This window comes from Pyrus communis, chromosome 12, assembly GCF_963583255.1.
Source record: "Pyrus communis chromosome 12, drPyrComm1.1, whole genome shotgun sequence".
NCBI lineage: Eukaryota > Viridiplantae > Streptophyta > Magnoliopsida > Rosales > Rosaceae > Pyrus > Pyrus communis.
Window position 1 is genome coordinate 19,317,234 of NC_084814.1, and position 143,658 is coordinate 19,460,891.

The 143,658-nt window shown below is 36.8% G+C and overlaps 11 protein-coding genes, 1 long non-coding RNA gene, 2 other non-coding genes and 2 pseudogenes across 17 annotated transcripts in view; 8 read left to right on the forward strand and 8 right to left on the reverse strand.

Annotated features, from left to right (window-relative positions):
• Window positions 1-40,632: 40,632 nt before the first annotated feature.
• On the forward strand, window positions 40,633-43,758 carry LOC137711043 ((+)-neomenthol dehydrogenase-like). 2 transcript variants are annotated; one of them, XM_068450239.1, is made up of 4 exons: window positions 40,639-40,916; window positions 41,700-41,958; window positions 42,082-42,276; window positions 42,964-43,758. In XM_068450239.1, the coding sequence occupies exons 1-4, from the start codon at window positions 40,816-40,818 to the stop codon at window positions 43,357-43,359; spliced, it is 951 nt and encodes a 316-aa protein (XP_068306340.1). In that variant the 5' UTR covers window positions 40,639-40,815; the 3' UTR covers window positions 43,360-43,758. The 2 variants fall into 2 exon arrangements, with proteins under 2 accessions (XP_068306339.1, XP_068306340.1); XM_068450238.1 differs by having other exon boundaries at window positions 40,633-40,916; window positions 41,700-42,276.
• A 5,545-nt stretch (window positions 43,759-49,303) lies between these two features.
• LOC137711533 (succinate dehydrogenase assembly factor 2, mitochondrial-like) lies at window positions 49,304-51,757 on the forward strand. Of its 2 annotated transcripts, none has more exons than XM_068450778.1 (5): window positions 49,304-49,464; window positions 49,582-49,689; window positions 50,125-50,251; window positions 51,171-51,239; window positions 51,326-51,757. In XM_068450778.1, exons 1-5 carry the CDS (start codon window positions 49,379-49,381, stop codon window positions 51,470-51,472), a joined length of 537 nt encoding a protein of 178 aa, XP_068306879.1. In that variant the 5' UTR covers window positions 49,304-49,378; the 3' UTR covers window positions 51,473-51,757. The 2 variants fall into 2 exon arrangements, with proteins under 2 accessions (XP_068306879.1, XP_068306878.1); XM_068450777.1 differs by having other exon boundaries at window positions 49,309-49,463; window positions 49,560-49,689.
• Window positions 51,758-52,634: 877 nt separating this feature from the next.
• LOC137710122 (uncharacterized) lies at window positions 52,635-54,587 on the reverse strand (annotated as a pseudogene).
• Window positions 54,588-54,914: 327 nt separating this feature from the next.
• LOC137711548 (uncharacterized protein At4g14100-like) lies at window positions 54,915-56,391 on the forward strand. Its single transcript, XM_068450797.1, has 2 exons — window positions 54,915-55,508; window positions 56,102-56,391. Exons 1-2 carry the CDS (start codon window positions 54,998-55,000, stop codon window positions 56,311-56,313), a joined length of 723 nt encoding a protein of 240 aa, XP_068306898.1. The 5' UTR covers window positions 54,915-54,997; the 3' UTR covers window positions 56,314-56,391.
• Window positions 56,392-59,123: 2,732 nt separating this feature from the next.
• LOC137711781 (small nucleolar RNA R24) lies at window positions 59,124-59,218 on the reverse strand. The gene has a single exon (XR_011065127.1). It is a non-coding gene; the product is annotated as a small nucleolar RNA R24 (small nucleolar RNA).
• Window positions 59,219-63,277: 4,059 nt separating this feature from the next.
• Window positions 63,278-65,839, forward strand: LOC137710428 (chromophore lyase CRL, chloroplastic-like). Its single transcript, XM_068449444.1, has 8 exons — window positions 63,278-63,867; window positions 63,992-64,052; window positions 64,149-64,184; window positions 64,277-64,327; window positions 64,585-64,677; window positions 65,092-65,196; window positions 65,344-65,436; window positions 65,541-65,839. The coding sequence occupies exons 1-8, from the start codon at window positions 63,632-63,634 to the stop codon at window positions 65,679-65,681; spliced, it is 816 nt and encodes a 271-aa protein (XP_068305545.1). The 5' UTR covers window positions 63,278-63,631; the 3' UTR covers window positions 65,682-65,839.
• Window positions 65,840-66,103: 264 nt separating this feature from the next.
• On the reverse strand, window positions 66,104-66,986 carry LOC137710429 (uncharacterized). The gene is made up of 3 exons (XM_068449445.1): window positions 66,691-66,986; window positions 66,501-66,559; window positions 66,104-66,375 (listed from the first exon to the last, which is right to left on the reverse strand). Exons 1-3 carry the CDS (start codon window positions 66,936-66,938, stop codon window positions 66,173-66,175), a joined length of 510 nt encoding a protein of 169 aa, XP_068305546.1. The 5' UTR covers window positions 66,939-66,986; the 3' UTR covers window positions 66,104-66,172.
• A 1,109-nt stretch (window positions 66,987-68,095) lies between these two features.
• On the reverse strand, window positions 68,096-70,839 carry LOC137710764 (probable beta-1,4-xylosyltransferase IRX10L). Its single transcript, XM_068449886.1, has 4 exons — window positions 70,317-70,839; window positions 69,373-69,761; window positions 68,963-69,204; window positions 68,096-68,751 (listed from the first exon to the last, which is right to left on the reverse strand). Exons 1-4 carry the CDS (start codon window positions 70,411-70,413, stop codon window positions 68,238-68,240), a joined length of 1,242 nt encoding a protein of 413 aa, XP_068305987.1. The 5' UTR covers window positions 70,414-70,839; the 3' UTR covers window positions 68,096-68,237.
• Window positions 70,840-81,320: 10,481 nt separating this feature from the next.
• Window positions 81,321-88,444, forward strand: LOC137711715 (sec14 cytosolic factor-like). Its single transcript, XM_068450975.1, has 7 exons — window positions 81,321-81,903; window positions 86,997-87,249; window positions 87,369-87,405; window positions 87,573-87,675; window positions 87,859-87,969; window positions 88,063-88,385; window positions 88,424-88,444. Exons 1-6 carry the CDS (start codon window positions 81,700-81,702, stop codon window positions 88,168-88,170), a joined length of 816 nt encoding a protein of 271 aa, XP_068307076.1. The 5' UTR covers window positions 81,321-81,699; the 3' UTR covers window positions 88,171-88,385; window positions 88,424-88,444.
• LOC137711703 (uncharacterized) lies at window positions 82,309-84,497 on the reverse strand. Of its 2 annotated transcripts, XR_011065088.1 has the most exons (4): window positions 84,338-84,497; window positions 84,027-84,142; window positions 83,485-83,616; window positions 82,309-83,287 (listed from the first exon to the last, which is right to left on the reverse strand). It is a non-coding gene; the product is annotated as an uncharacterized lncRNA (long non-coding RNA). The 2 variants fall into 2 exon arrangements; XR_011065087.1 differs by having other exon boundaries at window positions 82,309-83,616.
• A 6,979-nt stretch (window positions 88,445-95,423) lies between the features above and the next one.
• On the forward strand, window positions 95,424-97,985 carry LOC137711707 (floricaula/leafy homolog). The gene is made up of 3 exons (XM_068450968.1): window positions 95,424-95,899; window positions 96,327-96,724; window positions 97,505-97,985. The coding sequence occupies exons 1-3, from the start codon at window positions 95,443-95,445 to the stop codon at window positions 97,868-97,870; spliced, it is 1,221 nt and encodes a 406-aa protein (XP_068307069.1). The 5' UTR covers window positions 95,424-95,442; the 3' UTR covers window positions 97,871-97,985.
• A 257-nt stretch (window positions 97,986-98,242) lies between these two features.
• TRNAS-AGA (transfer RNA serine (anticodon AGA)) lies at window positions 98,243-98,324 on the reverse strand. Its single transcript has one exon. It is a non-coding gene; the product is annotated as a tRNA-Ser (tRNA).
• An 11,716-nt stretch (window positions 98,325-110,040) lies between these two features.
• On the forward strand, window positions 110,041-114,875 carry LOC137711492 (E3 ubiquitin-protein ligase ORTHRUS 2-like; annotated as a pseudogene).
• Window positions 114,876-115,564: 689 nt separating this feature from the next.
• Window positions 115,565-117,512, forward strand: LOC137711514 (mitochondrial import inner membrane translocase subunit PAM16 like 2-like). Its single transcript, XM_068450752.1, has 5 exons — window positions 115,565-115,662; window positions 116,085-116,157; window positions 116,644-116,731; window positions 116,906-117,036; window positions 117,144-117,512. Exons 2-5 carry the CDS (start codon window positions 116,155-116,157, stop codon window positions 117,270-117,272), a joined length of 351 nt encoding a protein of 116 aa, XP_068306853.1. The 5' UTR covers window positions 115,565-115,662; window positions 116,085-116,154; the 3' UTR covers window positions 117,273-117,512.
• Window positions 117,513-124,585: 7,073 nt separating this feature from the next.
• Window positions 124,586-127,018, reverse strand: LOC137709870 (ethylene-responsive transcription factor ERF114-like). Its single transcript, XM_068448847.1, has 2 exons — window positions 126,760-127,018; window positions 124,586-125,082 (listed from the first exon to the last, which is right to left on the reverse strand). Exons 1-2 carry the CDS (start codon window positions 127,016-127,018, stop codon window positions 124,586-124,588), a joined length of 756 nt encoding a protein of 251 aa, XP_068304948.1.
• A 15,448-nt stretch (window positions 127,019-142,466) lies between these two features.
• LOC137711732 (ethylene-responsive transcription factor ERF114-like) overlaps window positions 142,467-143,658 on the reverse strand; it is a 1,865-nt gene continuing 673 nt past the window's right edge. The window contains exon 2 of the mRNA XM_068450988.1: window positions 142,467-143,184. Coding sequence (XP_068307089.1) covers window positions 142,694-143,184 — 491 coding nt within the window. The 3' untranslated portion in view covers window positions 142,467-142,693. The remainder of the gene's footprint in view (window positions 143,185-143,658) is intronic.

Here is a 143,658-nt window from a genome sequence, read left to right on the forward strand (position 1 = left end):
AGGACATAACATAACTTCATAATTTTTATCAATGCGCTAAATCTTATAAATGTCACGCTGATCTAGGCGTATTGTAGAAAACTCTTTATGAAATGTATAAATGGAAACTAACAATTATATATATACTACATAAAAGAAAAAATCCACTCACAGATACTTGCAAGATCACAACTGCTCGAATTAGGAAAGTTGGAGTCTTTGACAACAATCGCACCTAAACATAATATTGGGTACCATCAGTAAAACTCAACTAAAATGATTAAATTTGAAAAAACGGAGTGCGGATTTGGAATCAACGCGTCGAAATATGCTAAGAAGGGTCCTAGGCAATTTTCGTAAAAAGTCAACGGTCAACCCTAAAAAGTCAACCGAGACGCCCCGGTGGTCAACTATGTTACAACTTTGGAATTTCACTAAACGGATGTCAAAAAGGGACCCAGGATGTCGAAATTAGCCTAAAAGGGTTTTCGAGAAAATTTCCGAAAAGTCAACACAAGAAATGACACACCCTGACCCAGAATGCCCACTTTGACTCCGAATCGAGCTTTGTTGGCTGGCACTTGGAAGGTGACGAAACCATAAAGTGTAATGTAGTGGAAAATGTGAATCAATTTAAACATAAAAATGCCTAAATATAAGGGTGTGCTGGTGAGCGGGAATGAACCTATTTCGTATGTGATGTTAGAGCATAAGTACAGTACAGTAAAGTAGGATGAGAATTATACCATTGAAGGTGATCTCCAATACCAATATTTGCCATGAATCCTCGTTGATACGAAAGCTCAGCTACTAAAACCTGAAGGGGCAAAAAATAAGGGTGAGTGGGCCTGAAAATAAAGTTTTAATAAAACCTTTTTGAAAACATTATAACCCCTCGCTGTAAAACAAGTATAGTTTCCAAAATATACATACTACGTATACTAAGAAAATACCTACCGTAGCCTGCAAAATCTCAAGAATTCAATACGGCCCAATAATTCGTAATTAATTGTATGACGTTCGTAATCGTGTAATCTCGCATAAGAAACCATAACATATCGAGTGTTAATCGACACATGCTGACACAAAAGTTCATGCAGAGATATTATGACATGAACAGGACTGGGTGTAATAATAATATACGCTTTAGTACTACAATCACGTGAAGACTGGCGCTATGCGCAACACATACGAGTCCTAATTGCCTATAACAATCTAGGACAGAATTGGCACCTACAATGGATCCAAAGTGAGCGGACGGTGCGATGTGCACATACACGTGAAAGCGTGGCCCTAGCCCGGGCGAGTACTAACATCGATGCAGCAAACGATGAGCAGATAACATAAATATAATCATGCCATAGTGATTCAATAATTCTAATCAGCATTAATACTTGCGACCGTAAATATAATTAAGGCTTCCCACGCATACCTGTGCATCTCGCAAGATTCAGAATAATTTCGTAATTTATGTCATTTCACTAATTCTTGTAAACATTAGTCTAATCTAGGCATACGTAGTAAATTCTTTTTCAAATGTATAAATGGAAACTAACACATATGTATATACTATATAACAGAAAAGATCCACTCATAGTTACTTGCGAGGTCATAACCGTTTAAACTAGGCTAGCCGAAGTCTCCAATAGTAATCGCACATAAGCATAATATTGGAACCCATTAGTAAAACTCTTTCAAAACATTTGAATTTGGAGAAACGGGCGGCAGATTCGAAATCAGCATGTTGAAATACGCTAAGAAGGGTCCCAAGCAATTTTTTGTAAAAGTCAACGAAATGTTAACGGTCAACCCTAAAAAAAGTCAACTGAGATGCGTCGATGGTCAACCACGTTAAAACTTTGGAATTTCACTAAATAGGCGTCAAAAACGGACTCGAGACGTCAAAATTAGCCTAGGAGGGTTTCTGAGAATTTTCCGAAAAGTCAACATAAAGAATATTCCAAGAATATTCTTGGCCCATTTTAGAATTGAGGTGGGCCGGATCAGTGGCCCAAAGGTTTGGGCTTAAGAGTTGGGCCGGATTTTGGGCCAAGTTTGGGCTTCGACCCTTTTTTTTTTCCTTTTCTTCTTCTTTTCCGGCCGGTTGCCACTACAACCGCCAGATTCTACCCCAGTTCCGACCATCCTAAAACTCCACCAAACCTAGCCTTCCAATATATCAAATTGAAGCCCAAGAAACAAGGAATTGAAATATACCATTGGGTTCCTTGAGTGTGGTTGGAGTTGGCAGGAAAAAGGCTCCGGATCTTTGTCGGAAAACTAGGAAGTATTTCCCCGAGGTGTTTTCTGAGTCCAAAACATCATGTATACAACTCAAAAATCAAATCAAAACATCAAAGAGGAAGAGATCAAAGGTATTTCGAGTCTTACCTTGCCAGAAAAATTTGAGAACTTGCCGGAGTTCTCCATCCTTTGTTTCTTCGATGCAAGGTCTGAAAGTTGTTGGAGTTCAAGTTCTAGGCTTGGGAATAGAGAGATGGGAAAAGTTGAGGGTGATGGCGATGTAGCTCGTAGGCAAGGTGTTGTGGTGGAATATCTTTGCACTTGCAGAGAGGGAGCACGGGCGAGAGAATTGAGGGATAGATGAAAAAGGTGAGGGATAAAGGAATTGTCACAAGAAATATTCCAAGAATATTTCAAGAATATTCCAAGAATATTCCAAACCCATTTCATAAATGGACTGGGCCGAATCGTAGGTTCAGGTTCTGATCTAGGCTTTTTTTTCGAATCCAGCCACTGGTTCTTGTGAAAGAGAAAGTCGGAAGTTCACCGCCTCCGATCGATTCCACAACTCAACCAACATTAACAACCTAATATACCAAATTGAAGCTTGAAGGACGAGGGATCGAAGTATACCATTACAACTCCTGGCCGTGCCCAGAAAATACCTGTAAGTCTCTTGGGTTTGCCGGAAAAATCTGGGAAAGCTTCCCGATGTGGTTTCTGGGTTCAAAACACACCAAACCGCTTCAAAAACAACCTAATCGTACTTCTAAGCACCATCTACAAATATTTGTGGTGGTTATTGAACTTACCCATGTTGGAGACGGTGAAAATTCGTTGGAGAATCCTTTGAATAGTGGCGGTGCCACTGTGAAGAGAGAGAAATCGTCCTGAAAGCTTAGGGTTTGCGAGTCTAACTTCGGTGAGGAAAAGTTAGTGAAGGTGGTGGTGCGGTGGTTGCCGGGGTAAAGAGGCCAGTGATGCCTTGGTGGTTCTCAGTGAAGGATGCAGAGAAGAGAAAGGGAGAAATAGCGAGAGAGTTAGAGTGAGAAAGAGCTGAGAGGGTTAGAGGGAAAGAGGTGAGGTGGTAGCCAAAGAGTGGAGGAGTGATGTGAGGGAGATTTGAAAAAAATGAGAGATTGTCCATAGAGATAGGGAGACACGGGAGTGAGGGAAAGAGTGGGGTGAGGGCCCCACATGGCACACAGCTCAAAGTCACCAATAAAAAATATAGAAAAATATCTCTCGTAATGTGAATTTACCAAAATGCCCATTACGCTCCATAGTTTGTAAAATCTTCGTCGTAACTCCAAATTCTGTTTCGTTTACACCTATGCGTTCGTACCGTTGAGTACTACAAGGATATACTAAAAGAATATTTCATACGTCTCGTTATACGCTGGTCAATCAACAATCTCTCTTCTAAGGGAATTTTGGTCAACTCACACTTTTAAAATTACTAACATCGTAAAATTAGGGACATGTTGTCACATATATTTCGGTACATACATTTCAGTACTAAAATTCAAATACATTAGTTCAATATAATACCAGTGTTCTAAAAATTGGCCTAGGTGGCCTCCTAGGTGGTGGGCGGTGGCCAACTGTTCCAATTACAATCAAATGAATTGATAAGTCGGAAAATCCATTCAGCGGTGCCTAAGTGAGGGTTTAGGCAGGCTAGGCGGAGCAGGCGAGGTTGGGCGAATGAAAATGAATTGCATCCAGAATGAAAAACGGGAAGTCTGGTGACCAATGACAAGAAGATGCATTAGCAGGAGCAGCGGGTGAGAAGATGAAGATGATGTATAGTTTAAATGACCTATACTATACGTCGTCGTTTGCTATAGCCTATTCAAGTGGATCCGCAACTTTCCGTTTTCCAAAGCTAAATGGACTTTAAAATTTAATGGCCTTCTTGATCTAACCAAAAACGTCCAAAACAACAATATAACAAACGAAAGTGAATGGACTTTTTCATTTCTAGTTTTTTATTAGACTTAGTGGACCTACATTAAGTTTTTAATATTTGAAAATTTCAAGTATAAGAATGTAATTATTCATATGTTTTATAGTAACTTTAATAAGAATAAAGAAATATATATATATATATTTATATGTATATATGTATGTAATGTCATCCAATACTAGCATAGGTTTTTTTTTTTCTAAGTAAAAATGGACACTATTTATATGATGTATAATAATTTACTCAAATCCGTCTAGCCTGCCTAGGCCCCCCTCCATCTAGACGCCTAGGCGCTAGGCCCCAATTCGCTGTCCGACTATCGCCTAGCATCTTTTAGTTACTTGTATAATACATTTTGGTACACAAATTTTGTATAACAACCCGTCCCCAATTATTATGATTTTTATATTTTTAAAAAGTGAATTTACGAAAATGCCCCTTAAGGCTAAGTGTTGACTTTTGTTGACTGCCGTGTTGTGTCATGTAAGGTTCATTTTCTTGGCGTATCCTCATAATACTCGTCGTTACGAATGCATGAGCGCAAACGGATCATGATTTGGAGTTATAACGAAAGAGATATTAACGTTTAAAGTTGGGGCATTTTAGTAAATTAATTAAATTTAATAAAGCTCCAGAATTTTGGAGCAAAATCTGGAAGCCACGTGTGTAACTCAGATTAAAAGGAAGATAGGATGGTTGGTGGAGATGGAGTATAAAGGAGAGAAAGGAGGGAGGAACCAGACCAATGAGGAAAAAAGGGAAAATGGGAGTGACCAATAGGAGAGAGAAGAAAAGAAGGGAAAAGGGAGAGTGAGGAGATACCGGATCACCCTTGACCCTGTTACACCCACCATTTTCGACGGGTTTCCCTCGAATTTCTTGTTTTCTTTAACTTCCCATCATTACCAAACCTTACCAAAACATCCCCAACACCTAATTCTCATCAAAACCTGACAATTTCTAGCTAGATGTCGTGAGAAAACCCACCGACGGGTTCGGGTGGTTCTCGGCCTTGAACCACCATTTCTGAAATGATTCCTCTCAATTACCACTACCACTAGACTTCCCTTGAGGCTTGGAACAAAGCCCAATCAGTTTTAGGGGCGGCGGAACATCGATGAAGGAGAATTGAAGAACACCCATTTCAAGGGTTTCTGGCGGATCGAGGTGGATTTTAGGTGTTTTCCGGCCAAATTGGCCTTAGTCACAGGTATGAAAGTTGCTCTAGTCACTGAGATCTTCATTTATGAGAAGTTTGAGAATTTTTAGAAATAGTTGAATTTTCCGGCGAGTCGAGGCGGCCAACCGCCACCTGCGATGATGCTTGGGTCGAGACATCCCTTGACCTTTCTAGGCTAAATTTGAATACCCTGATTCCATTGGTAAAGTCCGATTGACAAATTTTCGTCGTTTGAACTTAGTTCCATAAGGTCCGCCATTTGATTATTATAGCAATCGATGATCCGACTGTTGGATTGTCACTAAACTTTGATACGTTATAATACGTAATATTTGAGGACATTAGAAACTTACGGATTGGGAATCTGATGTATGAATCTTCCCGAATAGGATATGTAAGTTATATGTTCTATTGATAAGAATTCTAAGTCATGATTTGATAATTGTTCTAGGCGCCGATTGTTCGTGACGCCTTGATGTTGTGCTAGGCAGTTGTAGCGCCTCTAGGTGAGTGGGCTTTTGGTTATCTATATATATGTATATATGTTTTTCATTTTCCTATAAATGGTTTTAAATGGAATTACATTTTTAAATACCATGTCAATTGCATTACATTTTAGTATATGCATTAGTATAGATATGCATATTATTGCATAATGTTGTGGATGCCCAGGTAAGTTTCAAGTGAGAACTGTATGAGGTTAATGGTTGCATTGGTTATGGTTATACGTAGAGGCATGTAGAGCTTATTATCCTGCACCTCGGTGTTAGTGCTCCTGCCCATGGCTAGGGCACAATCCTTCATGTGATGTTCACCTCCCATACCGCACGCTCACCTTGGATCCAAGTTTGGTGCACAACCCTATTGTACAGACCACAATAGATGGTTTCGACTCGTGGGTGACCCGCGATTATTCGCACAGCCTTCACGTGATTGTAGCACTTGATCATACTTATTTACAACCAACCCTGTCGTATAGACCACATTAGGTGGTTCTGACTCGTGTGCAGGAATTGGTTAATGAGCTATAGGTTCAGCTGTACAGGTCACGTTAGGTGATTTTGGCTAGCATATCAGTTTACATTGATTTATTTCACCTGGCTTACTTATTTTATTACTGAGATACTTGACATGGCATATACTCGGTTTTCACTACTCTCGAGCATGATTTCTATATACATATGTATTATTATTTTCTAGGAAATTATACGGGTTTTACGGCAAGGGGTTATAACGTTTTCAAAAGGTTTTTATTAAAAACTTTATTTTTAGGCCCACTCACCCTTGTTTTTTGCGCCCTTCCAGGTTTTAGCTGCTGAAAATCTGTATCGACGAGGATTTTTGGCAAATCTCAGTATAGGTGGCTACCTCCGAGGGTATGATCCTTACCCACACTACTATACTTTACTTATGCTCTGACGTTGCGTGTGAAATGGGTTCAACCCGGCTCACAGCGCACTCTTGTCTTTAGATACGTTTAGGTTTAAATTTATTCACATTTTCCACATCACTACACTTTATGGCTTCGTCACCCTCTGGGTGTCGGCTAGCACAGCTTGATTCGGAGTCCTAGTAGACATTCTGGGTCGAGGTTGTCATTTCGGTACTAACATTTAGGTACATTAATCGAGTCTTTCAAGTTTGAAAAATGTTAAATAAAATTAATAAATAAAAAAACTCTTTTTGGGTCAAAAAATAAATTAAAATTTGTATATTAATAAATTTAAATATTTAATGGGAGATATTAAATAAAATGCACATTAATTATTTTGAATTAAGGACACATCAAGGGATTATAATCAATGTGTAATCTAACACCAAATTTATTTTTAATTTCAATCTTCTTAAAGGATTAAAGTTAAAAAACCCCTTTAAATTTTAAAAAGGTCTCTTTCACTTGATAATCTTCAACTAGTATTTTTTAATTTTTTAATTTTTAATTTTTTAGCTTGTTTGATAATTATTCATTTTTAAATTTTTAACTAAACTTAAAAACTCATTTGGTAACTCCTCATTTGGTAACTGTTGGAGTAGTAATCTATATAAGGAACAATATTACCAGTGAAACAAAGGAATGCAAGTGCCTTACGACAACGTTGCTTTCTATAAGACGTTTCGCGGGTTTACCCAAGTTATGCATGCATATTCAATGCCTCGCCGTCCCCAAGATAAAACAGCCCAGAATTCCCTCTGTCTAGACCCTCCCTTGCAAAAAGGAAGATCCGAAAGCAATCACCCTCTTTGTTACTTAGAAAACTCAAGTAGTCGCAGCAAATGTTTCTTAGTTTTTTTCTATGTGAAACACTAACGTAAAACCCTAATATATATATATATATATATATATATATATATATATATATATATATATATAGCCAAAAACCTTGGAGTTTTAACGTTGGAAAGTTGAGTGATAAGTGGCCAAGAATCAGGCCACCAAATCAGGAACAAATCAAAATAGTTGAGAAAGAATATCTTAGCTGATGAAGCAAATATTTTCTCCTAAAAATTAGGAAGCCAACGTCCTCCTCAAAACTAAAACATTAAAGCTAAGTTTTTCTTTAAAAAAAAAAAAAAAAAAAAACTCAACACTCCCCACTTGGTTATTTGAAAACAAACTCGTTCTTTAAGTAACATATAATAGAGTTGTGCATCAGTAAGGGTGTTGATACAACTTGAACCATTACATAGTGACATTACTTCAGAACACCAAGAGTAACACTCGGTCTTGAACTCTACCTCTAATAGCAAAGCACACATATGATACCCCGTCCTAAATTTGTAATATTTTATTGTATCGAACATATGAAATTACCAACATGCCGTTGAGGCATGATTGTTGACTTTCGTTGAAACACGTATTACTAATTTTCTTAGTTTATTCTTAATGTACTCATCATCATAAACGCGTGGGCGCGAACGGATTCGAATTTGGAGTCATAACGAGGATTTTACGTTATGAAATGTCGAACGTTTTTCAGATATTTCGTGTTTCGTTTTTAGTGTTCTTAATTTGTGAGCCAACGGGACCCATATGGGATTTTATCCCCTTATCCCTCCCCTTTTTGTGAAATATCTCTCGGTTCTCTCTCATCTCCCCTTTCACTTTTCTCTCTTCCTCTCATTTTCCCCGACTCACTACAACCTCTCTCTTCCTTTGAGCTCATCTCTCTCTTCCTTGAAACCTTTGGGTGGTGTTTTAAGGTTAGATCAATGCATGTTTTAAGTTGTATACGCTTGTTGGATGCAGAAATAGCTCAAAGTAAGCTTTCCCCAGTTTCCGGCGAGAACTCCAGCCTTCCTCTAATCCTAAGCTTCATTTTTATAGTTGGAACGTTGAAAATGGTGAAGCAATGAGCTTAAACGGAGCTCTAGAACCCCTACCCATATTCCTCCCAACCTACGGCCTAAAACCGGGTCGACCCAACCCGCAACCTAAAATCGGGTTCAACCCAGCTAACCGGGCCCAACCCAACAAGTTAGGCCCAACCCAATAACCCAGTCCAACCTAACAACCCAAACCCAAATCAGACCTGGACCAATTCCCAGATTCTATGGTCCGCGCGTGGGTGCCTTCCATGGTCAGTGAGTGGAGCACACATACCTTCGCCAGATTCCGACGACTAATCTCGATGCATGGCCTCGCAGGCCGCCGCCACGAGGAACCCGAGGTCCATCTCTAGGTTTTTCGACGTCTTGAATTCGTTTATGATGCCTGTTTTCCCAAATTTGATCGTTTTAGTAGAGTTTTATTAATTGGTCCCTTTATGTGCTTAGATGCGTTTATTAATGGCATTTTCGTCCTCCCTAGTTCGAACTGTTTTTTGGCGACGAAGTATCTATGAGTGGACCCCTTCCAAAATGCATGTTTTAATTGCTAGAAATGCATATATGAAAAGTATGATTTTATGACTACGTTTTATGAAACGTTTATGAGTAAATAGGATTTACACTTTATAAATTATCATGCTTTATCGAATTTATATTCATTGAGATATTTATGAACATGGATTTATGATATGATGTTTGAGCTATTGAGCTCCGATGAGATATATTTTGGAAAGTTTATGTTCATGATTTTTTGTGCTTACTTAGTGGTTATTCATACTATGTGCAGGTGAATGATATTTATATATGGCTTCAATCGGGCGATGTAGTAGCTTCGGTTGGAAGATATTTATATATGGCTTCAATTAGGCGATGTAGGGTCTTCGGGTGATTGTGATACCACTACTAAGCACACTTTATATGATATATGTTTTATGAAAGGTTTTATGGCATGCTAGGGTTTTCGGAAAGCTTATTACTTATTATGCTACATAAGTTTTCTAAACTGGAGGTTAGTACGTTGAAGAATAACTGTTTTAGTATTACTTATATATAAACTTGGTCCACTCATGTTTTGGGTCTGTGCCCCTTCAAGACCTAGGAACGAGGCATTCCCATATCAATGAATTTGTGTCCTCTTCTTTGCGTAGGACATCTCTTGTAACAACACTTTCTATTATTCATTCCGCGTGTACTCCTAATTAGTTGTATGATCTAACCATGTCATGCATTATCACTTTTACATTGTTGTCAATTGAATATTATATTTTATTAAGGTTTGTATTTGATTACTGTATTGCGTTGTTACGTGTGAAATTTATATTCATGTTTTACATGTTTTTAGCATATGCATTCATAAAATAACTTGCGTTACCCTCGGGTGTTGGCCAACACATGGCCATCCCGTTGTCCTTTAGACATCGGGATCGGGGTATGTTAGATTAGTATTAGAGCATACTTAGGACTTCATTCTTTCCACTTAGTAGTCATAATCCTTCATGCAGCCACAATCTTTCATCTTTCTAAATCTTGTTTGCCTCTTATTAGAATCATGGATACTGGTGGTGGGAATGTGCCTTGTCGGCCTCATTCTGGTTTGATGGGTGAAATTCAGCAATTGACCTCTGCTGTGCGACATGCTTTGCCTAAGAATAGCGGGCAGAGTCGTACTTACATGGAGATTGTTCGGAGTCATTGTGTTACCGAGTTGCATGTGGTTAGTGCTTATAAGGAGGCCGAGGATTGGCTCAAGAAAATAGAGGACACTCTAGAGGGTATGTCCTGCCCAGCGGCTGAGTGGCCAAAGACCGCATGTTGCTTTCTTCAGGGTAATGCAAGATCTTGGTGGAAATCAGTGAATGACTCTCGGCCACGTAACTCGATGATGACTTGGGCTACTTTCACGAGACTTTTTAGTAAACACTTTTTGAAGGTATCAGTTGAGAAAAAGACAAGAATTCTTGAGTTTTTGCCAAGGTAACTTAACGATTACAGAGCTGGATAATACTTTTCGACGATTAGCGAGACACCACCTCCTGGTCTACGGAAACCCTCAGAAGATGATGGTACAACTTGAGATTGCTCTTAATGAAGTCATATACAAACTCTTGGAACCACAAACTTATGCATCCTATGAAGAGATGATTCAGGCGGCTTTGAGGGTTGAGTCGCGTTGGAATAGAGCTAACCAGAATCAGCATCAAAATCAGAATCAGCAGGGTCAAGGTTTCAGATCTCGGAGCATGAGGGAGCCTTCCACTCCTTATTTTTCTTTCAGCCCTAGATACTTATTTTATTTCAAACGCTGTGGTCGAAGTTCGAGATTTTCCAGTGCGAGATCTGGCAATGAGATGACGAGACAATCTTTCAGTCACTTTAATCCAGCGGTCATAATTTGTGAGCATTGTGGTAGGCATCATTGGGGAGAATGCATTGCAGATGTAGTCATGTGTTTCAGGTATGGTGGCACATGACACTATGTCCGTGATTGCCCTTTTGTGCGCTCAGCAAAGAATTATGCTACTAGTTCGGGTTATGGTGGGAGTAATAATCCAAGTACTCAAAGTTATGGTGGTGGTAGCAGTTTGGGTACTCAGAGTTCTGTTCAGAGACAACAACAGTATACTAGTACAGCTTCTAGTAGTCGTGCTCAGAGTAGCCGAGTAGACGGTAATAATCAGGGTGCTAGGACTCGTGGAGGTCGTAACAATGGTTCAGGACGATAGGCCCACGGATGTATCACTGCCATGATTCAGCGGGAGGCAAAGCAGGATCCCATAGTTATCACATGTACGTTCCTTGTTTTTGGTCATTGGGCTAGTGTTCTGATTGATCCGGGTGCTACTTATTCATTCATGTTTCCACAATTTGTGCGGGTGGTGAACCCTCAACCTACATCATTTGGGTTTGATATGTTTATACAATTGCCTCATGAGATTTATTTTGTGCACAGTGGGAGTTTAGGGATTGCCTAGTTATTGTCGAAGGAGAACTTTTGGAGGCCAATTTGATTCCTTTTAACTTGTGGAGTTCGATATCATTTTGGGAATGGATTGGTTATCCAAGAACAATGCGTATGTCGGTTGTAGAGAGAAATTGGTGATATTTGACAGGCCTGGATGTAATGACCCGTCCTGGATTTTTACAAAACAGAAGGATAATTTGGTAATTTCACTTTGGTTGAGAGATATTTTGTCATGGTTTCTTTTTGGTCTTATTTGGTGTGCCAATGGGGCCCACATTTTTGGTTTTGTCCCCCGACCCACTCTCTTTCCCTGTGTCTTTCCCCCAAAAACTTCATAGTTCTCTCTCTCTCAAACTTTCCCAGCTCACTCTTATTTATCTTTCTTCTTTCTTGGTAAGCACTGAAATGGTGCAATGGCAAACCCTACTTGAAACCACCACATCCATGGCGAAACACCCAACTTACCACTGCATGTGGACTTTCACTCGTCCCTCTTAACCCTGCAACATCATCACCGTGGCAGAACTTCCATCTCCAGCGAGTTTCTCGACTTCCTAACACGAGGGTAAGGTTTTAAACCATTTGAACCATCTTCTCATCGTCCCTTGTTGAAGACTAACTCATTCGTGCATGTCTTGGACATCAAAACAATGGAAAACCAGCTTGGGGATACTTCCCCAGATTCCGGTGAGAACCCAAAACTTGCAGACCGTTTTTCGGCTTTCTCGTGGAAACCGGCCAACCTAGCCTGAAACCGGGTCATCTCCACTCAATACCCATAAACTGAATCCAAACCCAACTTGCTACCCGGCCCAAACCCTTGGACTATACTACCCGGCTCAACCTAAAACTTTAGCCCAGTAAACCAATCCAAGAAATCGGCCTAACCTAGAAAACCCAAAACCCAGATTCAACCCGAATTTGACCCGACCCGACCGGTTCCCACTTTTCAGGTTAGTGCGTGGGTGCCTTCCATGGCCGGCGCATGGGTGCCTGCCATGGTCGACATGTAGAGCATACGTACTTCCACCGAAGGTATCGTGATAGCGGCGCCGTCTTTTCAGCCAACTTTTCGAAGTCTTAACTCGATGCGTGGGGGTACCCGAGGTTTCCTCTTGGGTTTTTCAATGTCCTGAGTTTGTTTATGATGTCCGTTTTCCCAAATTCAATCATTTTAGTAAAGTTTTATTAATTGGTCCTTATATATGTGCGTTTGTTAGTGGTGATTTCGTCTTCTCTAATTTGCTTGGTTTTTCGACAATGGAGTATCTATGAGTGGACCCTTTCCAAAATGCATTATTTTATTACTAGAAATGCATACATGAAAAACGTGATTTTATGACTAGTTTTATGAAACATTTATGAGTAAATTGGATTTACGCTTTATGAAATATCATGCTTTATCAGATTTACGTTCTTTGAAAGATTTATGATTATACACTATGAACATGGTTTATGATGATGACTTGAGCTAGAACGCTCCTATGATTTATGATATGATGTTTGAGCTATTGAGCTCTGATGAGATATATATTTTGGAAATATTATGATATGATTTTCTGTGCTTATATATGCCTACAGACGATTGATACTTATATATGGCTTTGGTCAGGTGATGAAGGGCCTATAGGAGAATGATACTTATATATGGCTTCGGTCGAGTGATGTAGGGCCTACAGGCGAATGATACTTATATATTGCTTCGGTCAGGTGATGGATGACCTTTGGGTAAATGAATATTTATATATGCCTACATGCGGGTGATGAAGGGCCTTCAGGTGAATGAAGATTTATATATGCCTTTATGATACCACTAATAAGCACATTATATATGATATGACACACCCCGACCTGGAATGTCCACTAGGACCCTGAATCGAGTCGTGCCGACCGACACCTGGAAGGTGATGAAGCCATAAAGTGTGATAATGTATAAAATGTGAATAAATTAAAATTGAAAGTGCCTAAGTACACGAGTGCACAGTGAGTGGATCTAGACCCATTTCGCGCGGGATACAAACCACTATAGGTAGTTCCGACTCGTAGGTGACCCGTGATTATTCGCACAGTCTTCACGTGATCATAGCACTTGAGTGTACTTATTTACACCCAGTCCTGTCGTACAGACCACTAGAGGTGGTTCCGACTCGTGTGCAGGGATGTTTGATAAGCTATGGATAAGTGGTACACTATAGGTGACTCCCGACTTATATGCTAGCATTGATTGATGAAATATGGATAAGTTATACAGGTCATTATAGGTGACTCCCGACTTATATGCTATCATTGATTGATGAGATATGGATTAGTTGTACAGCTCACTATAGGTGACTCTAGACTTATATGTTAACTTTGATTGATGAGATATAGATAAGTCGTACAGGTCACTATAGGTGACTCCCGACTTATATGCTAGCATTGATTGATGAGATATGGATAAGTCGTACAGGTCACTATAGGTGACTTCCGACTTATATGCTAGCTTTGATTGATGAGATATGGATAAGTCGTACAGGTCACTATAGGTGACTCCCGATTTATATGCTGGCATTGATTGATGAGCTATTGATTCAGCTGTACAAGTCACGTAAGTTGACTCTAGCTAGCATGTTGATGAGCTATTGGTTCAGCCGTACAGTTCATAATAGGTGGAACCGGCTGACATACCATTTCATATTGATTTATTTCACCTGGGTTACTTATTCTTGTTGAGATATTTGACACGGCATAACTGTGAGACGATTATTTTGGTTAAACTTTAGGGTTATAGTCACGCCTGTTATTTTCTGGGAAATTATACAGGTGTTACGGCGAGAGGTTACTGTCTTTGGTAATTGAAATTGGTTTGAAAAGTTTTGTTTCACTCACTCACATTTTTTATTTTTACACCCCTCTAGGTTCTAGCAGCAGAGTTCCGTATCGACGAGGATTCGTGGCACTTTTTAGTACAGATGTCTTCTTATGATGGTATAATCATTATTTTACCTTACTGTACTATACCTATTGTAAGATCCCATATCGTCTAGGGGAGTCGATCATGTAAGCCTTATATGTATATTCCCATCTCTACCTAGCATGAGGCCTTTTGGGAGCTCACTGGTTTCGGAGTTCATCGGAACTCCAAAATTAAGCAAGTTCGCGCAAGAGCAATCGCAGGATGGGTCCTGACCCACTGGGAAGTTCTCGTGTGAGTTCCTAGAAACAAAACCGTGAGGGCATGGTTGGGGCCCAAAGCGGACAATATCGTGCTACGGTGGAGTCGACCCTAGGATGTGACAATTTGGTATCAAAGCCAATCATTGGCCAGAAGTGTGCCGACAAGGACATCGGGCCCCTAAAGGTGGTGGATTGTAAGATCCCACATCACCCAGGGGAGTGGATCCTGTAAGTCTTATATGTATATTCCCATCTCTACCTAGCACGAGGCATTTTGGGAGGGGAGTTCATCGGAATTCCAAAGTTAAGTGAGTTTGTGCGAGAGTAGTCCCAGGATGGGTGACCTACTGGGAAGCTCTCGTGTGAGTTCCCAGAAACAAAACCATGAGGGTGTGGTCGGGACCCAAAACGGACAATATCGTGCTACGGTGGAGTCGAGCCCGGGATGTGGTGTGGGCTCGGGTCGGGATGTGACATGATATATGTTTTACGAAGGTTTTATGGCATGCTAAGATTTTCAAAAAACCTATTACTTATTATGCTATATAAGTTTTCTAAACTAGGGGTTAGTACGTTGAAGAATAACTATTTTAGTATTACTTATATATAAACTTGGTCCACTCATGTTTTGTTTTGCGCCCCCTTAAGACTTAGAATCGAGGTGTACAATTCCCGCGTCAAGGTACTCTCGCATTGGTATCTTTGAGTCATCTCGGTGTAGGATCCATTCCTTTGTTCGTACGTTTTTATAGTATTCATTTTACAGTATTCTGGATCAGTTGTATACTTTGAACACATTCTACAATTGCATATTCATTTTAGATAAATTTACGAGTTTTATTTATGTTCGTTTTTTCTTCATAGTTCTCATGCATACTAGTATGGCTTCGTCACCTTCGGGTGTTGGCCAGTACGTGTCTACTCTAGTGTTTGGAGGATATCGGGATCGGGCGTGTCACTAGATGACCAGCAATCACGTTTCAAGGTAAGTGAATGATCCTTCAAAATAGTATTATTTCTGCCATCAGGATGACGAAGTTGTTACAGAAGGGTTGTGTGGGATTCTTGGCTCACGTGGTCACGCATGGTGAACATTCTCTATGTGCCGGGGATGTACTAGTTGTGAATGAATTCACCTATGTCTTTCCTGAAGATTTGTTGAGGTTACAACCTGCAAGGGAAGTCGAATTCACCATCGACTTACTTTCAAGTACCAACCCTATTTTTTTAGCAGGATATCGAATGGCACCAACTGAATTGAGGGAGTTAAAGATTCAACTTTAAGAGCTTGTGGATAAAGGTTATATCCAACCTAGCATGTCTCCCTGGGGCGCTCTTGTACCATTTGTGAAAAAGAATGATGGGTCGATCAGACTCTGTATCAACTATAGGCAACTTAATCGAGTGACAGTGAAGAACCATTATCATCAACCTCGTATTGATAACTTGTTTGATCAACTGAAGGGTGCTCGGGTATTCTTTAAGATCGATTTTCGTTCGGCTTATCATCAGCTGTTGATTCGGGATGAAGATGTACCGAATATAACCCTTTTCACCCTTATGGACACTATGAGTTTCGTGTCATGCCTTTTGGAATAACAAATACACCTGCAGCTTTCATGAATCTGATGAATAGAGTTTTTAGACTGTATCTTGATCGATTTATGATTGTATTTATCGATGACATCTTGATTTACTCCAAGGATAATGCCGAGCATATGAAACATCTGAAGTTAGTGTTGGAGAAGTTGAGGAAGCATTAGCTGTATGTGAAGTTTAGTAAGTGTCAATTTTGGTTGGACCAGGTCAGTTTCCTCGGCATGTGGTTTCCGCTGAGGAAATTTGTGTGGACCTTCAAAAGATTTATGCAGTGTCTATATGGAAACAACCGAGGAATGCCACTGAATTGATGAGTTTTCTTGGGCTAGCTGGTTATTACCGAAGCTTTGTGTAAGATTTCTTAGCAATTGCCTTGCCTCTTACTAAATTAACCCAGAAGGGAGTCAAATTCGACTGGGATGCAAATTGCGAACGGAGTTTCCAAGAGCCATGCCCTCGTTCTTGCTCTTTCGGACGATGACGGTGAGTTTGAAATCTATAGTGATGCATCCTTGTCAGGCTTGGGTTGTGTTCTTATGCAGCATGGGAAAGTCATTGCCTTCACTTCCAGACAACTCAAACCTCACGAGAAAAATTACCCCACTCATGATCTGGAGCTTGGAGCAGTAGTATTTGTTTTGAAAATCTGGGTACATTACCTGTACGGTGAGAAGTACTGATCTTTATGGATCAAAAGAGCTTGAAATACATCTTCACCTAGAAGGAATTGAATTTGAGGCAGAGAAGGTGGATGAAACTCATTAGTGACTACGATTGCACTATTGAGTATCATCGTGGTCACGCAAATGTTGCAGCGGGTGCACTTAGCTGGAAATCCTATGGACAGCTTGCCTCACTTCGATCTATCCATGTTTCGCTATTGTTTTCTCTTAGAGAAATTGACGTTGTGGTGACGCCAAATTCACAGGGAGTATTGTTGGCGTATTTTCAAATTAGGCCTGTTTTGATGGATCTGGTTCGGGAAGCTTAGGAGCACGATCAGTAGTGTGCAGACCTAAAGGGCAGGTGTAGAGTGGTTTGAGTCGAGATTTAAGGATCTTGAGAGATTGAGCCTTGATGATGGGAAATAGATTATTCGTGCGTAAAAACAATGAAGTCGTGAAAAAGGAAATTCTTCATGAAGCTCACATTTCGACATATGCCATGCACCCAAGAAGTACTAAGTTGTGTCACACTATTCGTTAATTTTACTATTGGTATGGGATGAAACGGGTTGTTGCGGAGTATGTGAAGAGATGTATAATTTGTCAGCAAGTGAAAGCGGACAAATAGAGACCAAAAAGGCTAATGTAGAATCTCCCTATACCAACTTGGAAGTGGGAGGATATAACCGTGGATTTTGTGTTTGGATTACTGAGCACGCGGTCAAGATTTGATGGCATCTGGGTGATTGTGGATGGATTCACTAAGACTGCTCATTTCTTACCAGTTCAATAGACTTACACGTTGGAGAAGTTAGCATAGTTGTTCATTGATAATATCGTTAAACTTCACGGTGTACCCATCACCATTGTTTCAAATAAAGATCCAAGATTCACCTCCAGATTTTGGAGAGCTTTCCATTATGCCATAAATACTTAGCTTTTGTACAACATTACCTATCATCCGCAGATTGATGGTAAATCTGAGAGGACGATCCAAACTTTGGAGAACATGCTGAGGATGTGTGTTCTCTAGTGGCAAGGTAGTTGGGAAAGTTATTTTCCATTGATAGAGTTTGCCTACAATAACAGTTACCACTCCAGCATCAGCATGGCACCTTTTGAGGCATTGTATAGAAAGGTGTGCCAGACACCTTTGTGCTGAACTGAAGTTAGTAAGCAGGTGTTAGTGAGGCCATAAATTGTCGACACTACTAATACTAACATCCAGTTCATAAAAAGGAATTTGAAGATGGCATAAGATCAACACAAGAGCATCACTAACCGACATTCTAGGCATCGTGAGTATGAGATTGGTGATTTTTTCTTTTTGAAGTTGTCGCCCTGGAAGAGTGTGGTTCGTTTTGGTAAGCGATGGAATTTGAGTCATTGTTATGTTGGCCCCTACAGAATCATAGAGAAAATTGATGCGGTTGTTTATGGGTTGGAGTTACTACCAGAGTGTCACAAATACACGATGTATTTCATGTTTCCATGCCTCGGAAGTATATATCGGATCCAACTCATGTTTTGCAGCTGCAACCGTTAGAAGTGAGTCATGACATGTGTTACGTTGAGGAACCAGTGGTGATTATCGATCGACAAGATAAAACGCTGAGAAATAAGGGCATTCCGTTAGTGAAGGTACTGTGGAGGAACCACATAGTCGAGGAGGCAACATGGGAAAAAGAAGAACCAATAAGGAGTAAGTATCTGTACTTGTTTACTTGAGGTAGTAAATTTTGGGAATGAAATTCTCTAAAGAAGGGTAGATTGTGACACCTCGTCCTAAATTTGTAATATTTTATTGCATCGAACGTATGAAATTACCAAAATACCCTTGAGGCATGAATGTTGACTTTTGTTGATTGTCTTGTTGAAACACGTATTACTAATTTTCTTAGTTTATTCTTAATGTACTCATCACCACGAACGCGTCAGCGCGAATGAATTTGAATTTGGAGTTATAACGAAGGTTTTATGTTACGAAACGTCAAACGTTTTTAGGATATTTCGTGTTTCATTTTTAGTGTTCTTAATTTGCGAGCCAACAGGACCCACATGGGATTTTTGTCTCCTTATCCCTCTCTCTATCTGTGATTCCCCCTTCCATTTTTTTGAAATATCTCTTGGTTATTTCTCATCTCTCCCTCTTATTTTTTTCTCTTCCTCTCCTTTTTGTAACTCACTACAACCTTTCTCTTCCTCCGAGCCCAACTCACACACACATAGCAACATCAACAAGACCCCTACCTGACCACCACCACCATCTGAACATCGCGATCTCGAACCTTCGTGCCAAAGCCGTGGTACTTTAACAGCGACACAGCCACTGTTCATTCCCTCCCCCGACGAACTCTGACGGTTTTTGTGACTTTTCCGGCGTGAGTAAGTTCCTTGAAACCTTTGGGTGGTGTTTTAAGGTTAGATCAAGGCATGTTTTTAGTTGTATATGCTTGTTGAATGTAGAAATAGCTCGGAATAAGCTTTCCCCAGTTTTCAGAGATAACCCAAGCCTTCCAGGCCATTCCGGCCAACTTCAGCCATGACATGTCTCTAAATTGGTACGAACTTCTTCCTCTCATCCTAAGCTTCATTTCCATAGTTAGAACATTGAAAATGGTGAAGAAATGAGCTCGAACGGAGCTCTAGAACTCTTACCCAGTTTCCAGCTAACCTACAACCTGAAACCAAGTCGACTCGACCCACAACCTAAAACTTGGTTTAACCCAGCCAACCGGGCCCAACCGAACAAGCTGGGCCCAACCTAATAACCGAGTCCAACCCAGCAACCTAAAGCCCAGATCCGACTCGACTTGGACCAATTCCTAGATTCCATGGTCCGTGCGTGGACGCCTGCCATGGTCGACGCGTAAAGCACACATGCCTCCACCAGAGGTACTCTACTCCGCCGTTGTCCATAGTGATGCCGACGACTTTTCCAATAACCAATCTCGATGCATGGCGGTGCATAGGGGAATCTAGGTTTCCTCTTAGGTTTTTCGACGTTCTGAATCCGTTTATGACGTCCATTTTTCCAAATTCAATCTTTTTAGTAGAGTTTTATTAATTGGTCCCTTTATGTGCTTAAGTGCGTTTGTTAGCGGCATTTCCATCCTCCCTAGTTCGAACGGCTCTTCGACAACGGAGTATCTATGAGTGGACCTTTCCAAAATGCATGATTTAATTGCTAGAAATGTATACATGAAAAGCATGATTTTATGACAACGTTTCATGAAACTTTTATGAGTAAATCGGATTTACACTTTATGAATTATCATGCTTTATCGAATTTATATTTACTAAGATATTTATGAAATGGATTTATGATATGATGTTTGAGCTATTGAGTTCCAATGAGATATATTTTGGAAAGTTTATATTCATGATTTTTTGTGCTTACTTAGTGGTTATTCGTATTATGTGCCTACAGGCGAATGATATTTATTTATGGCTTCGGTTAGGTGATGTAGTGTCTTTGGTTGGAAGATATTTATATATGGCTTTGGTCGGGCGATGTAGTGGCTTCAGTCGGAAGATACTTATATATGGCTTCGGTCAGGCGATGTAGGGTCTTCGGGCGATCGTGATACCAATACTAAGCACACTTTATATGATATATGTTTTGTGAAAGGTTTTATGGCATGCTCGGGTTTTTGGAAAACCAATTACTTATTATGCTATATGAGTTTTCTAAATTAGGGGTTAGTACATTGAAATATAACTATTTTAGTATTACTTATATATCAACTTGGTCCACTCATGTTTTGTTTTATGCCCCTTCAGGACCTAAGAACGAGGCATATGACCCGAGCTACGAGGCATTCCTATATCAGTGAATTTGTGTCATCCTCTTTGTGTAGGACATCTATTGTAATAGCACTTTCTACTATTCCTTCCACTTGTACTCCTAATTAGTTGTATGCTCTAAACATGTCATGCATTATCACTTTTACATTATTGGCAGTTGAATATTATATTTTATTAAGGTTTGTATTTGATTACTATATTACATTGTTACGCGCGAAATTTATATGCATGTTTTAGCGTATGCATTCATAAAATAGCTTGCATCACCCTCGGGTGTCGGCTAGCACATGGCCATCCCGTTGTCCTTCAAACATCGGGATTGGGGCATGTCAACACACAACCCTTCTTGGATGATGTTCGAAGCCAGCACCATTCAGCCTTGTGCTTGTACTCTAGTTTAGTGACAGTACTAGAATTTTCCCTTAAAACTATATAGTAGGCAACCTCACCTTCACCATCACAAAGGTGAAGCTATCAAAGATATCCTTAGAGCTTGATATCCCATTCGAAAAGAGTATAGCTATCATTAAGAGTTTGAAAACTCATCCTATAAACATGCTACAGGTTGTCATGACTTCGCACGAAACTAAAACTTCCTCTGTAAGAAGTATTGCATGACTTCGTATCACTCCATCACTTGTTGTTACCTATTGCACTTATTTCTTGGGATCTCCAGTCTATAAGTTAGGATCCCATCATAAGTGACTCAACTCTCCAAGGGCTTTAACCCTATTCATTTGGAGGTTTTCCAAATTTTATCTCGAGTTAATCCTTTCAGCAAAGGATCAACAATGTTGTCTTTAGTTCCTACCTATAGATGATCCACTCTAACAACTCTAGTGGAGAGAAACCTTCTAGTTGTGTTATGTTTACGACGTATTTGTCGTCTTTTACCAGTGTAATACCAATCCTGAACTTTTGAAATGGATGCTATACAATCACAATGAATGAGAACAACAGGAATATGTTTCTCCCACAAAGAAATGTCAAAAAAAAAAAAAAAGAAAAAAAAAAAGATCTTTCAACTAACTTGCTTCTTCACTAGTTGTTGCTAGAGCAATCATTTCAGACTCCATTGTTAATTGAGCAAGTATAGTTTGTTTCTTAGACTTCCACGAGACTGCAGCTCCAGCTTTACTGAAGATATAGCCACTCGTGGCTTTTGAGTCTTCTGAAAGGTATTCCAATCAGCATCGTTGTATCCTTCAAGGACAACGGGAAACTTTTCATAAAATAGACCATGGTTAGTGGTCCTCTTTAGGTATCTTATTACCCTCTCGACAACAATCTAGTGTTCACACTGGGACTGCTTGTAAACCTACACAGTACTCCAACAACATAAGCTATGTCTGGCTTAGTGCAATCAATAACATAACGAAGGTTACCAATGATACTCGTATACTTAGTTTGTCTAACAGTCACCAGTGTTCTTGAACAACTTAACATTAGGATCATATGAGTACATGCTGGTTTGCATTCATAATAATTGAATTTCTTTATAATTTTCTCTCTATAATGTGACTAATCAAGAGAAAACCCTTTCTCGGTCTTGGTAATTTTTATACCGAGGATGAGACTTGCCTCACCCAAATCCTTCATGTCGAAATTGCCACATAGCAAGGTTTTAACATTATTTACTACACAGATATTGGAACCAAATATTAGCATGTCATCAACATATAAGCAAATAACAGTGCACAAGTTATTTTCAGTCCTAAAATACATGCATTTGTCATTTTCATTAATCTTGAAACAATTAGTGATTGGTAACCTATCAAATTTAGCATGCCTATGTTTAGGTGCTTGTTTTAGACCATAAAGTGACTTGTCTAATTTACATACTTTATTTTCTTGTCTAGGAACTACAAAACCATCGGGTTGATCCATGTAAATTTCTTCTTCTAAATCACCATTTAAAAATGTAGTTTTAACATCCATTTGATGCGCAATTAGATCATGTATGGTATCTAATGTAAACATAACTCGAATTGAAGTGATTCTAGTGACTCGTGAAAATTTGTCAAAGAAATTAAGATTTTCTCTGTCTAAAACCTTTAGCTACTAACCTAGCCTTGAATTTGTCAATTGCACCATATGATTTAAGCTTCTTCTTCAGCACCTATTTGCATGCAATTGTCTTGCATCCAGGTGGAAGATCAGCCAAGTGCCAAGTTCTGTTTGATTCAAGTGAATCCATCTCATCATTTATGGCTTCTTGCCAGCATCCAAGGAAGTCAAAGCTTCTTAGAGTGTTTTGGGATCTTCCTCCAGTGCATAGGCATGAAAATCAGTTCTAAAGTCCCTCACTACTTTGGTTCCTTTACTTTTACTTGGTTGGAAATTAGTTTCAACCGAATCAGTGAATGTTTGTTCACTTGTACCAGATAGGCTCCATTTAGTAGAGGTTAAACCCCCAATATTTCTTGATTTAAAAGGAAACTTATTCTCAAAGAAATCAGCATCATTAGATTCAATAATAACATGATTGTTTAAATCATAAAACCTATATGTTTTATTATTGTATGCATAACCAATGAAAACACATCCAAAAGCTCTACTAGCCAACTTTGATCTTTTAAAATCAGGTTTACGTACAAAAACTAAACAGCCCCAAGTTCTTAAGTACGACACATTTGGCTTTTTGTTCTTCCAAGTTTCATACGTGAGATTTTGGTTTTTGAAGATGGTACTTTATTAAGCACATAACAAATAGTTAACAAGATTTCACCCCACCAAAATGATGCACTGCATGAGTTTAGTAGCACAGCTACTGTGAGTTCACAAAGTGTCCTATTTTTTCTTTCAGGTTTACCATGCATTTCTGGGGAGTATGGTGCAATGGTCTCATGTAGGATGCCTAGATTTTTACAGTAATCATTGAAGGCTCCAAATTCATACTCTAGTCCCCTATCACTTCGAAACCTTTTAATCTTTCTGTTAAACTGGTTTTCTACTTCAGTTATGAAGAGTTTAAACATGTTAAGTGCTCCACTTTTATTTTTCATAACATAAATAAAGCAATAGTTTGAACAGTCATCAATGAAAGTGATGAAATATTGTTTCCCATTTCCAGTTAGCACGCCATCAAACTCACAAACATCAGAGTGAATTAATTCAAGTAATTCAGTTTCTCTAAGCACTGATTTGTAGAGGTTCTCATGATCTTTTCTTAACTACAAAACTCGCATTTCTCGAAGTCATTTAGTTAAAGTTCTAATAGAAACCCTAAGTTACTCATTTGTTTTACTAATTTCTTGTTTACATGACAAAGTCTTGCATGCCAAACATTAAATGAACACAACATGTAAGCAGAAACAATTTCATTCATAGCATCAACATTTAACTTGAACATTCCATCAGTAGCATACCCTTTTCCCACAAAAACACCATTCTTTGTGCGAGTATACATATCAGTCCTTATTGTCTGAGTGAACCCAGCTTTGTTGATGAGATAGCCAGAGACTAAGTTTTTCCTTATCTTTGGTACGTGCAGCACCTCTTTCAGAATTACTGTCTTTCCTGAAGTGAACTCCAACTCAACTTCACCAATCCCAGCGACATTTGTTGAGTGAGAGTCACCCAGCAAAACCCTCTTATCTTCAAACTCAGAATAGGTCTTAAACAAACCATGATCATGGTAGGCATGGCGTGAAGCTCCAGTGTCCACCCCCCCCCCCCCCCCCCCACCCATCAAATTCAACTATGTTAATCTCAGTAACCATAGCAACAAGCTGATCCTCGGTCAGGTTGGCCTAAGGAGCAACCCTTCGTTTGTTGTGACAGTTTCGAGTTAAGTGCCCACGTTTATGGCAGTTGTAACACGAGAATGGCTCAGCTGCTTCATCTCGTGAACGGGGGTCATTTCCTATTCTGAAATTGCTGAGGATTTTATACCTTCAGAGGTTTTTTGTTAACGATGAGGTTCTTCGCGGTACTCTTCGTATTCTTACCAGTGCGTTTGAGCACAACAACGACAGGACTCTTGGTGTATGCCTTCTTCTTGTTGTTGTTCGAAACAGCCAACACTTCTTCCCTCATGTCTTGTTAGCTGGCTTCTTCCTCAATACGTAGACGAGTGATCAGGCTTTCCAGTGAGAACTCTTTGGGCTTGTGTCGTAGGTCCTTCTTGAATTCCTTTCAGCTCGGTGATAGCTTGTCGATGATCACAGTAACCCGGAATTGTTCATCCATTCAGAAGATAATTTCATGATCAATCTTCTGCAGCTTGTGTGACTGTCATCAAAATTAATCATGTTATTATTGTACGAAAACATGGGTACATTCTTCAAAATCACAGAAAAAAAAAAAAAAAAAAGAAAAAAAAAAAAAGAAAGGATATTAGGCTTAATAAAATTAGTAAATTTCTTTGATTAAATTTGACATGGATACATTCTCAAATCAAAGAAAAAAGAGTACCCATATAAGATTAAAAATGGATTAGAAAAAAAATTGAATAGATTTTATAAAAAAATAAAAAAAGGGTACATTTTACATATAACAAATTGGTAAATTTAAGAATGAGTACATTTTAAGATTAAAATTTTGAAAAAATTACCTGAATGGGTACATATAAGATTAAAAATTTGAAAACATTTAAAAAAAAAAAGCTAATGGGTACAAACTTATTATAATTTATTTATTTATTTTGGAAATGTTTTGAATTGAAAATTAGTTAGGAGTTTAATAAGGGTGTGAGTGTCACGCCCCGACCCGCGAATAAAGACTATTCACGAGTTAGGGTGTGAGCCATATCTTAGCTATAAAAATAAATTCTACAACCAAGATACGGTGGAAAAATTAAAAATAAAATTATTTAAATTTATTAAATGCGCAATGGAAATAAAATATTAGTATACAAAATTAATTCATAACAAAAGTACCAACTAAAATAATAATTGAAATGGTAACAATTCTTTCGAATGCATGAAATATATACAAATGAGATGGATAAATGTACTCACTCCCTTCTAATCCCGCTAACACACACCTAAGGCATCCAAGCCTGCACGTCCCATACCATGCTTATACCACTTGGCTCTGAATACCTTAGAATATGAGTTAACTCCCGTTCATCCCTCAAACCCAATTTTTGTAATTAAACTCTCAGTTTCCACTTTATTATACATGCACTTTACCCGATGCCCAATTGTATATTCAAGCCCTTCCTCCGACGCTTGACATATACAAGATTTCATTATTTTATAATCAACCAATTTGTATACTCAAGCCCTGCACCCTACGCCATATATACAAGGCAAACTTCAGCCCTTGAATATCCTCATAACTCAACCACTTTACAAAACTCAACACAACTCTTTTTCTTGCTTTGCAATGCATATGTATATGTCATGTAACAAGGATATCAATAATCACATGCTCTATAACATCTGCAACACTAATCAGACTATTAGTAGCCAAAATTGTATTATATCTGCAACACTAATCAAATTGTTAGTGAAAATAGTAATATAAAACAAAGTAATAATCTTTAACATCAACATAAATGATAAACAATACGTTACCATTTCCTCATCTTTTTATTATTTCAATTTCATTTCCTCCCTCTTGTTCTCTTTCTTCCTTCGCCACTTCCCCTTCCTCTTCTTTAATATAACTGAAATTTTACATATGTAATAGGAGTCAGATTGCTGAAAAACTTCCATGAAAATGAGCGAAGGAAACTAGAGATGTTGGCCATGCTAAGAGGTTGGCAGAGAAGGCTAGCTCAATCGAACATCAGCTGCTTGAACTGGGGTACAAGTCAGCACATAGATTAGATTGTTGTGGGTTTTGGGTATGTTATAGAGGAGATAATAAGGAATAACTTTAGTGAAGGAAGTGTTTCGATTGGAGCTACTAAAAGTGGGGTTTTGGTACTCATAACATGACTGTCCAGTTTTCTGCGGGATTGGAGACTGAGTTGGTATTTCAAACATATTGGACGATCGCACCATTGGATTTTCCTGAAATTTGGATATATCATGGTAGAGAGACAGATGAACAACTCTCACGAAGAAAGTACTATGATATAATCTATGGATGATGGTGTTTTGGTCTGTTAAATAGGCTGGATGAATTTCTAGTTTTTGGATATCTTTCCTTTGATAGATGAAAATGACGGTGAGTTTGGTGGAGAGATTTGTTGGGTAAGGTCTCATGTATTTTCTGGGATTTGTCTCATACTATTTGTACATCATTCTCAAGGGAAATAGATAGAGATTTTTGATAGTTTGGTGGAAGTGCTTCTCATGGCAATGATATCCAAATGTAAATGCATAAACAACACAAGATTTAAGTGGTTCACCAAATCAACTACATCCATTGGGATTTGCTCTCATTGTATTTCACTATATATGATGGACTTACAAATACAATGAAAGATGGCTTAAAGCCCTTAGAACATGTAAAGGAAATATAAGGAGCTAATATGAAGGGGAGAATGGCTTTCTTTTTGGAGTGGTTCTTTCTTCCTTTTTTTTTTTTTTTCTCTTCTTCTTCTTCCTCTCTCTTTTTTTCATTCCTCCATTGGTTCTTTTATCCTTCCTTTATAAAGATTGTATGACATCTTCATTCCCATCTAGTTTAAGGAGAAAGCTTCCGTGTGCCAATAGAAAGAAACCACATATTGTGCTAATCATTACCATGAAATGTGTTCCAATAACAAGGCAACAAATGTTGTCCTAATCATTAAGAACGAAATGTAGTCCAATAGAAAAACAACAAATGTTAAGCTAATCACTAGCCCTATTATGTGTTCCAATAGAAGCACACCAAATGTTAGCCTAATCATGAACTAATGAATATCATCCAAGATGTTCCTTGCATCAAAGGCCACTTGAAATGTTCTAACCATAATAAGTTGTCATCTTCCTCTATTTAGAGTGGTGAATATCATCCTAATGATTTAGATTCCTATAGATTGATGAGTAAGAACTTCAAATTCCTTAAAATTGTTGCCACCTACATGCAAATAAACTAACATACACATGCTACAGACTACACCTCTTCACACTAATTATTAGATTCTATTAATTACCAACTTCCACCTCAACCTATCTAGAGTAGTGACTAATTCCTCATCTGTGATGACCCGTCCCTACTTTTTACTGTGATTTCTTTTTTTGTTGGTGTGAGTTACTGATTTTACCCTTTTTGGACAAAAGTGGAATATGACGTGGACGTGGTTTTTGGTTTTCAGTTCATTTTCCTGGTTTCGTACTAAATTAGTACTCGTCGTTATGAACATGTGAGCGTGAGTTAAACCCAAATCAGATCTGTAACGAAAGAGTTACACTCCATTAAAGTACGTTAACTACAAGAATTTTTGTACATGCACATACAAATTAACAGTGTTGGAAACACTGTAAGGAAGCAGATTTTGTATATTAAAAATTTTAAAAAATCGGAAATCAAATTCTTCCCTTCATTGGTGGATTCGTGTCCCCATTTCCCTCACACAAACAGCCAATCAAACTTTTGCTTTTTCCTTGAATCCCTCTTCACCACCCAATCAATTGTTTTCCTTCTCTCACTCAACCAATCAGAAATGCTCTCATTTCTGTTCCACCAATCACAACTCATACCTGACTCTCTCTCTTCACAAAGTTTTTTTCTCTCTGCAACTCCCTCAAATGACCCTCTCAACACTCAAATGTGACCTACAACCTACACCTTTGAACTCCTATCAACCCCACGAACATAATTGTGTAACTAGATCGCGATTTGGTTGAGGTTTGACTCATCAACTCGAAAGGTCTGACTCGGTGAGTTTTGGTTCAACGATTTTTAGGTCGAGTTAGGACATTTTAGGACTCGAGGAAGCTCCTACTCAACTCCCCAAGGTCTTCAGTGAAGGTTTGAAGGACAATCAACCTCGAAACACAAGGTTTCGAGAAGTCAGAGTTTTGACCGTACCTTTCAAGCCATTTTCAAGCCACCTTCGTCCAATTTTTGGACCTCTAAAAGGTACAATTGTGTTTTTCTCTTCATAAGCTTCATTTCCATATAAATTTATGAAAAATGGTTGAGAAATGAAGAAGATATGAAGGTTTGAAATTTTACCTAGAAACCGACGACAATTTCCAGATTCTGGCTAGTTTAGACGGCGGCAACTGGCAAGGACCACCGAAGAAGACGACGGAATATTCCATCAAAGTTGACGGAATATTCTAACAATGTCAGGTAACGCCGTTAACTTCTGTTAGTTATTTAACGGAATATTCCGTCAGACTGATGGAATATTCCTAACGGACGTCAAAGGTTTGGCCTGCGCGTGGAGTGGGTACCGCCATGCCCTAGCCAGAGCGTGGCAGCGCGTCCGGCCTCCGTTTTACTTTGTATCAATTTATGTAGGTCTGTGACATCGAGTAGATCGATTTCGTATATTAAAACCCCATGTTTGAGCAATCTACGGAGGTTTTATTTAAGTTTCCGTTTATGTGTTATTAAACTAAGTTAATTAGTAATTTCATATATAAGAGAAACATATCCCGAGGGCGTACGGGGTCAAGTAAGGTTTGGAGGCTTTGTTTCAACTGCATATCTGTGAGTGGGCAGTTTGTTTTTATACTTATACATAGTTATAGTTTCCATAAATGCGTATTTGCTTCATGTTTATGCTTATATTGCCAAGTATCGTTATTGTGATATTAATTGTGATAAATGCTGCTATATGGTTGGAATATTACTGTTATGACATTCATACATATTTGGACATGTTCATCTTACCGCACCCCGATGTTAGTACTCCGCCCAGAGCCAAGGCCAGTCTTTCACGTGTATATTCACATCCACACCATTCACTCGTCTTGGATCCAAGTTAGGTGCCAGTCCTATCGTACAGATTGCATTAGGCAATTTTGACTAGTATGTGACCATATCCAGTCCTATCGTACAGATTGCATTAGGCAATTTCGACTCGTATGTGACCATACTTCAGTGCCAGCCTTCATGTGATTGTAGTATTATAGGGTATTGATTACACCCAGTCATATCGTACAGGTTGCATTATGCAGCTCTGACTCGTGTGCTAGTATAGATAGATGAGCAATTGATTATCACATGATTATATTACTATGGCATTTGATATATCATGACTTGGCATATTTCTGGTTATATTTCAATTGTACTTTTGTTTACATACTTACATAGTATGTTTTACGAAAACTGTACTTATTTTACAGCGATGGGTTACTATGTTCGAAAATAAAGGTTTTCTTACAAACGATGTTTTGCTAACCCACTCAACTTTGTTTTTCGCCCCTCCAGGTTTAGGATCTGCACTTACATGTAAACGAGGATTCTAGCAAATCTCAAGATATGGTTATCTTCAGTGGTATAACCCTCATCCTATTTACTATATTGTCTTATACTCTGACATCATGTGTGAAATGGGTTCAATCCCACTTACCCACGCACTCTTTTGACTAGGAACTTTTAGGTTTAAATTTATTCACATCCTTTTTCCACTACACTACACTTTATGGCTTTGTCAACCTCCAGGTGTCGGCCAACACAACTCGATTCGGAGTCTAAGTGGACATTCTGGGTCTGGGTGTGTCAGTTTGGTATCGGAGCATAAGTTTGGGCAGTATTGCGTTCAGCACACGCGTGATGTAAGCATTCTTGGTTCTTGAACCTAATTCTCGAATCTTGCCACATCTTTGAGCATGAAAAACGTGTTAACTTTCCCTAAGTTTTGGGTACTTTAGACGACTTATTGTCATTTTAGAAAATCATTTTGGAAATCGCCCATAGACTTTAAAAGACGAATCTTCCTACCAAGGAATTTCCATTTTGGGGAACGAGTTGCTACCCTGCAGCCGGGCTAATGCATCAAGGGTTGAGTATCACCAAAGATTTACCAATAAATCCTATCATTTTTCTTCCACCGTTTTTACCAACCCTTCGAGTTAGGAAACCAAAAATGGTTTTGTTTCTTTGGTAGCACCTATTAGTTTACCCTATCTTAGAATCTCTACAAAGGTTACTTCGTCAAGATTCTAGAAATTTCTGAAGCGACAACCTGGTACTAAAGTGGTAGCACCAGACAGAAGATCATTTGAGGGACAATCACTTTTGGTCCCTGTTAGCACTAATATCTTCAAACATACTGGTGTTCATGCTGGATCTTCAGGAGAAAGATCGACTCTCGATAAAGTTCTTTTCAAGGTAGATTGTTAGCAAGTTCTTTTTCTAGCCTTAAGACTTTCCAACCAACGTAATTCCTAGATTTCCTTTTGATGTTGTACTCACCTTTTGAGTGAGTATAGGCTTACAGGTATGAGTTGTCATATTCTAAGAGTAACAAAACTCCCAAAAGCAGTAATCAAATCCTTTTAGAATCAACGAACTACTTCACTTGACCAGTTCATTTCCAATCACCCGAAGCTTTCTACCCAAACGGGCTCTAACCCGTAATCAACCAACAGTGACACTACTAATTGACAATGATGTCTGATATCTAGAGATCGTTGACCAGTATTTGGTGGTATTATTTCTGATACTGGACACAAGTGCTAGTATCTGGGAGTGATACCATTATGCCAAAAATGTCGGTTCACAATTTCAGGGTAACGAACAATATTAAAAATATCTTAAGTAAGTTAATTAGTAGCGCCATTGATAGACTGATTAATAGTGGCTACTTAAGCCGAATAAACTAGATCGTGGAAACTTAGGAACAAGGTTTACATTAGAACAGTAATCTCGTGGTCGTGTTAACCAGACTACCCATTTAGGTAACCGGACCCTTTTCGATTAGTCACTTTTCCGATCACTTTCGCAGGAAAACAGCAGAGTCCAAGCTTAAGCAATTTTCCCGCTATAGGAGCGGAATGAGTTTGAGAAGCTCACAAAGACCTTGTAGCACGAGGCATAAAGAAAAGCAGCAGTACCGTACAATCTGAGGACGTGTACCCTTGACGTCATTTCTCAAATTTCTTTCCAAGCCATCACTAGTTAGGGAGGTGAGGTACACCTCGATCCATTTTCTGTACTACACTAGTTCTTCCTTGCATCTTTTCAAACAACACATACGTCGTTAAGAGAAGATGATACGTAACTATTATGGAGGGCCCTTGTCGCTTATCCAACCAAATACCTTATCTAAGGAACCTCAAACTTATTCACAAGGCAAAAGGTCAAACCCTAGAGTCATACTTAGACTTCAACAACTCAATCAGTTGACAACTAAAACCGCTAGTCCTACTTCGAGTTGTTGTTTTCTCCTATTAACTTTTGGAAACCGAGAGTTCTTTCATAGCCTAACGAAGTTCGGAGTAATCTTACCAATGACTCTCTCCTCAATTTCAGCATAAAAATTTGAGTGTTTAGGAACACCGACACTCAACCTTATACCATCTCCTCGAGTAATCATTGTTAAGTTGGTACTTTCTAGGGAGGCGTGATCTTGGTAAACGACGTTCTTATCTTTTCTAAAGGGGTTTAGCGGAAGAAGGTTGAAATTCTCACAAAGCATGGCAAAACTGAGATATCTTTAATCTTGTCGATTTATCAAAAATTTGTTAGCGATCTCTTCGGCTACAGTGTCTTTCCTCACTTACGACCGAGGAAAGTTAGTTTAGTTTGGGGTTGCTAAAAATGAGTAAAGTTCCTGACAACTGAAGTGTTGTCTCACCTTACTCATGTTTTACACCTTTTGTTGACTCTAACCATTTTGAAATCCAGGATGACATGTTCTTCGGATGTTTCAACTGTGCAGAGGCAGCATGACGTGTTCAAAATCTTCACCAACCTCACAAATTTCTTGAGTACACTTTCGTTGGGAAAAAGCTAAATTTTTACCAGCGACGAATGAAAGAACTAAACCAACGTCTACAACTGCACTATCATGTATTATCTCGGTTGTGCAAACATATTTACTGTTATGGCAACAAAAGACGCATCTAATTTTGAACGTCTTTAGCTTTTTTTATCCCATCCTATTCGGAATTCACAAGCTACGATTTGACGATACTTACAAGTGATCAAGAATCATTCAAGTGGTTATAATCACTTTATGTATTTGTTGAGACAGGAAAATATCGCCATACGCTCCACGTATGAGTTTCATGTACAAGTGGAGATTTTGGTGATGTACAGTGATTATCGATTGACTTAACAAGTCAATTCGCTTTCCGATGGTCCAAATGGACAACATTTCACACCTTTTGGTAAAAGTGCCCAGTCTTAAATCTATCAGATTTTCTAGCATCATCTACTCTAACCACAATTCTATATTCATCTCTTAGTGTTGAAAGGTATTCCAGTCAACCTTGGGACGTGTCTACCCTACTACACTTCGTATTGTCTTGAAGCAGATGCACTGCCTAAGAGAACCGTTGATAGTGGAAGTGCAATCGTGACCATTAATTTCTCAATCACCAACAAATACTCGGTTGAACTAAATCTTTCTGTGGTGATTGAATATTTGGGAAGCTACTATTGTAGTTTGATGTTATGCTTTCGATTTAGTTATCTCGTACTCTAGATTTAATGGATTTCTTTGATCCTCAAATTCTCAAGTATTCTTTTAGCCTTCTCGACATACTTTTTCACTAAGTTCGAGAGAATTTCACTACGAAGTTGCTTACTAAAGAGTTGCGGACTACATGGTTTAATTACGTGACAGGTACGTCACTACAGTATCTCATTGGGATGCTTATTTTACTACTAAGCTTTAGGAAAGTCTTCTTAAAGGCCACGTGTAGTAAGTTTTGTCGCCTACTATAGTTCTTCCTCAAATTAGCGGCTAGTCTGAACGATTTACCTGGACCTTCATGGCATGTTACTTTTATCTGCTCTTTAGTGGTAGCATTATCGTATTAGACACTTATTTATGTTAGAACTGCTTGTAACTACGGTTACAATTTTTAGTCTTGGTTGTGGCACGTTTGGGACGTAGTTTGGAGATTCTTTGCTTAGCACTTGTTTGACAGAGGATTTTTACGAACAAGTGTTCAATTGTCAGAGTTCACAATATATAATTGTTTTATTGTTGTTGTTGCCCAAAGGGGATAGTGCATGAGCACAGTAGAAACTTGACCAGACGTTGCCTGTTTAATTCCCAATTGGGGCATGATGGTAATATTGCACCCTCGGGAATTTGTTACTTGCTTATCATGACAACAGTGAGTTGTCGATATCGCGGGCTGCATACCGTAATATCAAGGACTTATTCGTTGGATTCGTTAAGCAAATAAATAGGTAGGTCCTCTACATTAGTAAGTATTTTTGTATTTGTTGTATTTACCTATTAAATTACTTAGGCCCAACCCAAGGTTACTATAAACTTACTTTCGGAGTACGCAACGCTCGAGTGCGTAGTTGAAAAATCCTATGTTCAGTTTTAAAATCAGTACAATTCTTTTAACCTTATGTTGTTATATATATGTATTTTCGACAGGACGTTAGTACATATAAATATTTTAGACGTTTTGTTTTTGTGAAAACTATTATATTATAGTATTGTACTAAAGAAGAAGGAAAGTATGAGTTAGAGGCATGAAAAAGGAATTAATGCACTCCGATCGTGACGGAGCGGCATTTTCCCTTTTTGTACAACCATTCTGACTTGATTTCTTCATCACATACATATATTTTATTCTTCTTATCTTTGAGTTTTGTGTAACAAATGATTTTAAATTTTGGAGATGAAATTTTCTTTAGGGGGTAGATTGTGACGACCCGTCCCTACTTTTCACTATGATTTCTTTTTCTGTTGGTGTACGTTGACGATTTTACCCATTTTGGACAAAAGTGGAATTTGACGTGGACGTGGTTTTCGGCTTTCAGTTTCATTTTCCTGGTTTCGTACTAAATTAGTACTCTTCGTTACGAACACATGAGCGCGAGTTAGACCTGAATTGGATCTGTAACAAAAGAGTTATGCTCCGTTAAAGTACATTAATTTAACAGTGTTGGAAACACTATAAGGAAGCAAATTTTGTGCATTAAAAATTGTACAAAATCTGAAATCAAATTTTTCCCTTGATTGGTGGATCTGTGTCCCCTCTCCCTCACACAAACAACCAATCAAATTTTTGCTTTTTCCTTGAATCCCTCATCACTACCCAATCAATTGTTTTCCCTCTCTCACTCAACCAATCATAAATGCTCTCATTTATGTTCCACCAATCACAACTCAAACCTTACTCTCTCTCCCCGAACTCTTCTTCTCTCCGCAACTCCCTCAAATGACCCCCTCAACACTCAAACGTGACCTGCAACCTACACCTTTGAACTCCCTTCAACCCCATGAACACAACCGTGTAACCAGATCGTGATTTGGTTGAGGTTTGACTCACCAACTCGGAAGGTCTGACACACCCCGACCCGGGATGCTTACTAGAACTCCGAATCGAGCTGTGTTGGCCGACACCTGGAAGGTGACGAAGCCAAAAAGTATATTGATGTGGAAGATGTGAATAAATTTAAACCTAAAAGTGCCTAAGTACAAGAATGCATGGTGAGCAGGTATGAACTCATTTCACACGTGATGACAGAGTATAAATATAGTACAATAAATTAGGGTGAGAATTATACCATCGATGGTAATTGTTTACTCCAAGATTTTCCACTAATCTTCGTCGGTACGAAAACTTTGCTACTATAACCTGGAGGGCGAAAAACAAGGGTGAGTAGGCCTAAAAATAAAGTTTTAATAAAAACCTTTTGAAAACATTATAACCTCTCACAGTAAATCCCGTATAGTTTCCAGAAAATAATAATACTACGTAGGTATGAAAACCAATGCACAAGACCAGCAAAAACTGAGATATGCCATGTCATAATATTTCAGCACTAAAAGATGTAAACCTGATGTGTAACTAATATAAAATAGTATGCCAGTCGGAGTCACCTTGTGTGACCTGTACGACTGGATCTATAACTTATCAATCTAGGCTAGCACACAAGTCGGAGTCACCTAGTGTGACCTGTATGACAGGCTGGGTATAAATATGTACGCTTAAGTGCTAAGATCACGTGAAGGCTGTGCGATAAATCACAAGTCACCTATGAGTTAGAATCACTTATTGTGGTCTGTATGACAGGTTGGCACCAGACTTGGATCCAAGGTGAGCATGCAGTGCGGGAGGTGACCAATCACGTGAAGGTTAGCCCTGGCCCCGGGCGGGAACACTAATACCGAGGTGCAGCCATGATGAGCTCCAAATGAATATATGCATGCTCATAGAATTCAACCATTTCAATCACATAATAACTCACCTGAACTCACCTGCGCCCTCGTAGGATCATTTGGCATAATCTCAATTCTCATCATAATGCAATATTTAAATATAACACATTTAAATCATGACATGCTATACATAACTCAGTTCAAAGCATTTGTGGAAACTATAAAGTTTACACACACACACACACACACACTATATCGAGGCGTCACGAACGATCGGCGCCTAAAACAATTATCAAATCACATCTCAAAATTCCTATCAATAGAACACGTAACTTGCATATCCTATTCGGGAATATCCATATGTTGGATTCCCAATTCGTCAGTTTTTAATATCCTCAAATATTACGTACTACACGTATCAAAGTTTGGTGATGATCCAACGGTTGGATAGTCGATTGCTATAATAATCAAGTGCCAGACCTTAATGGAACTAGGTTCAAATGAAGGAAATTCATCAATCAGACTTCACGAACGGAATTGGAGAATCAAATTTAGCCTAGGAATCAAATTTTGCCACCCCGACTCGTCAGAAAAATCAACTATTTCTAAAATTTCTCAAACTTCACATAAATAAAGACCTCAGTGAGTAGAGCAAGTTTTATACCTATGGGCAAGTCCAATTTGGCTAGGAAAAGCCTCAAATCGCCATGAACTCGCCGAGACCCTAAATTTGGGTGTGCTTTGATTAGACCTCGATTCGAATTCCGATGCCCCCAAAATTTCTTGGGCTTTGTTCCTGGGTTCAAGGTGAGTGGTTTGATGGTGGTAATGGTTGACGATGCTTTCACGTTGGGCCGATCTCCACCGTGACACCTTTAGAACCCACGGGTCGGGGTCAATCTAGGTGGATTTTGGGTGAAAATGAACGAGGAGAGATCGGGTAGATGTTTAGTAGGGGTGGTAGGACGTGATTCACCAAAAAAATTGCCTGAATGGCATTGGAAAGCATGGATGCGGTCGAGTCGGGTACGAGTCAAGGGGAACCCGGCAGGTTCCTTTCCTTCTTCCCTTCTCTCATTTCTCTCTTCTCCCATTGGTCACTATTTCTCTCTTCTCTTCTGAATGGGCACCCCACCCCTCATTTCTCTCCTTTATCTCTTCTCCCAACCATCTGTTTCTTCTTTTATTCAATCTGGGCCACACACATGGCTTTCCAGATTTTTCTCCAAAAATCTAGAGCCTTCTAGAAATTAATCAATTTACTGTTTTGTCCCCGACTTCGATTGTTAATAACTCATTTGTTATAACTCCAAATTATGTTCTGTTTACGCTCACGCGTTCGTAGCAACGAATACTATCCAAATACACCAAGAAAATGATTCTTACATGACATGACAAGGTGGTCAACAAAAGTCAACGTCCTTGCCTCGATGGGCATTTTCGTGAATTCACATTTAAAAATTATAAAAACTATAATTTCTAGGGATGGGTTGTTACAAGGTCCAACTCGGTGAGTTTTGGTTCAACGATTTTCAGGCTGAGTTACAACGTTTTAGGACTCAGGGAAGCTCCTACTTAACCCCCCAAGGTCTTTGGTGAAGGTTTGAAGGAGAATCAACCTCGAAACACAAGGTTTCGAGAAGTCAGAGTTTCGAGCTATTTTCAGGCCACCTCCATCTAGTTTTTGGACCTCCAAAAGGTACAATCGTGTTCTTCTCTTCATAAGCTTCATTTACATATAAATTTTTTGAAAAATGGTTGAGAAATGAAAAGGATATGAAGTTTTGAAATTTTACCCAGAAACTGACGAAAATTTCTAGATTCTGATGTGTTCAAACGGCGGTGATCGGTGAAGACCACCGGAGAAGATGACAAAATATTCCTTCAAAGTTAACGGAATATTCCTTACAGACGCCAGGGTTTGGCCTGCACATGGCGCGCATATTGCCGTGCCCTAGCCGACGCGTCTGGCCTCCATTTTGCTTCCACTTTGCTTCCATAAAAGAAGAGAAAATAGATGCCAGGAAATCTCCCTCCTCAAAATCATTAATTGTTCCGGTCACCAGCGGCTGGATTACTCCCACTTTGCTTGTTTGATTTTGCTCAGATTTGCATTTCTGAGATGATCACTTTAGTTGTTGTAATCTTTATTAGTTTTGCAATTTCTTCATGTTTGTGAATTGAAAATAGAGTAGAACAAAAAACCCAATTGTGATTTGTGCATTGGTGTTATTGTCATTGCAAATTTTTCAATTTCTTCATCTTTGCAAGTCCGGCCTTCATTTTGCTTCATGTCAATTTGTGTAGGTCGGTGACATCGAGGAGATTGATTTTGTATATTCAAACCCTATGTTTGAGCAATCTACGGAGGTTTTATTTAAGTTTCCGTTTATGTGTCATTAACCTAAGTTAATTACTAATTTCACATATAGGGGAAACGTATCCCGAGGATGTACGGGGTCAAGTAAGGCTCAAAGGCTTCATTTCGACTGTGTATCTGTGAATGGGTAGTTTTTTTTTTTATACCTATACATAATTATAGTTTCCATAAATGCATATTTAGTTCATGTTTACGCTTATATTGTCAATTATCGTTATTGTGATATTAATTGTGATAAATGCTGCTATGGTTAGGATATTATTGTCATGACATTCATACATATTTGTACATGCTCATCTTACTACACCCTGGTGTTAGTACTCAGCCCAGGACCAAGGTCAATCCTTCATGTGTATGTTCACATCCGCACCATTCGCTCGCCTTGGATCCAAGTTAGGTGTCAGTCCTGTCGTATAGATTGCATTAGGAAATTCCGACTTGTATGTGACCATGCCTCAACGCCAGTCTTTACATGATCGTAGTACTAGAGCGTATTGATTACACCCAGTCTTGTCGTACATGTTGCATTATGCAACTCCGACTCGTATGCTAGCATAAATAGATAAGCAATTGATTATACTGGATTATCACATGATTATATTACTGTGGCATTTGATATATCATGACTTGGCATATTTCTGGTTATATTGCTGTTGTACTTTTGTTTACATACTCACATAGTATGTTTTACGGAAACTATACTTGTTTTACAGCGAGAGGTTCTATGTTCGAAAATAAAGGTTTTCTTACAAACGTTGTTTTGTTGACCCACTCAACTTTGTTTTTTGTCCCTCCAGGTTTAGTATCTGTGCTTACGTGTAAACGAGGATTTAGGCAAATCTCAGGAGCTGGTTATCTTCAGTGGTATAACCTTCATTCTATTTACTATATTGTCTTATGCTCTGACATCACGTGTGAAATGGATTCAATCCTACTCACCCACGCACTCTTTTGACTAGGCACTTTTAGGTTTAAATTTATTCACATCCTTTTTCCACTACACTACACTTTATGACTTCGTCACCCTCCAGGTGTCGGCCAGCACAACTCGATTCGGAGTCCAATTGGACATTCTGGGTCGGGGTGTGTCATCCTCTTTATTCTCTAATGGTTGCCAAACGCCACTTAGCCTTTGTGAGAAAAGTAAAGCCATCATAATCCCCTTCTCCAATTCAAACTAAAAATATCTCTGATTACATATGAACATGAAATACTATTAGCTAGTTTTTGAAATAATTTGTAGCAAAAAGAATTTTACATTGAAACTATTTTACATAACGAAAGTAGGTTCTTGCATAAAAGAAATATAATAAAATCATTACGTAAAAATAATTACCCAACATACACCCATATATATATATAACCTTTTTTTTTTTTTAAATACAAGGTATTACAGTGAGTATTAAAATTCTAAATCAATTATTTATTTTTATTTTAAAAAATTATGTAACTGATATGTAAATTCATTGTTACATTAATGCTAGGGACTTGGATCAAAATCTGAAAACTAATAAAGTTTTAGTCAATAAACATTAGTAACTTGGGACCGGATGCTAATTTTTCCTATAATCAAACCATGATAAAATTGAAAAGAAGCCCATCTCTTTGGAGTTTACGTTTGTTTAGCTTTCAATGATGAGGGCATCTGAGTCTATTTACGTGGTCCTTTCGCCATATTTGAAATTTTTAATAAAAACTGATATTTAAGAATTGGGATGCTAAATTGTGGCTCAAAATGATAAAAACTTCATTTTCTCCCCTCTTTTAATCTATTGCTGTATAAACGTCATTTTTGAAACCGTTCATTCTTCTTATCATTATACAAAGATTATTTAAAAAAAAAAAAAAAAAAAAAAAAAAAAAAACTAATTGGATTTGGAAATTGCTTAATCATACATACGAATAAAAAAAATGATCATTTATCACGAGAATGCTACTTATTATCATAATCTTTGATTATTCGGCACATATGAAGAAATTAACAGTCTCTGAATTAAATGAATTTATCTAAGCATAACTTTCGATTATTCATTTTATCCTGTACTGTAAAATAATGTTACGTTATTAAAAAGGAACGAAGGAAGTATTGTATTATCTTAAAATCAAGTCAGCCCAGCCCAAACCAGCCCAATCTGATTGCAAGCCTTTGGGTCGGGCCAACACATAGCAAGTTCAGGAAGTTCATTGCAGATTGCAGAGGAAGCAATGGTTAGGAGGAGAGAAAGGATCCGAAATTAGGGCGGAGTTTTGAGGAAGAAACATCGGGTCAGGCACTTGACCGAAACCAACAACGTGTCAAGTGACGGAGCCCTGTCGCTCCTAGGGCCACGGCGGCTGTGATAAAACCGTTCCAACTTCCAACGACGCTAAATTAACCAAAACTCTCTCTATCAAGACGCAGAGCAGACATGGGAAAATCTGAAAAAACTGAAAGAGCTAAAGAAAGAAGAGAAAAGAGACGCCAGGAAATCTCCCTCCTCAGAACCATTCCTTATTCTGATCACCAGCGGTTGGTTTGCTCCCACTTTGCTTGTTTGATTTTGCTCAGATTTGCATTTCTGTGATGATCACTCTAGTTGTTGTAATCTTTGTTAGTTTTGCAATTTCTTCGTGTTTGTGAATTGAAAACAGAACAGAACAAAAAACCCAGTTGTAATTTGTGCATTGGTGTTATGGTCTTTGCAAGTTTTGCAATTTCTTCATGTTTGTGAATTGAACACAAAAAAGTAAGAAAACCCAGTTGTGGTTTGTGCATTGGATGTTATGATCTTTGTAAGTTTTGCAATTTCTTCATGTTCTTGAATTGAACACAAAAAAGTAAGAAAACCCAGTTGTGGTTTGTGCATTGGATGTTATGATCTTTGCAAGTTTTGCAATTTCTTCATGTTCTTGAATTGAACACAAAAAAGTAAGAAAACCCAGTTGTCGTTTGTGCATTGGATGTTATGATCTTTGCAAGTTTTGCAATTTCTTCATGTTCTTGAATTGAACACAAAAAAGTAAGAAAACCCAGTTGTGATTTGTGCATTTGGGAGTACATGATGTTAACATAGACTCTAGCTGTTATAATCTTTATTAGTTATGCAGGTTTTTCATGCTCATGAAATATACGCAAGAAGACGGAAAACCCCTGTTGTAATTTGTGCATTTGGGAATGCATGATCTTATACTAGACTCTAGATTTTATGATCTTTTTTAGTTTTGCAACTTTTTCACTCTCATGAGTTAAACACAACAAAACAAAAACCCAATTGTGATTTTTGCATTTGGGAATGCATGTATGTTTGTATAGGTGGTGGTCTGCAGAGACTGTTGCGGTGGTGACTGGGGGTAACAGGGGGATTGGATTTGAGATTTCGAAGCAGCTTGCGGCACATGGAGTTACTGTTATACTCACATCCAGAGACCACAGTGTGGGGCTTGAAGCGGCTAAGGTCTTCCAAGAAGGTGGTCTCAATGTGTTTTGCCATCAGCTCGATGTGCTAGACACGGCATCCATCACTGAGTTTTGTGACTGGTTGAAAGAAAACTACGGTGGGTTGGATATTCTGGTGAGTGATCAGATTTTTGGGCTTTCGATATTATCTGTTTCATTCAATTCCCAGCTATACTTTGCCATTTGCCACATGGGTTCTAATTTTGTGCAATTATTTCACCCCCCTTCAATTTTGCAGATAAACAATGCAGCTGTTAATTTCAATCAGGGTTCTGATAATACTGTTGAGTATGCCTCTCAGGTTATTACAACAAATTATTATGGCACCAAAAACATGATTCAAGCAATAATCCCCTTGATGAAACCTTCAGCTGCTGGAGCTCGTATTGTTAATGTGAGCTCAAGATTGGGTAGAATAAATGGCAAGCGGAATGTAAGTGAATTTGTTTCTTTTCTTCTTTTCTTTTGTATTCGTAAATATTCATCCTTTTTTATGTATGTCCATGAATGTCTCGAGTGGGGGAATTGGAGAAAGTTGTGCTCAGGGATAACTAAATCATTTTTTGTTTAAGTTAGTGAGATCTTTGCTTGCATGCTTGAGAAGAAATAACCAACCAGTTGTGTTTTCTGAAAGGCCCAAAGTTGATGGATTTCAAAATAACCCATATAGGTTATAGAAGTTAAGAAGAGGGTTTGTGCTTGTCTGAGTGCTAGCAGAGTGTCAGGAGCCCTTTTGACCAAAAGTTTGGGGACCTGCCTTTATAATTTGTCCCAATGATCAAATTTCTAGGAGGGCTTATAGTTCACCCAGGTTATGCTACTGGGTTGGAGGAACACTGTTGAGAAACCATGGGTGCATGATATGAGGTGGGTTTGGTGACAGGACAGGTCAGTAAAGTAACTGTCTAGCTGCTAGATCATGAAGCATTTCTGAGAGCTTGCTAGCCATCCGGCTCTGATTTCTCCCAGAGGGAAAATCATTAATATGATATGAACCTCCATTGCATGATATCATTCGTTGCTGTCTTTTGAGAATGTATCAAAACTTGTTAAGCTTTCCCAACCATATGCACATGCACAGCTTTGCTTTATGTCGATCTAATCATTTTTTACCTGACAGAAAATTGATGATGTGATTTTGAGAGAGAAATTTAGCAATTTGGACACAGTCACTGAGGAACTGATTGATCAAACAGTTTCCAGTTTCCTACAACAAGTACAAGATGGCACTTGGGAATCAGGTGGGTGGCCTAAAACGTTCACTGACTACTCAGTATCAAAACTTGCAGTCAACACTTACACCAGGCTGGTGGCGAAGATGCTCTCTGACAGACCAGAAGGCCAGAAAATTTATATCAACTGTTACTGCCCAGGTTGGGTGAAGACTGCTATGACAGGTTATGCTGGGAATATATCAGCCGAAGAAGGAGCTGACACTGCAGTTTGGCTTGCCTTGCTTCCGGACCTGGCAATAACGGGGAAGTTTTTCGCTGAAAGACGGGAGATAAGCTTCTAAGGTAGTCTGTCTAAAGACTGACAGTTTGCGCAACAGTTAAATTGCTTCATTACAGACTTCATATCCACTAAAGCTATAATGACGGTGCAAATTCTATTGTAATCGACGTTTCTGAACTGCAACTGCAATATGCCGTGAGGGAATACTTGAAGAAGGGAGCCGGCAACATACGGTAGGGATGTAGGCGGATAGGATGGATTTTACAACGAATTTGATGTCAACAAGGGTACGCCACGTGCTTCTGTATAATCGCAAAGCCGGGATTTTTAAAGCACTTTTTGTTCCCAATCTTGTTTAGTTATTGGGATTAAGACTAGATTAAGTTGGGCAGTGACTGTTATGCTAAATGTTTCTTTTATTTACCTATCAATGCAAGTGATTTTCGTAGTGTCATTGAAGGATTTTTGGTATCAAGTTGGGAAATAACACATCTGTGCTCTACTATGTTTCTAAATCCTTGCTTCCAAGATCACTTTAATTTTGATGGTGCGAGTGAAGCATTTCTGTTTTATTTAAGTACCAGAAATAAAAAGATTGTATGCCTATCTAGCAAAGAAGCTTAGCACAATATAGGATTCGTTTAGATGTGCTTTTAAAATGACCGAAAACACTCTTAGAAAAGGTTATTTTTAGATTCCAAGGGCACATGAAGTGTTTTTTGCAAGAAGCACGAGTTATGTGTTTCTTCCAAGAAGCACTTTAAATGTTTTTTTAAGATTTACTTGCATTTTTACTAAAGATTGATCTAAAAATATTTTCATAAAAAACGTTTTCAATCATTTTAAAAACATACTCAAACAAGCTCATAATCTTTTTAACACAAGCGATTATGAAAAATATGAAAATCAAACAAATCACCTCGGGTTTTAGGGTATGCTTGTAATATTAGCTAAGTTACAAGCCTTTTGTCGGAGAGGTCTTATTTTTTATGTTTACTTCCTTGGAGTGCAATTTCATTCACCATTCTCATTATGCACTAGGATTTCACGAATCACGACATAAAAGAATGACATGCATGACGATACCTAGATTCTCATCCTACCTAAGTCTATATACTCCCAACACGACGGATCCTTTTAGTGAGAATCTTAAGAATTTGTGAATTATTTCCGTTTATCATATATTGTATAGTCATATTTTGTCAAGTATTGTTTTTATGAATCCGAAATCCTCACAAAAATGATTTGGCGAGAATCCGAATTCTATGTACTCCATACTAGATTGTGCATATTGGTCAAGCAGTGAGACTACCCGTTTGCATCAATTTTCGAACCTCCTCTTCTGTAGATTAAAGTAATTTTGAATGCTGTCATGTAAAAATAATATATATCCATACGGCATTGTACCTCGCACAAATAAAATACATCCATTCCGCATTGTACCTCACTTATGATCGTTCACCGTCCGTCATTCTTTCCCGGTTTAATTCACCATGTATGATTTCTTTCGAGTCTCAACCCAGCTTCCATTTGCAAAGCTCCTATGCATGAGCTGCATGGAGTTTTTTCACACCCTAAATTTTTTCCATCTTGCTTGATTACTAAGTTGATTTTTCTTTTTTTCCTTTTTGGCCGGTAAAATTGCACCACGTGAAAATCCTGCCAAAAGAATAATCAATAAAAATAAGGGATAATTGCTGATTATCCAAAAGAATTATCAAATCGACTCAATTTAAAATTTAACGATATTATCACCGGCTCCAAAAAAATAGTAAACAAATCCAACTCAAACTCTACTTTAATTTGTTTTAATTTTATTTTTCTATACGTACTATAAGTTTGTAAACAACTTCTATTTAAGCTGCAATTCAACTATGTTTCTCATCAGCCCCAGAAGCATCAAAAGCGAAGCAACTCTCTAACTACCAATGGAGAATAATCAAAGTATAAGAAGTGGCAGAGCTGTTCTTGTGATTAACAATGGCAGTGATCTCCACGGTGGACACAGCGGCAGTTACGATTCTTTCTTCAACTCAATCCCACCGGGGTACCGGTTCAAACCCTTGGATGAAGAACTTGTGGGTTACTACTTGAGGAGGAAAATTTTGCGAATCTACCGCTGCCTCCGAATATTATTAATGAAGTTGAACTGTACAGATTCAGCCCTGATGCACTAACAGGTCCGTTAATTTTAATCCTTGATAACTAATTCGTTTTCAGTTTAAATTAATGTATTTGTGTTTATTTTATAGTATCGTATATTGCATGTGTGTGGATGCAGTCAGGATTTCCAGATTAACCAATATCACATGCAATTATTTGTATCTGCATGTGTTTTTGTATGTGTTTTTGCTTCTTGGAGTATGTAGAATCAGATGAGAGTGCTTTAGAAGAATGTTATCATGGCCCGTTCTAGGGTTAGGAGACTCTTGAAAAAGATTAATATATATATATATATATATGTATGTATGTATATGTATATGTGTGTGTGTATATAAATATATATATATATATTTGTACATACTATGTAGAAACCCTAGAAGAAATTGCAAGAGAGAGAATGGTAGTTGATAGGGTTGTAGCTCAAGTGATTAACATCATTTATCTTTACACTAAAATTTTACGTTTGAATTCCTTTTCCCGCAATTGTTTGTATTGTATCAAAGAATGAAAGAAAGAAAAGTGGTCGAGTGGGTATGGAAACACAACACTAGGCTCGCCTAGTGGCCTTGTGAAATATACAATCGAGAGCAGGGCTTGATGAGATCCAAACTACCGTTCTTTATTCGAAAGTAGGAACAAAACCCTAAAGCATAATAACGTATTGTGCTTGTTGAATTGTTACAATATCTTGAATTTAGGGTTCAATATATATATATATATATATATATATATAAAGTTTAATTAATATCATTGATTTTGCACATGTTGGATTTGATAGCAACAATAAACTTTTCTCTTTTAATTATTTTTTGTTTGAAATTAAGCATGTAATTCCGTATAGTTCTATTGTTTTTACAATTTGTAAGCCTGTTCAATTTTGTTGATCATGCGCAGCAAAATACAAGCTTGATGGGGAATCGCACGTGGTACTTTTTCACACCAACGGATAAAAGTATCCAAAAGGGACACGTCCAGATCGAGCAGCAGGGAATGGATACTGGAAAGCTACTGGGGTTAAAAAAGATGTCATGTCTAAAAATGTTGAAGTTGGTTTTAAGACATCACTAGTTTTCTACGACGGCAAGTCTCCCAAGGGTAAGAAGTCTGATTGGCTGATGCATAAATTTAACGTCAAAGCTCCTCTCCCTGGAAAGCAGACAGAAATAACATGAGGGTATGAAATACAGATCGATAGATTTTTACTACTATTTCTTTAACAAAAATAAAGAGTTGTCTGTCACCCTAAATTCATCATGCACCCGAAAGAGAAATTTTACATAGAAAGAAGTGCAGGGCGACATTTTTGGAGTGCCGAGAAGACCATTGAAAAGAGTTTTGTGTTCCTCCCAACACTTAATTTTAACTTGATATTTTCTTTCTTGCAGCTTGATGACTGAGTTTTGTGTAGGGTATATATGAAGCCTAACAAGGCTAAGAAATTTAAAGATTCAAACCAATCAAGTGCTCATGTTAATCAAGTTCAGGAACAACCAAATGATGAAGTTACAACAGAAGACAATGGGCTTGATTATGATGGAGTAGATCTTGCTCTTCAAAACCCCGACGACTATCTCTTTCTTCAAACCCCCAACGACTGTCCTCCTCAAAACTCATATGATAATCCTCATCCTCAAAACCCTAATTATCAATCTTACCTAGTTTATCCTCCTCAATACCCTAATCATCAATCTTACCTAGTTTATCGTCCTGAAAACCCTAACCATCAATCTTACATAGTTTATCTTCCTCAAAACCCTAATCATCAATCTTACTTAAATTTTAACCATAATGGATATTACAGCAGTGATGGATACAACCTCTTTTCCAACACAAATGCCATGGGTAAGTAGACATATATGCATTTAAATTTTTTATCTTGAATCTCATATGATCACCATTTTTTGAGTTCCCTAACTATGTTTTAACTTACAGGTTCTGACGGATTGTTTAAAGAGGAACCATTCCCAACAATCCTTCCGCCACAGGATGATCAACACCTTTACCTTCCAAACCAGAACTCTCTGCAATTTAATGGGTATCAACCTCACCAACAATTATGGGGCTGATATGCACAAGACAAAGCTATGGCAATTGGCTCATTGGCTACTCTATTTAACGTTCCATAGGTATTATATACTTTCTGGGAATTTAAGATCGAAGTCTCAGTGAGGCCTTTATTTCTCTTGGATTGGAACTGGTGTTTCTTAGTTCTCTATTTTTTTTTTCTTTTTTTGTTTAATTGAAAAACTATCTATTGGATTGTGAAATTTCTATTTCAATTACTGTTTTTATGTTTTTCCTAAAAGAAAAAATAGTTTGCCAACAATTTGTTAGCGATCTTGATGTTTTTGCCTGCTTTTATGTTGGTGATATTCAAGGTTCGTTTGAAAGTGCTTTTAAAATAGCTGAAAACGCTTTTGATGAAATTATTTTTTGAACCAATCCTTAGTAAAATACAAGTGAATCATAGAAAATTACTTGCAGTGCTTCTTGTAAGTGCTTCCAACAAGAAACACATAACTGATGTTTCTTGTAGGAAAGCTTTAAGTGTTTTTCGAAACCAAAATCTTCTCTAAAAGCACTTTTAATCATTTTAAAAGTACTTCCAAACGAGATCTTTTATAAACATGTGGTGCATAGATGTGGTTCAAATAACCTTTTGAATTTTCAATATTTTTTAATAAAATGTTTGGTTATCAAAATTGTTACATAGAGTTAACTTATGTAAAGCCGACCTAATGGGCAATAAAATTTATCTATCTTACTATTTTATTTCTACTTTGTGTTTAGCGCTAATTTATCAATCTTACTATTTTATTTCTACATAGAATTAAATCTCATTCTCATTCATTTCTCCAATTTCTAACATTCCTGAGTACGTCTTAAACTAAAAATATATGATGCCATATGACGAAAATAAACATGCCATTACGATGTATGGTTGTGTTTTCGTATAACACAAAAAAAAAAAAAAAAAAAACTACATATTTGGTTTAAAACAATAATGTTCATTTGTTCTAAAAAAATAAAAATAAAAATAGAATTCTTGTTTCCATATGATGAAAATAAACATGCCATTTGATTCTTGTTGGTTCGAGAAGTCTCCAAATTTAATCCGTGATGCTCTGCTTGATGATTGCACGAATGTTTAAATCTTTCAATAAAATCCTTTCGTTTTACCTCAACAAATATTGAATTACAATAAAATGGCACACTTCAGTTAGAACAATAAGGACTAGTTTGGACTACTTTTGTTGTAAACATTTTTAGTCATCAGCAATGTTATTAATATTTTCAATCTAATGTTCAAAAGTTTTAACTATTTCAATCGCAGTCTCAAAACATGCGTCTAATTTAAAAACAAACCAACAGAGTTCCTTTCAATAATGTATAAGAGTTTAATCATTTTAAAAAATGTTTCAAACATGCGTCTAATCTAAAGATAAAAATTTTAACCAAACTTTATAATAATAAGTTATAATAATTTAGTACGAAACTCGATTGAAGAACAAACAGCCAAACTTGTCTTTGTTAAAAAGAGTTGTCACTCAGTATTACGGTCTGTATTTATTTTCACTTGAAAGTGAGAGGTTTAGGTTTGGATCTCGTGGATGTCAAATTTAATACCAAATTAAACTGCTTATTGTGTAATTTTACCGAACTTTCTCTTCCCTTAATATAAAAACATCGCTGTACTGAAAAAAAAAAAAAAAAAAAGTTTGGAGTACGTTGCTCTTTCGTCTGGCACAACCATATGGACGAAAGGGCCAGTGTGTCATTTGAGCAGGCAGGCCCTTTTCATTGTTGGTCTAATTTAAGCCCACAAATTGTATATTTCTCTCTCTCTCTCTCCCTCTCTCTCTCTCTTCCGTTGTTAAACATCTGAGAACACCAAACGAAAAAGAAGAAAATAAAACATGGGAAGCTTGAGAAGAAGCTTGATCAGCCTCCACCGAACCCTCAAATCCACCGCTTCCATCTCTCCCGCCGAAACCCATCTCAGGTATTCCCTTCTTTCATCGATTTTCTCCCCCATTTGTATTAACATTTTGTAAAGGCTGTGGCTTTTCGTAGTCTGAATTTTCTCTGATTTTGTTGGGGGCGTGATTTCATTTTCCAGGCCTCAATTCGGATACGGTTTGGTTCAGCGTTCTTATTCCACCAACAATGGCAGCAATCTGGACATCGACCTCTCTACCCAAGAGAGCAAGAGGCGCTTATTTAACAGGTCTTTAACTCCATCTTCTTCTTCCCCCATTTTTTCTGTTTGAGATTGCTTGTGGAGGAGAGAAAAGCTTTTTCTGATAGTCAAAAGTGCTTCTAACTTGTTTGGCAGAAAAAACTTAGAATTGCTTTTGGCTCGTAGAAGCCTTTCTGGAAAAGCACCTGCCATATGCTTCTTCAGGAAGCACTTCCAAATGCTCAAGGAACACTTGAACTTTTAATAAATGTTCAACTTGTTTATAATAAAAAAAAAAAAAAAAAAAAAAAAAACACTTGTTACCAGAAGCCTTTTAGTGCCTGATCGATAAGTGTATTTCCCCTCTGTCAATAACCCAAAAAAAATGACAACTAGAGAGTAAAAACGAAATGGTTATCAAACAGGCGCGTAATAATTGCTTTGTTGTTTCTGAGACAAGAATTGGTTTGGGTTGTGGAACAGATTGATATACAGGAGCAAGCAGAGAGGGTTTTTGGAGTTGGATTTGGTTCTGGGTAAGTGGGTGGAGGAGCATATCCATTCCATGGATGAACAGGGAATTAAATCTCTTGTGGATGTCCTCGACCTGGTAAATTTATTTTCACTACTGTGATCATCTCATAAGTCATACCCTTTCAAATTTTTGTGCTTTTACTTGGCTTTTGAATGCTGCTTAGTTTATAGCGTGATTAGTAGAGGAGGACTAGGCCGCATTCGAAATTTGTTCTTTGGAACTTCAGTAACAAGTTTCTTGTTTATATGTCATCCTAGACTAACTGAATATGTTGAATTTTACGAGTTTTCTTCTGTTTGTTTAGCCCTCGGCCTGCCCCTCAACCAAAAATAGAAGTATTGGATATGCATCATAAGCTTAGATGTGTTTGTTCACGGTGACTCCCAGCATAAGTTAGTGCTTGATTTAACCTCTTTTGTTCGTTTTAATTGCCATATTTGTGATTTGTCTGAGCAGATAACTGACATATAGCTCATAGGATCCAGTGCTTTGGAGAGCAGGGTGACCTGGACCAATTTGTTTTGGTCCTAGCTTCTTCAGTTGTTAAATTATAAGCTTTTTTATTCACTGACATATTAGCAATAATAGTTATTCCACTTAAGAGAAAAGCGTAATGACTTTGCATTTTTGGTTGAACTGTAAACCATCAGGAGTTTTCAAGCAATTAAAATCAAATGGTTTCGTAAGAAACATAAGATGTTTTAAATCCCTGGATTGCCATCAACAGCTGAAATAACAAAGATTTAGAGTGTGTAAGTAAATACTGTGTTTCCTGTTAACCTTGCAAATCTTAGCACCCAGAGCATGGTCGGTTCCCTATTCATGTATTTGATGTAAGATAGCCGGAGGCAAGATGTATGCATAGCCGGAGGCAAGATGTATGGTTTTTCTAGTATTGATACTATGCAAATTGCAAATTTGAATGACAAGGGAGAGATTCTGATATCATTTTTTTTTTCGGTAACACATTCTGATACCATTTTTCCTCATACAGGAAAACCCAGATCTGTGGAAGTGGTTAATCGGCCAGGAGCAACCCCCTGAGGCACTCCAAACTAATCCTGTGAGAAATGATCTGAAAGTTCAAATTGCATATGTTGCTTGATTCTTCATGGTCTCCGTTTTCATTCAAATGATATGTTTTTGTAGGTTTTTACTGCAGTGCGTAACAAGATCACGAACAACCTGAACAGCTATGCTGCTCCCGAGACACGAGCAACACCTGACCAGCCATGGGTTAGAGGGTGGGATGATATAAAGAAAAGCCAGGGCGGCCCTATAACGGGGAACCAGTAGCTCTGCCATTACCTTTTCAAGTTAAATTTCGAACGGTATGTTGATTGGTAATGTGTTAGCAGTGAAAAATGTTGATTAGAACTTGCAATGCCTCAACTTAAACACCGATCGGCCTCAATAAAACCAAGAGGTATTGTTGGACGTCTTCTCTCCCTCGGTTTTTATTTTCGAATGTAATGTATTATATAGTTCATACACTTTGGCATGCTTTCCTGAATGAAAGAAAATAAGTCATGTAATCAAACGGTGCGGTTTTTATGAAACAGAGGATGAGTGATTAATCTTTTGTTCTTGTGATGGATTTAAGTTGTAGCCTTTGAGCAGTTTCAAACAAAACCAGCTTAAACATAGCAACTTGATCAACTGGTGCTCTTGATCATCTTGATCGACAATACAACATAGGTGGCGAAAATGAACGTACTACATAGAGAGTGTTTAATGGAACAGATGACTTGGTTGTGTTGTAATTATAAAAGAAAAGGGGGAAACTGAAAGCTCTAGTTTTCCCAAGAATCCAGTCCATGACTTGACGAAGAAGAATCCGAGCAGCCCGACGACGAAGTTCAAGGAGGGGATAATCCCGACTCTTTGATGGTGATCTGGTCCTTCCATTCTGAGACTCGGTCCTCGTCGTCGGACTCGACAACCTTGATTTTGTCGTCGGAATCGTGAAGCAACGACTCTGATATGCTGCTGATTATTCAGTCACATGACTTCGTGAGGTAATCAAACGCTGCTGAAGAGAATGTTTTAGTTCTAGGGCAATTTAGTCTTTTGAACATCAATTTTGGTTAGTTTTAGAAGAGTTAAAAACATTAGGTCATATTTCAATACATGGTATCTAAAATTGTTATATTTCCAAATTTCCCTTAAATTTGAGACAATTTAAAAGTTAATTCACTTTATTTCTTTACTATAGTAGTTTAGTTTTAAAATTTCCCTTAGATTCTACACTATTTGAAAACGGGTCTCACATCTGGCACATCATCAAATTAATGAACAATCATACTTTCAAATAGATACAAAACATAATTCATACAATTTCAGACTCAAGGTGTAACGCGAATAACCCCATCACCCCTTTTGAAAATCACCTAACTTAGAAATCGTAAAATGTAGCTAACTAAATAACGCAAACTATGTCTCAAATGGATTTTTCTACTCACAATCTCCTAATAATTTAAGCACAACACTTACTATAGGCATACAAATTCAAGAGTCGATGGCACTCTTTGTTTAAGGTGTTGCATAGCATGTTCTCTTGCTTTCGCTTCCAGATCGGGTTCTTCCCTTCCCCCATCCGTTCCCCTAGGCCAACACCAATGCCGGACAGGATCAATAACAATTTTTTCCGATTCAACAGTACTCTCCATTAGGAACATGACATGTTGAATGACACATGCATGAGCACGGTACCCCCCTATCTCAACTACCTTGAGGTAATTATGGGGGCATTTACCAACTTTCGCTAATTTCTTTCCTCTCCCCACATGTTGGCCTGTTTACCTGCACCAAGGAAAACAACAACAAAGTGTACACCAATGAGAACAAGGAAAGTTGCTTCAGTTTAAAGCTTAGTCAAAAAGTTACTTCATGTATTCTTTCAATTCCCGTATTACCCTAGTTAGTTATTGAGGTCATATACCCTTCTCATGTTTCGCATCCTCTCTCTCTTGAGAAAAACCTTAGCTCCTCGGCACCCCAACCCATCACTTGCCACCGCAACCGTTATACACCTCCTCCCAATCATACCAGCATTATAAACCTCCTCCCAATCAAACCACCATTATACACAACTACAATACTTTCACATCAAAATATACCATACGACGTGGAAGTGAAATTCACATTCACAACTTCCTTATGATTGCATAAGGCACAACAACTTTTGTACACCAACTGATGCAGCAAAGTTTATTTTGTTATGTTTGAGTCCACTATGGAACTTGTTTATTCAATGCAAATGCAACATACCCACATAAGTTGGTGGTTGAAAATTCACTTTATGTACATGCCGGACTATGAATAACTAACAAATGCATCCAGTCTAGCAAAAGATCCACAATTCTTTTGAACTTTTAAAAAATATACTTTTTACGTTGGTGTCTAGCATTTTCCTTTTTACCAATCATAATGAAAAACCTAACTTTCTCTATGCTTTCCTCATAATCAAAATTGGTGATGCAATGCACGGGAGATGGAAAATAAAAGGTTGAAAATGCACATAAAATACAAAGTTTTACCATTCTATCCATACTAGGTGTGAATACATACCTTCAACACAAGTCTCTTCAAGCAAGGACATGCCTTCATGAAGGAAGATAAGCGATCAAGATCCTCATAATAATTTGCTCCTATCAACGTATCAACGTATCTACTTGTTTCCTGGTCTCTTAGTTCTGGTTTAATTTCATAGAAGCAGTGAAAGGGGTAAATATCAAGAACTGCATCTGGCAACCAACTGATTCGGTCCACCAAGTTGTAATCAGTACCCCTATTTCTCCCATTATTTCCCAAGTTCTTTTTCCTTGTTTCTGTCCGACGTCGGGTTTCCAAGTTGAACAGATACGCCTTCTAATACATGGTTTGACCCCGAAAACAAAAGAGGAACAAATTAAGAACAAAACATTAAAGCTTAGTTGAATTTTATGCCTTAATGTCACGACTCCTTTAAGTTATCATAATTTTAATTACAGAAGAAAAAACAAACGCATATTTAGAATAACGATGACACTATTTTACATAAGGTGGAAAAAATGAAGCAAATTTGGAACAAATTATTTATGTGGGGAACAAAAGATATGCAATTTTTAAATTATAGTACAAAAGGGTTGCAATTTGTATACCAGTTTAATGGATCTGAAAATTCAAAAAAAAAAAACAAAAGGATGCAACATTAGATATTTAGGGGGGAGGGTGAGAGAAAAAGATGCATACTTTGAAATTTCTACTGCTAAAACCATTGAATTTTACCTTGAACTGGACAAATTGAAAGTTGGGCCGAACTCTTTTCTTCATCGAATTGATGATGTGAGGGTGTGAGGGGCGGGGGTGTCCTCTTGCTAATCTGACGCTGGTCGGACGACGCCGGTTATGCGGAGCTCACGACAGCCGAGTGAAGCCTAAGGGGTTCTTTTACGAAAGAAAATAGTCAAGTAATGAACCGCTAGCATTTCAAAATATGCATTCGGAAGCGGTTGGTGAATATTAACACGTAAACAAGAAACAAAAACATAGATAAAATTTGAATGAAAATTTTCAAAATCTAAAACCATGGAGGAAATTAACTATTTAGAAAAGTTTATATGGATAATCGGCTAAATTTAAAGTTCGTAAAGAAATTAACTGCTTTATACAAGTTGAGGTGACAAATTGACAAATAGGTATAACTATAAATACATGAAAAGTTTGTGGGTGGAAACGGAAATCCGTAATCTAATTGTCTAGGTACGAGAACATTGATAAGTTTCGGTTCTATCGTATATAGTGGGGACAACTTTCTGCAGGTGCAACCATATCCTCTCAATGACCTCTACAAGTCCGACCATGTCCATGTCCATGTCCTTGCCTTTTCTCCTCCTCCTCCTTCTGACGCCACTCAATCTGCCACTGACGACGATGATGGCGGCGGTAGAGTCCGCCTCCGACGACCCGGCACCGGCGGCGTGGCCCCACCAGTTCCACTCTGTCCTCTTCATGAACAACAGCAAGGGAGCCCTGCAGGTGGTGGATCTCTGGTACGACTGGCCCAACGGCCGCAACTTCAACATAATCCAAAGCCAGCTGGGGAAGCTCACCTACGACCTCGAATGGGACAATGGCACCTCGTACATCTACACCTTGGACTCCGACAGAGAATGCAACACCATGCATTTTCCGGTTGGCATTCTCCGGCCTGATTGGCTCGACGGCGCTAATTATCTGGGTCAGCGACACGTGGACGGGTTTCTGTGCAATGTGTGGGAGAAGGTTGATTTTATTTGGTACTATGAGGATGTTCTCACTAAAAGACCTGTCCATTGGGTTTTCTACACAGGTATCAAAGTTTCTGTTGCTAATTTATGTAAATTTGCCTTCGATGAAACACTTTCGTAGCAGTTAAGAGTTCGATTGATGAGTTCACCGTTTTTTACTAAAGTATACGTTAATATTTAATGAGAATTCACCATAGCCATTAGTTTAATAGGATAACCCTTCTCTACTAGGGTATATACTAATCATAATTCAGTAGATTATATTCTTATTATCTGAGAATTCTTGTACCATAACTATTTCATTGATGCGTTCACCCTTATCCATTAAGGTATAAATGAATCGTAATCTAGCAGATTGTGTTCCTATTAAATGAGACACTTAAGCATATTAGTTAGTGAATGTTATAATGGTTAGAAGTGTCAAGTTGGAAGGATTTTTGGGTAAGGTAGCTCTCTCACAATGGCATAATTAGCGTGGAGTCGGATGAGATCAAAATATAAAATCTCTTTTGTTTTGTGTGATTGGTCAGACCATCCATGTGATCAAACGACCTGGCGAAAGATTTTTCCCCTCAAATCGATAGTTTGACAACCCAATATATATATATATATATATTTGTTTATAAATGGTTGATGAATTAGTGGAATAATGCAGGATATAATGCTCACGTGATGACGTTCGAGGTGGGAGCTGTGCTTGAGGATGCCAAGTGGGATGCTCCTGCTCATTGTTTTGGGGAGGAAAAGACTGATTCAGCACAAAGGAGGAGGTCTCCTCCACTTCTACTTGAATCTGTGACGAGTGATTATTCTCATGGCAGGCTGATAAGAGATGAGAGGAGCATTGGAAACCTGGATAGTTTTTGAGTTACTGGAACAACTATTTAATAACATAACATAAGTTTGCATGTGATTCAATATTTTAGTGAATATGATATTGGGTTTCTACTCATGCGTTTTGGGTTCATAAATCGTTCTTCATCATATGAGCAAGTTGAAGTCCCCAAGCCACTTTATCTATGCCTTATGAAACATTGTCCAATTTCATGTCCCAAAATATGTACTTTTTATTTCAAAGGAAGATTTGTAAAAAACAAGTTCATTTGAGCAACATCAACAACATGCAATTAACAATTAAAAGGCAGAATCATGTTTATATGCACTCAAAAACAAAACTTAACCCATGAACTTCAAAGCCTAGTAGATAGGTGAACCAAGACTCAACTCAAAACAAAGTGAGTTGAGAAATCAATACCTTTGTAGATTCCTCTTTGCATAAGCAAAGGCTAATCACCCAAAGAGAGGGCCTTCATTCCTTGCATCTTAGATCCATGGATTTGGATGGATGAAAAGGTTTCTCCAAGTTCCCAAAATTGAGAACCTCTAAGTCTCCACACCAAGGCATATTGTAGAAGAAATGAGTGACCTAGAGGAAGTAAGATTGCTAGCTATTTTCCTCTAGGGTGGCCGGCCTCTTTGAGAGCAAAGAGAGGTTTGTGTTCTCATCTTTTCTCCAAAAAAAACCTTTATGAATTTTGGCTATAAAGTCATACTTATTCCTTAATTCATTTGAGTGGCAAATAAGTCCAAAACCACTCATTCTCTAACATGGCCGGCCATATGGGATTTATTGAGCTATTTGGGCCTTTGTGAATCATTATTCATTAAGTTGTCACACAACTTAAGTCAATGGACTTGACGTTCAAAGCCCATTGGGCCTTAAGGTCCAAAACTATCCCGAGGTCTTTTAACGAACTTATTCGTTTGATTAATAATCATATTAATTAATCCTTGCCATAAATAATTAAACCATTTAATTATTCTTACTCATCTCCGTTGAATCTTCAATCTCTACCTTACACGGTGTACGTCCATTAGGTTCCTTTTAGCGAGGCAGTGGGCGATTTAAACTCTTTCAAATCGATTGTGAATTGAAACTTACTTTCAATTCTCCCGTTAGTGGTAATACACTTTTAGGGCTTCCACAAACCATGGTTGACGCCTAGCAGCATGTCATGGTTACCCAAGCTAATCAGAAGAGGTGGAGAACCTATTCAGTTTTAGGATTACAAATGCAATACGGTCTTTCTCTAATACAATACTCTTGACCACATTGTTTGATTTGATAGTTTATTCATGTCTACTATCCAATGTGAGTCTTGTGCTTATATGATTACCTTGAATGTGATTTGGAACACATTCTTAAATCTCATTCATACTTTGACCAAAGATTCTTAATCATATCATAGAGTATTCTCCCTCAAACAGTTTGAAGGTTAGAGATCCCTTGTTGCGCATTCACTTGCCTCCATAGCTAAGTGGCTTAACCCCAACGATGTCGTGGACACCCTCCTGATGGAGTGACTTTGACATAATCAAAGATTAAGGACCTAACCACAAGACAACTGTGATGCCTCAGGTCAAAAGACTAATTTGCATTATCCCAACCATGAGTTCTCATGTGACATGAATATGAGAACTCTTCGTTGATCGTGTTCAGTGAACTCATTCTCTATTGAGCACCTACGTACTTGTCTTGATGTCACATACACCAATGACTCGAGACTAGTCACTCTCCCTGAGAGAAGACATAGCACGTACTGATCTTAACGGACTGTCAATGCCCAATTGACAATCCTATGATCAGGAACGTTTAGGATGTGTCAACTAAAGAATGGTCTCATGAATCTAACTTCTTTAGATCGCATTCTTCCAATCACATATTCATTGGACTTATCGTTTAAGCATATAACATTTATATGAGACGGCTCAAACAATAATCTTTGCCCTTTACATTTAAACTACATTAGTTTAACTTTGTGAAATGTCCGTAAAGTATCATCATATGATTGGTTTTAGGGCACATTTCCAACATTATTGCCGTGAGTAATATTAAAAAGGGGATGTAAATATATTGCAAATATTAGGAGTCCTTTATTAGGAAGGATATATGTTTGGTTTATTGTTTCCTTATGGAACAATGATTGTATCTTGTATATATTTTCAGTTATGTAATACAACGAGAATTAAGCCGTAAAATTCTATCTGATATTAGAGTTAGGTTTTGATCAAAAATCCTAAAAAAAAATTATGTGTTGCTACGACTGTAATCAAGTCCATCGATGTTATCGTGTTGTGGCGGGTGAATTTTATCTGTGTCGTATGTTGAGTAGAGGCTATTGTGTAGTGGATTTTTTTTTTTTTTTTTGGGTAATCGTTGTGTATAATTGCTTGAAGGAAGAAACTCAAACTAACGCTACAACCCTAAGACACTTGAGCCTATACTTTGTTTGGAGAGTTATTAATCTGTGATTTTTTGTTTTCTAAAGTCGTTGTATGATCTCATTATTTCTTTGCTTGGTTTTGTAAGCCTTGCGTCAAAGAAGTTAGTACATCAAGAATTTTATCATTATCCATGGGCATACTTGAATTCGATTGGAATTGTTGTGGGGGAGGCTGTGGTGGCTGCATAGGTCTTGAATAGAACTCCTCAGATTGCTGCCAATATCTATCTTGTTGAAATTTTTGAGGTTCCCTCCACATAAAATTTGAATAATCTCTCCAATCTGAATTGTAAATGTTGGAAAACAGGTTGTTCCTTGATTGATTATGGCCTCGATAACCCTTGTGGATTGCAGCTGCTGCCTAGTGCAAAGTATATTATTAGGTAAAAAGTGAGTGCCCAAATGCCAAGCAAAACAATTGTATTGCATTGAGAATTCCCAAACAAATTGGATATTTTTCTTACGTGTTAGCTTTTCGTCGCTGCTTGGATTGATGTTGCTGTGCATACTTAGTTGTTATAGTCCGTGCAAAAAGTCTGCAGTCCACTGTTTTTTGTGTCGATCTAACAACCTGAATAGTAGCATGACAAGTTGATGTTGCTTGTGTTCCTTGCAGCGTGTGGTTCCGTAATTGGTGTGGTATTGTGATTGTCTTGTATTACTGTCTCGTGAGTTATTACAATGACAAATACATGTTGGATTTTGGATTCCGGTGCAACGGATCATATGACGTATGATAAGACTTTGTTTCAATCTACGACCCATTCTCATAGAAAGTGTGTGGCAATTGTCAATGGTACTACTACCACTACTACTACTGTTGGAACAGGAACATTGTCTCTTACACCCTCTTTTCCCTTACATTGTTGTTTATTGGTTTCATCATTGTCCCATCACTTATTGTCTATACCCCAAGTCACTAAACAATTGGATTGTGTTGTATTAATGTATCTTTCATTTTGCTTGCTTCAGGATATTCAGACAAAGGAGATCATTGGGTGTGGCACTAAGAGAGAGAGGCTATATTATGTGGATGACATGGTTCTTGGAAGAGCTAATTTGGTTCGTGCGTCAGTAATAGTAATCTACTGAAGGTATTATTATTGCATCGTCGTTTGGGGCATACATCGTTTAATTATTTGAAACATATATTACCTGATTTGTTCAGTGATATTGAAGACTCAGAATTGAAATGTGAAGTATGTATTTTAGCCAAAAGTCATCGTTCATTCCCTCCAAGTATGAATAAAAGATCTTCTCCATTTGCACTAATACACTATGATGTGTGGGGGCCTTCCTCTGTTTGTACTACTTTGGGAATTAAGTGGTTTGTTATTTTCGTGGATGATTACACTCGTATGACGTGGTTGTATGTGTTGAAAAATAAAAGTGAAGTTTATGATGTGTTTTATCTGTTTCATCAGATGGTTAAAACTCAATATTCCTTTGATATTCAAGTTTTGTGTTCCGACAGTGGTGGAGAATACATAAATTTTGAGTGATCGCGGTTTCTACAAGATCGTGAGATTATTCATCAAACTACATGTCCGCATATTCCGCAACAAAATGGGGTTTCTAAGAGAAAAAATCATCATATCTTGGAAACTGCTCGTGCCTTGTTTATTGGTGAGTCTGTGCCTAAACATTTTTGGCCTAAAGCCGTTACCTATGCTGTGTATGTGATTAATCGTATGTCAACTAGGGTTGTGGACTTCCATACACATCTTCAAGTATTGACAGAACATGTTCCCGTAATATCCATCAATACTCTAACTCCTTGTGTGTTTGGATGTGTAGTGTATGTTCATATTCACAAGATTCATCGTAGCAAATTGGATCCATGTGCTCTTCAATGTGTCTTTGTTAGGTTTACCCCCTAACATAAAGGGTATAAGTGCTATCATCCTAAAACTCACCATATGTATGTGACCATGGATGTTACTTTTTTTGAATCCGAGTATTTTTATTCTTCGATCCCATCACCTTCAAATCACCAGGGGAAGAATACTAGTGGTGATCAGGGTGATCTTAGGTGGTTAGAAATACCAAATAATGTGATATGTAGTTCAAGGGGAGTATATGTTGATGACAATGAGAACAATAGGTCTCAACAATAAACTGTCGAGAATGTGATAGGGCTTTGGTTGCTATCTGTTGAATATAGTGCAGCGTGTTAGCCAGGCCTTGCCGAGAAAGAGTGTGCTGGCATTCAGCCAGCTTCTGTTGAAAAAGAAACAGCTCCACAGCAAGTTGCTGTCGAGCCTAATACTACCGAAACTCTTGTCGAGCATGTTCCCCCCTCTCTCTTTAGCTCAATCGTGCCATTGTCCAATACGTCTTCTCTGGATATCCCTGAGGTAAGTACCATTGATGCTCATGTAACTAATGATGTAATAAATACGTATAAGTTGCCACCATGACAAAATCGTGGTGTACCTCCTGATTGGTTTTCTCTGGAAGGAAAATTGAAGTATCCAATAGCCAATTATGTGTCATGTAACAACCTTTCATCCGAACATCAAGCTTGGGTGAATAATGTGGATTTAATTCAAGTACCAACTTGGGTTAAAGATGCTTTAAAAAGTCGAGAATGGACTGAAGTAATGGATGAAGAGATGAGGGCATTGCAGAAAAATAATACATGGGAAGTAATTGAGATGTCGAAAGGAAAAAAAACCAGTCAAGTGCCGATGGGTTTTTACAGTTAAATACAAGGTTGATGGATCACTTCACAGGTATAAAGCAAGGTTGGTGGTGAAAGGATACACTCAAACATACAGGGTTGATTATTAGGAAACTTTCTCTCCGGTGGCTAAGATGAATAAGGTATGAGTCCTTATCTCATTAGCTACAAATTTGAATTGGCCATTGAAACAATTTGATGTTGAAAATGCGTTTCTTCATGGACATCTAAAGGAAGAAGTATATATGGATTTTCCTCCGGGATATAACAACGAAGGAAAAGCAGAAGTGTGCCGGTTGCAGATGTCACTTCATGGGCTTAAGCAGTCATCTCATGCATGGTTTGGGAGATTCACTCAAGCTATAAAAAAGAATGGGTATTATCAGAGTCAATCTGATCATACTCTATTTGTGAAGCAAAGAAACGGTAAAGTAACAGCCTTGATTATTTATGTAGATGATATGATAATAACAGGTGATGATTCAGATGAGATTGTCAAACTGGAGAAAAACCTTTCTGCTGAGTTTGAGATGAAGAGTTTAGGTGACTTAAAGTTTTTTTCTTGGAGTTGAAGTTGCTCGTTCATCCAAAGGTATTTTCTTGTCTTAACGAAAATATGTTCTGGATTTATTGAAGGAAACAAGTATGCTTGGGTGGAAACTCGTGGATACTCCCATTATGGAGAAACATTACCTAGGGATTTATCTGGATCAAGAATTGGTAGATAAAGTTAGACATCAGAGACTGGTAGGAAGACTAATTTATTTAGCTCATACCTGTCCGGATATAGCCTATGCAGTAAGTATGGTGAGTCAATTCATGCACTCACCAAGTGTGGATCATATGGCAGCTGTTATGCGGATTTTAACTTATTTGAAGTCAGCTTCGGGAAAAGGAATTTTGTTTAAAAATTCCGATCATCTGAAGATCGAGGGATTTACTGATGCTGATTGGGCAAGTGATGTGACTGATAGACGTTCTACTTCTGGATACTTTATGTTTGTTGGTGGAAATCTAGTTACTTGGAGGATTAAGAAACAAAATGTGGTGTCTAGGTCTTCAGCTGAGGCCGAAGTCAGAGGTATGGCGCATGGAGTATGTGAAGTTCTTTGGTTTCGTAAGTTACTCTTGGGTCTAGGTTTCAAACTAAAAGAGGCCACAAATTTGTATTGTGATAATAAGTTTGCACGTGAGACTACAGAGAACCCGATACAACATGATAGAACAAAGCACGTGGAGGTTGATCGTCATTTCATTAAGGAAAAGCTTGAGAAGAAGATTGTGTCAATGTCGTTTGTGAACTCGGAAGAGCAACTTGCGGATATCCTCACTTATGATGTGTGTATTAGGTCTTTTGGTGACTCACTTGTCAAGTTGGGGGAAAGTATTGCCGTGTGTAATATTAAAAAAGGGATGTAAATATATTGTAAATATTAGGAGTCCTTTATTACGAAGGATATATGTTTGTGTCCTTTATTGTTTATTGTTTCCTTATGGAACAAGGATTGTATCTTGTATATATTTTTAGTTATGTAATACAATAAGAATTAAGCCGTAAAATTCTATTCTTTTGACATGTTGGTCTAGTGACATCCCTACTCGGCTACTCCATTCGCGGAGTTTATGGGGTCGGCATGTGGGGAGAAAATTCCAACCGAATTAAGCAAATCCAAATTTGTTCCGTTAAATCTTAATCGGATTATCAAATTATAATACCAAATCTATCTCTTATTTATCGAATCGAATGTAGATCGAATTTGTATCAAGATCCGATTTATTGGCAAGTCTACTTGTATGACAAATTAGTCTAGCCACACTCCGTATAAATTTAGTGAAATGTTGGACAATAGTTGTTGATGAATTGGGCTGTATGGGTATGGCCCAAGCCAGTACGGACCCTAAACCACATCGGCAAGTAGATGGAAGAAGCAGGACGGCACGGTGACGGCAACGTGGCAAACGTTGGTGGTAAGCTCTTGAGAAACAAAGCCGACGGCCGATCATTCTCTCTCAAAATCCAGATAAACGGTCTTGATGAACCAAACCAATCCGACCCAACCCAACCCATACGATCAATCCATAATTTCAACTTTCAACACAGAGAAGTTTAAAAATTATTTAAAAAAACAGTGGGTTTATTCAGGATTTAGTAGCTGCGTGGGTTCAATCGAAATGGTACTAGCAGGTACTGAATTGAGATTGTAATAAAATCAAGGAAATGGTAATCGGGTCGGAGCCGGGCGGTGGGAGCTCCGATTCCGCCGGAGGATGGGGCGTGGCGCGCGGGTTGGTGGTTAAGACGCTGGTGCTGATAGGCGGAGTTCTGCTGCTGAAGCGACTTACCAAGTCCACCACCCGGTGGGACCACGCCCGCCTGGTTACTCGTTCTCTTTCCGGCGAGAAGTTCTCCAAAGACCAAGCGGCGAGAGATCCTGACCACTACTTCAACATTAGGTCGGTCCCCAAAAAGCCGAATTGGGCCCCAATTCCTCCGTCCTTCCTTGTGCAATTCAATTGGGGTTTTTTGTTTCAAGGATTTTGCAGTTGAATTTTACATGATTTCGGGATTTTCTTGCAGAATGGTAACTTGCCCAGCAGCTGAAATGGTGGATGGTTCTAAGGTTTTGTACTTTGAACAAGTAAGTTTATTTATTTGCCAAATCCAGCAACTTTTTTGCTGTAAAGTTTGGTTTTTTGTGTTAATTATAAGCTTGAATTTGTGGGGTTTTGGTTAGGCTTTTTGGAGGACTCCCCAGAAGCCGTTTCGACAAGTATGTTGTTGCCTTCAAATGTCATTTCTTGGCAAACTTACTTGCCCATAATTTTGTTATTTTGTGTAATTGTTAGTGCTACCTGGTTGCAGAGATTTTATATGGTGAAGCCTTGCCCGAAAGAGTTGAAATGTGATGTTGAGGTGGGTGTATAATCCGTTTCGCGGTTTCATTTTAAGAGCATGTTGTTAATGTTATTGTAATCTGTATGTAAACTTACCTTTTTTCATTGAAAGGCAAACTTACCACCCCTCCCGGCCCTTTCGGGTAGTATTCGTTAAGTAAATGTTCACTAGCTCTCTTTTACTTCATGCACTGGCATGACATGAGAATAGACTGTGAGAGATGTATCTCGGGATTCTTTGAGGTTCTGATATGTTTAATTTTTGTTAATAATCAGCTAAGCTCATATGCAATCAGAGACGTGGAGGAGTACAAGAATTTCTGTGATCGCTCAAAAGATCAGCGACCGCTTCCTGAAGAAGTTATTAGGGTTAGTCTATTCACATCAAAATCTCAATCTTAGCTTGTCAATGCATGCTTTGAGGTTCTCTGGTATCAAAGCCACATCATTTGGTAACTTCAACCTGATATAACTTCTTTAGCATTGAACCTTTTGGAGGATAAATCTTATTTAAAAATGAAATCTAAGATCTTCTTAGTGATAACTTAGGAATTTCACAGGCCTGAATTCTTTTTAAATGCCATATTTTCAAAACATTCATTACCAGGGACCGTTGATGTTATAACCTTGCCTGTGAGGCTTCAGGCCCAAGCTTGTGAGTAAGCACTTAAAAAATGCTCTGGAGTTGCTACTTCATCCGGGAATTAGATTGATATTTAACCATTCGAAAACATTTATAGATATGCTTTCAAAGTTTTTATTCATACTTATCTCTGTCTGCAGGACATTGCAGAGCATTTGACAACAATACATCTGAAACGTTGTGAGCGTGGGAAACGCTGCTTGTATGAAGGTTCAACTCCGCCTGACAGCTTTCCAAATTCATGGGTAATTCTTTTGATCTTGATCCTTTTTTCCTTTTGTTAAGACCTTGTTCTGGGGCCATGGATAACAGTCGGTTGCTTGAAAGTTGAAACTGCAATGAATCAAATGACTGTTACTCAATGATATATTGTTTTTCCCCGTTTGTTGCAGAATGGAGCAGCGTACTGTACATCGGAACTTGCAATTCATAAAAATAATGAGATACAGGCCTGGGATCGGGGATTTGATGCTGATGGAAATCAGGTCGGTTTCCCTTCTCTTAGTCAGACACTCTTTAATTCCCTTACTGGATGCTGTAATGTGGTAGTGCTCACAGGAAAAATTGAAAGTGCTTTGTATTGTTACAGGTTTGGGGTCCAAAGGAAGGTCCGTACGAATTCAAGCCTGTGCCGGCCTCTAGTACCAATGACATGTTTTCTTCTTTAAATTTTCCTATCCAGCAGTCTATGGAGAAAAGAATAGAGGGTTCATTTGTGTTGCAAGAATAATCGTCTATTACTTAAACGGCTATAACCATCCATGTAAATGTTCATATTTTTTGTTACTCCGCTCTCTTAATTGGTATTTCACATCAGTTATCATCTCTCACTTCTTGTGTTTCCGAGTACCTTCCTATATGTTACATGCAAAATTTATTCATCTGCCACTCTGCCGGTGTATGGAAACGCGGCCTAGCTCATGCAAAATTGACCTTGTTTTCTGGAAAGAGGATGGACTTACCTACACCCCCCGGGATGGGATGCCATTGTGGTGTCCCAGACGATTGACACAATGCCATCCCGAGGGGAACAGGAATTCTCTCCCATTGTAGACGGGGGCATGTTGCGTTTCCAAAACTTTCAAGTGGTATCTCTTCATTCTTATTGTGCATTGAATTGCAGGTGTGATGCAAGTAAATTGAACAGAAAGATTCAGAAAAAGGCTCCCTGATACGAGCATTCTACGAATGTTCACTAATTTGAGGTTACAGTAACACTTTCTATCCCTGAAAGCCGACATTGATGTAGAAGTACAATCCAACAAGCGCCACAGCTCCGACAGCGACAGCAATAGGAAGCGCCTTCCCGATTGCGTCTTCTCTCTGCAACTGCGCTTTTCGCTGCTTTCGGACGTCTATGCTGTTGGCGTCCTTGGTCACCGGAGGCTGGTATGGTCTAAACCTCCGTTTCGGAGCACCACAAACTGCAAACCACAGATTACTTGCACGGGTTAAATTAAAAACTACACCGCATTTGTACTGCATATAAAAAGCTTTGTAATTTGAGAGTGAAATGCATGTCATGTGTAAAAAATGGAGTAATTTTCACCAGGGCAGAAATACTTGTCAGGTAACTTCTCAAAGGGAGTTCTGTCGTTGTATATGTACCTGCAGCAGCATCACCATGGCCATCAAGATTAAAGAACAACAAAGAAAAACCCAAATTCGAATCCCGCTCCCATAGATTAGAATGGTTAGAATATCGCCTTGTTAGAAATAAAAGGTGTAATATGTGGTACCCGCAATCGCGACAAATATATGCTCCTTTGGAGGCAACGCGCATGGAAAACTTGGGTGCAGCGGAAGAAGCAAGAGGCCTCTGCTTGGGGGAAAGCAATAAGAGGTGGTGTGACGAAGAGAAGAAGGATGATTTTAGAGCGAAACGATCGGGCGGTTGTCGGAGGCCGGCATTGCCCTTCGGAGCTGCCAACGGAGACTGTGGCGCTAGGTGGCTTCTTGTGGTGGGTGCCTGCAGTTGCAGGGCCATGGTGTAGGATAGTAGGGAAGTGAGTGAAAAGGTAGAGTTGGAGTGACAGGAAGATATGAAGAGGATAAGAGAGTGTGGTGGGAACAAAAAAAGGTGAAGTGGAATTGTGCGAGTCTCATTGGGTGTCGCGTGGCTTTCGAAATCGCCACACACCAATCACTCACACCCACCCATTCACACCCACCACCCTCTCGACACTTGTATTTGATTTTTTTTCTTACATCCGTTTGATTATCGTTAGTTTTTAAGTGTTTTTTTAGTATATCGATATTTTTATATTAAAAAAAAGAAAGAGTCCGGTTAAATCACAATGGATAATTTAATTTGATATCAGATTCACCATCCACAAGATTTGAACTTAAATTTCGTAGATAACAAATCTGATACCAAATTAAGCTATTTATCGTGTGACTTAGCTAAACTTTGTGTTTTTATTATAAGTACTTTGAAAAATTTACTAAAATTTTGAAGATATTTCTAAAACGCACTCGGTGCCTTTTGAAAAAGTAATTGGAAGTACTTTGTAAAAAAATATTAGAAAATGTTTCTTGATTCAAAAGGCACGTCGAAATTTTTTCTGCAAAATATAGTCACTCTTTTGGTTGTAAGAAGATATTTTTAGCCATTCCGAAACGAATCTTAACCCAGTGCTTAGGCAACTCCCTTTACTGAGAAGTCCTAAATCAGAAAAATTAAGAATCAGGAGAATTCATAATTCAATTGTTAATCCGAATAATTCCAATTCACATTCCAAAATAAACTTGACATCTTCTTGCCCACAACAGTAAATTACCGTTTTACCCCCCAAAAAATAGGAGGCAGATTCTCTATCCTCCCACTTCCCTTGTCCTCCCGTGCCCTCTTGTTTTGTATGGTCACGGTTAAAGCACGTTAACATTTTATATTTTTTTTTTTTATAGAGATAATAAGACAAAAAAATATAATAATATAAAATATTAACGTAGCTTAACCGTGACCACACAAGCAGGAGGATACGAGAAATGGGAGGGCAGAGAATCTGCCTCCCAAAAAATAACCATTCAACATGGTGATTCAGAGATGTCTGGTTTCGGATTCAGAAGTTACCTGAAGCTTAACGATGGAATAATCACCATCATGGCTTTCAATGGAATTGTAACAATCCAAGTCAAACTACAAAAAGAAAAACATATAATCTTGATACATTTTCACGAAATCCGAATTTTTACAGTGTCATGAAAATCGGTATCTCAAACTACAACAAAATTACTACAATAAAGTTTGGAGGCTTGGCTGAAGAGAAGTCAAAGGTCATAGCAGCTACCAAGGCTTCAGGTCGCCCACGGGCCCTGCTGTCCAGTTCAGGATCTTCTCACCTGGCTTCAAGAAAACATCAGGGCCGTGTGGCAACTTACGCGCAAGTCCATTCAGAACTTGATGGAAAGCATCCCCTGCTTCGGCAGGTTGTGGGAATAACATTGCTTGTTTCATTGAAGGGTTGGCGAGCAATCTCTGCTTCCTCAATATCAGTTCAGGTGGGATTGAAGTGAGTATGGTGTCCAAGTTGGGGACGTCTTTCTCATCTACAAACACGCCAATCTCTTCCCAAGGGATGGCATCGGCAAAGGGTAGAACAATGTCGTCTGCTATGATAACAGGAATGCAGCCAAAAATCACTGCTTCGACCAATCTTGGACTCCAAGGAGCCCAGCCGAGAGGGCACAAACAAAAGACTGCTCGTTGCATGTCCTCATAGTATGTGGTGGGGTGCTCGGTAGAGATGTCAAAAAGCGGATTGTCTTTGAAGTTCTCCCACACTGCTGCTCGTGCACCTCTGTACAGTACAAAAAGTTAGACCATCTCCTGCCCTGACCGATTTTCATGTTAGTGTTATCTAGCAAACCAAAGAACCCAAACTCTCATTTCTTTTTTTCAACAGCTATAACAAGTTAATATCTAGTTTAGAAAATTAAATGCCGTCATGTTTTCTGACCTCATAGACACCATTATTGTTAACACTTACATATAGGTTATGGAAGAACTACCTTGCATAATAACCACCTTCGGGGTCATTTCCCACATCATAAAATAATCCTCGGAAGTAAACAAAGATGGACCGAGGAGTTTTCTCAGGAATTAGGTGGGTTTGCATCTTCTGTGGAGGAGCATAAGGAGGAACTGTAATTGAGCCCTCTTTCAAGCAAACATGATTCTTTTGCCCAAAAGTCTGAACCAAAGTTGCACGTTCGAGCATGGGAAGAATTCCTCTTTCAATAGCCTTCTCTTCCTGCAATAGTTACACAACAAATTCAGATAATTGACATGCTCAAATACAACAAATAAATGTACAGGCATATCGAAACAAGTTAACATATTCCAATTGGTTCAAATATGTATTCGGACCGTCAGAAAACCATGAGAGAACTAAGACGCAAACCAAGCTTCTAAATCTAACCTGATAATGAAAACATGCTCCAAAGTCATGAGGCACTACGAAAAAGTGATCAGCCCCTTCTGTCCGGTTCCAATAAGGCCAATTCGAAGAAATAAGTTGTATTGCACTTCTCATCATCCGTGGTGACTTGAAAGGCAATGGAAGGCCATTGGGTGTCAGGTCACAAGTGGTGTAAACAGGAGTATAAAACCAATCTGCTTCTTCAGGATTAAGGGTTCGGACAGGGCTAGACAGGAGAAACCGATGCATAAATATCTCAGCTGCAAACATGTGGTTGAGGCATCTGGGATCCTTCTGCAGAATCTTCTTGTTGTATTTGCTTGGAAGCTCATACACGAAAACCTTCAACCTTCCCACTGGGTCATCATCCAAGACATCACCAGCACTCCCTACATTCGGTGCAAACAAACCATACTTAAGTTCTCATACACTTGTATTTCTCAGCAGATTTGTATCTGCATACAATCAAAAACGCAAAATTCTTGGTCCTTGGAGTTCACAAACATCGTCACAACAGCATATAATATCTTTGCTGCCCTTCTGGGAGCTACAACCCCAGCTAAACAAACCAGCATTACTGCGTATGTAACTTTGAATATTAACAGATCAAACCAGAACCTCAGTAACTAAATTTGAACGCTAAACATGTTTCCGAGACTAGGCTAATTATTGTCAAATCAAAATTTAGCACAATGTGTAAATTAACAATGATCAGAGCTAAATCAACATCCACCATTACATATGTCCAATTGTACATCAAATTTAGATCCGAAAGATATACCAAACCTAGGAACACACCGTCAATCAAAACCGAAACTTCAAGTGATCAAAACCCAGGTAGCAGTTAGAGGCAGCAAAATGAAATTCGAAATCGAAAAACGGCAAAAACCCAAGAACAACCAAATCATGTAAATCGAAAAAAATAAAGTCTTTCTGTTTCCTACCTGAAATTCTCTCAGTGCGGGCCTGCTCCCCTGAACCAAACCCCACCACAAAGGCAGCAACAAGAAACCCAGCAAAACCCAGCTTCCAAATTCTCATATTTCTCCCCCGAGCCTTCTCTTTCTTCAGCTACAAAATCAGGAACCCAGCAAAAGTAGAAGGGTTCTGAAGGATATGAGCCAAAGAAGCAGATGGGTTCTTTAGTAATCTGGTAAAGCTGCTAGTTGGGACGTCGAAAGCAGAATTGGTTGGATGATTCCTTCAAACTTGTTGGCCTTTTTTTTTTATTACTTTAAAGTCTCTGGCTACAGCCTTTCAGCAGCAGAGAGAAAGTTCACAAGAAATGAAGGAAAAAAAGGTAAAATTTGGGGTTGAAGAAACAAGGAAGAGAAGATCTCTTCTGGGTTGTTTGGTTTGTATTTTATTCAGCGTCCATGGAGGTTCGATGGCAAGTCCATCTCAGTCCTCGACACCCGAGGACCAAACCTCCCCAACCTGCTCTTTTCTGATTAGGAATTTACTAAATAATTCCTTTTTGGTCAATCAAATAAGGAAACTTAAAATAAGTCTGAATTCGTAAGTAATTACTAGATATGGTTCAATTTTATTTAATTATTGGTTTAAGTCCAGTGACTCATTGTTCACGTCAATTTATTTTCATTTTTTGTTAAAATTACCTCTCTATTAACATTATCTATTAATTCTAGATTTACTTGTATTATGAAATTAATTATAATTGATTATTTATCATTAAAGTAATCTCATAATTGTACGATTAGTTTGAAATAATATTATCTCTTCTTACTCATAACTCCCGTACAAACAGTATTATTTTTTATGCGTGGTGGTCTTCTTCCTCCTTGGAACCCATAACCGTGTGTGTTCATGCTGGAACATTTAACCACAGGGCTAGGAAGAAAGCCTTCTAAACCATAACCGTGGGTGTTGATGTGTATATATAATTGTAGGCTCTCACCGTTAATTTCTTTCTTAGTTTTTTGTTTGTTTATATGAACTTTTCTTTTTATAAGTAAAAACGTTATAGCAAATGCACTTTATGTATTTTGTTTATATACCTAAAACATAGGTAGACGTAGAAAATAATTTTGTCTTTCTATAGAGTGAGTAGGATATATCTGCTTTATAGGTATAAATTATTATATTTGATTATTTATCTTCAAATAATCCCCTACTTGTAGAAGTAGTTTTAAAGTATATCTCTTCTTCCATAACTCCCGTATACAATTTGTGTTGTGTTCTCCGATCCCCTTCCTTCTTGTTCGGTCTTCTTCTTTCAAGCTCTTATGATTTCTTCCTCCTTTTTAAAATACAAGGTCACAATTTCTAATTTTTTTTTTCAGTGGTATAGAGCTTTGAAGTACATCAAATCTTGCATCTTCCTACTTGTCATCCCCACCAGGTCCTCCCACAATATAGCACTAGTTACGTCATTTTGATTGGGAACATTGCCATGAAAATATGAGTTTAATGCGTGCACTATTAATTTCTTCCTAATTTTTAGTTTGAACTTGGATTATACATATTTTTCTTTTCAACCTTTATAGGAAATGCATTGCTTTGTTTATCTACCTGTATTATATATTTATGTAATGAATCTATTTGTATATTTTATTTATTCTACCCGTGTTATAGATTAATTGTATTTTATCTACCTATATATCAAAAAAATTTCTATCTCAAATTAAGTGTGTTATCTATCTATACGATATTTTTTCCTCATTAGTCTATCTATATCACATATTATTTTGTGTTATCTATCTATACGATAGGTTTTTATTCATGGTATACTTATATCATAGATTAATTAATATCATCTACCTACATCACAATTTTTTTATCTACCTCAACAACGTTTCTTTTAATTTTTGATAAAGTTATAAGATTGGTTGTAATGTGTTTTTAAAATGTTTTTAGTTAGAAAACGGGTAGATAAAGGTATTTGAAAATTCAAATTTTTAAAATTTTAAATTCAAAAATAAAGAATTTAACTATTTTTTATTTTCAAGGGGCAAAATAGGTGTAATAAAAAATCAAATAAAATTGGACCCAATCCGAAAACAGGTGAATTTTTTGGATCTGGAACAAACTGCCCCATGAAATAAAATGGAAGTCGCATCAAGTTTGGGTTAAATGCATTGGAAAAGGATCCAGTGAGGATCCTTTTCCTGGGGATCTCGAGGATCCCGTGATCGTGATCGTTCATCGTATATCATACGGTTAGAAATTATTTTAAATTTAAAATTAAATATAAATAGTATCTAATGAAAATTGATCGCACGATATACGATGAACGGTCATGATCATGGAATCCCCGAGATCCCCAGGAAAAGGATCCGACGATGATCCTTTTCCAAATGCATTTACACCATAAGGTTGGATTATCTGTAAAATGAGGTACGAGGTTTTAATTTTTGCATTTATACTACGTGAAGTACTAAATATTGAAATTGATGATTAGCGAGTGCATAAAATTTAGATCAAGTCTATGCCACATTAGAACTTAGCGTCTAATTAAACGAAAAGAAAAAATACTGACTTATGAGTCATTTGATAACTATTTTGTTTCAAATTTTAGTTTTTGTTTTCACTTTTTAAAAAATTGAAAATTATTTTCTTGAGTTTTCAAAATTTGTTCTTGAATTTTCACTTTTTAGTTTTTTTTTTTTTTTAAGAACTGAGAATTGAAAGTTGCTACCAAACAAATTTTCAGAAAATTGAAAATTGAAAACCAAAAACCAAATACTAAAAATTAAAAACTAAAAATAAAATGGTTATCAAACGACCCCTTAAGAGTTGTTAGCTTAATATTGCTAAAACAATGAGCTTTATTTCTGCGCCAAAATTTGAGTTCTCCTCTTTATAGATGAATTATGTAAAACATCATTTTGTGTAAAAGATCGTTTGTGTAAAAGAAAATGATATGCAGGTGGATTAAATGTATTTCCTCATTTATAAAGTTTTCATGTTATCGTAAATGGTGGATTATCTTGATAGTTAAGATCTTTTTTTTCAACTCATATTTATCTGATTTAAACCTCTTTAGGTACTCGTAGGCCCTGCTTGTTACAAAAAACTAACTCGGACTGAACTAGTTCTAGAGACTAAGCTAAATTTGTTTGGCATGAACTAAGCAACATAAGAATATTGAAGTGTTTGGTGTAGTGTCGGACTAAACTACAAACTAAAATATTTTTAGGACTTTTTTTCTTTTCGAGTACATCGATATTTTTACACTAGAGGGAGGGGGAGTTCAGCTAAGCTACAATGGACAGCCTAATTTGGTATCGAATTCGTTATTTACGAGTTTCGATCCTAAGATCTCTCACTTCGAAACGAAGAGGAATACTATCAGACCGTATTACTAAGTGGCAAATATTTTTAAGACTTAAATTTACTTTTTATATATTTTAAAATTTTCTTTGTCTTAAAAAAAAACCAAAAAAATAAAAAAATATAATAATTTATCAACCCCGCCATTTTCCTTTAATCTCTAGTTGAGATTTTGTCTTTCTGGTCAGACTCAAACTCTCCTATCTTTCTCTCCTTTTTCACGTCCTCTCACAAAGTCCATGATTGTCTGCAAATCTTCAACCCCAAAACCATGGGGAAAAAAATGGTTGAAAATTTTGGAGAGTGGGCTTAGTGCAGGCGTCGGGTGATGGAGATGAGGCAGCAGGTCGCTCAGGCTCGTTTGATTCGGTTTCGTTATAAAGGGAAATCTGGGTTGTGGGTTCGTCGGTTCTCATAAGGGAGAGAGAAATCAATTTGAAGTTAAAGAGGGGGTTGGGGGTCGCGAGACGATGTTGATCCACGAGAGCCATTTTTTGATTTGGTGACTGGAGAAGGATGCTGCTGCTGCTCATGTACGAAGGAGAAAGCAGGATTAGAAAGGTTCTTAGCAATCCAGTGCTTAAGCACGGGATTACTAGTACCCTCCTAGCGAGGAGAAATTTTTTATTGTAACGGAAATACGGATGATACATCACGTGTTTTTATGTAAGTGTAGGAAAATTTTACTTATTAACTTTTTAACACACATATTTCACCAATTGTATAATGACACTTGTTGTACCACATTGTATGTCGGTCACACTGAAAAATCTCACTCTAGTGAGGCCGGTAGTGAAAATGAGCCCGGATTTACCGCTAATAATTACGTTACCAACCGTGGGATTCTAATCCCAGTTAAGACAGTTCCTCTTAAGACGGTGTAACAAATGGGGCTTTATACTCTTAGTATAGATTAATATAGAATATCAATTGTAATAGGAAAAAAATTAATGTTACACAAATGTAAAGAATGAAGGATATCATCCAATAATTTAACAATAACTAGCCTTCATGCACGTGTATTTTTTTTAATCACGGCGTGCTACGTGCGAATAAATATTTTTTGAATCACATTATTGCTAGGCTATTGTGAGGCTAAACTCACCCACCTCCCCTTTAATGTAGATAATATCGTTTATTAAAAAAAAAAATTATTTGACAACTAATTGAATCACATTATTATGCGCGTGTGAAATACTTTTTTTATAATCGGCACCATGCTCCTCTCAAGATATTTTGAACGTTTTTGAAAATAGAGAAAATAATATTTAGTAAACAATTGATTGAATCACATTATTACTAACTCATTGTGAGGTATTAATTATAAAAACAAAATAAAAATAAAAAACTATACAAAAAAATTAATTATAATAAAATACTATTTATATGATGAAAATACCCTACATTATTTTGAGCTACTTTTGAACTTTTTTGTTTAGTGAGTATTTTTGTCTTATTATTTTTTGTGAAGCCCATGATCTCAAATGGGCTTCCGGCTTTATATAGTAGTATATATTATTATCTAGAAGAAAAAAAAATCTTTCTAAAAAAATATATAAATTTATATCATGATAAATTTGTTAGGCTTTGCTTTTCCTTTTGGTTTCTTTTCGGTTTTTTTTTTTTTTTAAATAATCAAATTGTATCTGTTAAGTTAATAATTTGGGAAATTATGCCACTCGGTACTACGATCTGATGGTATTCCTCTTCATTTAAAAGTGAAATGTCTTAGGTTCGAATCTCATGGATGGTAAATTTATTACCAAATTAGGTTGCCTAATATGTAGCTTAGCCAAACTCCTCATTCTTCCTAGTGTAAAAATATCGATGTACTAAAAATATAATTTGGGAAATGGTACATGATACATTTATACTATGATATATTTATACTACCATGTCATGAGATTTTTTATTTTTTATTTTCAATACAATTATATATTTATACTAACCGATGAAAAACTTATGTCAGTATACCATGAGAGCTAAAAGAGTCACTTAAAAAAAGAGAAGTTTAAGGGCATGCAAGAGGGAAAAATGAGAGAGTGCATGTGAGTGATTTACTAAATTATCTTTAAACCTATTTTTCCATTAAACTTATTAAACTTATGAAGGGAATATGTGACAATTCGTCCCTAAAATTTCGTTTTTTATTTATTTTAATCGAGGAAATTGACGAAAATGCCTAGAGGCAAGGATTTTGATTTCTGTTGAACATTATCTAGAGGAATATATGACTTATTCTTTTGGCGTATTTAAGTAGTACTGGTTGGTATGAACACATAGGCGAAAGCCGTTTGTGAGTCCGGATTATAACGGTATAGTTACGAACGTTTGAAGTTGGTTATTTAAAATTAGTTAATTGATTAAGGAGGACCAATTAGATAAAAGGTAGAAAAAGGGCAGCAGCCCAATTAGAAATTAGAAAAAAAAAAAAAAAAAAAAAAAAAGGAGAAAGCTCTCGGCTTTCCCGTGCATGCCACCATCGCGACCACCCAATTTCCAAGGCCGATTCCGGCTAACTACCGTGGAATTTTTCAACACCACCACCGCCATCTTGAAGCTCTCATTCCCTTCTACAAAATCCACCCAAGAACTACCTTGATTAAGCTCTGTATGTGGCGGTTTGAGACCATGAAAGTCGACGGTTCTCGCCGTGCTCCGGCCATCATTTTCAATTTTCCGGCGAATCGGCAAAGCAATGGCCGATGCGACCACTTGGGCTTTGTAGCCCATCATCCCAGGATAAAATCTCAACCAACCTTGACCCCGTTGGACCACTGTAGACAACGAATTGACACTGGGAAGTTTTAGGCACCCGCCGGCTTTGTGGGCAAAATTGATTATCTTCCGTCCACTTTTGGACTTCGCGGTAGGTATGAAAGTTGTTCCTCTCTTTGAGATCTTAATTTTTGTGAATTTTGGTAATTTTTAGAAATAGTTGAATTTTCCGACTAGTCCGGCGGCTGACCGCCATCCGCAGCGGCGTGTGCGGCAGTGGCCTGGCCAATGGGCCGACGATGTCCTTTTAAGTTCAATTAGATGTTCTGATGCCATAATTGATATCCATATGATGTGGTTTGATTGTTGGAACTTAGTTTCATTATGACACATCACTTGACCTTTATAAGAATAAATGATTCGTCTGTTCAATCATCACCAAACTTTAATACATTATAGTACGTAATATTTGAGGACCATAGAAACTTACGGATCGGGAATCCGATGTACAGATCTTCCCGAATTGGATTTGTAAGTTCATAAAATAAAATATTGACCGTCACTTGGTTTTGGCCATTGGCGGAGATCTAACCGTTGGATCATAATGAAACATTAGGACGTGGTTCTAGGAACATAATTTGAATCTTTGGAAGTAACGGATTGGAAATCCAGATGCAGATCTTCTGGAGTGAATTACGTAGGAATGTGTTTGTGTAAATTATGTATTCTATCAGTAAGAACTTTGAGACGTGATTTGATAATTGTTCTAAGCGACATTGGTTCGTGATGTCTCGATATCTGTGCTAGGGAGTCATAGCGCGGACCTCAAGTGAGTGGGTCTTTTCCTTTCTATTGTGTGTGTGTGTGTGTGTATATAGGATTGATAATTCCACAGACGTTTATAAATTCATTATTGCTTATGATTATTGTGAATGCTTTGAAGTACTAATGTGAACTGCGAATGACTTGATCCTTGTTTAGGGTATGTAGGCAGTCTAACGAGACGTTAGATGTAGCCATACAAGAAGTGAGATTAAATAATTGAGACAATAGCCTTATTTAGGGAATTGAGTAATGTGAAGGACATTGGTGGAAAATGTGAGATTTAACCTTATGTTTTGGTGGTTAAATGTTGGTCATAAATCAATGTGTGAAGAATCAAGAATTTGAAGTAAGGAAACGTAAGTAATGATAGTTAATTAAACTAGTGTCTAGTTGGGCTTGTCACCGATAATTATTCCCGAAAATAATTAGTTCGCGAGTAGGGCGTTACGGCTTATGCATTTTTATGCCATATTATATATATATATATATATATATATATATATATATATATAAAATTGAAAATGCGATGTCATGGTTGAGTATTAGATTGCATCATGGTATATCCATATGTATATTACATACACTTAATTATTGTGAACCCTTTGAAGTGCAAAGGTGAACGCAGGACACCCAGGTAAGTTCAGGTGAGTTTATAGTATTAATTGAAATGTTGGAGTTATGGTATGACTACATGTATGTTTTAGGCAACTTTGACCTTGTCGTACAGGTTGCAATGATAGGCAACTCTGACACTGTCGTACAGGTTGCCCATAAGTCATATATGTTACAATAAATACAATTATAGCTCATAAACTTGCACCCCGATGTTAGTGCTCCCGCCCGTGGCCAAGGCACAGTTCTTCACGTGATGTTCACCTCCTGTACCTTACGCTTACCTTGGATCTTAGGGAGGTGCACAGTCCTGTCGTACAGACCACTATAGGTAGTTCCGACTCATAGGTGACCTGCGATTATTCGCATTGTCTTCACGTGATTGTAGCACTTAAGCGTACTTATTTACACCCAGTCCTGTCATACAGACCACTATAGGTGGTTCCGACTCGTATGCAATGATATGTGATGAGCTATAGGTTCAGCCATACAGGCCACAAGAGGTGGATACAGCTGACATATTACTTGGATATGTGATGAGATATGGATAAGTCTTACATGTCACTATAGGTGACTCCAACTTATGTGGTAGCATTGATTGATGAGATATAGATAAGTCGTACAGGTCACTATAGGTGACTCCGACTTATGTGCTAGCATTGGTTAATGAGATATGGGTGCAGTCGTACAGGTCACCATAGGTGATTCCGGCTTACATGCTAATATGGGTTATTAAGCACATGATTATTTATATTGCTAATGAGATGCTGAGTAATGGTATACTTCTGGATTTACTGTTAGTATACATTTGATTTCATACTTCTACGTAGTATGATTTTTTGGAAACTATACAGGTTTTACGGCGAGGGGTTACTACCATTGATAATTGAAATGATTTTGAAAATCTTTGTTTGCCCACTCACACTCTCTATTTTGCACCCCTCCAGGTTCCAGTAGCAAAGTTCCGTATCAACGAGGACTTGTGGCACTCCCAGTTCATGTGGCTTTTTATGATGGTATAATTATTATCTTACCTCACTGTACTTTTCTTATGCTCTGTATCACGTGTGAAATGGGTCCATACCCGCTCACCGCGTACTTGTGTATATAGGCACTTTTAGTTTTAAATTTATTCATATTTTGCACATTATCACATTTTATGGCTTCGTCACCTTCTGGGTGTCAGCCAGCACTGCTCGATTCGGAGTTCTAATGGACATTCCGGTCGGGGTGTGTCAGAATAATAGTTAATTTTACTCCCTTTGGTTCTCTAATAATTGTATAAAATAAGTTGGCAAATGGGTTTTTTTTTAAGAAGTTCTTCAGTGTGACCACCTCAACGAGGGTTGGTTAAAAGTGGTTTTCGAATATGAAATGAGTTTTAGGCATTCTTTTCTCTCTCTATTGTCTAATTTTTTTTTACTTTTATATTAAATTGAAAACTAAAATCATATTTGGTAACTTTTAATTTTTATTTTAAAAAATAAAAATTTGAAAACAAAAAGCTACTTCCTTGAGTTTTCAAATTTGCCCTTGAATTTTCACTTTTTAATTTTTAGTTTTCATTTTTTTTTTAAATTGAAAATTGAAAGTAGCTAAGATTTCAATTTTACGTTTTCAAAAAACTGTAAACGAAATAGTTATCAAACGACCATTTCTTTACGTATCCCTCGTTTATTTAATCAAATGCCATAAATAAACGAGACAATGATAAAATCATCTTTCCCTTATAATAAATAAATAAATTTTACGTAACAAACCAAAAAAAAAATGACAATATTTAGAAGTACTTATGAATTGTAAAAGCACTTGTATTTACAAACAATTAAAATTTTATTGTATCTTTTCGTGCCTCTAATAAAAGAGTTTTCAGCAAAATTGATTTTTGAGCATACATGTTTTTTTTTTTTTCAAAAAACTTTTCGAGACCACTTGTGTTACCACAGTCAAGTAACACCATAATATATATGTTTCTCTATTAATTAATATTATATATTAGATTTATGGCATATTATTGTTTTTTATTTTTTTTCTGAGAAAGCTAGATAGATTAACCTGGAAGAAAGGAAAGCCAATAGGAGACGGCAAATACAACGCAAAAAATGAGGACAGGGCATACAAAGACGCCGCCAAACATGGCACCAACGTCAACCCTCCCCCATGAGCCAGAAACAAACTACGGAAGACAAGGTAGCCCATCTTTATTCAAGATTCTTACAAATGAAGATGGGGATCTTTCAACCCAAACATAGTCGCTCATCTCCATAGACTGAAATGACGCAACAACCACCCCAACAACTCCTCGCTCGCAATCGGCCTACCAATTAGCATCAACATTTATTTTTAACATGTGCGGGGGTGGAGGGGGTCTAAGATCAATGATGATCTGGGGGTCGAGAACTAGGGACCGAAAGGATATGTGACAGGGCTTTGGCCTTCAGGAACAACTCCACTTCACCAACAATGACCTAAATAGTTCGGAGCAGGGATGGAGGCTTTCGATTAAAAATTAACTTACATCAATCTTTCCAGATATGCCAGCAAGTAAAAGCCACAACCGTAAGGAGAAACCTCGTGTCAACCGAGTTCCTCAAACACTCCTTAGAAACCATGAGTATCCAGGCATCAAGAGTTGTCACAGCCATTGGATCCACCCTATAGTTTAATGGGCCTCCAAACCACACCCGAATCGTCCATGGACAAACAGGAGAACATGCTCCATAGTTTCCTCATGTTCGTTGCATAATAGACAAATTGGGGAAGGAGAACATCTTCTTTTAAAAAGATTTAGAATCCGGTTGCCAATGTCGTCAATGGCCTTCCATTGCCATCCCCGAGAATCCGGTTGCCAATGTCGTCAGGGACAATGTCGTCAATGGCCTTCCATTGCCATCCCCGAGAATCCGGTTGAATAATGGAGGAGGCCTTTTGGTTTGCATATACAGAAATACCCTGAAGAAGAGTGGGATGGCCCATAGGAATTTTTGGAAGCCATCTATCAACCCAAATGCGTACCCACTCATGATCCAATGGGCTGCTTGCAATAACAGCTCTCTTCCCTCCAGCAGACTCGACCACATGGCATATTATTGTTTGTCCATATTAAAACACCACTTGATTGTGCACCTATCACACCAAACAAAATTTCGTTGCATTAACTTCTCCTTTTTAAAAACTCTTTCAATAATTTGTGCTTCTTAGAAAATCTTTAGTTAGTGTCACGAATTAATGATACTCGTCACGCAAGCTCTTCAATTATACATTTTATATGCCATGAGTTTCCCATCAAATTATTATGAGAGGTAACTGATCTACACTGATCCCATCAAATTATTAATGTGACCATGTTCATAAATGCGTATTGTTGGAAAATCAAAGTTTCCTAACAAGTTCGACACACTCATGCACAAATTGACAATGAGATTGACTCGCCGAATCACAGGTCACTCTTTGGATCTGTGTACCTGGAACCAATTGACCAGAGAATCCAAACTATTTAAGAGAGCGACGCCGTTCAAAGACTTGGTTTTGTGTAAAACGGACCAATGAAATATGCTAATTAATGAGAGCCGCATGATTTAAATTAAGTGATTCAGTTTCTTTGGTCCCTTGGCTTCGAACACAAAAATCTGAAAAAGGATCTACGCTTCCCTCCCGAATCACAATCAATGTGGAGTAGAAAATGGTAGCTTTAAATTAAATTGTGCGGGGACTGGTGTCAACTGTTTTTTACTGTTGGAAAATGACAATGTTTCACATCGTTACTTTGCAATTTCCTTATTTCTATCTATTTGCTATAAATTTATGAACAACTCAGCTATGTAACTCTCTCCATCCTGCAGATCGAACTCGAACTCGAAATTAGAGAAAGAGAGAGAGATGAGTGCTGCTGTGGTTTTGATGAACTCTGCTGATAATGTAATGGAGTTGAAGGAGTTAGAAACCCTAAAAGTAGAAGAAGATGAACAAGTAAAAGCTGCAGCAGTAGTAGCAGCATCGCATGCAGACGACACGGAGTTGGAGGAGCTGAGAAAAAGTCGTCTCATGAGAGCATCTGTCGAGGCCCAGGATCCTTCCACCAAGGTCAGAGAGAGAGACTCATCATAATCTTATTATATTTCTTCCTAATACTAACCCTAACCTTAATCATTTCGTTAATTAATTACTAAAGATTATTATATATGCTTGTTTATTCTTAGTTATCTTTATTTCTTTTATCTTTGAGGCCTACGGGATTTCATAAAATACTAACATGGTCATCTTTTACTGTCATTTTTTACAATATATATATAATATAATAGCGATACTATTTACATACACGTGGAATGTAGGAAGGAAATTAGTTCTTTTGTTCTGAATCAACTAATCAAGATCACTAATTTCAAAATACAATTTCAAGAACCATTTCCCTATAGTTGGACATCAAGAAGACCACTAATTCTCAAATACAGATTAAATTTCTCTCCATGTTAAAAAGCAAGTAAGTAGAACAAAGCCACTAACAATCTAAAAATATCATATAATTGATAGCAGTATGTACTTTTGGTAGATAATTTGTAATCAGATTGCAAAATATTGGGATGTCTAGTTCCTGCAGGAGTGTGTTATCCTTAGCAAAGAGGATACTTTTTGGGAATTGTTAATAGCACTCCAAAAATCTCATTCTACACTCCTCATAAGTGTATTTTTCTTTCTAATTATAGAAAGTTTGGAATGCCAAATGAGATTTTTGGAGTGCTAATAACAATTTGCTACTTTTTTATATTTTGTAATTGCCCAGATGAAATCATAGCTAATGCCTCACACATTTGTCATTAAAAAAAAAAAAAAAAATCTTAAACACAAAGATTCATCATTATAGCCTAAATTAACATCGCATTATCATATCAGAACAGACGAAGGTACTCAAACTCAAGTGTCCCGCATGCTGACATCCAACAAACAAATCAAAACAAAAGATGCATAAAAGGTATTTAACCAACCTACTCTTTTCAAATGGAATTTGGTGTCTGAAAAATGAGAAATTCAAAAACTTTGCAGCAGAAATTAAAAAAACAAAAAACAAAAACCAAACACTTACTATGTATTATCACTTTAATTCTAATTGACACTTCAAGCTCCGTAGCTTTTGACGCATCATGATCATACTCATAAAGCCCTGACATGGAACCAAAATCATTACTTTGACAAATAAACATGATCAACAACAAAAACAACTAAATTTTTCAAAAGCATTATGCCAAAAATTACCAGTCGAGCTACTGCAGACCATGATATCGAGTTGGAAAACTGATTTGCACTACTCCAACGAAGACTCAAGAAGGCCCAAAGTGTCAAGGAATAAGGTGCAGTGATAGTATTATCCTTATTGAATACAATTATACAACACAAATGTATGTGCTGCACTTGATAGGCATTGTAAATTTGTGAAGCATAGCTTTGCAAGATACGTTTTTAGAAGTCGAGCCTATGCATATGAACGTAAAACGTTAAATACATTTTTCCATCAGAGTCTTAAGCAAATTTTAGATACATATTGAGATCTCTAGAATTGACAGAGGCTTGGAGCTTGTGAAAGTCACATTTTCCATTGGTTGAATATCATCGACCACAATTTTATTTAATCAACCAAGAAGGAAAAACAATCAATAACGGATATTATACCTATTATAGAGTGACCTGTGCTGATAGGGTGGTTGCCTCGGTCTGAAGTGTCTGCATCTTCCTCTCCACTCATCCGTATACCTCACCTTCCTCTCCTTCTACCTCGCAGCCAATTGCCTATTAGCAAATATCCTACAAAACCAAAAGGTTAAAAAACCATCAAATTTTCATTCAATTGAATAACATCCGCAAAATAACCCAAAATTCAACACATACAAATAGAAATAAAAATTAAGAAACCTTTCCAACAATTGAAAAGAGTAGGCTTTGTGTTCAGAAGTCAAGCCTACAAAGATAAGCATGTTCATTAACTTCATTAACATCCTCCATTTATGACAACCGTATCAAAACCTCACAAAACCATAACATCCCTGAACACCAATCCCGCCCACCGTTGAAACAATTTCACCAGACCCAAATCAAAAGAACCAAATTTTAGCCAACAACTAAGCAAAATAACATCGCACAAACCCCAAAAGTTGCACCAATTCCACACAAAGGTGTTAACTTGTACGGCAATTACCACAATCTGAATCACTTACATGGCAGGTCTTCAGCAAGAATAGCATTGCTGCAACCAAAATTGATACCAATAAGCCATATGAATCTTATTGATTATGAGTACCAATTCTCTGGATTAAGCACTACGGGGTAAGATCTGCACTTGTGGATAAAATCAAATTCGGTTGTATTTAATCACAGGTGCACCAGAAAATTATAAAACTAAAAAATTATAAAATCCCAAGATTTAAGAAAAACTCAGATCAAGATTCTAAATGGGTCTATGAAGAATGATATTAATCAGAAATTAACAATAAAAATAAAAAAATTAAAAAAATTAAAATTTTCATACCTTTAAGTTTCAAGGTTTTTACTCTGGAATTCAAGCAAGCCCATCAGATGAGGAAGCAGGGATCGGAAGGATCACGAAGCAGCGATGGAAGAGATCGATGCGGAGTGTAGGACGCACGATCGAAATCGCCAACCCGTTGCAGAGCAGCTGAGAATTCTGTTGTTTAACTGTGCAACAGAGAGAAAAAACGCCTGATGGAAAGCCAAACGGAGGGCATTTTCGTCTGCTCATTGTCAGTAAACAGTGCAAGCTGGTTTGGGTTTTTAAAAAAAAAAAAAAAATTAATGAAAAACGTTTGAAAATTTTAAATTTTAATGATAAGAACAAAATAAAGGGTAAAATGAATAGTACCATAATTATTTTTAATGTAAAAATATGATTTTTTGTTAAAGTGAATAGTATCATGAGTTTCTCGTTAAAACTCATTTTTTTATTTTTTTGAAAAGAAATCGATATTTATTAAAAACAAACTACATGATATCATGGCTAAGGAGATCCTGAATAAATACATGAGGCTCCTCAAGCCAAACAACTTCACTACCAATAGAAATAGCAAACTTAGCTAAACTGTGGGCAACCCCATTACACAATCTAGGAACCTGTTGAAACTGAATCGGAGATATCAACTCGGCACTAGAACGAACATCCTCCGCAAAAACAGAAATATTTGAAGAGGAATTATGAATCGCCGTAATAGCCAACGCAAAGTCACTCTCCACGATGACATGTCCATATTTTAACTTGGTGATAAATAATAGGGTTTTTAGATTCTAAGGCTTGAATAAGATTGTTTTTAGATTTTAACTTGAATGGTTTTCAAAATGTAATATAAGTCCATATTTTTAAAACTTACCACATTTAAGTAATTAGAGCACATTTATTATTTATGAAGTTACCATTTGAAATTCTTTACACATCCATAATTAATGTTGTTTTGTGTGCTCCAATCATATATATTAATAGATAAAAATTTATTCAAAATTCAAATTCTTATTATTAAAATAAATTCAACAACAAAACAAAAACAATTTATGCATAATTTCCGGTACCTTATTTTATTCATAGGTACGGAAGTATTGGTACATGGTACGAATGTATAGGTACATAACTTTAGGTACCTTATTTTATTCATAGTTATGAAAGTATCGGTACATAAGTTTCGGTACGAATGTCTAAGTATATAACTTTAGGTACCTTATTTTACTAATAAGTACAGAAGTATCGGTCTGTAAGTGTCAATACGAATGTATCGATAGATAACTTTCGGTACGAATGTATCAATACAAATGTGTCGGTACATAGCTATAGTATCTAAACATATATATGTATGTAATATGGATATATATATATATATATATGAAGAAATTCACGCACGATGAAAAATATATGATAACATATGACTTTTCTTATTATGAGAACTTAATAATAACTATCAATGATAAATAACATTTTTATTATTTATGAGAATTAATATATAATTTACAAACAAAAAACTCAATAATTATTACAACCTATTTAATATTAAAAAATTACAATTAAATGCCAAGGATTAGAATTAGTTTTTAATCTTAGACAAGGTTTTATTCAAAAAATAATCTTAGACAAGGATTACAATAGAATTCTCCGTAAATAATAAAACGTGTTAAAATGTAATAATTAACCATGCGCCGTTTGTCATGAATTCCTCCCCTATTGCTGTTGGAGATTCTTTTTTTTTTTTTTTTTTGATAAAATTACAGGAACAATTTATGTGTATTCGTAATTATTTTTTTCAATGTTATAATTTAACTATTTTAATTACGAGTGTGATGCGAACTTGGGTGAAGACTTCGGTCAACTTATCTAACTCCAATTTGCTATATGCTCAGTTAAACCCAGTGAAGTATTGAAAGTTGTTATGTTATAAGCATTCATAACAAACCCTAATTTTGACCAAACCCTAGAGCGTTGGCACTCATGGAATTTGAGCCTCTCCACCAACCGGAGTTCGCTGTGTGAGATATTCATCATGCATTGCATCATTGACAGTTTTGAAGAAGCTAACTCCAGCGTAATCAACCGTTATAGATTCGGAATCATACTCTAAAAAAAATGGGGCTACGAGATTGGAACTCGTGAGTATTTCTCAGTATAACTACTAGCTAGCTATTTATAAATTAGATCGACGGCAGATATTGTCTGAGATGGAGTGCAGGGAAACCATGAAACATGAAGCAGAAGAAGCAGTGACACTGACGAGGATCCGTCGTGTGAGAGAATTTGTTGAAGGCAAGGATCCATCCTACAAGGTGCTGCCTTGCACATTTTGTAGTTAATAAAAATCACTAAATCTTGCGAAAATTAGTGAAAACAGTTGTTCTAATTTCAAAAATCTAATTAATATATATAGATCATTTTCAGATTATTAAGTAATCGATTTGCAAGATAATCACTTTTCACATTAAGCTTAGGTACGAAACCAAGAATGAAGGCAACGGTAAATTATAGTAATAATGCTTTTAATTGGAAGGGAAGGATGGCTTGATTTTACTTGAACCATGCCATGCTTTCTTTGCCTACGCTGATCTTCCCGTGTTGATCTTGTATTTTGTTGAGCAGAATCTAGCTATGCCTGCATCAAATTCTGATATTTTGGAATGTGGTGTGTAATTGTGTGTAGGAAGTGGATGATCTCACAATAAGGAGGTTCCTGCGTGCTCGCGACTTGGATATAGAGCAGGCATCTGCAATGTTCCTCAAGTACATGAAATGGAGACGTGATTTTGTTCCTAAAGGTTCTATTACTGCTTCTGAGGTTCCAAACCAAATTGCTCAGAACAAGATGTTTTTACAGGGATCGGACAAGAAAGGATGCCCCATATCAGTTATCCTTGGTTATAGACATTTTCAAGACAGCCTCAAGGAATTCAAGCGTACGTTTTTACTTTTTTTTTTTTCCGAAACCTTCACACGATAAGTAACATTTCCTATGGTTGAAACGAAATCTGATAAGTCTTTCAAATCTAAAAGTCATATATTTTTGTATGTACAGGTTTTGTAGTCTATGGACTCGACAAGATATGTGCAAAGTGAGTTTTTCTGTCACTCAACCGTGTTCCTAAGCGATTTTTTTTTTTTTTTTTTTTTTGCCAATGCAAAGCTATTTAATGTAAGAGCGCAAGGATATATAACGTACCAAACATGTATAGTCCATAGACGATATGTTTTATGTGCTGAATTGAACTTCATGTGTCAGGATTCCGCCAGGACAGAAGTTCATTGCCATAGGAGATCTCGAAGGCTGGGGATATTCAAACAGTGACGTCCGAGGTTACCTTGGGGCTCTTTCAATTTTGCAGGTATCTGTTCTGCTACTTAGCATTACTTTCTATGTACATATAAGATTAAACAAACTTGCTGGTCAGATAATATATAAATTTCTTCTATTTCTTCTACAGCAAAAGTAAAGGCAAAAAATAAAATAAAACAAGAAGGATACAAATTGTCCCATAACATATGTAACTGTTTACTAATCGTTGCAGGACTACTATCCGGAAAGGCTAGGGAAGATGTACATCGTTCATGCTCCTCTCATATTCATGACAGTTTGGAAAATCGTTTACCCTTTTATCGACAACAAAACTAAGAAGAAGGTAAAATTATCAATCTGCACAAGATGCTATGCAGCATTAGTGTATACAGCACTTCATACTTCAGAATTCAGATCATCTCGCTTCTCTGTGCAGATAGTATTCGTCGAAAACAAAATGCTGAAATCAACTCTGCTTGAAGAGATTGATGAGAGCCAGCTTCCGGAGATATATGGAGGCAAACTGCCTTTGGTTCCCATCTAGGGTCACAAATTGATCAACCATGCCAAGAAGAAAAATGAACAGATTAAAGCTCATGTCTCATTAAGTTTGCAATATGTATGTTATAATATGTAACTATGCTGTACCACCTATGTGATTGTGTTTAAACCTTCACTTTGCATCATGGTGTGCTTATAGATTTATAGTTGCATAAACTTGAAATTTAAAAAATGTTCACCTCTAGAAGCTTTTGGGAGGTGTTTTTTTTTTTTTTTTTTTTTTTGAAACCCGGGAGGTGTTAAAACATCAAACCGCATGGATTTTGTGTGCTAATTTCTTTGAGTACACAACCTTATTAAGTCATTGACTTTGAATTACAAAAATTAGTAAACTACATATTTCGTACGCAACCTTATTAAGTCATTGAATTTGAATGACAACAATTAGTAAACTACATAGACTAAATCAATAAATCACCACAAATGAAATTATTAGGACCGAAGTGGAATTTTGTGCATTTCCCCTTCTCTACTCGTTCACTCCTCTTTACTTTCTTAGCTTCTGAATTAAATAAATCAAAGAAGAAAGCATCAGGAGAAAACGAGCTTGTTAAATCTCTAACTTAACAATTCCCAAAGTTGGCGTGTTTATTCCATATCTGTTACAAGGGTGTGAACCCAAAGTTAGGATAAAAGATAAAGTCATAAACAATTATTATTCAAATAAATTGGTACAAAAATTTGAGAATAAGTGGGCAAATTTAAGTTGACATGTAATCAATTTCCCAAAAATTTCAAAGTGGCTACATGCATCGCATTTTAGATTTTTGAATGCATACAATATAAATAAGTTAAAATTCACAATGTGCTTCTTTGATGACAATCGAATTTAAAATTTTTCGCTTACAAATTAAAAATCATACTACTCAACTGTGTTATAACAAATTAGATTTACATGTAGAGTTTAATATAAAGATAATTATTTAAACATCCGATCTTGTACTCGCACAATTTTCAAATTATATAACGCTTGAAATTTGCACGTGAACAAAGATATAATCATATCTAGTGCATTTGGATCTTTAAAATCACGTGTGAAATAAAAAACTGAGAGGAAAAAAAAGACAAATAAAATTAAAAAGGATGGGTAAGGTGAGGTTAAAGGAAGAGTACTGCTAATAACTGCCTGAGCCACTGCTCTGCTTTGGGAAGTGTCCACAACTTCCGTACACTACGTGTCAACTTTACATTAGTTATTCCAGTCCAAGTACCTTTCGTTGACCAAATATTTACTGTTACTATTCTCAAAAGAAGGTAAAGTCAATAATAACATCTCTAAATAGCATGTTAAAATATTTTAAGAATTCATATCCACAGTCTAAAAATCTCAATCAGCATTATAAAATTTCTTTAATTAAAAAGATAATTTTCTTTTTAAAAAATGTAGAATGAAAATTTTAAAATATTAATAATAATTTCTAATATTTAACTTCGCACTACCAGTAAAAATAGCAACAATACTGTAACTTGATAAGTCAAATTTGATGTAACATGAGGTTAATTAGTATAGCTTTCACCTTATTTTGACAGTAGCTTTTAATATTTTTAATTGATTATTAAATGTATTTGATTAATTTTTTTTTTTATTTTAAATAATTTTTATAATAATTAATATCATAAAATAATAATTTAATTTGATACATTGGAGTAAAAAGAAAAACCATAAAAATGTCAAAGTGAGACATAAACTATAAAATTTAAATTTTATATTTAAAATTTAGGATTAAGTACCTAAAATCTCCTGATCTTTTAGTGTCATTCCAAATTGGTATCAACCATTTCAAAATTTTCAAACAAGTACCCAAACTATTGAAAATGTCACATCCGTTATGTCTCAGTTGATTTTTCGGCTGATCTCCTAACAAAGAAGAGGGTTAAGAATGAGTTTTAAGCAGCTTGTTTCTGCTCATGTGATTTCCTCATTCACAGATTTTTTGCTAATAAAGCTTCCAATTCTTTTTTGTGGGCAATGAAAATATGGTGGTGGTAGCATCATGGCAGTTCATATTGTTTCAGCAACCTCTGTGACCTTCTCAATGTTGGCGGCTTTAGTTGTTGGATGGAGTTTGTGGTTGTGCATTAGTTTGGAGGTGGTGGCATGAAGGGGGTGATGGTGACTGTTACTTGGTGGAGTCATGCTTCTATGACCTTCTATTGATATTAATTAGAGACAAAAGAAGCCCTAGTTAATTGGACAAAAAAAATAATTGAGACTTAATGGATGTGACATTTTCAATAGGTTGGTACTTGTCTGAAATGACTAAAAAGGTTGAGAACAATTTGACATGAAGGTTCTAAAAGACGCTAGGCGCTAGTCGGGCGGCGAGCTGGAGCCTAGTGCCAAGGCGGATATATACACACACACACACACACACACACACACACACACATACTTTCATCATAAACTACAAAATAGAATGCCATATAAATTATGAAATATTGAAACATAATGAAATCATGGGAAACAAAGATATAATGCGTGTTCATTTAAGTATGTAATAAGTTTCTTACGATTTATTAAAAAAAAAATGCAAAATGAAGGTTAACTATTTTCTGTCTAAGTAAGTCGCGACCTAGGCGAGTCTGAGTGAGTTAGGTGGGTGTCTATGCGGGTTTGGGTGGGCTAGATGGATGCCTAGGCGGTCTAGGCAGGCACCTCAACAAGTCTAGGTGTCTTTTTTTAATTTTCAAACACCTAGACATTAATCGGGACAGTGGCCGGCCGCCTAACGCCTAGGTGGTGCTAGGCGGGTATTTTTAGAACAGTGCATGACAGTAAAAGGTTAAGGGATTTTAGGTACTTAATCCTACAATCTAAAATTTGCATCTTTAGAGATTTTAATGCTGATCATAAATCTTTGACATCTTTAGAGTTTCTAATGTTGATCGTAAATTTCAAATTTTCAATTTTTAATGCGACCCCTCTTCTTCTCTCTCCCTCACTGAAGGATTTTCTCTCACAAACCCTAGCCTTAGCTGTCGGCCTCTCATTTTGGTTAGGGTAGGTGGCAACCCCTTGGCCTTAATTTTTCTATAGCTTCTTCCTTCTTTAACGTCCTTCCCTTTTTCCTTCTTTAATTTTCTACAGTTCCTTCCTTCTTTAATTTCCTTGCTTTCCATTTTGACCCTATGATTTGGTAAGTTTGCTTATGAGCGTTGTCTCACCTTGTCTTGACTTGAGCTATGTCTCAACTTCTCTGAGCTTTGTCTCAGTTTATGGCAGTTCTTGTCTCAGCGCAAGTTCATGATTTCTTCGGCCCAATTGTTGTTCCTTGTCGCGAATCACTGCCCATCGCCATCTGCTACTTGGCTCATTGAGTGTTTCCTCCTTAGATTACATATGGAGACATGCTTTACATTTGGGTGGCTTTTAAAGTGCAATTTACACTAATTGGTAGGATTATGAGAGCACTCAAACTGCAGGTGGTTCGCCACCCCCATTTTCTATTGGTCAAAATGGTTCGTTGGTTCATCTTCTCGAAAGTGTCGGTTTCACAATGATGGTGTGACTGTTTAAGCGGAGGTGGCTAGTCCTTTTGTTTAAATCTAGGGTTTCTTTCTTTTACGGCTATTATTGACTCCATTATTAGGACTAGCCTTGTATTTCTTTATGTTTGGGTTGATTTAGATTGTCTGTGGACGTTCCTAACCTTGTTGTAATCTTCTTTTTAAAGAAATTAGCTCTATTTAAAATAAATTATTTCTCTCCTCCATCACATCACACTTCATCATTCATCAATTCACCAGTAGTGAGCCCAGCTGGCAGTTTCCCTAGGCCCCACAACGAGTGGCATCTGGATCCGAACCTCACCACCTCTTCCCCACGCAACACAAGTTCGAGAGCGGTTACAACATCGTATTTGTCAGGGCCACGTGTTGGGATAGGAAGGGAGTATGTAGGCGGAGATGCAGCTGATTGTCATCCCCTTTGATGTGGGCATTGAAAGTACAAAAACAGCATTTTCAGTTCTGAAACACCCCAGGCCCGGCCCTAGATCAGGGCAGCTAGGGCCCAAAAAATCAAGGGCCCAAAAAAAATTAATTTCTATTATTATAATGTTATGTTCAGTAAGCATATAAAAATATAAAACTAGATTATTTGTCATAATTTGTTATTTGCAGCAGTGTTTCGCTGATTTCTTGTAATGGAAAGGAACACGGGTTCGAATCTCAAGACTGCCTATTTTTTTATGAATTATTTCATCTTTGGTTTAAATAAGTTGCTATATTTCTATATGTGCCTTTGACAAAAGTGGTTTTTACTAATTCATTTTCAATTAATTACCACCCTTTGGCAAATAATAATAATAATAATAGCCACCCAAGTTTAGATCAAACTGAGGGCCTTTTTCTTTTTAGCAATGATGTTCTGTTTCAATATAATGTTAAGGTTTAGGGATACTTTTCTTTCTTATCCAAGAAAAAATGAGTTATAATTTTAAAGAACATATATGTGGTATTTGGTTTTTCAATAATTTTTTTGGTTCATTCATTGTTTATAACATTATGTATAAAAATTAGAGATAGAAAAATATGACAATTCTTATGAAGCCCCAAGGGACAGTAAATTAGAAAATTATCCCCATAACCATAAGTTTTATACAAAAACACCTGTCATACTTTAATTGATTTTTTCTTGTGAAATATTTGTGTACCCTTATCTAATTACAAACTAACGTGTAATGTTATAGCTTTGATGTGAAATCTATTTTTCTTCACTTATAAGTAAGAGGTCTTAGGTTTGAGTCTTTTAAATGACAAGTTAGATACCAAATTATGGCTAACCCATCTTGTTGCTTAGCATAGTCCCTCACACCCTGCTATCATTTTATCAAAGAAAAGTTACATCGGCATGCACAAATACGAACACTAAAACAATTGAATTATGTTTCTTACGTGGAGTTATACTAGGGCACTTTTTCTGGTATTGCCCCGGACCTCAATAATCTCAAGACCGGCACTGAAACACCTGCCCAACTTTGTACTAGCCCAGTTGCCCTACCAGTTTTTTAATTTTATTTTAGCAAAGGGAACAGTAAACACAGTGATGACATTGGGAAAAAGGATCCTAACCAAATCCCTTTCTTAGGAATTCCAGAGATTCTGTAATCGGAATCGTTTATCGTATATCGTGTGGTCATAAATCTTTTTAAATTTTTAAATTTAAAATTAAATATAAATAGTATCTAACGAAAATAACAGCACGATATCATTTCCCATGACTTTGTGTACGAGTAGGTGAAAGTACATTTATGCCCTCCATGCATGTTTGACCTGTTGGAGCAATGGAAGATTCAAGAATCTCTACAGAGATATGGGGGTTGTGTCTGTCACGTTGCCCTAGACCGACTGATTGAGTGTGATCGATCATGATGAGTCTGATGATGATATGATGGTGGAAAATCAAATTACCATTTATTACGCAAACACCAATCTTAATCTTAAACATTCCATTATACCAAAATTAGGGTTGTTTATTTATGTATTTATTTATTTTACGAATAATTCCCCACAGTCAATCTTAATCTGAACTGTCAAGATTTTTTATTACCAAGTTTTGCAAAAATGCAAAAAAAATGCAAAAAAAAAAAAAAAAAAAAAATCTGTTTGTGTGTTTGAATCATGTCCCAGATTTTGGACATTTAGATATTGGTTGTCATGAGTAGGAGACCAAAGGAGACAAGTAGCTAGACAACAACAAGCAAGCGAGAAAGGAAGTTGGGACAAGTTACATATATTTAGCACTTTGAGGAGATTTGTCTTTCCTTTCATAAAAGGGTTGATTCACGGCATGTCAAGCCCTGGTAATGTTGTTCTCTTTGTGAATTAAACCACATGCTCCATCGCTTGTACAGACTTTTGTCAATTCATTATTGAATGGGTAGTCAGTACAATTTTGAATGTTTTGCTTATATACAAAGTAACAAATATTATAATTGAATTGTTGGATCACTTTTTAGTTATTCATTGAAAGAGATATACCACTTAAATAATAAAAAGGAATTAGGATCTCAATGGAAATGTCGTCTGTTAAGCAGTTTTTTTTAAATTCTTTTTCTGATAATTGGTAGGAATTTTATATCTTAATTTCCTTCTTAGCAAATATTTTTTTTTTCCACAAGGTATATATTGTAATGTCTTTCTATAGGATCACAGGTCTTTTTATTAGCTTGTGTTTGTGGTGCACAATTTTATGGAATGTAGGTAGCTGTTATGATTGATTCAATATCGATTCATCTTTTCTTTTTTTTTTTCTTCAGGAGTTTTATAATTAGACATTGAACCATACCATGGGTAAATTATTATTATTTTTTAAATCATATTATTTTCAGTGTATAGGATATATCAGTCATTTTATTATCTAGACCTTGGTCGTTTGTTTCTTAACCAAGGACCTAATTATAAAAAACAGTGGTTATAGACTATCCCTAAGTATATAAAAAAAGTCCCTTAACTTTTATGCTCAGCCATACTAACACGGGAAACCTATCTTAGCAAAATCGAGGTTATGTTAATTTCAACGAAGTTCTATGGTGTTCTGCCCTACGTGTAGAAGAGGGTTTGATAAGTCTGCAAATAAAAGTTACTCTTGTTTTTTGTAAGTAATTTATGCGTATGCATCAGAGTGTTATTTGTAAAAATAAAGAGAAACTTCAATAAGAAAAGTCGGACTTTTTTTGGCTCATTTTCTCTCACAGACTCCCCTACATTCGGCCTTAGTCGATAGAGTTTATATTTGAATCTAATGATGACATCATAGAACTTAGAAACTATATGAACTTTTTAATAACTTGCCCTACACGTCCGACCATGTAACTCCGCTACTAAAGTTTCTCTAGCAAAAATGACTCCTTGGATGCTGTACGAGTTCAAAGATAAATAAGAATCGGAGAACAAACCAAATCCAACCTTAAGGTCAACTCAAATCTATCAGAGCCATGCATAGATCTTCATTGGCTAGACCTAACAAACATAGCAAGTTAAAGAAGTTCATTGGGTAGTGGGACCAATTGGATGGACCCTAACAAGTTAAACGACACCTTCGTTTTGGTTGTTAAAATTTGGTTGGGTTTGGAAGTGTCAAGTTTGAATACAAGTATACGAACTCCAGTTTGTCAGTTCCTCAGGAAACACTCGTACAAAACAAAAGGGTAGTTTCGGAAGTATAAGAAAAGCTTTTATAGGAACAGAACACTACAATCTCCCACAGAAAATAGTGTCTGTTCACACTGTGCTGTGTGGAGTGGTGGAAAATATGGATCCAGATGCCTTCTCTGCGAACTTGTTCAAGTGGGACTTACGTGGGATGGTTGTGCCGACGAACCGGGTTCAGCTCGAAGCAGCCGTGCCGCCAGCAGCGGCAGCTGCTGCGGGGGCGGTTGGTTATACTTTGCGGGCGCCAAGAGAGCTTGGACTTGGAGGGCTTGAAGACTTGTTCCAGGCTTATGGGGTCAGATACTACACGGCGGCGAAGATAGCGGAGCTTGGATTTACTGTGAACACCCTCTTGGACATGAAGGATGATGAGCTTGATGACATGATGAGCAGCCTCTCTCAGATATTCCGCTGGGAGTTGATTGTTGGGGAGAGGTATGGTATCAAAGCTGCCGTCAGAGCCGAGCGCCGCCGCCTTGAGGAGGAGGACTCTCGGCGGCGCAACCCTGTCTCTGGTGATACCACCACCAATGCCCTAGATGTTCTCTCCCAAGAAGGTACCATACGCTATATACATGAATATTATTTACCTTTGTGTCTTAGATTAACCGTACTATATAGGCATATAGGTAGGGTTTGATTACACACTTTGAAATAACATTATTTTACATGCAAATTAATAGTGTGACAATATAAGATGTTCAAATAGATGATAAAAAAAAAATTAGGATTTAGTGAATCAAAGAAGAAAAATAGGTCTTTTGGCCTTTGGTGTAATAAGAAATAACAAATCAAAGATGTTTATTATTTTGTAACATAGTATGCCAGATCATATGATGTTCGAGATTGCGTGATAAAACTAAAAGCATATGTTTTATATGATTGTAACATAATATGTCAATTATCATAGTCTTTGATACTAGAACATAACGTAGTTGTTATATTAGATTGGGATATATGATACGCGGTGCATGGGATGTGTAGGACTGTCGGAGGAGCCAGTGCAACAAGAGAAGGAGATGGTGGGGAGCGGAGTAGGGATGGCGTGGGAGGTTGTGACGGCGGGGGAGAGGCGGAAGAAGCAGCGGAGGATGAAGAAGGGGCAATATAGGAACTGTAGTGCTGGAGGGGGTCATAATAATGATCATAACGAGGGTGTAGACGACAAGGACGACATGAATAGGCAGGGGAACGGTGGAGGAGGGGGGTTGCTAGGCGAGAGACAGAGGGAGCACCCGTTCATCGTGACGGAGCCTGGGGAAGTGGCACGTGGCAAAAAGAACGGTCTTGATTACCTCTTCCATCTCTACGAGCAGTGCCGTGATTTCTTGATCCAGGTCCAGAACATTGCCAAGGAGCGCGGTGAAAAATGTCCAACCAAGGTACGGAGTTTGCCCATGATTTCATACGCGGATTTTTACTGTGGTAAATACAGTAAACTCATCTTGAGTGGTTCTCTGTACACCCACGTTTGATTTCTGGACGTTCATCAATAAAGAAAAAGACCATTACACTCATATATAAAATTACCACAAAGACTTGGTGATTGTCTAAGAAAAACAATTATGGGGTTTTTTTCACTGTATTCACCTCATTGATGCACCTTGTTGTTATGGTATGCACTAGAAACTTAGGTAGTTGGACCCTAAGCGTTATCTACACACTCATTTTTACCTCTCACACATCATTCTCAATTCATGGCCGTCATATCGAATGAATTGAAAAAGATCAATTGACCAAAATTAATAAGAATGTGTCAGAGATAAAAAGATGTGTGTGAAAAACACTACTAAAAGCACCTCTTTCCGGTTATGAACAACACATTTTCAATCAATTTAGATTTGGCAAAGTTTCACTTTCGTTTATGTATTTTCAATTACGTCGAATTTAATACATGCGGTCTGAAAATTTTGTCAATTTAAGAATATCTGTCAACTTCCGTGAATTTCTTGTATGAAATCTGTTAAATTTATCCTCGTATAAGAAATTTACATTGTTGATGAATATTCTTTGAATTGGAACTACTTTCTTACATCATGAGTCAAATTTGATGCAATCGAAAATACATGAATGAAAGTAGGTCAGTTTGTAGTCCAAAAGTAATTTGATTCAACTATTTAGTTCGACTAATTTAATTTCACACTTTTTTACTACAAACGCAGGTGACAAACCAGGTGTTTATGTATGCCAAAAAGTCAGGCGCAAGCTACATCAACAAGCCGAAGATGCGGCACTATGTGCACTGCTACGCCCTGCATTGCCTGGACGTGGAGGCGTCGAATGTGCTGAGGAGAGCGTTCAAGGAGAGGGGCGAAAATGTTGGGGCATGGCGGCAGTCGTGTTACAAGCCTCTTGTGGTCATTGCAGCAGGCCAAGGCTGGGACATCGATGCCATTTTCAATTCTCATCCCCCTCTCTCCATCTGGTACGTTCCCACGAAGCTCCGTCAGCTTTGTCATGCCGAGCGCCACAATGCCACCGCCTCTAGCTCTGCCTCCGGTGGCGGGGGCGAGCACCTGCCCTATTGATCAAAGTTTGTGTTCCACTGTATAACTTACAAAACGCTTCTGCAGAGGGCGAGAGATTTTGGGCAAACCAAGGAGGGACTTATATATGTACTATTAAGGCTAGGGCAGACTGAATGAAGATGTTAGGATCTAACTATGATTTACTAATTAAAAAGCTTGCTATTTTAACTATTGTCAATTTACTAATATTATAACACGTGAATTATCACACGAAAATTTCTTATAATCACGAATCAAATAAAATAATGACTACAAACACGTTAATTAGTAACTGACGTAAAACGTCACACTAAAAATTTCTATAACCACCAATTAAAAATAAAATAATGACTATGAATCACTTATTTTTTCTCTAGTTGAGAGATAGAAAAACGTGGACGGCAGGATTCGAACCTGCGCGGGCAGAGCCCACATGATTTCTAGTCATGCCCGATAACCACTCCGGCACGTCCACCTTGTTTGAAAGCGAAGGACCATTAATTATTATATTAACTTGATTGGAAAAATGATTTTGGGAATGAGAAAGAAACATTTACACATGTATAAAGATCATACTAGAGACCTATAATACAACACTACTTTATAATTACCAAAATCTGCCGTGAACCGTTGATTGACTCTAGAATTAATAAACCGATCATCAAATCGTATGCATGAATCTTGGGAGATTTTACCCTGTCATCGGCTACGTTCACTTAGTAGAGCCAGTATTAGGATAGGCTAACTCTTCAAGGCTGAGGTTGGACTGCAAAATCCATTCAAGTTTTAGCTGATCTGTCGTTGGATTCAATTAATGAAGCCCATGAAATAGTACCTAGTGTTGTGCGGTCCAATTGTAACAGAGGACATTGTTTAATAAATAAATAAATAAAAAAAATTTAATGAAAAAAGTTTGAAAACTTTGAGTTTTAATGATAAGGATAAAATAAAGAATAAAGTGAATAGTATCAGGATTGACTTTTTAGTGTAAAAATGTAGTTTTTCGTTAAAATAAACAGTATCGTGAGTTTTTCGTTAAAACTCCCAATAAAAAATGACACCAAATGTGGGAACCAAAACCGAAACTCGTTGCTTAAATTCAAAAGCGTGTTAAAGCAATTCATTTTAGAGTGGCGAGGAGATTCGTGCCAAACCATGGTTAGCAACCGGAGATCATTTGAGATGGCGGCGCCTCAGCTGCGGTCGAAATTCAGAAGACTTGACTGCGATTATTAACTGATGAAGATGGCGTTCCACCAAAGTTTATTAGAACTGACATGTATTCAATTAGTTCCGCTCAAGTCCATAAGCAACATTAATCATTAGCGATAATTGCGCACTTGTGATTTTTTGGGAGGTAACGACATGTATAGTTACACACATATATTCTGTTAGTTCGACTAGTGTTCTCAAGCAACACTAATCATTGAAATAACAGTAAGCTGATCGTTGTTTGTTAAATGAAAGAACTGGGATCGATCAATATCATCCTTAGCTGTCTCCGCTAGCTATTAAAAATAGTCCCCAGCTTTATTAAATATACAACACATTTGACTTACTTACGTTATTAAAGTATCTAACAAGCGTCACTGTTATGCATGTGACGTATTCTCAAATCATAAATCTTTGTTACCAAAATTTATTTGAACTAAATACATTTTAGTTCTGATAAATTATTCAGAAGAGTCGTCTACGATCAAGTACATATGAACAATGGTCTGATTTTAAGCTTTACATTTGATTTTAGACTAAGCTTTTAGATTCAAGTTAAATTCTTCCTTCAACTGTTTGACTGGAGAATCTGACTGGTCAATTAAATCCAAATTTCATGTGCATATTATAAAATCATATCACATCATTGATCGTGTTGATCTCAGTGCCACAAGGTGATGAGTTCAGGAGAAACTGCCACTTCGTTAAGACCGAAAGAGTTCATCTTGTGTAAGGCAAGGTTGCACAAAGGTAAAGTTGCTCAATAGATAGGGTTCTAAGAATTGAGCTTGTGTGATCTTTGTATGAACCTTTGTTTACACTAGTGAATTGGATTCAGTGGAGAGTCCCCGATTTTTTAGCTCATAGGTGGGTTTTTCTAGCCAAAAATATCTTATGTTCAAGTTATTGTTATTGTGTCACACATCTCACATACACATACATGATACATATATCTATTGAACATTTAAATAGTATGCCCACTTGACACATTAATAACTTGCAACAAACTGCAGCCTTGTTGTCTCACTGACTAGGATAGTTTGTGGGATTAGAAATTGGTAATTGAATCTTCGATTTATTGACTAACAAATCTATCTTAGTTGACTAGCGGGTTTGACTAGTCAGTCTAGCGCATTGTAATTTTATATACAAGATATTTCACCTGGTACCAATTTTAACCTCTTACTTACAAATGAAGATGAATACCACTAGACCGTAGTACTAGGTGACACTAAGAAGTGGGGGTTAGTTAACACACAATTAGTTAGGCATAATAATTTTGTATACAACTTGTTGTTCATGTGAGTCGAACTGAAGACTTTCCCAATTACAACTAAATTCAAAAACACCACTAATGATGTACAACGTTGCAAAGAAAAAATAAAATAAAAAGAGTTTACAAAGAAAAAGTGTAGTGAAAAAACAAGTTAGAAATGAATGAGAATAAAAACATAACAAGAAGGGTTTTTATCACAAATGGTCCCTAAAATTGACCCTCAACATCAAGATGGTTACTGAAATTGAAAATCAATCAGTGTAGTCCCTGAAAATAGGTGTCGCAAATCAATGTGGTTATTTCATCACAATTCTGTTAAAAATTCCATTAAGTGCTGATGTAACACATAAGTGGGTCGCATAATTCCATTTTTCTCACAAATGGTCATTGAAATTGACCTGCAACATTAAAATGGTCCCTGAATTTGACCTATGACATCAAAATAATCCTTGAAATTGAAAATCGATCAATGTAGTTCTGCAAGTAAGTGTTCCAAATCAATGTAGCTTTTCCACCACAATTCTGTCAAAATTTTTGTTATGTGCTAATGTGACACATAAATGGATTACACAAGTCTAATTAAATTTAAAAAATTACAAATGGATCACCCGAAAACTTTCATTCAAATTTTCATCCATCCAATTTTTATTCCTTTTTGCCCTCATATAGTTGTCATGTGTTATTTCTATGAATCACCCAAAAATTTTCTGCCAATTTTTGTTTCCTTTTTGCCCTCATATGTAGTCCACATTTCTTTGCCTTTTTCGTAGTCTATTCTCTAACAAAAAAAATCTCAATATAGTGGCGAAGCTATGTGAGGGTGAGAAGTGGTGGCCTCCACTCCCTTCGCCGGAAAACATCCTAGGAGCGCTGGTTCAGCCTCTCCGCTCTCGTCGGAATTTATGGCACCTGTAAAAATTGGTTTTGGCCGGTGCACTGTCTTGGTCGAATTTGTAGAGGAAAGCTGATAGTTTGGTTCGATTTGCAGAAAGTGTGGCTTCAAGATCTTGCTTGTCACCACAAACATCACCAAGTTGAGATCAAATGGTGAGAGGGACTATCCGAATTGATGATGATAGGTCGCAATCATCGTCGTCGTCCATAACGGAGGACGACGATCGCAGTCTCTATAGAAAAAAAAGGACTGGTGGGTCGCAGGAAATAGGGATTGGGTCACCAGGAATAGAGGGGTTGTAGGTGCGTCGCCGGAGATGAGGGGGGATTCAGTGTTCGATGAGGGAGAAGAAGAATGTTTGGTTTGCAGAATACCAGATGTTTGGTTTTATGGTTAGGGACTTGAAAATGGACATGTGTCTTCATTTTATTAGTCTTTTAGGAGGTCAGTAAATGTCGGGCACTGAACAATCAGTACCAAGTATTATACTTTTTTGTGGTTTATTAACCCATTTATCTCTCTTTTTTTTCTTATATGTTTTTTTTTTTTCTCTTTTAAGACTCCCACCATATTTACCGTATTTATCTTAAACTCTCACGTTATTTATAGATATTGTATTACTTTTTAAAAACATTGTAAATATTGTTTAATGCTTATTTTATGATAATTTAAAACCATCTAGGTTCCTGCCAAAGATCTCACTTAGGTTCCAGTCTGCTGTTTGACTAGCACCTAAAATTTTTTAAGATCTAATCCTAGCCAATTTAAGCTTCTTACATTAGCTTGCAAATTATTACTTACAACCGCTTTGGTGGAAAGACCATTTTCTGCTATGAATATTGACTCAAAACTTTGTACTCTCCAATGTGAAAGCAACTACTTCGATTGAACCTTGCACTCTTTTGAATTTCGTCCCTCCCCTTGGCAAATCCTGGCTTCGCCACTGTCTCAATACACTTATCTTTACACATTTCAACACCCTTCACCGAATTGAACTTGGATCGAGTTCACCTTTGGTAACAACTTGGCTAATTGACGAGCTAATTGACGACTTCTAGGACGTCACCGTTAACATTTACGTGATCAACATCTTCACAATCTTAATCTTTGAGAGCTTGTTTCGCGGTTCTCTGGTGGTCTGGTGACTCAAAGAACGACAAGGTCTGCATTGAGATAATGAGATTATAACCGAAGAGCATCTATTGTTGGTTAAAAACTATTTCTAAACCTCTTCTTAGGCCTTGGTTAAGCCTTGTACCTTTGAGAATTTATAGAAGGGATTTCTCTTCGGAGTAGGTCTTACTATAAGAAAAAAAAAAATTCTATTATGCAAAAAGGTATTTAGACAACTTTTTAATTAATTATTAAACCCACATTAGCACATAATAAATTTTTTTTACAGAATTGTTGTAGAAGGACCATATTGATTTGCGACACCTATTTTTTGGACTACATTCATCGATTTTTAATTTTAGGGACCATCTTGATGGTGCATGTCAATTTGAGGGACCATTTTGATGGTATGAGTCAATTTCAGGGACCATTTGAGATAAAGAAACTGTAGTTCTTGTGGGGCCCATTTATGTGCCATATTAACACTTAACGAAATTTTTAACAGAATTGTGATGGAAGAACTACATTGATTTGCAACATCTATTTTCAAGGACTACATTGATTGATTTTCAATTTCAAGGACTATTTGTGATAAAAACCCTAAAAAGAAAGGCACATGGATTTCAAACAAAAAATGAAGACATATGTCATATGTCCATGCATTAAGAAACAAAATTAAATTAAATGGTGAGGTAAGAGCCATGCGTGACATTGGATGCAATGGCGGAGCCATCTTAAGACCATAGTAGGCTGAGGCCTACCCTGATTATTTTTTCTTGCAATCTCTACTATCTATCTACCATTGATCAATTTTATAATATCACCATTAACTTGAATTTGTTTTCAATCCAACAAATACAAAGCCTATAATTTTCACTTAACAATTCGATAAGAATCTTAGTTGATCATATTCTCTATTTTTTGCCTATATGCAATTTTTTCCTTTGCTTGTAGACTATTCTTTTTGTTAGTTTCTTATTTCCCTCTATATCATCTATGAAATTAAGAAGAGAAAAAGTTTTTATGTGAATAAAACCTTTCAAAAATCTCTTATGCCTTAATGTTTTTATAAATGAACGTATGATCACTCACATTTGAATTTAATAAGAATGTGCAATAAATAGATATGCTTTTAATGTTTTATTCTCCATCCTTAATATGAAATTCACGAGTAGTTGACCATGTATCTTTGATCACAAGGAGACCAAAAGAACGAGGCTATGTTTCTATATGTATTATATGCTAATTATAATTTAAAGTGTGCCCCTTCTAACATGAATTTTGGGCTCCGCCACTGATCGGATGTATAAAAAGAAATGCCACCTAAATGTGAAAATAAATTATTCTTGTGTCTATTGCCACGCGTACCTCAATTTGCAATTTTATAATAGAAAAAGGAATTGCATCATGATAAACTATATTTTTTCAACATTACAAAAAATTTACACTAAAAAGTGAGAGTTTGTAGCACACAATGAATCATCTATAATAATTTTGTATAAAACTTGTCATTCATGTAAGTTAAACCAAAGATGTCGAAGTTACAACTAAACAGAAACACCACTAACACACTACAAAGTTGCAAAGAAAAATTACGAAGAGTTTGCACATAAAATTTTCAAACAGAAAAGTGAAGACACATGGCATTGGCCCATGCACTAAGAAACAAATTAAATTAAATGGTGGGGTGAGAGCCAGGCGTGACATGAGATGTTTAAAAAGAAAACACCAATCCAATTTAAAAAGGAAATTTTAACGAAAAGTTCACGGTACTGTTCACTTTAACGAAAAATCATATTTTTATATTAAAAAATCAATCATGATACTATTCATTTTACCCTTTATTTTGTCATTATCGTTAAAACTCAAGATTTTCAAACTTTTTTCATTAATTTTTTTTATTTAAAAATAAATCATTCTTGCGTTTATTGTCATGGATCCTTCGTGTTTGCATTTATTTGCAACAGAAAAATAGAAACAAGTGTCGTTTGACTTTGACTATGCATTAGGAAACAAATTAGATTAGCTTGTGTAGTGGGAGCGTGCATGACAAAATATATCCGTTATGAATGCGAAAGTATTTTCTAGATAAGCATTCCAATGAACCCGAATAAGAAAAAACTAAATTTCATTTTTTAATACCACAAAATATTTTCCAAAGATATAAACTAAAAAATAAGGTGTTGCGTAAGATACACAATGTGCTTGCTATAATAGTTTGGTATAGAACTTGCAATTCACGTACTTATAAAACTTACGAGATGAGAGAAATAATAAAACTAAACATCAATAATAAGTTGGAAAAAAAAGTTTTAGGAATTAAAATTTGGTCAAAAGATAAATCAGAAATGAAATTAAAAAGAATAAAAGAAATAAGCTTTTTTACCGAGACTCACATCTTTAGAGTACAATGTCTATCTGCTAATCTTATTGTTTTACAATGCAGTTTTTATTTTTGATAGTCAAGTTTTAATTTTGGATAGCTTTTTACACTATCATTTGTATTCTATATTGGTGTTTGAATAAAACATCTTTTTTAAAAATAAAAAAAATAAAAAAATAAAATCAAAGTTTCTCTGTTTTCTATCAAGTAAAAATGGTAAAATATCTTTTTGGTAATTGAAAATTGGTAAAATATATATTTTTTGGTAATTTGAAAAGGGTAAAATATCGGTCATATACCAGCTGAACACCATTAATTGCTTTCATATATCCATGGATTTTGATATCTTAAAGTGCCACTTTTTGGATATAAAAATCTAGACCTTTTTGGTACGGCATTAAGTTCTCCAAAATAAAATTAAAAAGAAAAAAAAAAGTAATTTACTGGCAGACAATGAAAAATAATATTCACATTTGATTTCCAAGAATGCCCATGTGTAGACCTCCTAACTACTGTGCCATTTCAAAACTAATTCCCTTTCTTTTACTTTAAAGATTTAAATTTTAAAGGAGAAATTAGGTTTTCATCCTTTGTTTTTTTCAACTTTATTGATTGAAACCTTATTCCTTTTCAAAATCAAGGTCCCTTAGGTTTAATAAACATCATTAATTATTTCAATAATAAAATATTTTACATATCAAGATAATTAAATTTTACTTCTAAATTATTCATTTAGTGTTAGAACGTAACATTTGATATATTTATATTTATGGCTAAATTTTGTATCATATAATTTTATTTTTAGTTTGTACCCATTTTAATTTGCTACCTTTTTTTTAATTTTTAATTTTGAAAATTGTGCCAATTTTGTATTCAATTTTAGTTTGTACCCATATATTAATTTCTTTTTTGTGTCCATATTTTTCAAACTTTTATTTGTACTCATATTTTTTTGACCTTTTATTTGTACCCATAATTTATTAATAGTTTACTCATTTGTCTTTAAAAAGGTACTACTTTGTTATATGTAAAATGTACCCATTTTTTTTATATGAAATGTACCCATTTTTTTTATATGAAATGTACCCATTATATAAAACGTATCACCTTTTTTTTTTTTTTTTTTTTTTTTTTTGTATAAAATGTATCAACTTTTTGTATGTAAAATGCATCGTATAAAAATTACCAATTTGTATGTAAAATGTCATTAATATAAGTAATGACAAATCATGGATTTTATTTAGAGTATAATTTCTTTTAATATTTTCAACAAATTATGAATTTATTTATAATCTCATTAATATAAATAACTACAAATATCAAATTTTAATTTAAAATTATAATAACATATGCATTGTTGCATTAATTTCAAGGACTTCAATCAAAAAATTGAGAACCAACAAGATTCAATCAAACAACGTTGATAAATAGGGATTGCATCCAAAGTCACCCAATTTTGAATCTGATCATGTAAAGGTATTGTATTGTGTATTGCAAAACTCATGGTGTGTTTTTTCATACTTTATTATTTTTTAACTGAAAAGACCATGATTTGTCTCCACGTATAGCAAATATATGTTTCGGATTGGAAGATAACGTCATATACTATATAAAAAAAAAAGCATTCAGTTAATTCAGCAAGAGTTCGTAAACAACCACTAATCATTAACGATAACTACAACTTGTCGTTCTTTGGGAGATGATGATATATGCCATAACAAACAAGTGTTCAGTTTCGACAAGTGTTTGTAAGCAATCACTAATCATTAACCATATTTACAATTTTATCGTGTTTTGGGAGATAATCACATATATGATAAAAACATGTAATTCAATTAGTTCGACTATAGTTCGCTGGCAGCCACTAATAACTGGCAACAACTGCTAACTTGTCAGTTTTTGGGAGATAATGACATATAACTTAACATAAGGGTGTTTTGTTCATTCGATTAGCGTTCGCAAGCAACCCTAATAATTGGCAATAACTGCAAACTTGTCATTGCAAACCTGTTGTTTTTGGAAGATAATGATATATGTCGTAATGGATAGATATTCCGTTAGTTCGACCAAAGTTCATAAACAACCCTAATCATTGGTCCAATAACTGCCAACTGTCGTTTTTTTTTTTGGGAGATAACGACATATACCATAGTAGACTTGTATTCAATTAGTTTGACTAGAGTTCGTTGGCTGTCGCAAATAATTGGCAATAATTGCTACTTGTCGGATTTTGGGAAATAATGACATATCGTAACACAATGGTGTTTAGTTAATTTGATTAGCGTTCATAAGCAACTGTAATCGTTAGCCATAATTGCAAACTTGTCGTATTTGGAAGATAATGATATATACTGTAATGGAAAAGTATTAGGTTAGTTCGACCAAAGTTTGTAAACAACCCTAATCATTGGTAATAACTGCCAACTTTCCGTTTTTCAGGAGATAACTACATATCATAGTAGACATGTATTCAATTAGTTCGACTAGAGTTCGTTGGCAGCAGCAAATAATTGGCAATAACTTCTAACTTGTTAGATTTTGGGAGATAATGACATATATCGTAACACAATGGTGTTTAGTTAATTCGATTAGCGTTCGTAAGCAACTCTAACATTAACAATAACTGCAAACTTGTCATATTTTGAAGATAATGATGTATCTTGTAATGGAAAAGTATTATGTTAGTTCGACCAAAGTTCGTAAACAACCATAATCATTGGAAATAACTGCCAACTTGTCGTTTTTCAAGAGATAACGACATACCATAGCAGACACGAATTCAATTAGTTCAACTAGAGTTCGTAAGAAACTCTAATCATTGGCAATAACTGCATATTTGTCGTGTTTTGTTAAATGAAAGAATTCGGAATCTTCGAATATCATCCTTAATGGCTTTTGTTACCTACTAAAAACAATGCTTATTTTTTATTGAACTAATAATATATCATGTTTGACCTACTTACGATACTAGAATATCTAACGCACGTCACCATCACGTGACATATTCTCAATCATATACCTTCGTTGTTCATTAAAGTTGTCAATTATTTTCATCGCCAAAAGTAAATAAATGTCATTACTCTCGTGTGCTGATTTGATTTAGTATGTATTTTGCTCCTACAACACATCAATAGCGATATTTGTAGTGCATCGACTCACTTAATATTACTAAACAAAAATCCTTCAGCTTATACATGTGGTCCAGTATTTTAGTGAATAAGGAGATAGGGTTTCAACACTAAAGTGATTTTAAAAAAAAAAAAAGTTAAAGGACCTAAAGAGCAAGGTTTCTCTATTGTCCAAGTAGATAAAAAAAGTCTCTCTCTAATTTTTGTTAAATAAAATCCAAAAGTATCATCATGGGTAAACTTGTCATTCCAACACAAAAATATCACTATCCAAATCTAATTGTAATTCTTATCTTATTTTTGTAAAAGGTAATTTATCTTTGGGTGCTTTAGATTTTGGCCCTTACAATTCATTATTTCTAGGTAAAAACCCATCTATCTTTAAAGATCCAGTTTAAGCCCAAATTTAAAATTTGCAAACATATAGGAACACTATTGACCTATTAATACAATTTATTTACACTCATGTCACTCATACTTTATGGTCCCTTTTCTAAATTCCTAAATTTATGCCAAATTAAAAGTAGTAGAAAAAGTGAAATAAAATGAAAAAAAGTGTTTGCATTAACCGTATCTATGTCAAACTAGAAAAGTAGTTTTTTTTTTTCGTGATATATTTTGTAGCAATTTTATCCATATTAATTGGTAGGTAAATTAGTTTGTTCCAATTATTTAAAAAAAAAAAAACACTACACCTATATTATATATTTTGAATCAAATAACATTCCTCTAACTTGTAGGTAAATTATTTTCTATGTATTGTTATATATGTTAGACACGTTTTGTTGTTGTATAAACATAAGTGGAACATAATATTGTTGATTTTATACATCAAACTGCATTTCTTTTGTTATAGGTAAATTATTTTCCATGTACAAGTACTTATGTTAAGCAAGTTTTGTTGTTGGTACATACAATATTTTGTATCATTGTAAAGAAAGATGTTACATTACACCCATGGTATAATTGTTGTAGGTAAATTATTGGAAATTAATTTGTAGTTAGGTAATGAACATTTTGCATCATTGGAAATGAACATTTCAAAGAGTAGGTAGGTAAATTAATTTGTTCTAATTATATAAAAAAAACTACACTACACCTAGCTATATTTAATTTTTCCAATTATTAAAAAAAATTATACTACACCCAACCAAATAACATTTCTCTAACTTGTAGGTAAATTATTTTTCATGTATTGTTAGATATGTTAGGCACGTTTTATTGTTGTATAAACATGGGTGTAACATAGTATTTTTAATACTATACATCGAACTACATTTCTTCTTAATATAGGTAAATTATTTCTTCTTTTTAATATACATCGAACTACATTTCTTCTTAATATACATCGAATTACACCCATGGTATAATTGTTCGTAGGTAAATTAATGTGCACGTAGATAATGAAATACAATGTTCTAATATATTAATAAAAAAAGGATAAATTCAAAAGTATTCAAGAGTAGGGTGAAAAAATTGAATCGAATAGTTTTATGAAAATTCAATACCTTTCTAAAAAATTAATATGCAATAAATTTTTAACATTAATGTCTTTTTTTTTTCTTGTTGCAAAATCATTTACTATTTCTTTACAATTAATTGTCTACATCAAGTATGTAATAGGGGTATTTTAGGCATGTGAAAAATATAAAATGTGTGAATTAATATGAAGTTAATGAATTTGCTTATGTGGATCCTAGTCATTAGGTTTTCTTTGAGTAAAAAAGTTATGTAGGATTTTATATAAAGAAAATTGAGTTTGAAAGGCTAAAGTCATATTTTCACTGTATCTTTTCTGCCATTTTATCATTTGCAGACTGCCAGAAACGGAAAAAAAGCCACGGCCAGGATCAGACAAACCAGGAGCACGTAACGTTCGGAAAACCACTCCAAACCGGGGGCGGCATTTGGCACCAACATCTCAAAACCAGTCAACCAAACCACTTTCCGTTTACTCTCCGTTACGTGGACCACTCAAATTCCGCCAATGCACTGGCTTCAGGTAGACTGCACATCACCGGATTTTGGCCAAAATTTCAGAACCTTTCCAAAAAATTTCAGTCACCCGCCGTAGCCCAAAAATCAAATACTGGTCGTCTCCGACTCCACTACTCACTCAACGCCTTTCACTCCACATTGTCCTTACTCTCCCTCTCTCCCCCAGTTATCGTACGCACCACCTCAATGGCGCAAGTTAGCCAGCTTCCCTGCGACGGAAACGGCGTCTGCATGCTCTGCAAGTCGACCCCGCCCGACGCCGAGAAGCTCACCTGCAAGACATGCGTGACCCCCTGGCATGCCACCTGCCTCTCGGCCAAGCCCGAGTCCCTGGCCGCCACTCTTCAGTGGGAGTGCCCCGACTGCACCTCGATCGCCAGCGACGCTCCTGCATCCGTCCCGGCCGTGAATGCCTGCGTGGACGGCGGTTTGGTGGCGGCGATCCGGGCGATCGAGAACGACGCGACGCTGACGGAGCAGGAGAAGGCGTGGAGGAGGCAGGAGCTGATGAACGGGATGGCGACTGTGGAGGTGGAGAAGAAGGGAGCGATGAAGGACATCTTGGATGTGCTCAATGGGATTTTCAACTGTGTCTTCTGTTTACAGTTACCGGAGAGGCCTGTTACGGTACGTCTTCTTCCTTTTTTTGATTAATTTATTTCGAATTTTTAATTTTTTTTGTGTGAATTATTTCATTTTTTAGTGATTTTTTTTGTTTAATTTTTAGATGTTTGTGTGTTTGGATGGTGATAGTGCAAGTTTGGTTCTTCTGTGCTGTATTTTTTGGGAACACGTCGTTTTATGTTTATTTTTTTAAATTCGTTGTCGTTTTGCCTCTTATTTTTCCCTGTTTGTTGAATGCATTTCTTGTTTTTCTTGCATGGCAATTCTGTTTTCAAAGTTCATTAATTTTTAATTTTTCTGGGTATTTGAGTAGTTCTAATGGGTATTAATTTAATTTTATATAATTATATTTTTGCTTCTGATTACTTTTTTTTTTCTCAAACAAAGTTGGATTTTTTGCTTAAAAAAATAAAACTTTAATTCTAATCATATAAGCTCGTCAACTCCTTCAACAGATTTAGTTGAGTTCTTTAAATAAACCCAGATATAGAAATGATTAGTGGATTTTCACACAATGTTCTTCGATATTTTTCAGCTTTTGAATTTCCCGTTTTAAAATTTCTTTATGGTTTAACCCAAAAAATAAATAAAATTAAAATTAATGGTTGGTTCCGTAACGCACCATTTGTGTTGTAATTTCTTTGCTTTTTTGTTCACTCTGATCCTGAAATTCGGGTCTTGTGGTCCCATTATCTTCAGTTGATGAGACCACATCATCCGTCATTACAAGGTTTTTTATTATCTACATTATTTAGTTTAGGATTATCTTGAATTAATTTATCATTCGTGTTTAATCTTTCGATTCGATGCATTGATAGTTTTAGTAGATTGCTGTACTGATATAGGTAGATTATGTTAATAATGGCATGTTTGTGCTCTTAAATCCAGACACCATGTGGGCACAATTCGTGTCTGAAGTGCTTCCGGAAATGGGTTGGACGAGGGAAGCGTGTTTGTGGAACGTGCCGCGGTCGCATTCCTCTCAAGATGGCACGTAACCCCCGAATCAATTCTTCACTTGTATCGATCATACGTCTGGCTAAGTTGGCAAAGGCAAGTGGAACTGGGGGGCCTGCTCGGGTTTATCATTCTCTACAAAATCAAGATAGGCCGGACAAGGCGTTTACCACAGAACGTGCCCAGAGGACTGGAAATGCTAATGCTTCAGTGGCAGGATATTTGTCACGATTCCGGGAGATCACTTTGGACACATTCCTGCTGAAAATGATCCAGATAGAAATCAAGGTGTTCTGGTTGGTGAATGCTGGAAAGATAGGCTTGAATGTAGGTAATGGGGTGCACATTTTCCCCATGTTGCCGGTATAGCTGGGCAGTCTAATCATGGTGCACAGTGAGTTGTGTTTTCGGGAGGCTACCTTGACGATGCGGATCATGGAGAGTGGTTCATATACACTGGGAGGTTTGTCATTGGATCAACCACTTAAACGGCACATTCTAGCTATTCCGTTTCTCTCGGATACTTTTTTTTTTTTTTTTTTTTCCTTTTACTTTATTTATGTTTGATGCCTTGTTTACATGGATGTGCATTGCAGTGGTGGAAGGGATTTGAGTGGTAACAGGCGACCAAACAAGAAACAGTCTTTTGACCAGACTTTTGATAAATATAACAAGGCTCTCCGACTTAGTTGCCTGGAAGGTTATCCTGTGCGGGTGGTAAGATAATTGCAATGTTCTAAATTCCCTCTCTGATAACCACAACTTATTGTTTTATTTTCTGTCTTTGGGACGTTTGCAGTTAGATATGCTGTGTTAAGACCTGCTAAAAGTTTGAATTTTGTTGCAATAATTTCCCTTGAGCATAATGTGTTCGACAATTCTATCATTTGTGGTGTTCTGCATACTGATTAATGTTTTGTATTTGTTGCCTTCCATTTGATAATTAGGTCTCACAAGGAGAAGCGTTCCTCATATGCCCCTACTGAGGCAGTTGTTCGGTATGATGGATGCTACAGAATAGAAAAATGTTGGCGTAAGGCTGGAATCCAGGTAAATATGTGCTATCCCAGGTGATGGAATTGCTTCATGGGTTTCTATATTTTCCTGAACAGATTTACTGAAACTGTTTTTGCTCACCTAGGGGTTTGGAGTCTGCCGGTACCTTTTTGTCAGATGTGACAATGAGCCTGCACCATGGACGAGGTTTGGTTTAGTTTCTTATGTTCACGCCCTCTTCCATAGAACTTTTCACTGGATCTTTCCAACTGGAACTGCAGTGATGAACACGGTGATCGACCTAGACCTTTACCTGATATTCCTGAGGCTGAGATGAGGGCAGCAGGAGATATAACAGTGAGGAAAGAAAGCCCAGCTTGGGACTTTGATGTAAGTTATTTTAATTAACTGGATTTTGAATATTTTGTTCGACTGCTTTCGCGGGGGGGGGGGGGGGGGGGGGGGGCACAATGCCCCTGAATAGTCTGTAGTCACTAAATGTTTACAGTTAGTCATTGTGCTCTGATATTGTATGAGATTATCTAAACTATGCTGTTCAATGTTATCTGGAAAACGATGGTCGGTGGACATGGATGAAGCCAGCACCCGCCTGTAAAAAGCCTATTCTAGCATTCTGTCCTAAAGCTCTAAAGACGACAAGGAAAGCGATGATGAAAAAAGAAAAAATGACTGTTCGACAGAGGCTCTTGAAAGGTCTTTCTTTCTCTCTCTCCTACCCCCATCCTCAGCCCTTCTACTACATGACTGCACTCACTAAACACAGTATTATGTTGTCTTCCTCTGGTCTCGCACGTGTAATCAAAATTCGAAACTAGTTAGACTGCCGTTATAGATTTGCTAAAGAGGTTTGGTGTGGGCGATAGGAGCTATTTGGAAAACAGAATATTGCTCAGTTGGCTGATGGTTTTTCTACAGACTTCAATTTAATTTAGACTCAGTCAACTGGTTATATCATTAAATTTGCTTAGACTGTAAGATCATTCATCTCATGCTAATGTATATTTATCTTGTTCTGCAGAATTCAGCTGCAAAATTTGCCGGGAGGTGATGACCGCACCAGTAATTACACCTTGTGTTCATCACTTTTGCAAGTCGTGCTTAGAAGGTGCTTTTGCTGGCAAGAGTTTTGTGACAGAAAGAAGCAGAGATGGACGGTCTCTCCGAGCCCGAAAGAATGTAATGAAATGCCCTGCGTGTCCCGCGGATATCTCTGATTTTCTGAAGAATCCTCAGGTTTGTAGTTACTCGCGCATTTTTCTTTTTGTTTCATGGGAAGATCAGATCATTCTTCCTTACATTTTTTTCCTGCCTGATTGATGAGAAGATGGAAGTGACAGTAAGACGTGCTTTTGATTAATTTTGAAATATGGACTGCTCGTAGGTAGAGTGTTCTTTTGATTTTCGTCTTTTATCTTATCAGAAACCAATGAAACATTACGTTATTGAAGTATTAACTCCTTGGCAATTTTTTTACTGTATCTTGTGGGATTAAACCTGGCAGGTGAATACAGAGATAAAGAATATGATCGAATCACTAAAAGCTCTGAATGAAGAGGAAGAGAAGGTGGATCCAACTGAGGTGTCAAGTGATGAAGACGATGAGGATCCAACCGAGGAGTCAAGCGAAGAAGATGATTCTGACAATGAAGCTACTGATCCTATGTCTGACGAAACAGGAGGGAATGGCAACGGGCAGACTTCAGGAACGAAGTCTCCCACAAGGAGTCCCAAACGTGTGAAGGTTGATGCTGGTAATTACTCATCAAAGACCGATGATGATGGGGAGGCAAAGGAAATTTTTGGTGCCCAGATTGATGGTTCGAAGAGAGATCCTAAAGAGAGCAAATCTGATGCTCCTGTTGCAAAGCTTGGGAGGAAACCTGCCGGTCAGGGAGGTGCTGGAGCAAAGTCCAGGGGAAGAAAGAGAACCAAGGAGGAAGCATTGGGTAATGAAGAAGGAAATGGTTCACTAGCAAATCCTCTGCAGGTGCAATCTGATGAGGATCCAAAAGAGAGCAAGAAGCCGGCTGCAAAGCGTGGAAGGAAACCTGGCGGTCAGGGCGGTGCTGGAGGGAAGACCCGAGGAAGAAAGAAGGCTCAGGAGAAAGAAGCATTGGGTGGAAAAGAAGGAAATGGCTCCCCGTCAAGGCCCCTGCAGGTCCAATCTGTTGAGGATCCAAATGGTAACAAAAAGCCAGCTGCAAAACGTGGGAGGAAGCCTGCTGGTCAGGGGGGTGCTGCAGCAAAGACCCGAGGAAGGAAGAAGGCTCAGGAAGGAGAAGCAATGGATGTTGATGATGGAAATGTTTCACCAACAAGCCCTCTGCTTGTGAAGGCCAATGATTTGGAGTGATCGGTTGACTTGTGCTGCAAGGAATGTTGAACTTGGAAGGGTTATTTCGGTGCAGCAAACAAACTTTTAATTTGGGAGTGCTCAAGTGTTCATACACATGCTGGTTTACTTTTGTTCCTATTAAATGTGTAGATTGTTCTCAAGGAAAGAAAGGCAATTATGAAATAAAGTACATGTTTTTTTTTGGTAAGAGTACAAAATTTTTTTTTTTTAATACAAAATAAAATAGTTAGCATAAAAGACAAAACTTTTGTTTTGTTTTCTTGTACAAAAAGAAAAAAAAGGATTAAAATAGTATTTTAATAGAGAGATTGCACAAATACCATCTCGACTTTTGTTAGTGTGAGTATTTCCACTTGAACTTTTATTTATTATTTATTTACTATTAGACTTTGCATTATGTTGCAATGTATTGCCATCTTGAAATTTGAGTCTTAAGTTGTATTTGTTAAATTAACAAAATTTCTATCGGAATGTGGTACATTACAATGTAGTACAACCTTCAGGTGATAAAAAATAATAATGAAAAGTTTAGGTGGTAAATGCAACAACAACAACAACAACAATAATAACAACAACAAAGCTTTTTCTCATTAAGTGGGATCGGCTATATGAATTTTAAAACGCAATTGCGCTTTGTTCTGTGCTACGTCTTCCGGTAGCGTCTCAATGTTCCAACTGAAGCCCAACCGGAAGTTTAGGCCCAGTCCAGTTTTTTAAGCTCGGTGGTTGGCTTCTTTGCCAAGGCGTACGACCTGCCACCCCTTCTGTACCTGTAAAACCCCTCTCCACCTCTAAAACCCTAACCCCTTTTCCTTGAATCGCATCCCAATCCCTGCGACTATCACGTTTTATCTGTAAGTCCTTTCTCTCTCTCCCTCCCTCCCTCCCTCTATATTTTATTATGTATGTCCATCGATCAATTGTTTCCTTTTTCTCCCTAATTTTTCTGATATATGTATATTTCATAAAAGTTGATGTACGATGCCTGAATTATTTTGCCGCAAAAGAACTGGGTGAAAATTTTGAACCAGAATTCTGACGCCGATGAACAATGTGGAAAGATGGTTTTGGGTTCATGGGTGTTTGGGTGTGTCGATTGGGTTTGTTGATGCACACTAGAGTCTATTACGAAACGGATTTATCTCGTAAAGAATTGGGATTTCGTCGTAAAAGGATGATATCATGTCCATTAATGCTACGATTGTTTAGTATTTCTGTATACATTATCTAATTGTCACGCGCTGAGCGGAACTTGGTATATACTGTGCCACTGCAGGTTTCTAAGATCCTGACAGGTTGCCCCGTTTCAATCTTTCTTGGTTTTGCTCGCTTCTTCTTCTTCGGTGATGGTATGTATTCTAGATATCTTTTTCTCTTCAGGCCAATCAGGCGCAACCGGATACATTCTTCACTCTTAATTGTATATAAGATTCTTTTGTTGACCCTTTATGAGACGGGTGCTAGTTTTGATTCGATTTTTCCTCCTGAACATGCTGTCTACTGAATATACATATAACACAACCAGCTGCCAAAAAATCTAATGATGTATCTGTTAACGTTCCAAAGCTTCTGAATTAAATAACATCTTAATGAACTATAGCCCAAAAGTCCGCACGATGGAAGAAGAGAGGTTTCAACCAGCATTTAGAGGGAACTGAAACCTGCAATGATGCCTAAAGCGAATGTTATGTATAAGCCGCACTTCCTACCTGTTATAATCTCAATGTTATCCCAGAAGACAACTGAGATCCTAAAATTTGACAAGATATTCACTTTCTTCCTGCACCAATAGTGCAATCCTTCTCATGTAGTTAAGTTTTATTTTGTTTGTACAGGCTGCAAAAATTCTTGCCAACGTGCTTGTGATGGGCTCAGCAATAGTGGGCAGGGCTGTGCTCCGTGCATACCGTCAGGCAATCTCAAGTATGCTCTCTTGCAATCCCAAATCTAGAGCTAAAACCTTTTGGATATATTATCGTTAACTCTAAAAAGGCACTAGTGTACTTCGTGTTCAGGGTTCTTGCATCTTTGTAAATCATAAGTGTACGTTCTATCTGTATTTGAAGATAAATTTCTTTATGTTATCACTGAATGCAGATGCCTCAAAGAACGGTGTTGCTAACGAAGCAGTAAACAATATTAGAAGAGCTAGCAAAATAATGGCTGAACCAGAGGCGAGGCAGGTTCTAGGTGTCACGGAGCATGCATCATGGGAGGAGATCTTGCAGGTTTGCTCTATTCATTTTCTCTGTTGTTTTCCCTGCATGTAAATGTCAGCGTCGAATCTTCTGAGAGGTGTTAATCATTTCATCATTGAAACAATTTCTTTATGAAGAGGTATGACAACTTGTTTGAGCGGAATGCCAAAAACGGAAGCTTTTATCTTCAGTCAAAGGTCCATAGAGCTAAAGAAGTCTTAGAAGGTGCTTATGCAAAAAAGGCTCAGGGAACTCCGGATGCGTAACTTGTAGGCTCACAATATTATTTCGCTCCGGTTACATTATTCTCAGCATTTAATGTTAGGGCTGCTGCAGTATTCTTTTGATCTCCACACGGTATGAAAAATTGGCGGTTACCAAATGTTCCTCTGCTTATTTCGGTCTTATTCTATGTCATGCTACTGTATTCCTGTTGTATATGCTATTAAACCTCTGGTTAAACCGCCTAAATATAACGTTTCAATGTCATCAGAATCCTTTGTTTCATGATTTTTACGTGCCCCGATTGTTTTCGGTCGAGTATACGAAGTTTGCCAATTCCTAACTCTACCAATTATTACGTTATGAAAACTCCGCTGAAGCAATAACATTTTGTATGTTCCCAACTGTTTATGTGCAACAATTAGCCTAGCGGAAGAGAAAGGCAGAGTAAACAAGTTGATATTGTGGCCCAAAATCCGGTCTGGTCCGACACCAACTTGAAGTTGCACTGAATCTGACCCAGCTTAATACCAAGTCCGATACCAGCCCAGCCCATTAGTGACACTACCCTTTTTTCTTTTTCTTTTTTTTTTGTTAAAATATGAGAATTATAAATATGTGTAATTAGCAGACTGAGTAAGAGTTGAAAAAAGGATTCTTCACTTCGTTTTTTTCATTCAAAATCGTGCGTAAGTCTTTTATCTAACACGGCTCCTAAGTGATAAAAGAAATGAGAACTCATCTTCCTTCTTTTTTTATTACCTTTCATGGGCATTCATAAGACCGATTCATTGGTTGCTACTTAGTATCGGTAATAGATCTGAAAAAATATATAAAATATCAAATTTAAATATTTGTATCCTCTCAAAGTAAGAAACCATGGTAGATTAGAGTAAGAAATGATTCTCATATTCCCTTTTCATTCTTCTTCACACATATTTCTTTTGATTTTGGTTCTTGTGTGATGTAAGAAGGTGATTTCTGCATATCTATTTTTACTTCATACATGCCCTTTCGTAATTACTTGAGCTTTTTATTTGTTCAATCAATTAAAAGGGTGTGCATAAATCTTTTCTCTTAATTAATTAAACTTCAAAGCTAAAATTCAAATTGTATTTACATTTACATGAGTGAAATGAAGGAAAAAGTAAATGTGAAAGCCGAAAGGTTTGAAGTTTGGAGCCGACAAAACAAGTTGAGTCGGCTATGAAACGAACACAGACAGAAGCAGTAGACCCAGAAGTCAAACAGGTGATCCGTATTTGGCAATTGTCGTGGAGACTGGAGCTCAAGTCAACGCCAGCCCATATCTTTTTCTTTCGGCTCCAAACAAAATTGCCGCTTACTTACCAGTCATCTCACCACTCATACGAGGAGTGGAAAATTTACTCTTTTTGTCCTCATTTCTTTTGTTTTTTATTTTAATGACTTCGAGTTCAACTTGTGTTTATATTTTTTAAATGCAAAACCATTCATATGCTTGACATTTGTTAGAAGCATAAATTGGAGTTCTAATTCTTAATATTTGAATTTGATAAAATGTGGAGTAATGATCATTGAAACTAGTTTTATAAGAATTTTCATCAAAATTAAACATGTAACACACGCATATTAAAAAAACAGCATCAATGCAGTTCCTATTTATTTTTTAGAAGAAGATTACGTGCGTTTCACGCGCAAAATTTTTTACGGAAATTCTTAATAAGGTGAGTTATATATAATAAGACTTTGCTCCAAGTTTGAAATCAATGTGCAAGGAATATTAATGAACACCCAATATTTAATTAGGAATTTTTGATAGATGATGTTTTGGACATGGCATATACCATTATTGGAGGTATTCGGTAGTGGCGGTTGTTGCCTAAGATATGAATCCATCTGTTCAAGTTGAACACTGACCAAAAAAGAAAATTGAGAAAAATAGTAGTGAAACACAAAGATAATATAAAACTATACTTTTCACTTTTGAATAGATCCATTAATTTGGATATGGCACCATGGACTTTAGATAATATTTAATAGGGGAAACTTGATATGAATCTAATTTTGTGAGTTATTTTTTAGATGAGTCCAATTATATTTCATGTCAGTTTTTTTATTTTTTATTTTTTTATTTTTATTCATTTTCATACCAATTTACTCCTAAAATTACTTATAATCCCTTGATTTTAGGATTAGTATTTGTGATAAGTTTTACCTATTTGAGGTTTAAAGAATAAAATTCCCTTAATGATAGGATAATTGTTGGAATAAAATTACTTCCTATATATCTCCAAGTGAGGATACGTCTCTTCATTTCTTCTTCATTTATCTATTCTTTCTTTTTAGCTTGTTATCTAAAACCATTTTTTGTCACATCCCAGTCCACATAGCAAGATATTGTCCGTTTTGGGCCACACCTTCACGAATTTGTTCTTGGGTTTTGGCACGAGAACTTTCCAAGGGGTCACCCATCTTAGGACTGCTCTCGCCCAAACTCACTTAACTTTGGAGTTCTTATGGGATCCGGAGCCAATGAGTTCCCAAAATGCGTCTTGCAATGGGAGGTGAACATGTACATATAAGGCATAGATGATCCTCTCCCCTGGGCAATGTGGGACACTACAGTCCACCCCCCTTAGGGGCCCGACGTCCTCGTCGACACACTTCTGGCCATGGAATGGCTCTAATACCAAATTGTTACATCCCAGTCCGCATAGCAAGATATTGTCCACTTTGGGCCACACCCTCACGAATATGTTCTTGGGTTTCGCCACGAGGATTTCCCAGGGAGTCACCCATCCTAGGACCGCTCTCACCCAAACTCACTTAACTTCGGAGTTCTTATGGGATCCGAAGCCAGTGAGTTTCCAAAACGCGTCTTGCAATGGGAGGTGAACATGTACATATTAGGCATAGAGGATCCTCTCCTCTGGGCGATGTGGGACACTACATTTTTCTTAGTTAGGATTTATCATTTGCCTTGCGAATCTTCTTCTTCTTCTTCTTCTTCTTCTTCTTTATCATTGTTCAGTTTTCCTCTTCTCTTCTTAGGCTTCCACTATATATGAAACTTGATTCTGGTTGATCAAAGAATGGAGGTTGGTTGGCTTCTTTCATCAAATTGCTTGTTGTGTTCAAATTAGTTAATTTTGTGGTCAAAGTTGGTTCTTCATTTGAGTTGTATTTTTACTCAAATTAATTGATTTCATGGCCGATATTAATCTACATGTATCACAAGATTTTGTTATATAACCTACCTCTATTATAGGTAGATTATATTTTTCTATTTTTATTATCTATCTCTATCACAAATTGCTTCTATATGTTTTCCTATATTACATAGTAATTTATCTTGCTTATAGGTAGGTAAATTGTGTATTTGTACTTTTTAGTTCGTTTATCTACCTATTGATTAGATATATTTTCTTCGTTTGATATCTTACTTATAGGTATATGTACATTTATGTATACTAACCTTTTAATTGGGTTGTATATTTTTGCAACTTAATCTATGATAAAAATATTTTATTTATTAAAAGGTAAAGAATTGAAAAGTTTTTTAAATGTTTAGTAGCTTGCAGATGTTTAAATATTCAAAATTTGAAAACAAAGGGTAAATAGGTTAAAAAAAATAGTTAAGTGGAACTAAATCAGAAATTTCAAAAAATTGAACTAAAGCCAATAGTATGTCAATTTTTTGGACCTATATCTTAATGCCCCTATTTAATATGACCCATCAACTCTCTTAAGGTTTCCATTTTAAGAACCTATGAGGTAGTTTTTCATATGAGCCTCAAATTAAATAATTTTTGTTACTCAGAGATAAAATACTAATTGATAGAACAAGCAAACAAAATAAATAAGAAGAGAAGAAGGTTTCACGTCATGTCGAATCTCTTTCATTTGCAAAACCTAGTCTCCTCATGAAATATCTAAACTCAGCAAATCCATTTGCATAAAACCCTAATAACTTTACACATCCAACTTCATCTAATATTTTATTTAAGTTGATAGCTTAATCTTCTATAAGATTAATTTGATGGCTTATATAAACAAGGACCTTATAAGTCCTTAAAGTGAGGACCTTAGTAGGGTAGTTCTATTAATATGATATTAGTATTTGCCTACACACTTTGTGTGTATGAACATATTTTTTTAGAAAATGAGAAGGAGAGAGAGAGAGAGAGAGAGAGAGAGAGAGAGAGAGAGAGAGAGAGAGAGAGAGAGAGAGAGAGAGAGAACGTGGGGGAGTGAGAGGTTTTTGTTTTTGTTTTTTGTTTTTAATTTTTTAATTTTTAATATTAGAGATATTTTAACATTACATGTAGATGAGGCTTCAATAAAAAAATAGTAAAATTTGGACCTATGAAATTACATTATTGCCCATCATTTTTTTGTGTGATAGAAGACTAAGTTGTCTTTTCACCATTTTTAGTTGACAAAGAGGATTTCATTAATTAATATAGATAGAAACTGAACGTCTTAACAATGATGATTAATGTAATTGCATTGCATCGTTCATTATCCTAAATTTAATAAAATAATTATTTTTTATTTGAATATATAAAACTAATAGGAAACTAGATATTAATCCTTGAAAAAGATTATTTTAGACTAAAACCTTAACCAAGATAAAAAACTAATTATAGTCCTTTGACTTATGTCCAAATCAACATTTATATTTAATGGCAGACTTAATTTTTTTTCTTCCTATATTATACTTGAGTGAATTATAATGTCTCATATTTAATTTATTTATAACTTTTCATTTTATTGCTAACATAAATGATTCTACTTAAAAATGAAACTTTTTGTCCAACCCAAAAAATTATCTTCAACCGTGTAAGAAGAAAAGGCTATGGCCACCGTCCACATCTAATATTTCTTCTTCTTATACATCTAATAGTGCATGATTTATTTTTACCATTTTTTTATAGTGTTAATGATGTATTTTTACCTTCTCATACATCGAATCTACCGATTTTTTCTTTTGATGTTAATGTATCAATACTTCCACACCTATATGTACATCTGTACCGACACTTCCATACTGAAGCTAATGTATCAATACTTTCGTACCTATATATATGTATGTACATATGTGTACATATGTACCGGCACTTCCATACTGATATCTTCGTACCAATGTGCACGTATATACCTATATATATACCGACGCTTATCCAATTCCTATATATATAGATAATAAGGATTTGTTATACTGTTTTTTTGTGATATATATTTTAAGGGTTATTATTTAATATTTTAACCTATTGTTTTTGTAGTTGATTTTTCTATCTTTGACTTCTTAAGGTGACTGACCTAAAATTACTATAGACTTAATTTGTTTGTCAGCAAGTATAAATTAGTATAATTTACCTTAGTTGGATTTATCTTATTGACTTTCGTAACAAAATTTAAACGTTTTTGAATTTTGAATGGTTTATTAAAAAAATATATTTAAGCCTTAATTATGGAATAGGTTGACAATTTATGTGACATCCCACATCGTCCAGGGGAGTGATCCTTATATGTATATTCCCATCCTTACCTAGCACGAGGCCTTTTGGGAGCTCACTGGCTTCGGGTTCCATCGGAACTCCGAAGTTAAGCGAGAAGGGGGCTTGAGCAATCCCATGATGGGTGACCCACTGGGAAGTTGCTCGTGAGTTCCCAAAAACAAAACCGTGCGGGAATGGTAAGCCCAAAGCGGACAATATCGTGCTACGGTGGTGGAGCGGGCCCGGGAAGTGATCCGCCCCGGACCAGGATGTGACAATTTGGTATCAGAGCCTAACCCTGGCCGTGGTGTGTCGATGAGGACGTCGGGCCCCTAAGGGGGGTGGATGTGTGACATCCCACATCGCCCAGGGGAGTGATCCTTATATGTATATTCCCATTCTTACCTAGCACGAGGCCTTTTGGGAGCTCACTGGCTTCAGGTTCCATCGAAACTCCGAAGTTAAGTGAGAAGGGGGCTTTAGCAATCCCATGATGGGTGAGCCACTGGGAAGTTGCTCGTGAGTTCCCAAAAACAAAACCGTGAGGGAATGGTAAGCCCAAAACGGATAATATCGTGCTACGGTGGTGGAGCGGGCCCGGGAAGTGATCCGCCCCGGGCCGGGATGTGACAATTTTAATGGCAAAGTTTGTAAATATGGTAGGTAATAGAGGTATCTTGTAATATGATGTGGTGGTGAATATTATATTAGGGACTTAAATAAGATTTTGAAACCTATTCAGGTTATAATCTTAAAATTATCTTATATAGGCCCTAAAATCTAATTGCCCTAAACTAACACACTTGTTAATCACACACCTAATAAAGTAGTAGGCCAAATAATTTGATGCAAGATTCATTTGTACGGGAGAATATTATAACAACAAATATGTCAACTTTATGAACCTAAATAATATTACTCTGAATTGGTAATGACAAACGTGTGAGATCCTTGTTATCAGTAACCACACATTTCAAATCGACGCCAAAACAACCGCAATTTTCAGACTTAGCTGTCGTGTTTATACTCCAAGCTTCTGTCACTCACTGCCGAATTCGATGACCACCCCATTTAGTCCACACGATTTCAAACTCTCTTGTGTAAACTGATCAAGATCTGTCTAGGTTTTAAGCAATCAATAATATATATATATATATATATATATATTATATAACTCAAAAGTTACCATGTACATGCATGTATGACAGATCTATATATATATAATATAGGGGATACAAAACCATGAACGTATCTGTCAAGGTTCAGCTCTCTAAATTTTGCCCTATGGGCTATGTAATGTTTATCATATTATGTTCTACGCCAGGTGTGTATACAAACCCTCACTCTCTCTTAGTTAAGTTAGCAAGCTTGCTGGGTTGATTAAATTCATTCTCATACATCATGGAATTTTCTCTTTCACCAAAATTTGCATGCTTCCTATATGAGCTTATTGATACTCGCTCAAATTAATTAACTTCATTATTCCGTCTTGATAACATCTAGGGAAGGAGTGGAAAGCTCCAATGCTGCTTGAAATATACAATTTTTTTCTCATTCTGCACACTATGTCCAGATGTGTGCATGTAAAAAGGGATATACGAAAATAACTTTCAATATATACCATACGCAGGGTGGCGCACACATGCATGAAAAATTTATCTAGCTTCTTGTCAAATTAGTTGTCATCAAATACAAACTGAAGTGAACTTAATTTGATATAAGAAAGAAGTTGTTTTAGACGAGCAGAAATTAAACAGAACCAAAAAAGGGAAAGAAAAACACACATGCATCACAATTATATAAGCCTTTTACTCTCCTTAATCGATCGTTCAATCTGATCTCCTACCGTTCCCATAGCTATTAATTCACTCTTATCATCTTGAGTGACTGCTGTCAAAGTCTTTCCTATACTTATGAGGAAGGCCCGAACTTGAACTCGAAAAAGAAGAACCGAACTGCATCGAAAAGCTTGGGAGCTTTGCCGCTTGTTGAGATGGCATGGAGGACGACGACAACAAGAATGCAGAAGATGTGACATTATTATATTGTGTACAATCGAAAGCACTGGAAGAAGTTGGTCGAGTAATATTAGGCTCAGGAGGACTAATGTTCAAGCTGTTTTGTTGATCAGTAGTTATTAATGTGAGGCAACCTGACTCATAGCTCCATTGAACTCTCTCGGGGAAGTTTAGCTTAGCTTTGCTTCCTTTGAAGTTGAGTGCTGCTTTATCATAAGCTAGTGCTGCAGCCTCAGCTGTGTCAAAAGTGCCCAGCCACACTCGGGCTGCCTTCACCGGATCACGAATCTCAGCAGCCCACTTTCCCCATGGTCTCCGCCTCACTCCTCTGTAATGTTGTCTCCCCAAATTTCCTTCACACAAACATATATATTAATTTCTCAAAAATATCAAACCTGAAAAAGATTCATTTCATCCATAGGCGGAGACAGTACCTAGGTTTGAGTAATGCTAGAAGGATCGTGCTAGTTGAACATAGTCAATACTCGCTTCTTCTTAGATTCAATTCTATCCGTGGTGCTCAACTGTTATTTGACACATTATAACATTTCACTTTTTGTTTGAAAATATGATCCCTCTAACATTAGCTCAAAACATGTACTTTACTAATTAAGACAGGTTTATGAAAAGTTTTTGACGATGAAGATGATTATCACAAAATCCTAATATGCACCAGTTTGGGCCCAAAATAATATTTTGGGCTGAGCTTAGAGTCGTTCTCGGTCCAATAACATTTATCTGGAATCCTTTCATGGGCCGTCCAATCAAGGTCGGCCGAATCCTATTACGGAGAGGATTGGTTTAGATAAGGGTGAGGTAGTCGAACCCTAGTGCAACGAGAAGTCTTAAAGATGAGGATGCTTAGAATTAGGGGATGAATCTGGTTCGTTAAGAAGCTTGGTTCAAAGTCCTATAGGGGTTAGGATTGATCAAAACCTAATCAGATTGGGTTGAGGAGTTCTAATCCAAATGGATATCTTTAGTTTGGCCATAAGGGGGTTCGCTGCTATAAATAGAGAGGGAAGTGCATCATTCAGGGCCCCTCCAAATCAACACACAAATTGCCCTGCGCAAAGCTTCTCAACAACCCTGAGATTTTTTCCTCTCCCCCTTTCTTCTCACCAACACATCTTCAGTTTGGATAGACAACATTGTGAAGGCAACCGGCGACATCTTCAGTTTGTATAGACAACACTAGAGCCGTGGAATAAGCCGATCAAGGAGCACCTTCAGTTTGGATAGACATCACTGCTTCGAGACCAACTGGTTATTTATCCAAGTCTTGGTCAACAAGGATTTCCGAGTCCTTGTTGGTAGAGGCCATCTCATCAACCTTCTCGACGAAGTGAGGTGTTACCAGATTACTACATTCGGCACATTGAAAGCTGAATTTGAAATTGAACTTCGCAAAACTAGCAGCCTTGTCTTCAGGCTCTAGAACCGGAAGGTCGAGACGTGTTCCTTCATCGGACGCAGTTGCAAGATCAAGAAGTCAGCAGTGTGGCTAACGCCACATCAACATATTTTACTCCCTGGCCGAACTCGGCCAACGAGTTGGCACACCTCGTACACAACCGAAGGACATAGTTAGCTCATTAATTACTCGGCCTGCGCACCACATAGGCTTGGTAGTTTTTAAGGTCAACAACACCACTTGGGTATTTATCTCTTCTAATATATGTATAAAGTTCAAATCGGAAAAAAATTAATAAATAAGTTGAAGCATTATACTTGAGAAAGGAATGCTAGAGTGATATCTATAACTATATAAAGATAATGATTTCTGCACAACCTCTTCATCCAATCTCAATGCCAGAAATAAAGAGTGAGCAGTAGGAGAAAATAGGGACGCCACAATCCACATAACTAAACGGAGGAAGAAAATCATATGATTAGTTATACAGAAGCCCCCTAAATCCCTTATGAGGGAGATCAAGTAGTTCTGCTGGAAATATACCAAAAAGTTATTTTTGTCACAGAAGACCAAAAAGAAGATTAATTCATTGTTGATAATACATATAATATAATACCTTGATCTTGAAGTAGTACCGGTTGAGATTGAGTCTCTGTAGGGCTGGACTGTGAGGTGATTAATGGATTTATTCTTTGCACTTGAGCAAGTGCGTTATTACTTTGGTCACTTTTTTTTCTGATCACCTGAGCTAGAGCTGAAACCATGGCAGAAGTGTCTTGCTGAGATCGAGTCGAGTAAACAGGAAAGATTTGATCCTCCTCTTTCTCCTCCGATTCAACCGAAGCCAGCGGCCTCTTCCCATGTTTTCGATCCATTTTATGAATCTAGATATTAATATTTTGACGTTATATATAGATGAGTCAGAATCGAGAGGGACACCAACAACTGATTCAAATTCGTTCTAGCTTTACGGCGTACATTAAAAGTAGACAGTAGATTAAGGCAAGAAAAGAACGAGATGAGAGGAGAACAATGAGAGGAGGAGGAAGACAGGTGGGATATAGGGTTTGCTACAGAAACATCTAGACTTTATACATATTTCGTTATAGTGGTGTGAACGTTTGAAGAATCCATTAGTCCTCCAACATTATTTATTCCATGTATATGTATATGTATATGTGAATTTAGTTGAGTTCAATATTTATTGTTCTTTATTCCTTTACACCGCATTCCTATACAAATATATGCAAATTTGTGAAGTTGGACGTTGGAAATCAAACCCTTACTCAAATGTGATGCTAGTTTAGGTCTGATTTTCGTATGGATCGGATTGGAAACAAAGTTTTCAATTTCGGTTTCAAAATTTTGAAATTGGAACGGATCCGATAGGATATCACAATCTCAAATTCAAAATTTTTCAAAATCCGAGTAATCATGAAAATTTCGGAACATAATTTGGAAATGTAATACATTTGCTAGTCAATCGGTTAATTTGACCATTCAATGATAATGTGTGAATTGTGGATCCCACATTTTTACTTATGTTTAATAAAAAAACAATGAACAAAAGGTATCCAAAACTAACAATAAAATATAAAATTTGATTACAAAATGCATATTTTGAGTATATAACTTTAAAAAGTCAGAATACTTTGAATTTTTTTTTTTTTTTGTCAGAATCAGTTCGGAACACTTTGAATATATTCCAATGACCGTGCAGATACCACCAGTAATGAAGTGGTTCTCCTCCCCTAAATCTGTTAATTTCAGGGGGCTAGAAATATAGAGTGTAAAGGAAATTTCTAGTTTCTGACAACAGGCCTACTAGTCAGAGGCGGATAGAGCAGATGTGAGGAAGGCAAAATCTTCACTCACAAAACGCGCGGGCAGATAGAAATGCATTTCAATTTTCATTCCAATTTTTCAGAAAATATTGAATTTGAAATTTTGAAGTCCAAATTCGAAAGTTTTACCTTCAAAATCAAAAACACTATCCCAACTTAGACCACTATGCTAGTCATTCAACTGTAATAACCTTAATCCTAATCTAACCAACATATATATGGGATGCGAAGGACATGAGTTTAAAGCACTAAGCTTAGTTTTCTTAGCAGCTCCGAGTTTGGATTGCAATCAAACAAGAGTTACGTACTATGTCTTTTTCAACATGTTTACTTGTTGGAATGAAAACTGAAATTATACTAATTAGGAATATATCATGATGATTATAAGTTTTATATAATTGTTTTTTTAACAAACGATATTATCTACATTGAGGGAGATAGAGGTGGGCTTAGTCTCATAATGGGTTAGCAATAATGTGGTTCAAATTCACCTCTGGCAAGAATTGAACCTAAGACCTCTTATTTATAAGTGAAGAGGAAATATCACTCGACCGTAGTACTAAGTGACTATATATATAAATAAAAATAAAAAATAAAAAAAAAACTTTAAAATTAAGCTTAACTTAAGAAAAGAAAAGAAAAAAGCGCTCATCAAGCCACTTAGCTGACTTTAATTGATCTTTTAGGCCATTTTCAGTCATGACGGCCAAATGTAGTTTGGGGCTACATTTTAGCCATCTAATATATTATTATTTAATTATGCAACATGAACTATATTTTTATCATCTCTACCTCACACCACTACCACCACCAGTTCTCACACAATCAAACACCACCACCAGATCTCGCACAATCAGACACCACCAAATCTCACCAACTCAACACTACAATGACACCAAACACTACCACCAAATTACCCCATCCAACCCTTACTTGCTCATCCTTAGAGAGAGAGAGAGAGAGAGAGAGAGAGAGAGAGAGAGAGAAGAAAAGGAGAATCAAATTGAGAAGAGAGAGACGATAATAAAAGCAAGTGGAGCTCACAAAAAAATGTAGCCCTAGGCTACTGGGCTTGCTATGTTTGGCAAACGTGATGGCCATTTGGCTCAATGATAAAGGATTTAATTCGATGTTGACAAGGATTTAGCTCGTTTATTGGAAATGGATTTTGAGCAATTTCGGGCTAAATGAATGGCCTTAGGTTTGAAATCCTTCTTCATTACCAAGTTAGTTTTTTTTCTTTCTGAAGTAATGGGTTTTGGAATGCTTTTGTTTGAAACATAAATAATATTAAGGACATACATGTGCCCTTAAAGTTTTTTTGCTTTCTGACTTCTCGTGTTTACAAATTCTAGCTTTTGATGCAACTACTAAACAAGCCCTAACACAATTAATCATTCTCACAATACAACAGAAAAATTTTGTTTTAAAAGCAAAACAATATCAAAGCAGCCCTAACACATACAATCATGTTGCGCCCGAATACAATTCATAATCCATGACAATATTTAAAGCATTTTAGTACTTTTTTCTTGCTTTAAATAATGTTTGTCATTTTCCATTTTTGTCAAACACTTGATTCTAGCGAGTAAGTTTATTATTTGTGGGTATTCTCAACTTCAACCGGAATTTGTTTTTTCATGAGATATTGGCTCTAGCTATCAATAATTAATGTTCTTAAGTTGACATATTCTAAACTTGACCAGAAAACTTTCACCAGAAAGAGAAGTAATTTTACTTTAGCCTACACGAAAGAGATCAAAGAGTATTATGATCCTTTCTCGTGTAACCAAAAATATATCTACGATCCTCATGAGCTCAAAGTTTGCTCCTTATTAGTTTCGTAGTGATGACATCGACAGGATCAGTTCGACCTCGAACTCAAACACCCTTCCAGCCTAGCGTCACGATGAATCTGTTTGCTATTTGGTGTTTCTTTTTCATGTAAGTCTTTTTTTTTCCTGACAGTAACAGAGTTGGCTGGAACTAGAAAACCTTCCAACCTGGCGTGCAAACTTGCTTCATTATAAATTTGGCGTCCTTGTTTAACTCCAATATGGGAGATGCAAATTTGTATCTCATTCATTTTCGCTCTTGGTTTACGTAATTGCTATTGAAGGGTAGTATGGTCAAAGACACAAATGTGTAAAAAGGAATATAAAAGACAGTTAGTTAGTTAGAGATGGGAGGTCATATAGCTTAGGAGATAAGATAACACTTGCATATATAAGTGTGAAATATCTTGTAAGCAGCAATCAGATTGTAATACACAAAAATATCATATCTCTCTCTATCTCTCGTCTCTATCTTTCTTTCTCTTTCTTCTTCTCTATTGTATTTTCTGGTTTCTTGCTGAACACTGTTATCATGGTATCAATCGCTCGGACGATTCTAGGTGCCGTTTCTTCCGCTGAAGTTTAAAGAATTGCGAGTGCTGATTAATGTTTGCTGCAAGATCATAGAGTTTCTTTGTCAAAAAGGGGGCAAGGGGTTCGTTCATATCAGGTTCTTGGTTTCTGTTTTCGCATTGCACACCATCTGTTTGTGATATGTTCTAGGTGAAGATTGTTTGGTTCTTGTCTATGAATTTGAAGGCCGATAGCCATTATTAGCAAGATTAAAGGCCGATAGCCATTATTTGAGTTTGTAAGAGGCCGATAGCCATTGTTTGATTGTGATACGTGTTTGTGTGTTGGAGAAAGAAAAAGGCCGATAGCCATTAACAACGAAGGGTAGTTTTTTTTTTGGTATTCAGATCATATTTTGGTGCAGTGTTTGATTTTTCAATGGGGTCGAATGTCAAGATTGAAGGGTTACTTGGTATGCTTACGGTCAAGCTTCAGGATGACAATTTTGTTAAATGGAGTTTTCAGTTCCAGTCTGTTCTTCGGGGGTATGATCTTTTTGATCATTTCACGGGTGAAGATCCATGTCCTCCGAGATTTGTTATTGATACAGAGTCCGGAGTTACAACTGAAGTTACTATGGCATATAAAGATTGGGTGAAGAAGGATCTAGCCTTGCTCAGTCTTCTCATTGCTACACTATCTGATGATGTTATGGAACACATTATTGGTAGCAAGACAGCGTGTGAGGCATGGACTTGTTTGCAAGAAAGATTTGCATCTGTCTCTATGGTTAGAATCAATCAACTGAAAAGTGAGTTTCACACTATTCAAAAAGGTGGGGAATCTGTGGATAGGTTTCTTTTACGGGTTAAAGCCATTAAGGATCAACTAGTTTCTGCTGGAGAAAGGATCACTGAGAATGATTTTCTTATAGCTGTGCTATCTGGTTTACCTTCTGAGTTTGAGATGATAAAAACTGTGATATTGGCTAGGGATTCTCCGCTTTCATACAAAGATTTGAGGGCTCAACTTCTTGGGGCAGAGGCCAGTATTGAATCCAGAATGAAGTCCTTGAGTACATCTATGGCAACAATGTATGTTAATGGAGATGGATCTGGCTCCAGAGGTTTTCATAATAATCATACTGGTTTGAGTAATGGTTCAAGAAACTTCTCTGGTAGTGGAAATCCATCTGGTCACAGAGGGAACAATGGTAGTTTTAATGGCAATGGTAAAGGTGTTCAGTCACAGAGTGGCAGTGGATTTTCTGGTAATGGATTTCAAAGGAGTAATACCTGGAATGGCAATACATCCTACAGATCTGGTGTGTCACCCGAATGTCAAATATGTTCTAGGAGGGGACATACAGCAGCTAATTGTTTTCATAGGGCTGCTACTGGAAATTCAGGGTTTCTTGCTTGCCAGATTTGTGGGAAAAGAGGCCATATTGCCCTGGAGTGTTATCATCGTAATAATTTTGCCTATCAGGGTACTCTACCACCCTCTTCCTTGACTGCCATGACTGCACAGGCTCATATTGGACAGAATCCATCACAGAACACTGGACATGGGTTATCCACTGGGGATACTTGGATTCTGGACACAGGAGCCACACATCACATGACTTCCAATGTTCATGCACTCTCTCAAGTCAATTCATACAATGGTGATGAGAAGATAACTATTGGAAATGGTGAAGGTTTGGCAGTCAAGCACATTGGTTCTTCTACAATTACAACTCCTACTAATGCTTTAATTCTGCATAATGTGTTGCATGTGCCCCAAATTACTGCCAATCTTCTTTCTGTTAAAATGTTATGTAAAGATAATGGCTGTTGGTTTGTTTGTGATGATGTGGATTTCTTTATACAGGACAAAGCAACAAGGGTGACTTTGTACCACGGAAGGAGTGATGATGGGGAACTTTTCAAGATTCCAGCCACTGTTTTTGATCAATCATTTGCTACAAGGTTGAGTCAATGTGCTGCCTTCTTGGGACAGAAAGTCAGGACTGCGATTTGGCATCAAAGGCTAGGGCATCCATCAGGGGATATTTTAGCTAGAATGTTGAAAACTGCTGAGATTAGTACTAGTAAAGATTCTTGTTCATCTTTGTGTTCATCTTGTGCACAAGGAAAAATGTGTAGACAAGTATTTCCAGTAAGACAAAATAAAGCTAAGTGTTTGTTTGAGAAAGTCCACTCAGATGTATGGGGACCATCTTCAATCCCATCTATAGAAGGTTATAGGTACTACATTTCTTTTGTAGATGAATTTTCCAGATTCATGTGGATTTTTCCCATGATTAATAAATCAGAAGCTTGTTCTATTTTTGTGAAGTTCACAGCATTTGTGTTTAATCAGTTTCATGCTTCCATTAAGTGTTTTCAATCTGATGGGGGAGGTGAGTATATGAGTAAACAGTTTAAGGAGTTTCTAGCAAGTAAAGGCATTTCTCACATGGTTTCCTGTCCTTATACTCCTCAGCAGAATGGTATTGCTGAAAGGAGACATCGACATGTAGTTGAAACTGCTATTACTTTGATGACAGAAGCAAGTTTGCCTCAAATGTTCTGGTATCATGCCTGTGCTCATGCAGCTCTCTTGATTAACAGAATGCCATCTCAAGTCTTAGAGTTTAAGTCTCCTTATCAAATATTGTTTGGACACACACCTGATATTCATACTTTTAGGGTCTTTGGTACTGCCATTTATCCTTTCCTGCGTCCATATACCAGTAATAAGTTTCAACCTAGATCTTCCCTGTGTGTTTTTCTTGGTTATGCCTTGGGATACAAAGGAGCCATTTGCTTTGATATCAACACTGGTAAATTGTTATTGTCTAGGCATGTGATATACAATGAGGAAATGTTTCCCTATAAAACAGACTTATCTCGAGGATGTCTTAGTCCTGGCAAGTCTAAGAACATATCAAGTGATGTGGTTGTGGTTCAAATGCCTATTCCTGCAGTTCACAGTACAACATCTCTATCCAGTGCAGATTCGACATTAGATCCAGTTTCTTCGCAGCAAGTGTCCAATGTGCATTCCAGTTCTGACATGGTAGCTTCTCCTGAATTTCCTCCAGAAGTCAATGCCTCACCCTTGTTGTCTGTTCATCAGAGTTCTCCATTGGAGGTATCAATTCCAGTCTCTTCTCAACTCAGTGAACATTCTGACAATCATTCCATGTCCCCAGATGCAGTGGCTAGTCATCCCATGGTTACACGCTTGAAAAGTGGGACTATACAACGGCAAGATTATGCTGCTTATTTGACATCTTTTCCAGAACTACAATCTTTATATGTTACAGCAGATGAAGTGTTCTCTGGTGGCTATTCCTATGTGACAGCTATTACTGATACTAAAAAGCCTTCTAATTTTCGCAGAGCTGCAAGTCTTCCCCATTGGCAGCAAGCTATGCAGGAAGAATATGACTCTCTCAGGGCTCAAGGGACTTGGCAGCTAGTTCCATATCCTAGTAATCGATCTGTGGTTGGTAGTAAATGGGTTTACAAGGTCAAAAGGAAGTCTGATGGTAGTGTATCGAGATACAAAGCTCGATTGGTGGCTCAAGGGTTTTCACAGGAGCATGGTCTTGATTATTCCGAGACTTTTAGTCCTGTTGTTCGCCATACAACAGTCAGAATCATTCTTGCTATAACTGCGATGAATCACTGGGAATTGAAACAATTGGATATTAAAAATGCCTTCTTGCATGGGGATTTACAAGAAGAGGTTTATATGCACCAACCTCAAGGTTTTGTGGATCCAACCTGTCCTACTTATGTCTGTAAACTTGTTAAATCTCTGTATGGCCTTAAACAGGCACCAAGGGCCTGGAATTCTAAGTTTACCACCTATCTGTGTGCTATGGGATTTCGTGATTCCTTGTCTGACACAAGTTTGTTTGTTAAGCACACTGGTGGTGATATCACTATTCTCCTGTTGTATGTGGATGATATCATTTTGACAGGCTCGAATTCTGTACAGATTCAACAGGTCATTCACGAACTCTCGGAAGTGTTTGAGCTGAAAGATTTGGGCAGACTTAGCTATTTCTTAGGCCTCCAGATTTCATATCCTTCAAATGGGGATATATGTGTCACTCAATCGAAATATATCACAGATTTGCTTCATAAAGTTGGTATGGATTCTTGTAAGTCATCCCCAACACCATGTAAGCCACACAACTCGTTGCTTCTCACTGAAGGAATGCCATTGTCCGATCCTACATTTTACAGAAGCATTGTTGGTTCTCTGCAATACCTGATTTTTACTAGGCCAAATATTGCTTTTGCGGTTAATTCAATTTGTCAATTTATGAAAGCCCCAACTGAGGTTCATTTTGGCGCAGTGAAGAGAATCTTAAGGTATCTTAAGGGTACCAGCCAATATGGTCTGGTATTTTCCGCAGCTACAACACCGAGTCTCGAGGCTTTTTCAGACTCTGATTGGGCAGCAGATTTCAACACTCGGAGGTCTGTGACTGGCTATCTTGTTTTTCTTGGCAACAGTCCTATTTCATGGCAGTCAAAGAAACAGGGGTCTGTTTCTCGTAGCTCTACTGAAGCAGAGTACAAAGCCTTGGCTCACACTGCAGCTGATCTAGCGTGGATAAGGGCAGTCTTGAAGGATTTGGATGTGTTTCTGCCCACATCACCTGTTATTCACTGTGATAATTTGTCTGCGATTGCATTAAGTGCCAATCCAGTTTTTCATTCTCGCATCAAGCACTTGGATACGGATTATCATTTTGTTCGCGAGAAAGTGCAACAAGGTGATTTGGCTGTATCCTACATTCCCACTGAAGATCAATCTGCTGATATTCTTACCAAGGGGTTGCACGGACCATTATTTGTCAAACATTGTTCCAATCTTAAACTTGGCTCCCCAAGTTCAGATTGCGGGGGGATATTGAAGGGTAGTATGGTCAAAGACATAAATGTGTAAAAAGGAATATAAAAGACAGTTAGTTAGTTAGAGATGAGAGGTCATATAGCTTAGGAGATAAGATAACACTTGCATATATAAGTGTGAAATATCTTGTAAGCAGCAATCAGATTGTAATACACAAAAATATCATATCTCTCTCTATCTCTCGTCTCTATCTTTCTTTCTCTTTCTTCTTCTCTATTGTATTTTCTGGTTTCTTGCTGAACACTGTTATCAATTGCTTTCTTATTTTCTCTTCAACTTGCAGGGCCAACCTTCTAAAGATGCAAATATAGATATAAATTTAAATGTTCCCGTCAAGATGAATATTTGCATCCCTTAAAAATTGCTCGTTTGAGAGCTTTCAGGCTAATAAGAAATGCAAAATGCTCATTAAAAGTCATTTGAATATGCTCCCCGAGCAAAGTATCTTGGTTGTTTCATTTATGTAAATTGATACATAACAATAAATATTACCGTGTCTATTTATTTACCTTTTGGATAATGATCGTGTCCCTCTATGGAGAACTTGCTTGTCCTCCCATTTACGATTAACGAGCCTTTACCATCTGAACATCATAAATGAAACTATTCACGCTTTTTATCATCTGTTAAAGATTATATCTGCAAAAAAATCATTCAATTTGGATATCGTTTAGTTATCCATACGTGTTAAACTAATCAACAATTTTAGCTTAGCATCCTCATGATGAACTGTCCATTGGTTTTATGCATATAAATGATTAAAAGATCTCCAGATTGAATAATTTTTGGATAATGCTTGTGTTCCTCCCCCCACTTACAATTAACATTACTGTCCGAACATATGGAGACTAAATTTGCAAACAAAATTTTGTAAACTAAATGACATGGAAGTTGATGATTGGATTATTACTTCAGACTTAATAAATGTGCTCATTTCTATTGGTGACACGTCATTTAGTTTGTAAATTTTATCTACAAATTTAGCTGGTCTCCCTAGCATTACTCTTCTCTTTATCATCATTTAAAGATCATATATGAAAAAATCATTCAATTTGGAGATCATTTAGTCATCCATACGTGTTAAACCAATCAACAGTTTTGGTAACGAGTAGGGTCCTTATGATGAACTGTCTGTTTTATGCATACGAATGACTAAATTAAAGATCTTCAAATTGAATAACCTTTCGCATATATGATCTTTAGGTGATGATAAAGAGAATAAGCAGTTCCACTTATAATGTTCGGATGATAAAAGTTTGTTAATCATAAGCGGGTGAACAAATAAATCCCTCTATGGGGGACACAAGCATTATACTTGTCTTTTTGGCTGCTATGGCTTTGTTGGCGTTGATACACAACGATTTGTAAACTCTTTTAAAATTATTCAAACTCTTTTCAAGCTAAATTAGGTTTTTCTAACTAGAATATTAGGGTCTTATTATCGAACTGTGTGATTTCACGAAGTGAGTGATCTCCATAAACTCAAATATATATATATATATATATATATATATATATATATATATATATATATATACACGAACTTGAAATAATTAAATCCATGATTGCGTAAATATATATGTACAACTTTCTGAAGCATACATGAATCCATCGCTATAGAAATACAAGGAAGTCTGTTGCTCTATCTCACACATACAAACCCTAAACAGGAACTATTTCATATATACAAACCCTAACAGGAACTCTACAGTACGGCCAAGTCATGAGAGCGAAAAACGCATTTATACAGTAAATCTTTATGTAAAAGTTAAAACCCTAGCTAGCCCGTAAAAGTCCATATTATTGACTCTATATAACTAATTAAGCACTATAAATAAGGTGCCCTAATTAAACCGATAATTAACGGGGTAAGCGGTCAACTCCCAACCTAGTAAACCTCCCATGGAATTTTTGTGAAAATACTTCCAGAATTAAGAAAATGGAAAGCAAAAGAAAACAAAATAACAGAAGGATAAATAAACAAGCTATAGTTGAGCTCAAAAACGACTAGCTAGAGCCGAAAAGATAGACAAATGGAGGAGACAGAGAATCGTAAAAGAGAAGCCGTCCAAAGGAGCGACACGAACTAGTAGCTTAAGTCATAACTACAAAAATTATTTAATGGATTGGTCAAATCAATTTAGCCGTGAGTGGGACTGAGTCAATTCAGCCGATTTTCGATGGTTCTATTTTGTATTTTACTTTTCAGCAAGGGAAACTATATAAGAAAGTCACTGCATGCATAATTGCAGATATATATTTATACATATTATATGGGAATAGTAATATACTTCAACGAATCGAATCATAAATTATTTAGGTCTTTCCTTAAAAATTATGGTTACCAAAAATCATCAAAGTCTGAAACCATATTACAGTTGAATTAAGGGGTTAAATTTTTTTTATAAAACCGTATTCGTTTATTTTCTTCACTACAATTAAATTCTTAATGACTTTGGATTTACCTAATTTTTTGTAAGAATGATTTATGAACGACGTTATAAATGATAGATAATTCGGATCGTTAAAATACATTATGGAGTAAGCTCCACAAAAACGTGTGTCAAAAATTATGTAAAATAAGTGCTACCATTCACGGATCTGCCATATATATATAGTTAAAGAGAGTACTACTTTTATGTTTTGTTCGTCCATGGATTATGCATTTTTAGGTAGCTGTAGTACTAATTAACTGCAACTTCTACTTTTCTGAATGAACGAATATATACTCGCTCGAACGTACCCACCGAAAGAAGAAACTGGTCAAGGGAAAAATAGAAGAAAGTGGTCAAAATATTTTATCAATTTCAATAAAATATGAGATGTAATGCATATTACTTCAATTCTATTGGCTTTTATTACATATATCATTCTTATTTAATAGTAGAAGATGATATTTGACTTTGTGACATCTTTCAACATTAGAACAAGTGTACCTCAAGATAACTTCTAGATAGATATTATTGTTGTACATGTTTAACCATTTTATTAATACATATATATATATATATATATATAATATTGCGAGGAAAAATATTTTAACTAGTTGTAAAATCACGATAATTGTATGTAGAAACCAAGAAGTATAGATAAGTGAGTGACCAGTGTGATGCGAGTAGAAAACGACTTAGCTAGAGGATGAAGATAATTGAAAGTTAGAGTTTCTTAGTTTTGAAACAATTACCTCTCAAATGTTGAAGGTGAATTCCTTTTATATTGTTGAGTATATAAATTAAACATCTAAATTGTGTTACGTGTGAAACATTACAAATAATTTGACTTTTTTTTTTCAATCACTAAATATCACTCTTGCTATATTTTCTATATCATACTTGTCTCATCTCTTTTGTAACCATGGAATAATATTTGTATTGACGGATCTTATCTCAATTAGAGAAATAATACAAACATATTATAAAACTTATGATAAATGTATTATTACTCTTTTAATTATTAACAAGTCAGACGGTTAATGTAGTACTACGGTCTAGTGATATTCCTTTTCACATGTAAGTGAGAGGTCTTGGGTTCGATTCTCGCTAAAAGTGAATTTGAACCACATTATTGCTAGCCCATTGTGAGGCTTAACTCACTTCTCAGTTTGTTCCCAAAAAAAAAAAAAAAAAACGTAACCTATATAAACTATATGATATTGAGAAGCCAAAAATATAAAAATAGTTATTCGCTTTGAATGCTCTATTTAATTGTTAGAAAACATGGTGTTCTTTTTTGTGGATATTTGTAGCGGTTTGGACGATGGTATCAAGTTTTGGACTCCTTCTAGGTGAACGGTGAAAAGCCTAATCAACTTAACCCCTCCCTTCGATGATCCAGATAGAAATCAAGGTGTTGTGGTTGGTGAATGCTGGAAAGATAGGCTTGAATATAGACAATGGGGTGCACATTTACCCCATGTTGCCGGTATAGTGTATAGTCACTGAATGTTTACAGTTAGTCATTCTGCTCTGATATTGTATCATAGATTATCTAAACTATACTGTTCAATGTTATGAGGAAAACGATGGTCGGTAGACATGGATGAAGCCAGCACCCGCCTACAAAAAGCCTATTCTAGCATTCTGTCCTAAAGCTCTAAGGAGGACAAGGAAAGCAGTGATGAAAAAACAAAAAATGTTCCTCTGCTCTGCTTATTTCGGTCTTATTCTAAGTCATGCTATTGTATTCCTGTTGTATATGTTATTAAACCTCTGTGGTTACACCATCTAAATATAACGTTTCAATGTCATCAAAATCATTTGTTTCATGATTTTTACGTGCCCCGATTGTTTTCGTTCGAGTGTACGAAGTTTACCAATTCCTAACTCTAGCATTCCTAACTCTACCAATTAGTGTATTACGTTATGAAAAACTCCACTGAAGCAATAACATTTTGTATGTTCTCAACTGTTTATGTGCAACAATTAGCATAGTGGAAGAGAAAAGAAGAGTAAACAAGTAGTCACTATGCCCCAAAATCCGGTCCGGTCCGGTTCGACACCAACTTGAAGTTACCAAGTCCGATACCGGTCCAGCCCATTAGTGACACTACCTTATTTTTTTTGTTAAAATATGAGAATTATAAATATTTGTACTGAGTAGCATAGTCATAACATTCCCAAACAGCTAAGAGTCAGAGTTGAAAAGAAGATTCTTCACTTCTTTCTCTCATTCGAAATTGTGCGCGAGTCTTTTATCTAACACGGCTCTTAAGTGATAAAAGAAATGAGAACTCATCTTCCTTATTTTTTTTAATTACTTTTCATGAGCATGCATAAGACATTTATTTTTACCTCATACACACCCCTTCGTAATTCCAACCCTTAAGTTTTTTATTTGTTGAATCACTCAAACAAGGTGTGTAAAATCTTTTTTCTTAATTAATTAAATTTTAAAGCTAAAATTCAACAAAAATGTGCAAGAAGAGAAGCGAAATGTGCGGAAATCGTTGTATTTACATTTACACGAGTGAAATGAAAGAAAAGGTAAATGTGAAAGCCGAAGGGTTTGAAGCTTGGAGCCGACAAAACAAATTGAGTCGGCTATGAAAACGAACACAGACAGAAGCAGGGGACCAAAAACTCATACAGTTGATCTATTTGGCAATTGGCGTAGAGACTGGAACGCAAGTCAACGCCAGCCGAATATCATTTTTCTTTCGGCTCCAAAAAATATTGTGGTCCACTTACCAGTCATCTCCCCACTCATACGAGGAGTGGAAAATTTACTCTTTTTGTCCTCTTTTCTTTTGTTTTTTTCATTGACTTCGAGTAAACCCTGCGTTTATATTTTTTAAATTTAAAACTATCCATATGATTGACATTTGTTAGAAGCATAAATTGCAGTTGTAATTCTTGATCTCTAAATTTGATATAATGTGGAGTATTGATTCTGAAAGCCAATTCGATGAGAATTTTTGTCAAAATTAAGCATGTAACACACGCATATTTAAAAAAATAGCACAAATGCAATTACTGTTTATTTTTTAGAAGAAGATTACGTGTGCTTCAAGTGCATAATTTTTTGACGGAAATTCTTAATAAGGTGGGTCATATCTAAAAAGACTTTGCTCCAAGTTTGAAATCAATGTGCAAGGAATATTAATGCACACCCAAAATTTAATTAGGAATTTTTTTTATAGATGATGTTTTGGACATGGCATATACCATTATTGGAGGTATTCAGTAGTGGCGGTTCTTGCCTAAGATATGAATCCATCTGTTCAAGTTGAACACTGACCAAAAAACAAAATTGAGAAAAATATTAGTGAAACACAAAGATGATATAAAACTATTACTTTTGACTTTTGAATATATCCATTAATTTGGATACGGCACCATGGACTTTAGATAATATTTAACATGACAAAGCTCCTCTCTTGAGGTTTTCATTTTAAGAACCTCTGAGGTACTTTTTCGTATGAGCCTCAAATTAAATAATTTTTGTTATTCAAAGACAAAATACTAATTGATAGAACAAATAAACAAAATAAATAAGAAGAGAAGAAGGTTTCACGTTATGTCGAATCTCTTCCATCTACAAAACCTAATCTCCTCATGAAATATCTAAACTCTGCAAATCCAATCACACATCCAATTTTATCGAATCTTTTATTTAAGTTGATAGCTTAATCTACTATAAAATTAATTTGATGGCTCATATGAACAAGGACCTTATAAGTCCTTAAAGTTAGGACCTTAATAGAGCAGTTCTATTAATATGATATAGGAACTGAACGTCTTAACAACGATGATTAACGTAAGTGCATTGCATCGTTCATTATCCTAAATTTAATAGCATAATTATTTTTTATTTGAATATATAAAACTAACACACATGTTAATTACACACCTAATAAAGCAGTAGGCCATATAATTGGATGCAAGATTCACCTGTGCTAGAGAATATTATAAAAACAAATGTGTCAACTTTATGTATCTAAATAATATTATTCTGAATCAGTAACGAAAAACGTGTGAGACCCTTGTTATCAGTAACTACACATTTCAAATCGATGCCAAAACAACCGCAATTTTCAGACTTAGCTGTCGTGTTTAAACTCCAAGGCTTCTGTCACTCACTGCCGAATTCGATGACCACCCCATTTAGTCCACACGATTTCACACTCTCTTGCGTATACTGATCAAGGTCTGTCTAGGTTTTAAGTAATCAATAATATATATATATATATATATATATATATATAACTCAAAAGTTACCATGTACATGCATAGATGATAGATCTATACATATAATATAGGGGATATAAAACCATGGACGTATCTGTCAAGGTTCAGCTCTCTAAATTTTGCCCTAATATGGGCTATGTAATGTTTATCATATTATGTTCTACGCCAGGCGTGTATACAAACCCTCACTCTCTCTTAGTTAAGTTAGCAAGCTTGATGGGTTAAGTAAAGTTCATTCTCATGCATCATGGAATTTTCTCCTTCACCTTCTCATGCATCATGGAATTTTCTCCTTCACCAAAATTTGCATGCTTCATATATGAGCTTATTGATACTCGCTCAAATTAATTAACTTCATTATTCCGTCTTGATAGCATCTAGGGAAGGAGTGGAAAGCTCCAATGCTGCTTGAAATATACAATTTTTTTCTCATTCTGCACACTATGTCCAGATGTGTGCATGTAAAAAGGGATATACGAAAATAACTTTCAATATATACCATACGCAGGGTGGCGCACACATGCATGAAAAATTTATCTAGCTTCTTGTCAAATTAGTTGTCATCAAGTACAAACTGAAGTGAACTTAATTTGATATAAGAAAGAAGTTGTTTTAGACGAGCAGAAATTAAACAGAACCAAAAAATGGAAAGAAAAACACACATGCATCAAAATTATATGAGCCTTTTACTCTGCTTAATCGATCGTTCAATCTGATCTCCTACCGTTCACTTAACTATTAATTCACTCTTATCATCTTGAGTGACTGCTGTCAAAGTCTTTCCTATACTTCAGAGGAGGACCCGAACTTGAACTCGAAAAAGAAGAACCGAACTGCATCGAAAAGCTTGGGAGCTCTGCCGCTTGTTGAGATGGCATGGAGGACGACGACAACAAGGATGCAGAAGATGTGACATTATTATATTGTGTACAATCGAAAACACTGGAAGATTGAGTAATATTAGGCTGAGGAGGATTAATGTTCAAGCTGTCATGTTGATCAGTAGTTATTAATGTGAGGCAACCTGACTCAGAGCTCCCTTGAACTCTCTCGGGGAAGTTTAGATTAGCTTTGCTTCCTTTGAAGTTGAGTGCTGCTTTATCATAAGCTAGTGCTGCGGCCTCAGCTGTGTCAAAAGTGCCCAGCCACACTCGGGCTGCCTTCACCGGGTCACGAATCTCAGCAGCCCACTTTCCCCCTGGTCTCCGCCTCACTCCTCTGTAATGTTGTCTCCTCAAATTTCCTTCACACAAACATATTTATTAATTTCTCAAAAATATCAAACCTGAAAAAGAATCATTTCATACATAGGTGGAGACAGTACCAAAGTTTGAGTAATGCTAGAAGGATCGTGCTAGTTGAACATAGTCAATACTCGCTGCTTCTTAGGTTCAATTCTTATCTGTAGTTCTCAACTGTTATTTGACACATTATAACATTTCACTTTTTGTTTGAAAATATGGTCCCTCGAACATTAGCTCAGAACTTGTACTTTACTAATTAAGACAGGTTTATGAAAAAAATTTGACGATGAAGATGACTATCACAAAATTAATATTGGGTCACGAAATCCTAATATGCACCACTTGGGTATTTATCTCTTCTAATATATGTGAAAAGTTCAGATCAGGAAAAAATGAATAAATAAGTTGAAGCATTATACTAGAGAAAGGATGCTACAGTGATAATCTATAACTATATAAGGATAATGATTTCT

Bases quoted from the DNA above. Each gene is read 5' to 3' on its own strand.
- LOC137710429 (XM_068449445.1), bottom strand. From the start codon at position 66,938: ATGGCCCTGCAACTGCAGGCACCCACCACAAGAAGCCACCTAGCGCCA. The intron at 66,560-66,690 runs GTACCACATATT...ATGCTGCTGCAG, and splicing joins TATATTTGTCGCGATTGCGG to GTACATATACAACGACAGAA. The intron at 66,376-66,500 runs GTGAAAATTACT...TGTGGTTTGCAG, and splicing joins TGACAAGTATTTCTGCCCTG to TTTGTGGTGCTCCGAAACGG.
- LOC137711043 (XM_068450238.1), top strand. From the start codon at position 40,816: ATGGGAAAATCTGAAAAAACTGAAAGAGCTAAAGAAAGAAGAGAAAAG. The intron at 40,917-41,699 runs GTTGGTTTGCTC...ATGTTTGTATAG, and splicing joins CCTTATTCTGATCACCAGCG to GTGGTGGTCTGCAGAGACTG. The intron at 42,277-42,963 runs GTAAGTGAATTT...TTTACCTGACAG, and splicing joins GAATAAATGGCAAGCGGAAT to AAAATTGATGATGTGATTTT.
- LOC137711548 (XM_068450797.1), top strand. From the start codon at position 54,998: ATGACCTCTACAAGTCCGACCATGTCCATGTCCATGTCCTTGCCTTTT. The intron at 55,509-56,101 runs GTATCAAAGTTT...GGAATAATGCAG, and splicing joins CCATTGGGTTTTCTACACAG to GATATAATGCTCACGTGATG.
- LOC137710428 (XM_068449444.1), top strand. From the start codon at position 63,632: ATGGTAATCGGGTCGGAGCCGGGCGGTGGGAGCTCCGATTCCGCCGGA. The intron at 64,185-64,276 runs GTATGTTGTTGC...ACCTGGTTGCAG, and splicing joins CCCAGAAGCCGTTTCGACAA to AGATTTTATATGGTGAAGCC. The intron at 64,328-64,584 runs GTGGGTGTATAA...GTTAATAATCAG, and splicing joins AGTTGAAATGTGATGTTGAG to CTAAGCTCATATGCAATCAG.
- LOC137711715 (XM_068450975.1), top strand. From the start codon at position 81,700: ATGAGTGCTGCTGTGGTTTTGATGAACTCTGCTGATAATGTAATGGAG. The intron at 87,406-87,572 runs GTGAGTTTTTCT...TTCATGTGTCAG, and splicing joins CTCGACAAGATATGTGCAAA to GATTCCGCCAGGACAGAAGT. The intron at 87,676-87,858 runs GTATCTGTTCTG...TAATCGTTGCAG, and splicing joins GGGCTCTTTCAATTTTGCAG to GACTACTATCCGGAAAGGCT.
- LOC137711514 (XM_068450752.1), top strand. The intron at 116,732-116,905 runs GTATGCTCTCTT...CACTGAATGCAG, and splicing joins ATACCGTCAGGCAATCTCAA to ATGCCTCAAAGAACGGTGTT. The intron at 117,037-117,143 runs GTTTGCTCTATT...TTCTTTATGAAG, and splicing joins CATGGGAGGAGATCTTGCAG to AGGTATGACAACTTGTTTGA.
- LOC137710764 (XM_068449886.1), bottom strand. From the start codon at position 70,413: ATGAGAATTTGGAAGCTGGGTTTTGCTGGGTTTCTTGTTGCTGCCTTT. The intron at 69,205-69,372 runs GTTAGATTTAGA...TAACTATTGCAG, and splicing joins GAGCATGTTTTCATTATCAG to GAAGAGAAGGCTATTGAAAG. The intron at 68,752-68,962 runs GTAGTTCTTCCA...TGTACTGTACAG, and splicing joins GAAGGTGGTTATTATGCAAG to AGGTGCACGAGCAGCAGTGT.
- LOC137709870 (XM_068448847.1), bottom strand. From the start codon at position 127,018: ATGGATCGAAAACATGGGAAGAGGCCGCTGGCTTCGGTTGAATCGGAG. The intron at 125,083-126,759 runs GTATTATATTAT...GTTTGTGTGAAG, and splicing joins GGTACTACTTCAAGATCAAG to GAAATTTGGGGAGACAACAT.
- LOC137711533 (XM_068450777.1), top strand. From the start codon at position 49,379: ATGGGAAGCTTGAGAAGAAGCTTGATCAGCCTCCACCGAACCCTCAAA. The intron at 50,252-51,170 runs GTAAATTTATTT...TTCCTCATACAG, and splicing joins TTGTGGATGTCCTCGACCTG to GAAAACCCAGATCTGTGGAA. The intron at 51,240-51,325 runs GTGAGAAATGAT...ATGTTTTTGTAG, and splicing joins AGGCACTCCAAACTAATCCT to GTTTTTACTGCAGTGCGTAA.
- LOC137711707 (XM_068450968.1), top strand. From the start codon at position 95,443: ATGGATCCAGATGCCTTCTCTGCGAACTTGTTCAAGTGGGACTTACGT. The intron at 95,900-96,326 runs GTACCATACGCT...TGGGATGTGTAG, and splicing joins AGATGTTCTCTCCCAAGAAG to GACTGTCGGAGGAGCCAGTG. The intron at 96,725-97,504 runs GTACGGAGTTTG...CTACAAACGCAG, and splicing joins GTGAAAAATGTCCAACCAAG to GTGACAAACCAGGTGTTTAT.